At 37.8% G+C, this 144,179-nt stretch overlaps 5 protein-coding genes across 11 annotated transcripts; 2 read left to right on the forward strand and 3 right to left on the reverse strand.

Annotated features, from left to right (window-relative positions):
* Positions 1-5,945: 5,945 nt before the first annotated feature.
* Positions 5,946-12,028, forward strand: fgf18b (fibroblast growth factor 18b). Of its 2 annotated transcripts, XM_084400221.1 has the most exons (5): positions 5,946-6,400; positions 9,077-9,116; positions 9,220-9,397; positions 10,838-10,944; positions 11,145-12,028. In XM_084400221.1, exons 1-5 carry the CDS (start codon positions 6,369-6,371, stop codon positions 11,427-11,429), a joined length of 642 nt encoding a protein of 213 aa, XP_084256347.1. In that variant the 5' UTR covers positions 5,946-6,368; the 3' UTR covers positions 11,430-12,028. The 2 variants fall into 2 exon arrangements, with proteins under 2 accessions (XP_084256347.1, XP_084256346.1); XM_084400220.1 differs by lacking the exon at positions 5,946-6,400 and having other exon boundaries at positions 8,928-9,116; positions 11,145-11,518.
* A 2,345-nt stretch (positions 12,029-14,373) lies between these two features.
* Positions 14,374-31,919, reverse strand: fbxw11b (F-box and WD repeat domain containing 11b). 2 transcript variants are annotated; one of them, XR_014626282.1, is made up of 13 exons: positions 31,795-31,919; positions 26,645-26,704; positions 24,710-24,950; positions 23,618-23,804; positions 23,304-23,394; positions 22,828-22,965; positions 21,177-21,295; positions 20,769-21,018; positions 18,436-18,554; positions 17,839-18,110; positions 17,234-17,783; positions 15,297-15,461; positions 14,374-15,210 (listed from the first exon to the last, which is right to left on the reverse strand). XR_014626282.1 is itself a non-coding variant. In XM_084400214.1 (13 exons), the coding sequence occupies exons 1-12, from the start codon at positions 31,831-31,833 to the stop codon at positions 15,300-15,302; spliced, it is 1,596 nt and encodes a 531-aa protein (XP_084256340.1). In that variant the 5' UTR covers positions 31,834-31,918; the 3' UTR covers positions 14,374-15,210; positions 15,297-15,299. The 2 variants fall into 2 exon arrangements, 1 of the variants encoding a protein (XP_084256340.1); XM_084400214.1 differs by having other exon boundaries at positions 17,234-17,312; positions 18,000-18,110; positions 31,795-31,918.
* Positions 31,920-32,407: 488 nt separating this feature from the next.
* Positions 32,408-39,818, reverse strand: etf1b (eukaryotic translation termination factor 1b). 5 transcript variants are annotated; one of them, XM_084400218.1, is made up of 12 exons: positions 39,487-39,677; positions 39,049-39,157; positions 38,109-38,217; positions 37,788-37,963; positions 37,412-37,551; positions 37,189-37,327; positions 36,909-37,099; positions 36,695-36,824; positions 36,372-36,542; positions 36,205-36,269; positions 33,919-34,066; positions 32,408-33,837 (listed from the first exon to the last, which is right to left on the reverse strand). In XM_084400218.1, exons 4-12 carry the CDS (start codon positions 37,948-37,950, stop codon positions 33,755-33,757), a joined length of 1,230 nt encoding a protein of 409 aa, XP_084256344.1. In that variant the 5' UTR covers positions 37,951-37,963; positions 38,109-38,217; positions 39,049-39,157; positions 39,487-39,677; the 3' UTR covers positions 32,408-33,754. The 5 variants fall into 5 exon arrangements, with proteins under 5 accessions (XP_084256344.1, XP_084256343.1, XP_084256345.1 ...); XM_084400217.1 differs by having other exon boundaries at positions 38,099-38,217; positions 39,487-39,635; XM_084400219.1 differs by having other exon boundaries at positions 38,109-38,214; positions 39,487-39,565.
* Positions 39,819-40,623: 805 nt separating this feature from the next.
* Positions 40,624-55,828, reverse strand: trpc7a (transient receptor potential cation channel, subfamily C, member 7a). The gene is made up of 12 exons (XM_084401361.1): positions 55,286-55,828; positions 49,189-49,951; positions 46,688-46,870; positions 46,438-46,602; positions 46,117-46,333; positions 44,244-44,477; positions 43,781-44,045; positions 42,573-42,768; positions 42,262-42,483; positions 42,111-42,188; positions 41,944-42,019; positions 40,624-41,663 (listed from the first exon to the last, which is right to left on the reverse strand). Exons 1-12 carry the CDS (start codon positions 55,684-55,686, stop codon positions 41,524-41,526), a joined length of 2,940 nt encoding a protein of 979 aa, XP_084257487.1. The 5' UTR covers positions 55,687-55,828; the 3' UTR covers positions 40,624-41,523.
* A 4,326-nt stretch (positions 55,829-60,154) lies between these two features.
* On the forward strand, positions 60,155-63,583 carry avd (avidin). The gene is made up of 4 exons (XM_084401348.1): positions 60,155-60,296; positions 60,397-60,607; positions 62,111-62,231; positions 62,318-63,583. Exons 1-4 carry the CDS (start codon positions 60,207-60,209, stop codon positions 62,358-62,360), a joined length of 465 nt encoding a protein of 154 aa, XP_084257474.1. The 5' UTR covers positions 60,155-60,206; the 3' UTR covers positions 62,361-63,583.
* The last annotated feature ends 80,596 nt before the right edge of the window (positions 63,584-144,179 follow it).

Genomic DNA, 144,179 nt, shown 5'->3' on the forward strand with positions numbered 1-144,179 from the left:
GACAATTCATGTCAACAATTATTAAACATTTGGGCAAACTTTTAAAGCAGTTCTCTATACGTCCGAAGGGTGGCAGCAGCACTGCTCCTGACTCAAACTTACTTATAAGTGAAAACAGATGAGGCACGTGGCAAAAAGCCACATGTAATGCATTTAAATCAGATTTTGCTCTCAAAAATGTTTTAGAGCTAAATGACTATCATAGAGTCGTAGTGTAACCTAAACCACAAACTTATATGAACAGTGAAATCTTATATAAAACTAACCCTGATCTGACCCTGATCAAAACAGGTTATGTAGATATATGGCTTGATGCTTAATTGCACATGAGAGAATGTAATATTGTAAATAGATACACTATCCTGATCTTCTTAATTACAGATTAAGCAGTGTGGCTTCTCTAATCCTCTAATGACAGGCATCTCAATAGTTGGATGCATTTGTGAATTGAAGCTGTTTTGATTCCAGCTATTGTCAATCAGAATAACACTTACCTGGAGTTCCAGGAATCCTTTTATCTCACATCTGCTCATAATTTCACAAAATAGTTGAACATCTCTTTGAACATCGTTTAACGGTTTCAAAATATGTTCTCTTTGAACACTAAATCTACATAATGTGGTGGAAAACAATGGAGAAGACTATAATAATTCAGTGTTATGTGCAACATCATCTGCAGGTGGAGTCCAGAGGAAAGCACCACAGACTGGCAAATGCACAGCAGGTGCATTAGGGTTTGACCTTGAAACAGTTCACCTTGTGTGTGTGTGTGTGTGTGAGAGAGAGAGATTGTGTCCGCAGGGCTGTGCATGCGCGTGTCCTCCCAACATCTGTCAAATGCATTATATTTCATTATCTAGTCTTTCACAACAACTGCTCTACCTGCATACAACAAAACACTCCTACGCTGATACTTTATTAAAATGCATTCTTTTTAGAAAACATGAAAGCTGTTTCACATCAAATGTTTCATCCGTTTAGTAGGCCGCAGGAGAGAATAGCATGTTTCTTATTTTGGAATATGTAAACCGCTAACTACGTATATTAAGTTAAATATATATAGTCCTTGTACTAAAATATGTTTTTGGTTTCCTTGTAAATAATAAAAATATAGATAATAATAATACATTTTAAAATGAATAACCACAGACATTTCCAGGCACTTAAATGAGAGAATTACATTTACAATTTACATTTACAATTTTACATTTTTAATATATTAAATAAATAATATTATTTTTAACCCTGGTGTCTGATTATGTGAACAGCTAACAACATTTTAAAGTTAAAATCAAAATGCATTGTACTGAAATATGATTTTGATTTCCATGTAAATTATTATTATTATTATTAATACAAATTTCCAGGTACTTCAATGAGTAAAATAAAATAAATGTAAAATACAGAATTTATAATTATATAATATGTATAATATAATGTATTATATAATTGTATATAATAATATAATTTTATTTGTATGAAAATAAATTAAGGAAAATTATAAATTATAATTTATTATAATAATTTAATCATTTAAAATAATAACAAAAGTATTCAAATAACATCTTTAGATTATTGAATATATATATTCACACACACACACACACACACACACACACATACACTATGTTATGGATTGCACCTGATCTAATTTTTGTTTATCCATCTCATATTTCATCTCAGCCTTCATTCTCTTGATTTCAGGGCAGTTAATCCTTCTGAGTCAATGTTGTTGCTCAAACCGCTGGGTTAAAACAACAGTTCCCCAAAATATACAGACGTACTCTGTAGAATAGCATGTTTGCTAAGGCACCTGGCAGCCGCGCAGCTCTTGCAAAACTTGACGATAATGCAACCCAACATTCCAGCATCAGAAAAAACACACACAAAAAAACTGCTCCTCACAAGACAAGAAACTTTCCTTTTTTTTTCTCTCTCAGCGTATGTGTGTATGTTTATTTGCCAGGAGCCCTAAGGTCAATGATGTTGTAGCAAATTAGAGGTGAGTGACAGCTGGCTAGCATGGCCGACAGATTTGAGGAATTCGGGCAGTCTGTGAGGACGGCCCTGCCTGAATGTTAAACACTTTTTCCACAAAGCTCAAAGGAACAGTTCTACCTATTAGCAATTCAAACGCACACGCATTCTTTTTCCTCTTGCTACTTACAGAAATGGTTCGTTCTGGATTCAGAGTTGTTTTAGGCAGTGCTAAAATCACTTTTGCAGGCAGATTGGATTAATTAGGTGTTGAAAGTACAAAATGCGACGATAATATTCTCCAAAACATGCACGAAAATGAAAGTGCGTCTACATGCGTATGTGTCTGTGTGGTTACAAGAGGCCTGTGGTCGGCAGACTAAAGCAAATCCATCTCCAATATGCAGAAAGGAGGTAGAGAATGTCCATTTACGTACGTGCAGTTCAGTGGCTGCGGTCATGTGCTTTCGCCAGCGCACAGAGAGAGGAGACCTGTGGTTTTAACCCAGCCGGATCACACCAGAGGAGGGGAAAAGAGAGGGAAGGAGGGAAGGGGAGAGGAGTGATGACAGCTCATGATGTTATACATTGCAAATGCGAGCGGGGAAGTGACCGAGTACGGGTTAATAAGCCGTACAGTGAGGAAAGAGTCCAGAGATGATAATGCAGCGTATGTAAGGACATGGAGAAGCTAAAAACAGGCTTGTGAAAGCAGCGAAAACACGCGAGGTATTTGGAAGGCGTTTTAGGGGCGCAATCGCCAGCATGATGACATCCATCACAGCTGAGTTTCAAAAGAAAAACGATTTTGGCGTCGGGTGCGAGCCAAACAGCGTGTTTCTGTTACCTACAGTGACCTTCTTTCCTTCTGTCATTTCACAATCTTCCTTTCCCTCCATTATTCAGCTCCTCGCTTCCTTTTTCCATCGCTCTGTCCCTTTCTTTTCACACTTCACTCCCTTTTACACCTTATTCTCCCTTCGGTTTTGCCGCCGCTTCCCCTTCCTCCCTGGCCCTGCTAATCTATTCCAGAAGAAAAGGCTACCATGGAGAACGCATAACAAGTGCTCATACTTCAGCACGGGCCAAGAGAGAAATAACACAGGGAAGGAAAAATGGGAGTGGGGTACAGACAGGCAGAAAAAGGAGAGAAAGTGTTTATTCAAACTCAAAGCTGACTCCTTTGTTGTGGTAAGGACCTGTCTTATATTAGAAGTCTGAACTCCCTTCAAAGTCTGGAAAGATGGAAGATGAGCCAAAGGGAAGAGAAAGAACGAGACAGAGGGAGACGAACAGAAGAAGGAAAACTCCTATTTTGTCTGAAACTGGTAGAATTGGACATGAGAAATGAGAGGAGGATGAAAAAAAAAAGAAGAGTTTGGTACTTCATTGAGAGAATAGACGAACTATGCCTGGTTCTGGACTGCGCACACATTCAAACCATTCAGCCAGAGCTTTGACTGAGCCTTTGATTTCAAATATTGATATTCATAAGCACTACGGTATCTGAGAAATCACATAATCAATCTGCAGCATGTTGACGTCCACAAAAATTCATTTCCCTCCTTTCCTAAAAAAAAAAAGGCTTGAAAGCATAACTATTTTATGAGCTTTCATATTATTTGAATGAAAATGTACAATTTGTTTTAAAAAAAAAAGGTATTCATGAAGGTCTACCCCTTATGTTTATCATCAGTTGGGTGTAAGCAGATTGTACTTATTCACACGAATTTGCCAAAACTTAAAATAGTTATAAATTGCCATGAGAGTGTGTGGGCTAATTCATAAAATACTCACTGTTTCAATAGTATAGTCACAATTTGTGTGTTAATATAATAATATTTAAAGGGATAGTTCACCCAAAAATGAAAATTCTGTCCTCATTTACAGATGACATTTGTAAATATCAATGTATATAACATTATATCACCCTATATAAGACTAACCTATCTATATAAGATATTTTAAAGAATGTTGGTAACCTGACAGTTGATGGCAGCCATTGACTTCCATTGTATTTCTTTTTCCTTTACTTTGAAAGTCAATAGCCACCGTCAACTGTCTGGTTACCAACATTCTTCAAAATATCTGAATGATGACAAATTTTCATTTTTTGGGTGAAGTGAACTATCCTTTTAACTGTTGAGTTATATAGGCCTATTTTTGGCCTAACTTTATAGCTACGACAATGCAACACCATAAACCACAAACCTTAAAACAAAAATTATTAAATAATTAGCTTTACAGCTCAAATAATACACAATATTTAAGAAAATAAAATCCTCAATTGTATGTGCCTCTGAAAAGAACTAAATAAGGCAGATTTTTGAAGGATTTAGAACACTATAACCTTGACTTTTTCTTTAAAACAACAACAGATGAGTAATTTTGTGTGTGCGTCTGTGTGGCAATCAACAAAAAATGTTCCTTTAAGAAACCTTAAACAGATTATTCTGAAATTCAAAGAACTCTGAGAGAAAGTGCATTTGATACCTTTCACATGAAGATCTCTGGACTTCATCTAAAAATTCAATCTGGGTGGAGGGCCTGAAGTCCAGACACTGAAAGACAAAGAGCAGAGAAATGCTGGAACAAAAGGTTATACAATCACAAGTTCACAACGGTGAGTGTCATCCAGTCAACCAGGCTTCCTAATTCAGTCTAATGTGGCCGGGTGTGTATACGTTGAATATCAGGTCATTTTGACCTGCTAATCGCTCAGTATGCTCTCCAGTGGAGCTAAAATATCAAACCATTTCACTAATCAAAAATGTTTGTTGTCTCTGGAAATTATGGGATTTTTAAAGTGAGAGGAAATGAGTTATTGTATTTTGGAAATGTGACAAGGTTCATTTAGGATGTTCAAAAACCGCCAAGCGGCCCATGACCTGTCTAGTTACCCGCTAATTTACATCTCTCTCCTTCACTTGCACACATCTATTGCTCCTCACGGATGGGGCACAGGGGTGCTGGGGCGAGAAAAGGGGGGTTGAGGAGCATGCTGCGCTGGCGCTTGTTGGCTGACCCTGGTGTCTGCGGTTCTGTCGTGGTCAGAGGAGGGGGGGGGCTGTGTTTCTGAAATCCCTGTGAAATGTTCATTTTGGAACGACTTGTTGCTTGCATACCTCTCTCACACCCTCTCTTCTATTTTGAAGTGTTCAAATATGGCCTAATATTGCTCAGTACTCCTTTTAGGCTGTACAGAAATCACATTTGTAAAGGATGCACTAAGTAAGTGTTTGTTTAGGTTTAGCTGATTCTTATTTGCCCAACATTACCAGTGTTTTTGGAATTTATACTGACACCTGTTGGTGTGGATGCATGAGGTTCGTTTGCTAACGGCTGTTGCTCGTAAACAAGCTTGTGTGTGTGTGTGTTTTAATTAATTTTTATCGTTTCGTTCCTGCTCATGTGTTTTTTTCTATCTTACACTACACATGTCCATATAGTGGACATTAGATTTAATCACAACAGATTTTCATGACTGTATTTGCGGGCTGTAGCCTATATTTGGTTTGTGCAGCATGACACGGCAATGTGATGTCAACATGGCGGCGACCATGAGGGGGCGCCCCGCTCCATGTAGAATAAAACAGTTTTTTCTCACATGACTGACAGGACTGGAGTCTCTATCGCACATGGTATTTCATAAAACAAAATAAATTTAGTTTAATTAGCAAAAAATATGACTGAATGCACCTTTAAACTGGACGCCCATACGTTCAAGAACCTTTTCCATTTACGATTCCTCTTAAAAGGTCACTCGGTTTATAAAAGCAGTTTTAAAGTGCTGAAAGTTTTCATTTAGGTTATTACTGGACGGTCGAACCGCTTCTCTTGCATCGCCCCACCTTGGTGATGATAAGTGAGCTAGAAACATCGTCCCATCACCATCCCTGCCCCTGCGCGCCGCGCACCCCGCCCATCTCCGTTCCACTTCAGCTGCGCTTCCTTCTCATTCAGCAAACGCACTGTCCTGTGGCGAGAGAGGGGTCCTTTCCACCCCACAGCCAAACAAAAGAAGCCTGGAAAAGGAGAAAATCTAGCAAAGACTTCTTAAAGGGCAGGAGGACCCCTGAATTCTGCGTTTTTGTGTGAAGACAGCAGCGTTCTTAAGGATATTGCAAGAAGGAACACTGGGAAGCTTTTTAATATCCATCTATTGTCAGTGTGTCATGTGGAGTGTGGGGTCACACAGGAGGATGACCTGTTTTTCACCTGTCGTTCTCCAGTGTCCATCTGAACAGGTTTGCTCGCGAGAAGACTCTCTCTGAACAATCCTCCAACGCGCGCTCAGATGCTCACCTGGGTCTGTGTCCGGTTTTGGCTCCAGTTTTTAAAACCATCGCCTCAAAGATCTCACTGTCCGGGGTGATTGAAGCGCTGGAGCGATGCAGTCCATCCTGTCCGCTGCTGTCCTGCTGTAAGTTTCACGTGTAAGATCATTCAGTATGAGTTGAAGGCTTTTTCTGGTTAGTGTCCATCTACTGATAGGTCCAGCCTGAGCATTTGTTGTGTTTCTCATCTTTGGCTCAGACGACATAGACTCAGCAGATGCTGTGTTCTCATAATAACACATCCCACCTAGTCTCCTCAGATAACAGCACTGATGATGATGATGATGATGATGATGATGATGAGACTTTCTATGTCTGAATCCTGCTTGCCCTGTTCTATAAAAGTCATGTGTCAGTCAATTACAAATAAGGATGTCTTAAAATATTTTTTATATATATAAAAAAAATGGACAATTAATTCTTGAATAATTTGCTACAAAATACTAACATTCTACATATATATATATATATATATATATATATATATATATATTAAAAAAAAATAGTTATGAATATCACAAATATTGGTTACTCCATTTGACCTGAAAAAAAAAATTCTTACAATGTCAAAATAGATTTTTTTAAAACGTAAAACAAATGTTAATCGTGGCACAGTATAAAGGGGTCCTTTCTGTTTTATGTTTTTCTTGACACATTGCAACAAAATGGCTTCCTGCTTGTTGGTTACACAACAGTGACTTTAAAGGGTTAGTTCACCCAAAAATGAAAATTCTGTCATTAATTACTCACCCTCATGTTGTTCCAACCCCGCAAGACTTTCATTCATCTTCGGAACACAAATTACGATTTGTTTTATTAAATCTGAGAGCTGGCTCACTCCTCCATAGGCTTCTCTGTAATTGAAAATTGCCGGCCCAGAAAGTTAGTAAAGACAATGTTTAAAATAGTCCAAGTGACTACAGTGGCTCAACCATAAGTTTATAAAGCGACGAGAATACTTTTTGTGCGCAAAAACAAACAAAAATAACGACTTTATTTAACTATTTATTTTCTTCTGTGTGGGCCTCTGAATGAGTTCACGTAGTGTAACAGCGCAGCGCTTCTGGGTTGTACGTCAGAACGTAGGCTCACTATTGGCCAGCATCACACACATGACCAGCGTCGGCCAATAGTGAGCCTACGTTCTGACTTACAACCCAGAAGCGCTTGCATTGGGGTTGCGCACAAAAAAGTTTTCTCGTCGCTTGATAAACTTAAGGTTGAGCCACTGTAGTCACTTGGACTATTTTAAACATTGTCTTTACGAACTTTCTGGGCCGGCAAGTTTCAGTTACAGATAAGCCTATGGAGGAGTGAGCCAGCTCTCAGATTTAATCAAAAATATCTTAATTTGTGTTCTGAAGATGAGCGAAAGTCTTACGGGGTTGGAACAACAAGAGGGTGAGTAATTACTGACAGAATTTTCATTTTTGGGTGAACTAACCCTTTAATTAAGTGGCCAGATTTTTCTTTTCAATATTTTAATAACAATTTAAAATAACAATTACTTTACTGCTTTTTTTTAATTTTTTTATCATGTTATACCAAACTACTTATGCCAAAAAATGTTAAGTATTACAGCTTTTTAAATCTCCACCAGTTACACCACTTAGACGTTTACTTTAAGTGCCAGAAAAAAAATCAAATAAGTATGTGAATTCAGAAATTGAAAACATGTTCAAGCCATTGAATATATGATTAGCTTTTATTTATTTTGTAATGCTCATACACTGTAAAAAGAATTGCTGTGATTATGTTTCACAACTTAAAATTCAACATTAGAACAAGAAATAATGTGTGGTTTCAACTTAAAAAAATGTGTTTGTGCTTGACTTAAAATATTAAGTTTAGTTAACTTTAGTTAAGTTGGATATTTAAGTTATCTCAACAAATTAAGTTGTTATAGCTAATTGCAGATTTTTTTTATTACATTTTAATAGATCCACACAAAAGCAACACATTTACCCATTTATTAAAATCAGTAATAATACTTTGTTGAATAAGAAGCGTTCATAAAATAGGAAAGACCTGTATTGGATCAGGGTTCATTGATGGGTCATAATCAGGCGCTGTCACAAAATTGTGACCTTTGAGTGTTTGATCTACATTAATAGATTAAAACTTGCGAAGGTGAGGTCTTTTTATGACTTTTAATGTCAAAACAAAAAGCCCTTAACCCCATTCAGCTAAACACAAGGATTTAAAATAATTAGAGGAAGATAAAATATGTGAATGTTGGTTAATAAAGATTGGAAGCAATTATATTATGGTATAAAACTTGAAGGCCTGTGATACATTATGATGCCTGGCTGACATCATTTAAGAAAAGAGAGGGAGTGAGCTTGGTTGGCATATGTACAAAGTATTATTAACAATTCATAGCAGACCTGAACATTGATCTTTAAATACACGCAGACACTCACATGTGGTGTTAGTTTGGGTTAAAATAAACATTTTCATATTTTTTTCCCCTTGTTGCCTCCCTCTTAAAACTGTAGTTTTTTAACACTGTGCTAACCAACCCTACAATAAATAGAAATATTTTGTTACACTAAATGTATGGGTTGTTTTTTACCTCAGGACTTAAGCTTTCATTTGCATCTAGTAGGGTTATCTTAATGTTTGATTCACCAGAAATATTCAACAAAGAATGAAAAGTGTGCTAACCAACCTCATTCTCCCCTAAATAGGTTAGAAAAGCAACTCAAATGAATGCAAATGTCACAGAATCACGTGTGTCTTTTCTATTTCTCTTCGGCCAGATGCTTCCAGGTCGTGTTACTGTTCTACAGCCCATTACAGGTGCTTATGGTCTGCAATGTGTTACCGATAATAAAACCATATATCAATTGATAGTTCAAAAGTCAATAAAAGTGATTTGTGGCTGACTCGTGTGTTTGTGCAGGTGTTAGCAGTGGAAAATGTTAACTTTGGAGTTCACGTAGAGAATCAGACAGGGGTGCGGGATGGCCTGAGCCGGAAGCACCATCGGGTTTACCAACTATACAGCCGGACCAGCGGGAAACACATCCAGGTGCTCGGCAAGAAAATCACTGCCATGGGAGAGGATGGGGACAAATATGGTAAGAAACAATCTGAATGTGTCGGCCTACCTGTGTATGTGTATATGTGTGTGTATATATATATATATATATATATATATATATATATATATATGTGTGTGTGTGTGTGTGTGTGTGTGTGTGTGTGTATATATATGTGTATGTGTGTGTGTGTATATATATATATATATATATATATATATATATATATATGTGTGTGTGTGTGTGTGTGTGTATGTATATATTGTATATATATATATATATATATATATATGTATGTGTGTGTGTGTGTGTGTGTGTATATATATATAATGTATGTATGTATGTATGTATATGTGTGTATGTATGTATATATTGTGTGTGTGTGTGTATATATATATATATATATATATATATATATATATATATATATATATATATACGTGTGTGTGATACATATAATTATAATTTACATAATTAAATAATATATTTAATAATATTCTGAACTCTATATTAAATGTTATTTCTTTTTTCTGTATATACTACTGTTCAAAAGTTTTAGATTGGTAAGATTTTTTAAAAGAAGTCTCTTCTGCTCACCAAGGCTGCATTTATTTGATCCAAAATACAGCAAAAACATTATTATTGTGAAATATTTTTTCTTATTTATTTTATAAATAAGATTTATTCCTAAAATCAAAGCTTAATTTTCAGCATCATTACTCCAGTCTTCAGTGTCACATGATTCTTCAGAATTCATTCTGTAATATGATTTGCTGCTCAAGAAACATTTATTATCAACACAGTTGTGCTGCTTAATATTTTTTTTTAGAAAACTGTGATAAATGTTTTGTTTTTTCAGGATTCTTTGAAGAAGTTCATTATCAATGTTGAAAACAGTTCAAAAGAACAGCATTTATCTGAAATAGAAAGCTTTTGTAACATTATACATACATCAACTCATTATACATACATCAGCTCTATTCATCAACTGTTTTCAACATTGGTAATAATAGTTTCTTGAGCAGCAAATCCACATATTAGAATGATTTCTGAAGGATCATGTGACACTGAAGACTGGAGTAATGATGCTGAAATGCAGTTTTGCTTCACATTTTTAAATATATTCAAACAGAAAACAATTATTTTAAATTGTAAAAATATTTCACAATATAATTTAAGCTGTATTTTGGATCAAATAAATGCAGCCTTGGTCAGCAGAAGATACTTTTAAAAACAAAAAATCATACCAATTTAATATCCATGAATAAATGTATATTAAATAAATCTATAAATCTATTAAATGTTATACCATTATATCCACAACCATTAACATACCTTTGTACCACAGCCTGAAAAATGCCAATTACAGCTGCCTACAGCTAAACTCAGTTTTTATGACAATACATCTATTGCTTGTAAGTATAATTTACGTCCTGTTTACATTCCTGTCCGTCTGTCTTTTTTGTGTTTCTTCACAAGCCCAGCTCGTGGTGGAGGCCGACACCTTTGGGAGTCAAGTGAGAATACGAGGGAAAGAGACCAACTACTACTTGTGCATGAACCGTAAGGGGAAGCTTGTGGGGAAGGTAAGTCACTGAAAAATTACTGTTCTTAATATTGCATCACCTACATCCTTTAAATCATTCCCATTCTGAAAAGGGTTCAGACTGTACCTCATCAATGTGAAAGCCCTACAAATTCCACATCTTTGTTGAGCTGTTGTTGAAAAAGCTGGCAAAACAGCAATGATTTCACAATGATTCCAGTGAGATTTCTTCCATTTCAGAAAGACAGCAGCGTAAACGGAGGCTGCGCTTTCATCGAGATAATGCTTGAGAATAACTACACTGCTTGGATGTCGGCGCGCTATGTGGGCTGGTACGTGGGCTTCACCAAAAAGGGCCGACCGCGCAGGGGCCCGAACACGTTACCCAACCAGCGAGACGTGCATTTCATGAAACGCTTCCCTCCAGGAGAGCAGCCCGACCTGCAGCCCTGCAGCTTTACAACAGTCAGCAAGAGAAGCAAAAGAGTCCAGCTGACCTCCACCGCTCCTCCACCACTCCCATAATACAACAAACACTCGTGCGCATAGATCCCTTCTTACAGATGATCTAGAGACGCTCTTCTCTGAAACGTAAGTAGGTTAGACTTTAGGACCGACCTCTTCGCAGTCACAGTCAAAGGACGGGGTTGCTTAAACACTGTGTAATCATGCAAACATAACCAAAGACTCCTGGGCAAGTGTCCAGTCACTAAACCCTGTCAATAAGGGGACCAAGCACTTCAGAGGCCAAAGAATTCCCCTCTAATGTCCTGTGCCACAGATTTGTCCCACCATGAAAGAGCAAAGCACTCTACTTGCGTGAAATTGTATGGCTGGAAGTGCACGTCATGATACGCATCAGCTGAGACTTGCCGACTTGGATGCTCATGACCAAAAGGACAATTAAAGGACCTGTTGTGTACTCATCAAAAAGTCAGCCTCGGGCCTGTAAGAGTTATGAGATTGTAACCAAGAACCAAAGTCTATCACAGTCAGGAAAAACTTCTTAGACTCACCTTTGGTTTTGCCCTCTTTGCCTTTCACATTTCACCAGGAGCATTGAGAGTCGTTCATATTCATCAGCGTTGAAGGAACCAGCAACCAATGAAATAAAGTTTCATTTCAAGAAAACGAAATACACTACCATTCAATAGTTTGGGGTCAAGTTTGAGGGGCCATTTACACAACGCAGTTTTAACTAAAAACATTTAGTGTGTTTAGGCCGTTCATTTACACGGCAACGGCATTCTGGCGGCCTGAAAATGCGAACTTTTGAAAACGATCCCATTATCGTCTCTGTGTAAACTACAAAGAAGCGAATTTGTAAAAAATGTGACGTCATGCGCACGTGTATTACACGTTTAGTCTATAGACCTTATTCAGAGCAGCGGCACTATGAAAGCGAGGCTGTGAGGGATAGAGTTAACGTCTTTTCAATGGCATCCGCTGTAAAAAGCTCCTAGATCACTTATATTTTTCTACAGCTCATATTGTCTGGGATTTTTTTGTCTAATGAAGTTTGTCAGAGATATTTTTGCATTGTTTCATCAGCAGAACAATCCAAAAACACATTAAACAAACAGTACAGCCCACTGAAGAGATGTATGTCTATCCCTCACAGCCTCGCTTTCATTCCCGTTATAATCCAAGCTGCTGTGAATAAGGTATATTAGGCACGTAGTGTTTCTTTACACATTAACTTCGATTCGCCACCTACTGGCCTGGCATGAATACGGCGTTTTTAGTCGCGGATTAGTGTGAACGGGGATCGTTTTGACAACGTTGTCGTCTGTGTGCGAAAAACGCAAAGGAAAAACGGTTGTTTTTAGTACATCGTTGTCGTTTAAACATACCTTTAAAAAATACAGTAAAAACTGTAATTCTGTTATAATTTAAGATATTACAATATTAAAATACTATTACAACTACTATTACAACTTTCTATTTTAAAATGTAATGTAATCCTGTGAAGCAAAGCTGAATTTTCAGCATCATTACTCCAGTCTTCAGTGTCACGTGACATGATCCTTCAGAAATCATTCTAATATGCGGATTTGCTGCTCAAGAAACATTTCTTATCATCAGTGTTAAACACAGCTGTGCTGCTTATTATTTTTTAAGAAAACTGTGATAATTTTTTTTTTTTCAGGATTCTTTGATAAAGTTCAAAAGAACAGCTTTTTATTTGAAATAGAAATCTTTTGTAATATTAAAAATTATCTTCACTTCTGATCAATTCAATGCTTAATGGCTAATATATATATGACCCCAAACCTTTGAACTATAGTGTATTAGCAGCACAGAATGACAAATTAAATATTTTGACTACTAAAAAGAGTATAATATCCATTAGAGCTTAACGTATTGAAAGACAGTCATATTTGACCAATCGCTGATCTACACTGACGCTCCTAGCTTTTTCAAAACAAAATGTCCATTATAGGCCACAACGGGAGTTGATTTTCACTCTAGATAGTTAAATATATCAGAGTTATTCAAACTGACCTCGGAGCTTCCAGCCCTGCAAGTGTTGTAATGCAAAACGTTGCTGTAACTGTTGCAAATTACTCTGTCCCTTAACCACTTGGGGCTGGTGAAATCTTGAGAGATATTTTGATACTATTCATGTTATTAAAATATTTATTTTGTGGATGCATTGATCAACGGGTGTTATCTTTCCATGACACATTTAGTACACCTTGTATTTTGGGGTCAAAACTCTCACTGCATCTCCAACACTGTTTTATTGCCACCTGGTGGACCCAGAAGGTATCAACTACAGCCCTAAAACTCAAACACCAACTTCGCATAGAAACGGACTATGCAAACCATCTCATATTCAAGAGCTAGTTTAACTAGTCATAAGAAAGCTGAACTCTGAGCAGCAGAACTAAGTTTTGTTGTTTTGAGGGTTTGTCTGTAATCTAGTCGTCTGCTACATTCTTGATCACCCATATTGGGCAGTAGTCATCTCTCTCTCTCCCCCTCTGCAGAATGACTTTGATCCTCCCTCTTTATAATGTCTCCATCTGTCTCACGTCCACCCTTGCGTCTCAAACTCTGACAGTAGCCTGCCATCATTCATACTAATGCCTTATTCCAAAGGAATTCCATTCTGCAGTTCGCACAGGACAGAATACAGAGATTCTTGAGATTTAAGACTAAAATATTGCTCTGCATTCAAACATTTTTAAATCGTTACAGCGCTGAAATGATGTATTGTGGCTGTTGCCATGGTGGCGATCATAAGACGAAAATGACAGTACTGCCAATTTCCACATATTCGGAGCAGGAGGTAAACTTAAATATTTGAACAGCGGCCCTATGCTTTTGGAAGGTCTTGGCAGCCGTCACGGCAGGTTCCTGAAATTTGGGCCTGTTGGAAAGCCTTTATCTCAAAGGGGCGAATCATGCGTACGAACACGCACACTAAAAACACGACGCGCTTGTGCAAGCTTCTTAACACTCCTTCACAGTCAAGTACTTTATTCTTATTAATAACGCTTTTTTCTTTAAAAAAATCTTTTCAATATACAACACCATTTTAGACAAGACATTTCTGTTTACAACTAAATTCAGATCAGTTATGGGTCATTCAGAACCTAGACAAGCAGACAATGAAAAGGGGAACGAGACGGACAGCGCTAAAACGAGAAATGGAAGGACATATCAGGAGAAGTCAAAAACTACAATTATTCATACGATTTCACAAGAAAAAAAATATGAAGTCAATTTCCCAACTTAAAAAAAGGAAAAGCATTTTTTTTAAAAAAAAAATCAGAAACCGAGGAGTTGACCAGCACACATTATACGTCCCATCGCTCGCTCATTCATGCAGAACAGTCCCGAGAGAAGGAAGGCACTCAAGACCTTGCCTTCTCCCTTTAGTTTTTCTTTTTTTAAATCAAAAACAAAACAAACAAAAGATAGATACAGAGTTCATGGGCCCAGGGGGCGGAGCTGGGGCAGCCGTCACCCTGTACGCAGTGGCGGGGGTGAGAGGGGGGCTCCACGCCCACCCTCAGGTTCTCTGCTTAATGGCATCGCTCTCTCCACCGTTTCTCCACCTCCTCCTCCACAGAGAGGGAGAAAGAGAACTGACGCAGTTTGTGTTTTGTGGGGCGGCCCTCAGTATGACCGAAGAGGGGGAGAAATAAAACGGACAGATGGAGAGAGGAGGGTGAAGGGGAGGGGGGTGGTGGTGGCGTTCCTCGACCTTTGATCCTGGCACACTTCCACAGAGACTGGGTCACCCGAACAGTCCCCACACACACTCGCACACACTCCGCACGCCACCAGAGCTTCCCTGTCAAGAGATCACGTGCATGCGAGTTAGTTTTAATTTTGACGTGCGAATTTGAACGAAATCGTACAAGTCAAAACATGCGTTACCTGCTATCTGGATATATAGGTATACGTGCGGGACGGCGATCGTCCTTCCGTCTGCCCGTTGGTTGACACGTTGAGGAAGTCCCAGATAAGGATAGTGTCATCGTGGGAGCTGCTGATGATCTGGAACTCATCGAATTGGAGCCGGAACACTCGGCCAGAATGTTCCTATACGCAGACAGACTATTATTGAAGCGACATCGCTGCTGTGGATCAAAATCAGGCACAGACTGGGAATGACGTGATGCAGTTCAGACCATCTATGGTGCTATAAATGCGTCACCATGCAGAGGGCGGGTTAACTACACATGACAGGGATGCGGGACAGATCAGAGATTATTAGGAATTAATAACAGAGTAGAGCAGGTAGGCATAGGGCTGGGTGATATGGCCAATATATCATCTCTTTATTTTTGGCTGAATGACAATATAGGGTATACATCTCTGCATTTTCTAATTGGATTTTATTTTTTTTTAATCTGCATTTTAAAAAAAATAACTACTTTACATCCTGCCCAATGTTGATATTGACAATGCTTATATTTAAGGCTATGAAAACAAATGTAACCATGTTATATATTGCACAAAAAAAAGGTTAAAAACTAAAAATCTAAAAACAAAAATGATCCCTTTTAAAGCAGAAGTTAGACTAAAAATGATAAGAAAAGCACTGACTAAATGTTAATTGCTAAGAGGAACACACTGACTCATCTGAGCTTAATCAAATGTAGGCTAATCTAATTACCTCATTACACTAGGCACTTTACAGTTACCCCTATCATAAAAACACGCTTACTCGTAGGTTTACAATTCTACATATGGCAAATTTAAGTCCAACAAATATTTTTGTATATTTTAGTCAGAATTACTGCGCTCCTATTCTACTGCGCTTCATCTGTTCAATGAAGTCTGTGAAGTTTAGCGGAGATTCGCTTACATAATGTTCGTCCAGTCATGACAGCAAAATAGAAACAACTGCAAGACTGTCTAACATTTACAGAAGTAGAACATGCCTATAAAATGCAAGTAATGCCTGGAGGAAAACACCACGTCTCAAACGCATTAAACAGCACGAGTATCTGTCAGAGCAGCTGACAGGGAAAGCTCCTTTAAACTAACGCACTAACAATATCGCACAAGTTATTTTTAAGCCCTTAATATAAAGCATGTCTCATGTTTAGGACAAATTGATAAACTCGATATACCGACCTTCCCTAGCACCAATTAATCAGCTGATCTTTGAGCATTTTGAGATAATCAGTGACAGCACTGATTTTCATCAATTCCAAGTGCACAGTATAACACCGTACATTTTTAAAGAGACGAGATAAAAAAAAAGAAAGAAAAAAAAGAAGAGAACTTGAAACCATGGATGTGTTACACACTTTAGTCATGCAGTGTTTTAGATTCCACGTGTTAATTTTAAAAGCATGGTCAAATATTTTCCATTGTTTCAGTGATCTTCAAATTTACCAAAATTAAGTAAATAGTCTAAAGACAAGTGTTCATTCAACTTTAAAATTTAGTTTTATACATTTATTATATAAAATACTATATACACACACACACTACTGTTTAAACGTTTGGGGTCAATAAGTTTATTCCTTTTTTTCTACTCTCTTATGCCAACCATATTACAATTTAAAATAACTTTTTTTTTTTTTAAAGAGATTTTAAAACACAATTTAACTATGGATTAAACTACAGAAAGCAAAAAAAAAAAAATGTATTCAAGATTCTTTGATGAAGAGAAAAATCAATGCGGAATATTAATTAAAATACAATATAAATTACTTACCTCTAACGTTATTTTATTTATTTTGTGTGGAATTTACAGAGTACCCATTTTGCAGTTTTGTTTAGAGATAATGAATTGAGCCCATGTATGTTCTGAAGTGTTGTGTGTCAGGTGGCTGGGTTATGAAGGGTTGGGAACTCACCACTAGTGTACGTAGACACAGAGTGCTGGCTGGGGCTCGTGGATCGAGAGCAGCTTGTAGGTCCCATACTTTAATTTTACTGCGCACACACACACACACACACACACACACACAAACATATTAAAGAACATTAGATAATGGACAAAAATATTACAATCATAAATCCACAATACATTGGTTAAAATACCCCTCTCTCATTCTTCTGTTGTAAAGCAGCTCCACAGCCGCATTTCACGCATAATCTACAGATAATCTGTGATTCAATTGTGGGCTTTCCAGGATTAAAAGTGACTGCTCCCTCGGCTGTATGGGTATAGTGTACTGCTCAAGTATCAGATTAATGACTGGAGCACAGGGAGCAGACAAATGCAACTCCGCAATTAAAGATGTGAGAATAAAGAGATTATTCACATTAAGGCCAGGAATAAACCAGCCATAATCCAGACAAAAAAAATAAAATAAAAAAATAAATCTGGCCAAAGTTAATCCTCCAGACTAGAATGCATTTCAGCAAAAGCATCTTAATTTGTCAAGTGTTCAATCTCCAACGCTACAAATTTTGAAATACTCTTCTTTTTTTTTATTTTTATTTTTTTTATTAAAACTTTTTACAGGAACTTCCTCTCAGCCTTTTTTGGCTGTTAGCAAACAGTTGCAAAAATTGTTTTTCCACATTCTGTTATTCTTCAATGCACTGTAATGCAATGCAATGCAAAAAAAAGCCAATAAAACATTTCAACTTTGAATAAATCAGACTTGGGCATACCCGTCATACGCTCCACTCACAATCCGCTTGTTATCAAACCGAATACAGCGAACAAGCTCCTCATGCCCTTCCAAAACCCGCAAACAGGCTCCACACTCAATATCCCAGAGCCTGGAGAAAGAGATTAAAGATTTCAAGAGAAAATAAATCAAATGCAAGTAATACTAACTGGGTGAACCCAGGTCACATTATACCCCCAAAAAATAACAATTATACCAACAAGGAAAATAAGAATTAGGTTATATTCAGTATTAAAAAAAGAAAGTTTAATATCAAAACCCTTAAAATGTTTTGGTAAACAAATAAAAGACAATATATTCACTTCAATTGTCCTAGGGTGAAATGTGACCTGGACATATTTTTTTCCCCCACGTTTCTTGAGATTCAGCCAATTACTTTTATATGTAAACTCAATGTATTATTTATTGGCACAGACCTGATGGTGTTGTCTGAGGAGCCACTGACCACGAGTCTGTCTCTGTACTGTAGGCAGGCGATTCCTCGCTTATGACCATTTAGTGTCCGAACAAACTCACAGGTGCTTGTACTCCACACCTGCAAAACATTACATTACACATTTAGATCACAAAGTTTTAAAGTGTTTAATGTTTAACCCTTATATGTATATTTTCTAACCAGTGCCACTTTTCCTTTAGAATAATCCATTGGCGTATTTAATAAAGCACCAGTACATTCAAACTCAGGAAGTTGTGTGTGCGCACATGTGAAAACACCCCTAGAAAACCCACACACACCAGCCCATACTGCCCTGCCTCATTATTTGGGGAATGTTTTCAGAGGGTGGGGGCTGCAGAATGACTTGGCACCCCTCCCAGAGCGATGGGTGTGCTGGCTCAGGGCTGTCTGTTCCTGGAATCCCGATTGCCCCGATTCCAGCATCTAGGAGAGAGCGGCTGGAGAATACGAGTGCTGACGAGGGCTCTGGGCAAGAGCAGCGGACTGTAGCGCTTCTCCAGTCTACAGAGAATTGAGAAGCCATTACACTGCTGCCCTCTGCTGGGTATTTCTGGCTTTGGACAGATCAAGCGGACACCTGAATAGTCCAAGCCTGACTGCACGACAAATTAGTCAAGTCCATTGCAGCACAAAACCATTCAACTTATTTTGGCGGAAAACTGGAGGACCACTTCCCTGCAGAGTTTAGTTCCAAATCTAACCAAACACACCTGAACAAGCTAGCCGAGGTCTGAGTTACTAGAAAACTGCAGGTAGGCGAGTTTGATCATAGTTTGAGCTGAACTCTGTAGGACAGTGGCACTCCAGGGCTGGATTTGAGCAGCCCTGCTTTATCGCTTCTCTTTGTTGTCAACAGATTTATAAACTATTCTCATGACGAATGTTGCGTTCCCAAATGCAAATTATGAGTGACTCAAAACACACAGCACTTGCAGAGTAGAATTAACTGTGAAACGAAACTGAAAACAAAGTGCTGTTACAGTACTCTGAAACATGCAGCGCGTCAGACTATATTTTTATAGAATTACACCACAACCGCTGCAATCTGATGATCGCACTAAGCCATATCATATTCTCACAACCATGCATTGTCAATTCATAAGAAAGTTACCAGGCAACTGCCGAGTGACAGTTTCAACGCTGATTTTTACTTGGCACTTTGAACCCTGGCTAACCCACACACAGCTTGTGCAGTACTGTTAAAATCAATCTGTGCATTAAATAAAGGTTTTAGAAAACGTAATTGCTTTAGGCCATTTCAATCATCATACAGTAACAGGCACTAAGGCTGTCAAATTAAAAAATGAATACTTGTCAAATTTAAAATAAAAATCCATATTCGAATGTAAAAACCGGTGCATTCGAATTTTAGGTGTGCATCAGGCAGTGGCGTACGAGATGTGATGTCGTTGTTGCGTTTTAATGTTTTTGTTAGCCTATACAGTTGAACCCACTAGATGCGGTGCAAGATGCAAAACATTGCAGAAATGGAGAAGCTCAATGCGGTGGTCTTGGTTACGTCAAAACTGTAACAAAGCTGTTCACACAAAGAACGCATTTTGTAAACGTCTGACAGACAGACTAGACAGACATCTGACCAGTGCACTCGTGTCTCGCACAAGAGAGCCGCATGTTTAGAAAGCCATGTAAAGGTAAAAAAAACTAAAACGTTTTAACTTTGTGTGTGTGTGTGTGTGTGTGTGTGTGGGGGGGGGGGGTCATTCCACTGCATGTCATGTTTTTAAACGCAAAAAAAGTACTGTGTGATTGGAGCTTCGAATCTTTGCATTAAACTATGCATAAATACATGATGCTGTTATGTAGATAATTGTTATGCAATTTACGAAATGTGCGATTTATAATTGGTAGTTTAAACTTTATGCACTACAAACAGTAATGTTATTTAATTGCCCTGAATAAACAATTTAATGCAGTGCATTAATATTTTGCTCATAGCACCCTCTTGTGGCATGGAGACAAGCAAAAAAAAAGCTCTAACTGAAAATACGCCTTTTAAATTCAAATATTAGTAATAAGCAAGTATGAAATTCGAATTTAGTTTTTGAGCCGTTTTGACAGCCCTAACCAGCACACCATCCACCCAAAAACCATTTCATGGTCATACTTTTCAGGCCGTAAAATACAGAAATCTGTATAAATATAGAAAAGAAATTACCCCCCTGTGATATGTATTGGGTGCAGATATATTTGAAATCAGATACAGCTCTAAGAGCATTGATTTGTGGTTTGATTGACAGCTGATAACAGTCATTCAGAGAGAAGAGCACTGACCTTTATGGTCCGATCACCAGAGGCAGAGACAATGTACTTGTCGTCAAAGTCGACCACATTGACGGCGGCCCTGTGTCCGACGAGGACTCGGCGGAGGCTGATGTCTGTGGGAGAGGCCATGTCCCACACGGCGATGGAGCGATCCTTCGAGCAGGTGACCATCAACCCGTTACAGAATCGCAGGTGGAGCACGGCCTCGTTGTGATGGATCAGAGTGTTCAAAACCTCCCCCGAGTTCACATCCCAAACTCTGGGTAAAAAGAGAAGGCAAGAGAAGTCAGCGCCGATTTTATCAGTCCCTTACTCATTCCAGCTGAACAGACATGTGGAGTGATGGGGGAGAGGGGTGGGGGAATGGAGAAATGAACAGAGGACTTATAGAAAGCGAGAGAACGATAGAAATCTGACCTGACAGTGGAATCAGAGGAGCCGGTAACAATGACTCTCTCATCGTATTGCAGACACAGCACAGAGCCTGTGTGCCCTGTCAGGATCTTCAAACACTCCAGAGTCTGTTTATCCCATATCTGAATACAAACACACATACGACATCTTTTCACATTTGCAAACGCCATGAATTTCACAATCTCATAATAATTTCACATTGCTAGTTGAGATGCGGCAATATTTTGGCCAATGTTGTTGTCAGCCAATAATTATTTATATCATGGCCAATATCAATTTGAATTTTTGATCTAATATATTCAATTAAATAAAAACTTAAAATACACAACTGTTCCACAGTTTGAGGTTGGTAAGATGTTTTAATGTTTAAAAATCACTTATGCTCACAAAGGGCCAAGGCTGTATTTATTTAAATAAAAACAGTTTAAACAGTAATACTGTGAAATATTACAATTTAAAGGACCTGTTTTCTATTTTAAATGCATTATAAAACGTAATTCCTGTGAAAGAAAAGCTGAATTTTCAGCATCATTACTCCAGTCTTCAGTGTCACATTACCCTTCAGAAATCATTCTAATATGCTGATTTGATGTTCGAGAAACATTTCTTATTATCATCAATATTGAACACTTGAATATTTTTGCTTAAACTGTGATAAAATTCATAATATATATTTGAAATATAAATCTTTTCTAACAAATGTCATTACTGCCACTTTTGATCAACTTAACGCATCTTTGCTGAAAAGTATTCACTTTTTTCCTAAAAAAAAATGCTATTAAAACATTACTATTCTATAATTAAAACCTGTTTAATAACAACAACCTTTTAAAAAATATGCTATAGTCACCAATGAGACTTCCCTAGAGATACACAAGCTGAATTTCAAGAATAAGAAATAAGAGATGAGAAAATCGGATGTAAGATGCATTTAAACAAACCCCTAACTCAATATACAGTAGTCAACATTTGAAGTGGAACAAAAAAGTTCAATGTTGTCCTAAGACAAGAACGGGTATTATTCAAAACTCATGTATAACTTTGATGAAAGGTTTCGATCCACTTAAAATGTTGACTACTGTAATTAGTCATTCTTGCCTTAAGAGTCACTTGAATCATCTCACTGGTTTCAATACACTCTCACTAGTTTTAGTATTATAATAAATAAGGGGAGTGTTTCAATTGTGTAAATTTAATTCAATTATGTAAAAAACAAATTTTTTCTCTAATGCGTTTAATGTACCATAACTTGTATGTTTTTTGTCTTGTTTTGTTTGTTTTTCTTATCTTACTGTACAGCACTTTGGCCAACCAAGGTTGATTTTAAATGTGCTCTATAAATAAATTTGATTTGATTTAAATCTAAAACTCGAGTCGTGTTTCTGTTTTGAGAGTTTTAAAAGCATCCTCCATCTGAATGCAGACATCTTGAACCCCTTTGGTTCGAGCAAACAATCACAAAATTGTGCATTTGCAAAATGCGATTAAATGCGTCATAATTCACAAGAACACGCTTGATGTCAAAAGTGGTTAGCATTTTTAAATGGCACCTGCGTAAGGAAGGATGCAGTCAGACTGTGGTTTTTACCAGTGATGACTACAGTAAACCCCACACAAGGTTCACGAGAAATACACAGGCAGAGTGTGGTCACACCTTGATGGAGTTATCTCGTAGACCGCTGATGATCTTTTCGTCGTCATACTGGAGGCAGTAAACACCTTTGCTGTTCTCCGACCTACACTGGATCCTTTGCAAGTTATGTCGGCCACACCTCCAGTTCGCCTCGATGGTCTGGGAACAGGAACAGCAATTTAAGTAATTATTTTACTTGATTTGATTAAAATGATTACGCATTGACATCAAATAAAAAAAGCGGACCATTTGAAAATGTGATATTTAAATAGCTGATGGCTGCACAATCTGATTACTATGAAAAAGACAGCTAGGTTGCATGAGGCCTGCCGCCCACCCCTGAGGTTAAATCACTGCTCCTGCTTGCTCAAATGAACAAACAAATGCTCAGAGTTACTACCTCCCTTCCACTGGCTCGTTTCTGGCATGAGCAGACAAGAGCTAATCTCATATTACACCCATAAAAGACAGAAAGAAACAATGATTGATTTGCCCACCTCGATGTCCTGAATGATTTTCGGATAAAGAGAACGGTAGTATGAGTTCGGAGGAACTTCTGTTGTGCGGTTCTTGAACAGGTATTTTTCCCTGTGAATCAAACAGCAATAAACATCCCTGATAAGCTGGCATACACAAGCCCCTTTATAATTTAAGGCCAAATAAGATGTACAAGACAGTCTAAATGGAGGTTCCTAGAATGTCTGGTGGAGAATTACACCACTGAGAGATAATGACGAGGTGGTTGTTAAACCTCATGTATAAATGAGGGGGTTTGAGGGATGTAAACAGTCATATCAGCACCATGACTCACCACTGGTGTCTCTCTGAAAGGCCTTTCCACAGCGGGTCTGTCCGAACCATCCTCTCGATCAGCTTCTTCCACAACATGCCTTCAGAAATCACACGCTGCCACTCCTTACACACCAGCTCGGCCGAACACAGCGAGCGTGCGTCCAGGAAGGACAAGATATTCTCCGCTATATGATCCAGACCCTGAGCTGGAACACAAAAAGAAAGTTTTTTTTTTTAAAGGATGCAAGAGTTAAAAGCAGGATAAAGAATATTTAAGAACACCGGTCAAAGAATATTTGTGTTTAACGTCAAAAAACAAAAAAACAGTCACAACACATTTGACAATCTGATGCATTTTCTAAAAGAAAGTGTAAAGACAAGGAAAGATACACCTTCTTTTTTTTTTTTTAAGAAGTCTTTAATGTTTACAAAGACTGCCATTATTTGATCAAATGCAGTAATATTGTGAAAAATTTAATTTTAAAATGACTTTTCTATTTCAAAACATGGTAATTTGCATGTACATTCTTGTGATGACAGAGCTGTATTTTCAGCATCATTACTCCAGTCTTCAGTGTCACATGATCCTTCAGAAATCAGTCTAATATGCTGATCTGGCACTAAAGAAATATTTCTTAATATTAAGTTGCGTAATATTTTTTGTGGAAATTATTTCCGGAATTATTTCATGTAAAAAAAAAAAGTCAAAAGAAGAGTATTTAATTGAAATGTATTTTTGTTGAAACATTATAAATGTCTTTAGTACAGTCACTTTTGACCAATTTAAAGCATCCTTGCTGAAAAATGTATAAATTTCTTAAATCTTACTTGCCCCAGACTTTTGTATGGTAGTATGTTTTAATGAAATATGAACATTAACTTTTAATCTTAGAATAACATGCACTGATGAATTATGAACAATAACACCAGGAACAGGTGTTAAATGATTAATTTGATTGAAATTAAAGTTTGATTTATATATAATATTAGAGATAGGCTATACTAAAATAGTCTAATACAAACATGGTCTATCTTTAATCTTGAGGCTAAATTTAATGCATGGAACCTCCGTCAAAAACAGCACTTTCAGAATAAGGACTATATGTAATACCTGGCAGTGCCGTAATGAAGTCCCTTTGGAGCATGGGTTTGAGGTAGGAGTTTATGTGGCCGTGTTGGTAATGGCACATGCGTGAGATCAGGTGTTCCACAAACTCCACCTGGTCCGCTTCAGACCACTGATCAAAGAGCTGGATACACACGTCCTTCTCCTTCTCGTAATTTCCTTCCGATGGCCGCTTCCTAGAGCCCGTCAAAGGTCCATTACTCACCTGAGGACAGATAAAGATAGGCTGGGAGAATCGTACAAGGAAAAACAAATAAATAGATATGTTAGATGAGGCCAAAAAAAAAATCTGTATTGGAAAAGGATTGGGCAAAGGGAGAATAGAAACATTCATAGTATTACAAGGCAGATGCATTTACTCAGAAAAGAGTAAAACAATTAACCCTTTAAGCCCTGAAGGCATTTTTCGAGTGACACACAAACTTGCTCAAGTTTAGTCAAAGCCCAAAACAATGTTTGTTGTTTTCTACTCCGTGCACTACACTGTACTACTTAGGAGTTCATCAAATTGGTTACATGCATGTAAAGTTGAGACTAAGCTTTCAAATGACACCTATTTTGTGTTGATCAAGCCAGTAGTTTTGAAAAATATGATTATTAATTGTTTTGTTGCTAGGTGGTGGCCGCCGGCGGTACAGTACGGTTTAGAGAGACAACTCAGCACTCGTAAGAGTTGATCAAAATGGTTACATGCATTAAGAAGCTGAGTTTCTAAGCTTTAAAATTATACATATTTTGTGTTATTCCATTCAGTGGTTGTTTAGCAATTTGATTACAAATGTTTTCACGTGTGGTGTACCGCCAGCAGAACACACTTACTTGACTTAAGATACAGAGATAGTTTTAACATTAAACTCTCCTGCTTTTAATCAAAAACAACATTATGCCTAGTTTCCACCAAGCAGTACGCAAGCTGGATCAGGGTTTCCCGTCCCAAATCATACTGTACTGTACCGCTCGGTGGAAACGAGGCATTAAAAACACACAAAAAGCAGAAAACAAACTGAAAAACATTTCACAAAAAGATGTTTGATTCTTTGTTGAATAAAAAGATTCTGGGCACTTTCATTTTCTGGTAGTCAAATGTGTGATCAAATGTGCGGTTTCTCTGCTAGGACATCTGTGTGAGCTTCAGGGGAACTGAACATCCACTAAAAAAAAAAAGTTTATCATTGTATGTTTGCAGATGCCACTTGTTTAAATATCAATTTCAGATAGTTTGTACTGAAGTGTGACTTGCATCACCTTTGAAAAGTTTGGGGTCAGTAAGAGTTTTATTTTTCAAGAAATTAATACTTTTATTCATCAAGGATGCATTCAATTGATCAAAAGATTTCTGAATAAAAATGTATCACGGTTTCCATTAAACTAAGCATCAATGATTATAATTGATAAGAAATGTGCCTTGAGCACTAAAGCAAATTAGAAAGATTTCTGATAGATCATGTGACACTAAAACCTGATACTGAAAATACAGCTTTGCCAGGAAGAGATTTTATCTTAATATAGATTTTAAAATGTAACAATATTTCACAGGATTAGCCTACTGCTTTTACTATATTTTCGATCAAATAAATGCAGTCTTGGTGAGAATAAGAGATTTCTTTCTAAAACATTACGGTAGTATAAGTGTCCGGATCATTTTAGGCCCACTGTTACTACACAGGACATCTCAAAAATGCAAGAGAGGACACACTGATCCTAAATACGGATGCAATAAAGGCTTGCGGAAATGGTCACAGAGGTTTTCCAGACGCAGATTAGGCAGTGCCCTACAACAAAACCCTAAGTCAACAGTACTTCAATATGGAAAATCCTTCATGGTCCAGGGAGAGGCTACTCAACTGGTCCTTATTCTAGTATCTGTTTATTATTTTTACTGGCTTTGACAAACACAGAGGTACGGCTCATCCACCTCACCTTAAAAATTGTGATCTTTGGGGAGCGGTCTTCAGTCTGCGAGTCCATGACAGAGGTGTTCTGCAGAAGGAAAAAACAAAAACATTATTTAACAATGTCGTCTTTACATTGTTACATTGGACCACAATATAAATCGGAACCACTCCTATAGAGCTGGTAAGTCCCGCCCATCCGTAAAACCCCAAGTGGACCTCTAGGTTGAAAAATCGTCAATGCAAGTGAATGGGCGAAAATAATTATTTTCTGATCCCGTTTGAATTGTGCCATGAATGTGAACATATGTTGTCTGTGAATTTTTTATATAATTTTTCATGTTACGAGTTTGACAGTATATTGTATGATTCTTTGGCTAGCAGTTGTGGAAAAGACATAACGAGAAAGACTACATGTCGCCTATGTGACGTCACCCCATAACACATTTCCCTCCACTTGTCAAATCACGGTGCTAATGATGCGATAATCTATGGAGACAGATCGAGATGCCTGTGTGTTTTGTACTAGGCTTGGGCGGTATTCGAATTTTGAAACCGTCAAACCGCCTCCCTATTTTTCCGGGGTATACGGTATTACCGTGACTAATTAAAAATTATGACATAATGGACTCAGACGGCGTCACCAAACTGTTGGCTTGTGCCTATACCGTTCAGAAACTGAATGCCAGATCGGGCAAAAAAACAACAACAAAAAAATCAAGCCCAACCCCTGCACGTTGTGTCTGAGTCAGGCCGACGGCATTAACTGTTATTATGAGCCCGAGCCCAACCATTATTCAACATATCTGTGTGCGTGCAACAAGCAAGAAGTGCAATCCGGTGACGCGTGTCCATAGATTTTTATTAATAAAACTTTTCTGCAAAGATGGAAGTTGACGATCGCCATCTCTGTAGTGAACGAACATATAGAGAGAAATGCACATCATTACACAATCAGAGAGTGGCCTTTTTCTTTTCGTTTTGAATTGTTTCGTTTAAAGAAATTGACGATCGGCATCTCCGTAGTGAACGCTAGAGAAATGCACATCATGGATTACAGAGAGTAGGCTAGTCTATTTATTTTCGTTTTGAATGGTTTCGTTTACTGAAATTGACGATCGCATCTCCGTATGAACGCGCCTAGAGAGAAATGCACATTGTGGATTACTTAGCCTAATCAGTGAGTAGCCTATTTCTTTCGTTTTGAATTGTTTCGTTTAAAGAAATTGACGATCGCCATCTCCGCATGAACGCGCCTAGAGAGAAATGCACATCGTGGATTACTTAGCCTAATCAGTGACAGTGAGTAGCCAATTTCTTTCGTTTTGAATTGTTTCGTTTAAAGAAATTGACGCTCGCCATCTCTGTAGTGAACGCTATAGAGAGAAATGCACACCATTGATTAATCAGACTATATTTCTTTTCGTTTTGAATTGTTTCGTTTAATGAAATTAACGATCGCATCTCTGTATGAACGAGAGAAATGCACATCATGGATTACTTAGCCTAATCAGTGAGTTGCCTATTTCTTTCGTTTTTAATTCTTTCGTTTAAAGAAATTTCAAGCTTTATTTATTTGTCATGTCTGTGAGGCATAGCCTTTTTTATGAGATTTCAATGCAAGTGACAGCGGCATGCCCATCATGTCATGATTATATTAAATCCAGGCATATTGGATGATGAAAATTTTATAAAAATTTAGATACAATTTATACAAAACGAAATTCGTTTTAAAGAGGCCTTTTACAAAACTAAATTTATTGAAATGGTCAAATCGTCTGACTCCCGATGCATCCCATCTTATTTGTGCTGTTCACTTTTCATAATCAACAAAGATGGAAAAAATAACATTATAATATTTTAACAAATACGAAACTTAATGCGCTCATGTATCCTGGCAGCAGTGAGTGGGCGGTTGTTTCGGAGATGCAACGTTAGAGGTGTTTACCGGTCACCTTTTTATTGCACAATTTACAAATTGCCTCGTCAGTATTTACCGCCTCTCCCTTCATATTCGGTTGGAACCAGAAATATTGCCAAACTGCAACCACACATAAGCATTTTTTAGGCAATAAATAAATTATATATATTATAGGCTATATAAGTGCCGGTAATGACGGTATTGAAACTGATACCGGTGCTATTTTAAGATCCCGCGGTATCCGATATTACCGTAATACCGCCCCAACCCTATTTTGTACCCAAATGTCACCATTCAAACCAAATCGGCTGTTCTTTCTTCAGATTCGCGTCGAAAGCAGGGAAGAGTTGTAGTCCACAAAGTGCTCTCACACAAAGTCTAACCGTATCAAACTTCTACCAGCTAAATTTTTGCATTCTTTACACGAAAAATTATATAAAAAATTCACAGACAACATATGTTCACATTCATGGCAAAATTCAAACGGGACCAGAAAATAATTATTTTCTCCCATTCACTTGCATTGACGATTTTTCAACCTAGAGGTCCAGTGGGGTTAGCGGAAGGGGCGGGACTTACCAGCTCTATACGAGACCTATTGTCGCTGTCGGGCGGAAACCTTGTATCTCCATATTTTGTCTATTTTATTTTTTCATAAATCATTACTATTGGTCACCATATACATCTGTATGTGGGTTTTGCACATTTTAAACCAAAGAAAATCATTAAAAAGAGCTTGTGACGGAAACTTGTAACTCCACTGGATCCTCAAACTGTCTTTAAAACATCATAACTTCACCCGCCTCTATCGTGAATGAAGTGTCGCACACAGTTTGCAACATCTCTGCTTGTTTGCAATGCAAGGGTAAATAAAAAAAAGTACTAGTTCTATTAAAAAGTAGCATTTTCTTTACTCAAGAAACACACAAACTATATATGTATGTGAGATATAGATATAGATATATATATATGGAAAATGTTTTATGTATTTGAGAAGTGGAGAAGAGTGTCTTAGTCTAGCATTTATCATCGAGTCATGGCCAAAACGGTCTTAAAAAGCAAGTGCATAACACTTCATCTTTCACAATATGAGATTTCAGCCAAAAGACAGAAAGAAACTGAGTGCTCAGCCGCCCACATAGCTACAGTAAACTTTATAACCTGCAAGTTGACGAACACATAATGCGATGCACTTGTTGGCGTTCTAATGACGGACAAAACATGTCCGAAAATCTCCAGTCAAAAACCTTGTAACTCAATTTAGCTTGATTTTGGTAAAAGGTTAACATAATGACACATGCAAGTGTTTGACCATATTAAGACACAATATCAACTTTGACAATGCAGCGTAGTGCTTTTTTCCATTTCCTGAAAAGCCGTTTTTGGAGACAAGGTTTCCGCTTGACAGTGACACTAAACATCACCCTTTCATCATCTGCTCGCATGCGTTCATAATTCCATCGCATTGTTTGTTGGAAAGCAGATGAAAGGACTGAGCACCAGCCTACGATCTCTGTGTGCTGAATAATTGGACAGATTCTCCATCAGCATGCTGTTAAGATGTGGGATGGGGCAGGGTGTGTAGGCGTTTGGGTATCGTGTCAACAGCTGTCCCCTAGCCAAGGCCACCACAAGGATATGCTTACATCCCAAACACAGGCGACACAGAGATGATGCCCTTAATATCCACGACTCAGCACCTGCTTTAATCCACAATCACCATTCATATCGTGAATATCTTTATAAACTTGGGCAAAAGCTCTCTGGACTGAAAGCGGTGTGATATCAAAGATAGACACCAGTGTTATTTTACCATCACTGAGTGAGATAGTAGTATTATAGTTTTATAAATGTATTGAATTAGTTTGTTTTTACGGTTCCATTTTACTTTTAGTATTTTGTTGTGCTTTTGACATTTGCATGACTTTGTTTCATTATGAGTCCTCTGCTGTGTCTATACACAAATGCACGTGGCTTGTTATCTTCGACCAAAAACCATCTATCTTTCTCAAGCTTCACAATACAAAGTGGACAAACTCAAGAACATTCACTCCTACCTTTACAGTGTATCCATAGCAACAAGAAGCAAATCCAATCTGTAAAACTGATTCTATAATGATATTGTATTGGCAAGATGATATTGATTCAGAGACAGCCTCATTAATAAAGGGCATATTTAAATAAGTCAATACACTTAAAGGCACTATAAAAATGTTTTAGATTAACAGAAATGTTTTATTTAATTAAGATTGATAATGAGACTACACACAGATGTAAATCATGTCAAATGTGATGTTAAACTAGTGAAGGACAAACTTGGAGGAATTCAGTTTGTTTTTATTGTGATTCTTATACAATTTCTATTCATAAAAGTATGAAACAAAAATCAATGAGTTTAATAAGAAAATATCGTAATTAGTTGGCGTAGGCTAATGGTTTGATGCGGTTAGCCACCTAGCAGCTTGCTATCACTTCCTTCACGTCAACAATGAAGATTTGTATTTCCCTAAAAAGATGCGTGGTTACCAAAACACAACTATTCATTCACATTAAACCATGATTCTTGTAAAAGTTACGATATTTGTAGATTTCCTCATCGTTTGGCTCAGAAATGTCATTTGCAATTGACAGCACGAGCGGTTACTTCCTATTACGCAGCTTTAAACTCCAGTTAAAATATGTCGTGTCACGTAAATGAGACGTTTTTGTGTGAGAGAAATGGTTGTTTTGAAAACTTTAAAACATAGTGAAGGATTCTGAGACTGCATATGAACCACAACTGGTCTGTACGATCAGATTATAGGCTGGAGTGAGTGGCGCAGAGGCGCCGCAGTGAAGCTCAAGTCACCGGCTAAAGTCGACGAGCCTCGGACTCACCACGATGCCGCGGCAGCTTCACTCCCTCCACATCCGCCACTAACTCAATAAATATCCTCAACCACCACCAATAACACCTGCTGGACTTGTCTACTAACGTATCAGCTTTGGTATAACGCGGAAAACAAGGGGGAGAGACGTGAAAACCACCAAGTGAGACAGCGATACATAGCAGGGCCCTCCTTGTCAGCCGAGCCAGCCATTTCTCTCTCTCTCGCTCCTCACCACTCCTTCCCCCTCAACTCAACCGATCCCTACCCACTCCACAAGCTGGTTATGTTCTACCAGCCTGTACTTGTAACCGGTAATACGAATGTATAAACGCGAAAGTCTTTAGGACATACCAGAAAATCTTTCTCGAAGCACAACCGAGTACTCACCATTAGCTCTAAGGTTTTGTCCTCCATCTCCGGCTCCATGTTTGTTCCCCGAAACTCGCAGTGAAAATGGAAACCCCGCCCTGCGACACAAGCACGTCACGAAAAAGAGGCGGAGATAGAATTCTTGATTCGAACTCTCCGATTGGATGTCAAATAACCAAAGCTGACCAAATGGGCGTTGTCCGCGTTGTGATTGGATAATTCCTGCTGCTAAGGTACAAAGCGGCTACAGACGGACTACGTCATGATCATAATCTAACAACATTCGTGGTTGGTCACCGATTGACAAAAAGGGTTTTGTCCGTTTTGTAAAATGTACAGCTATTGGCTGCCGTCTGGTACTAGGGTAAAGAATAGGGTTATCCCCAATGATTCACCTATTATTAAGAATATTGCTGATTGTATGCTGGTGGTGACAACTATGCCAGAAGCATCAAGTAGATCTAAAAAAAAAAAAAGGTATAATGCATCAGAAAAATATCTGCCTTCCCTTTCCTGCTTATAATTAATTGACTTCCTCAACCTACATGTGTTAATTTGGCAGGCAAACTAATCTTATCAAACTCAGAATCAAGTAAGATAAAATAGCTTTGCAAAATAAACAAGCTATAAGTGCAATTTGCAAACAATGAGAACGTTTAATGTCTGTGTCCAGATGTAACAAATGATTTATACAAAATAGTGACGGATCAAAGAAAATGAGAAAATATACAACATAATATTTGCTAAAATATTTTGGGCCCGTTATTTGGATATTTCTCTCCTTTTTCATTATCGGGTTATATGTTCGTTTTAGTAGGCTTCAGAACACAAACCATGCCATAATTGTTAAAGGTCCAAAATATCACTGATTTGCAGCTTGTCTTTCTAAAAACCAATCTGCTAATAAAATATGACTGGACAAAATGGATAGAAATTAGAGGCTTGTAGTCTGTGGCAGGTCTTCTAAAAGGGAATGAAACAGCCAAACTGACGTATACTCACTCACACATCACAGTTAACACAGTAACCCCCCCCACCCCATAATCGGTCCGAAAGGACATTCCCATGCATGTGTTCTGCCGGTAAAGCCGTCGTATAACCAATGAGTGCTGAAGGCTCGAGCTAAGATTTTTTTTGTTCAGAAACAGCAGGAGGCTGAAGTTACGGTCCAGATGCTGGTACACTGTGCTCACATCTCACAAACTGCAAAATTCAGGCACTCATATTGTTTATTTCGAGAAGTAGCATCTCCTGGGGGCTGAGGAAAACAAGCGAGGGAAATGTACTGTAAAAGACGCTTCTCGGTCTTCATGGAGGGATGGGTCCAGTTACTAATATGGTCCATTTGAGAGCAAGACACGCCTCAACGTGGGCACAATGCGATGGGAGGAGCAGGTGTACCGCTGGCTCAGAGTGCACCACCACCACACTGGTTTACAGCAGAAACAAGGCAACAAATCAAGTCTGGACTAACCAGGAAATTAAAACGCAGGCCTGGCAATGGGCTTGAGGTGGCTGGGTAAGCAGCACTGGTCTAATAGTTTGCTACTGCTTTCTTCATACACTGAATAAGAGAAAATATAATACATTTGAATAAAATACAACAGCAGCAGATGCCATTATAAAAGGAGAGGCAAAAGGAAGAAAGGGGTGAGATTAGAAGGGAAGAAAAAGTAGATCTGAAAGCCTAGAGTGTTTTGTGAAGAGCTGAGGCAGGACAGGCAGACGGGCCACGGCCATGATGGTTGCGATGACCTGCTAATTGGTGGAGAGGAGAAAACTCCACCTCTTCCAGTCCAGAGATGGAGTCGCTGTATTCTAAAGCCAGGGACACGCAGACCATCCGCCACCATCTCAAATTCTTACTCTCCCTCCTGCTGATTCCATCTCCTTCGCTCCCCTGCCGTTTGCGGGGTAGGTGAAGAGGGGGGAGGGGGAGGGGGATTTTATGTTTGAATTTTATGTCAGTCCCGACTACCTAGTAGTCATCTAAATCAAAGAACTCATCATCTTCTCCCTGGTACTCCATGCCTTGGAAATCCACCCGGTACCTCAAGATTCCTGGGGGGGGGGAGAAAAATGTATATTGATAAAACAATATTGTTCCATTTCCTAACAAATCAAAATCTGTGGAGTACTTACCACCGATGCCTCCGAACCCTTTCACAAACTGCGAGCCCTCCTGACTTTTGTCTGTAACTATTTCCAGTGTGGCCCCAAACTTCTTGTAGTTATTGGCAAACCACTCAAGCAGTGGCATGCTCTCGATCAGCTCATGCTCCTGACCCGTCTAAAACAAACATATATGGTACCGTTAACATTATACATCGGCACACATTGGTTATAGCGCAAAGTAAATATTACGCGAAAGCGATCAGTACAGCCAAGTGTGCATGTGGTGAATGCATGGATCGAACACTGATACACGTCATCTTTCTCAGCTGTTTACATATAATAAAGACATAACCGACCAAAGGGTTAGTTCACACAAAAATCGTTGTCGGTCCAAACCAGTAAGACTTTCGTTTATCTTCGGAACACAAATGAAGATCAAGCAACTGAAATTTTAACGCTTAAAAACGTTCATAAAGAGATCATAAAACTAATCCATATGAATTGAGCGGTTTAGTCCAAACTCGCTCGCTTTATCTGATGAACAGATTGAATTTAGGGTTTTATTCATATATAAACATTGATCAGCAAACATAAACAGAAGAAAAAACCTCTTGCTTACACTCAAACGTGCTGCGAAAAAACGCGATACACAACCCACGGTACGCATCACGCTATGGCGTACAGAACGCTGCCCGCCCCCTGCTGCCCCACCCAACGGCCAATTTTTGAGGTTGACCACATTACCTTGTCACAAAACAAATTTTTCTTCCTTGACGTTTGATTTATTTGTGTCTTGTGTACAAGACGAATCGCCATTAAGCACTAACCACCAATAATCGCAATAAGCTAATAATAATAATAATCACTAACTTATTAAAGGAGCCGTATGTAAGATTGTGGCCAAAACTGGTACTGCAATCACTTTCAAATTACTGTAGAGCGGTGTATCCCCTCCCCCTCCCCCCTGACTCGAGGTTGCCAGATAGGCTGCAGGATCCAGCAGGAACGTAGGCTGCTACGTAGCTGTGGTAACTAGAGCAGAGCTGGCAACCCCGATGCCGAAACACTACTGACTTCGTGATTGGTAGATAGGTGGAGGGTGGAGCATCATGCCAAAACACAAGATGACAACATCAACATCAGTTGAGGGCTGCAACTATCACTTTTTAAATGACAATATCCTGGCCGGACTACTGTTGTCAGTGATCTAAGTATTTGAAATGAACATGATTTCTTAATGTCTAGTGACATATCAGGGCCATTTTATGATTAATTGAAATACATTTCTTACATACAGCTCCTTTAACTAACTAACTAACTAACAACACCTCTTCTACAGAGAAATTTTTTAATATTCTACTCTTATAAAAGGAGTGCTCTTTACTTGCTTTCTGTGTGATTCAGTCACAATTTAACGAAAAGTTTTTGTTTTTCATGAGACTTTGACGTTTCTATATATTAGGGAGTGGAAATGGCTAACAAGTCATTAAGTGCTCCTCTGCTGCCATCTACAGGTTATAGTGGTATTTTCATGTCTTTTTTAATAGAAGTGTTCGTTTGCAACGAAGTATTAGTTCTCCATCTATCATCTTTAAACTTTTAGTTTTACAAATCATCACATAAAAAAAAAAAAAAACATTAAAATTGAATATTATTTTAAAAGATTGTACGAAGCCTGAGATGAATAACGTAAAAACATTCGACTATTTCTGCCACAATACCATGGTTACAGTTAGTGTTACTACATTAAATCCACGGTGAATGTTGTGGATTCTATAACTTGTTCGTTCATGGAACAATGTTGTCTCGGTTTCCACATCAGCTCTGTTTGATCTAATATCTGTGGTTTATAACTGAATTTTTCTCCTCACTGGATCTCCCAGCACTGTGTAGTAACGGTGTCGTGTGATCGAGCTCGCACTGCGTTGTCTAATATTGGTCAGTGCTGCGCAGAAGAACCTTTAACATCCACGGAAACTTTCCTTTGCACAAAGGGCAATGTATTCAATGTAGTCTCAGACTTTAGGATCTGCAATGCATAATCCTAATAAATCAAAACAGAACTGCAATGAGCTTGGTACTAATTGGCTGATAAAACCCTAAAGATCAAGGTTTTTAACTCGAAGGCTGCTGGTCTCATTTCAGGTCATGAGATCATCAATGTTTGCTTGAGTATGGCCCTTAAACTCAAAAGTCATTCAGGGGAAAGAGTTCCAGACAATTGAGAATCTGCACTACTTTTTTTTTAATAAATAAGAAAATCTGCTGAATAACACAATTAATAATCTGAATTTAGTTGAGTGTTTTACATACCTCTTTGTCAGTGAAATGAGACTTGTCCTTCTCCTGTTCTGGTGTCAGATAGAGTGTCTTTTCATCTGATAAAAAAAAAAAAGCAATGAAATTAAACCGAGAAAGGAATCATTTTATATTTTGCAAATATTGCGCAATTGCACGTACAAGAGTGAGGGTGTGCATACCATTTTCTGGTGTAGTATTTTCTCCGTGACAACGTAGGACGTAACGCATAGTGTCCAGGTTCTCGTAAACTATAAGAATCTCCACCGCTCCCATTTCCAGAGCTTTGAGCGTGTCTTCAACTCCAAAACAATACTTCCCTGTGTCCTGACTGATCTCATCAAAATATCGTCCTGAAATCAGAGACACAAGTCACTACACAAGAAAAGAAAAAAAACACAGCATGAAAACTACTGAAAGCCCAGTGTTTTAGGCCACAACATTTTTTTTTCCCAGCATGTCTATCACCTTTATCAAGCCTGTAAATGCTTCTTGGATTAACTACCTATTAGTTTCTTTTCTTGGATGAACTTGACATTGGAGAGCACTTCCGCCGAGAGCTCAATGGCCTGGTTGAAACCGTTTTCTCCTCCATATGATATGTCAACCAGCTTGAGAACCTTTGCTTGTAACCTCTACGTGTGCAGAAGAACCAAAGTCAGAAAAGAACCAAAACTCTGAATTAAGTTCGCAAATCATTTGATGCTAAGAGAACATACTGGATCAAACATGTCTGACTGGCTGAGCTCCGTCTTGAAGTCGGCCGATCCGGCAAGAACCAGTCCTGCCACGTTGACTTTGTCATTGGACACGAAGAGTTGCACAGCAGTCTCCGCTACCTTACGCACATAGTTATGTCTCTTCTCCATCCTCAAACGGGCAAATCGAAGAGCGGACTGTCCTCCTCTACCTAAAAGAAGGTTAAAGGAAACAAGTGGGTGAATTCAAAATCCTATAAAAGAACAGGAGTCACAGCAAGCGATTTGAAGACACGTTTACCATGTTTTTTGGGCAGGTCCACGGTAAATTTGTGCAGCACCTCCCTTGTGTTGCCTTGTAAAGTCCCAAACAGGGCACCGCTACCATCAATCACAATGAAGCCAAACTTGCTGTCGTCTGACAGCAGAGCTGTTAGAGCCTGTGAACAAAAAATTTAATAATAGTTATGACAGATAGGATAGAGGGATAGATAGTTAGATAAACAGACAGATAGATCATTTACCTCAGTATGGAACTTGTTGTCACATAAATACAAGGATGTGTTGATTGGTTTAAAAGGCTCAAAATCAATGTTTACTTTCTTCTCTTTGCCTTCCTCAGTCACAATGGTGCCACAATACACCACCAGGCCATTAGGAGGCACTGCAAGATAAACAGCAGACTCGAGTGAGGGGATCAGGAGAGACCACACCTAATGAAAAGATTAAATCAGGCGCCACTCTCTATCATACCCACACATACACAGCAAATGTGTATCAACTGCCAGTTTAATATTTGAACAGCACCAGTTTGGAAAAGTTAAACATACCAAGTATAATGAAATTCCATCATCTGAGAAGTTAAATGGCTTTTAGATTAAACTAAACCCACATATTTACCTTTGTTGTAGAGTTTGAGTCTCTGCTGTACGGAGGTAATGGCTCCTAGAACAGACAGTCTGTTGACTCTGCTCTTGATGTTCGAAGCCGTGCCGAACTCATCGGCCAACATCTTAGCAACACGCGAAATCTGGTCCTTGGGTGGGATGATGAGGGATATCATACTGGTGCCATTTCTGAGGAAGAAGAGAATAGAACAGTCTGAGACCTTTTCATGAACATACAGTACCATTCAAAAGTTTGGGGTCAGTAAAATATGTTTTTATGATCATATTGTGAAAGAATAAAATTTAAAATAAGTGTTTTATTACGTGAATATACTTATAAATGTAATTTATTCCTGTGATGGCAAAGCTGAATTTTCAGCATCATTATTCCAGTCCTCAGTCACATGATCCTTCAGAAATCATTCTAATATGGTGATTTGCTGCTGAAGAAACATTTCTTATTATTATCATCAATGCTGAAAACAGTTGTGCTGCATATTTTTGTGGAAACAATAAAAACAATTTTCAGGATTCTTTGAATAGAAAGTTCAAAAGAACAACGTTTAAAATCGAAATCTTCTGTAACATTAAGTGTCTGTACTGTCACTTTTGATCAATTTACTGTTCCCTTAATCTGTAAGTTACTGAATGAGCATCATGCTAAATTGACATCTAAACTGTTTATGAGTATATTTGTCAAGGAATATTCAGTACATTTGAGTCAACATTAAATGGGTAGTTCATAACTTAAAAAAAAGAAGATAACTGAGGCTGTCATTCTGTTTAACATTCACTTTCATTGTAAAAACGATGGAACAAAACATACATACGTCAAGGAGACTGGTTGAATAGCCATAGTACACTAAAACAACTACAACAACGATGTTATCGAACCGTAATGATCAAATCTGACATTACAAAAAAAAAAACATAGGATATTTAGCACAGTCTCTCCCATATAGCACACACGTCACCTCCACCAGCCCGTTTTAAAGCGTCATCCCGAAGGTGACTGACATTTCAAACGACACCACATGTAACATTTCCCGCTCTTTATCCCACAACAACACAATATTTTGGAAATAAAGAGCTGTACAATAAGCGGTCTCGTTCTCCGTCCACCATGCTTCTCTCTACAACAGCTGTTAGCAAGCTGGTTAGCATGTGGTCCCCCCCCCCCCCAAAGAACGAATCAATTCGCACACTAGAGGTGTTATTATTTGTCATTCAACACCTGCATACAAATATAGAGGATCTGACAGAGCGAGCCTCACCCTCGGGCCGCCTCAAGGCTTTTGATCAACTTCTTAATCTTCCAAATTTCCACGTTCCTGTCCGCTGCGCTGGGGTCGTCCGCCATCTTCCTCGCGCTGTCTGGACCTGCTGAAAAACAGAATCCAACTTTAGCTTGCTAGCGCGAAGTGCTTGAATTGTCAGAGATTTTAAAGGCGAAAATCTGAATGGATCGGACAGAATCGTTAACATTACTTGATTAAAAGAAGGCTTGTGGGTGGAAGAGAAAAGAGCGACTCAAGTTTGATGCGCTAGCTGGCTAACGCAGCCCTGCGCGCGGGCCTCTCGCGCCCGAAAACATCCCTGCCGCTGCCACGCGCCGCTCGTGCAAAACCACCCTTTTGCAATATTTTCTCTTCAACACGTGATTCAAATAATCGAAGCGATTTTATTAACTGACATTATTGCAGCGTACTCACAGACTAGAATGATCTGCTCCGCCGCGTCCGTACGGCAGGTATTTTGTGGTCCAGAACTCGCTCGCCGCTGTTTCCCAGTGACGTGATATACTTATCGTTAGCAGCCGGTTTGGTCTTGCTGCGCGTGGTGCTTCGATGGAGGCTCACGTGGGGAAAGGCACAAATTCCATTTAGTATCACTTCCTGAAAACGCCACGCGTGGGGGTGTAGTGAGATGCGGTATTGGAGGATTTTGCTGTCAAACAAAAAGGGTGGAACAATGACTTTTGGGTCTCAACAGAACTCGGCGAGCCTGCGAAGTGGTGTTTGTGATTCGTACGAAAACGTTCAGGACAGGGCAGGGCTGCGTTTCTCAAATGCATCGTAAAAAGACAGAATTTGGCGCCAGTGGTCTCTACGATCACAGTCCACGTTTCGCCCTTGATATGCTGTTTTTACATCGTTTCGCATTGTTTTCCTTAACTTACATTTCCCCTCCTTTAATAGGCTACTGTAATGCATTTTTTAAAGTTTTCATAAATGCTTAATTGTCATGTAAATAATGCCAAAACAATTAGAAGAATGGGTATTGTATCAGAAAATTAAGCACAACCAGGACCTTTCGATATAATTTTATTTTCATATTTAAAATACATTATAATAATGTTCAGTACTACCACACACAGATCTGTTGTTTTCATGTTCTATTTGACATCAAAACTGAGCCTAACATTAAGATAATGTTGCATTGTGACATTCTTCCGAGAAATTGGATTGGAGACAAATATTGCATTATTTGTTAATTTATCTGTGCACAATCATTATTTATAATTAGTATTACTCATGTGCCCTCGTAATCTGTAATCAAAATAACTTCCTTGCAGTGACATATCTCTTCTCTGATGACACGTTTACTGGTGCAAGGTCGGGACAACCTGTCATTCACATCACATCAATAGCAAACCCAGGACGACCTGCGGGGGGCATTCATAATTCTGTAGTGGGCCATCACAATCCAGTGATGGGGGATTTGGTGATGAATTAGGGTATGTCCTCCCTTTTGCCCCCTCATATCCTGAGCAAACCAAAACCATCAACTCAATTCCCCATGGACAAAATCAAATCCCATCCTATTTTTATTTTTTATTTTATTTTTTTCAGTTTGAGAAGCTGTTTCACTCACATAGACATAACAAGGGAAGAAAAGACTATCACAACCTCAGTTTCGTGCCAACTTTAACAGTCCTTAAAAAAAAAAGGCTTAATTTTCTTCAGGCAAAATATAATTATGTATTTTTTTTCTCATGTGTTTGGGGTGAATATGACTCGGGCAACTTCTTGACAGGTTTTGTGAGATTAACGCTTGTACATTGATGCAGTAGTCATCATATATGATTTCAATAATAATAATACAAAATTGAGAAAAATTATATTGCATCTCTGGAGTTCCCCATGCTCATTTTTTGATGTCTTTGTCATAACACACCTTTATTTATATCATAAGCTCATAAGTCAAGCATCCAAGACCATAATGTGCAGCACTGGGATACTCCAGGACCAGGACTAATGTCATAATATTCAAAACTCATGTTGATTGCTGCAACCTTTGTTTTTATTATTATTTACAATCAACTTGGATGTTTAAGTCATTTCAACTTAGAAATTAGTTAACTAATAAAAAATTAGTTGAATCTTGTATAGCTTGTAAAAAAAAGTTTAAAATTGCTTAAAATATTTGGTGAGTTAAAGCTATGTAAAAACATATGTTGCCATAACTTATTAAACATTTTATTTTTACAGTGTAGTATAGGTATTGTGGTAATACATTCACCTGAATTTATTGGTATTATTATATAGCATTGCATCTCTCCCGTGCTACTAGAATTGGCATCCTACACCCAAATGGCAACCACAAATCCTACTTCACAAACTAATGTCTTCAGAGTATAAATAGACTTTAAAGTTTGTATCTAAACTAAATATTTCAGCAAATCTGAATTTAATGACCTGTAGTGTCAGCCTAGGACACTTTCAGCTACATTCACAAGAGTTCATTTTTCATGGTCTCTTGGTTCCTTTGCTGAGTTTGTCTCCAAGCTCCTGGATCAGTTCAGCAAGTTCTTCAGTGGCCTGTGATTTTTCCTCCAGGAGTTCATAGCGGAGGCTGGAAATGTCCTGCTTGATTTCCTTCAACTCACCTGTGGAGAAGAGGCAATGTAAAAACAAGGGTTTGACCGGTTTCAAGAAAACCTTGGCTCAGAAATCACAGTTTTTCGGCCTTGGATGCATGAAAACCTATCGTAGGAAATCTCCAAAACAAAATTTGGAACCTTTAAAATAGCATACTAGGGGCACTTTAATACTTTATGGTTTATTGCTTGACGTGTATGTGATCTGGCATGTAAAACATCAGTCAGTAAAATATATTTTAGGGAAAAAATAAATCACACAAGAGACAATAAACCAGATGAATCTTACCCTCATTGATCTCATCACTTTCACTGTCAATTTGTGCTTTCAGGACGTACCGCTTGATGAGACGCTTCATGAGTTTCTATGAGAGAAGGTTTAGAATCAGGTTTTCTCTGGGAAATACTGTACAGGAACATTTTAGGATAATACAGAAAATCAATTAGTAGGCCAACCTGATATCTTGTGGGGTGTTTGATGGGATTCCTAACTGTGAATCCCTCCTGTGCATGGCAAGGTCGAAACCGATGAAGCTGTAAATATATAAAAATGAAGAATGGCCTTTTCTTGATCAGAACAATTTGAAAAGCCTTGCTGATCTCTGACCTTAGACCGTGAATTGGCCATTCCCATGTCCTGCTGGCCGCTGTTGCTACGGACCCTGGCCTTGCATAAACTCACTAGGCATGCTTTGGTGCGCTGAGCCATGTAATAGAAGGATTTGGGGCTGGGCATTAGATTAAAGGGGGGTGGAAGAGTGCTGCCTTCATCAAAATAGGAGAGCCACAGCTTTGCACGAGCAAACTTCCATTCTACATCAGAATCCTCCTGTTCTCACACACAAAAATAACCATATCTATTATGACAAATGGTCCTTTTAAGTATTAATATTTGTTTGCAAAATACATTGGTCTCACCTCAATTTCCTGGTATGAGTGGTTAATCATGGCTATAAGCATATTAAGCAGGACCACCACCATTGTGACATTATAGACCCCATAAAGTATGTAACCAATGTTTTCAATGAACTTATGATCATACTTCAAGACCACAGAGATCACCTCAGATAAACCAAAGATGGACCAGAACAGCGTTTTAAAGCTTTCCTCTACCCTGAAACAGAGACATACATGCAAAATCACAAGGAAACGATTCACAAATAGTTCTTAAATTGCACCATAATTTACTAGCATTTATTCAAAACCTGTATGACTTTATTTCATTGGTGGAACACAAAAAGAGGCATTTTTGAGATATCAAACATCAAAATTTAAGGCATTAATGTGAGAGTTGAGGGGAAGATTATAAGCTTAAATTTAACTTTTTCACACAAGCTATTTATACACTAACCATTTCAAAAGTGTGTGTTTCTGTTACTGCTTTTGAAAGAAGTCTCTTTTGCTGACGAAGCCATTTTTTTTTAAATACAGTAAAAAAACAGTAATATTGTGAAATATTATTACAATTTAAGATGACAGTTTTCTATTTGAATATATTTTAAAAATGTAATTTATTCCTGTGACGCAAAGCTGAATTTTCAGCATCATTACTCCAGTCTTCAGTGTCACATGATCCTTCAGAAATCATTCTAATATGCGGATTTGATGCTCAAGAAACATTGCTTATTATTATCAATGTTGAAAGCGATTGTGCTGCTTAATATTTTTATGAAAACTGTGATAGTTTTTTTATTTTATTCTTTGATGAATAAAACAGTTATTTTTTTTAACACTATAAATATGTTAACATTTTTGTTCATTTTTTTGCACCCTAGCTAAATATAAAAACATTAATTTAGCAAAATAAAAATAAATTAAAAATTGACAGGCCCCAATCTTTTGAACTGTAGTGTATGTTTCAATAGACTTGGAACATAGTGCACAAGTCATATAGACTAATTTTATTGTACTTTAATTATTTATTTTATTTATTAATTAGCTTGGTCACAAAAGAGCAGCCTGAACATTCTGCAAAATATCTTCTTTTGTGTTCCACAGGAGAAATTTGTGAAACCTTTTAATTTGTAACAACATGAGGGTGAGTAAATGACAGAATTTTTCTTTTTTTGGTGAACTATTCCATTACCAAATCTAAAATCATTTTCATTATCCTTTTATGGACTTACGTGGTAAAAGCAGGGTTGTATTTTGCTCCCAAGTAGTAGGAATACAAATTAAACATGCCGATCATGAAAGCAAGGAAGACCATGATGAATATGACCATGAATTTAAAAATATCTTTAACAGTGCGCCCAAGGGATATTTGTAAGGGTCCGAAGCTCTCGTTGGCTGGCAGAACGTAGGCGATACGAGAGAAACTGAGCACCACAGCGATGGAGTACAACCCTTCAGAGATGAGCTGAGGATCAGAGGGAAGCCACTTGTTCCTGGCTAAGAGAGAGGAAGCACTTTTTGGTGTTACCACTTGATGGCAGCATTATGTTTCATTTCAGACAGCTGCAAGAAAGTCTGCGCAACTTTTTTTAGCATTTCATTGAGAACAGAGAGAAGACTTATGGTCTTATACTTGTATGTTACAGTTCATTAAATTTTTATGTATTGAATAAACTTTTTTTTTTTGTGACATACCATAAGTGAAGTAGGCCACGTCTGCTGGTAATGAGGCATTGATCAAGTCTGCATTGGTCACATGCAAATCCACATACAGCTGTGCATGGGAGGCTCGCAGGAAAGCCATGAGCCGTGCAGTGAATGACGCCACGAAGACTGACAGCATGCCGAAGTCTAACACATTCCACAAATGCATGATGTACTCACGCGGCCCATCAGCCCAAACTTCCTTACACTCCGTCCAGATCATTCCTGTTCAGGGAAATCAAAGAAAAGGCATAAGGGAAATTCATCATGTTTATTGTCAAGCCCTACTTCAGTTTTCTTTTAGGTGGCGGTCTGACAGAAACATGTAGTAGAGAGAACCTTAGCAAAAATTGTAAATCACCGTTGAATAAAAATGAGAAAAAAAATATAACTACGTATATTGATCAAGCTGACATCAAGCTATTTTTTTGTCCAGATCTATTCATTTATTTATTTCTATTCAAAAATATTTTAAATGTTTAAATATACTATCATTCAAAAATTTGGTGTCAGTAAGATTTTTTTAAAGGGATACTCCTATTTTTTTTGGAAATAGGGTCATTTTACAACTCCCCCAGAGTCAAACAGTTGAGTTTTCGAATCCATTCAGCCGAACTCCGGGTCTGGCGGTACCACTTTTAGCATAGCTTAGCATACATCATTGAATCGGACAAGACCATTAGCATCTCTCAAAAAAAAATTACAAAAGAGTTTCGATATTTTTCCTATTTAAAACTTGACTCTTCTGTAGTTACATTGTGTACTAAGACCGACGGAAAATGAAAAGTTGCGCTTTTCTAGGCTGATATGGCTAGGAACTATACTCTCATTCCTGCGTAATAATCAAGAAACTTTGCTGCTGTACCATGAGTATAGCAGGCGTAATGATATGATCAGCGCCTGAAAATAGTCCCCAGCTCGGTAACTTCCAACGTGACCGGGACTAAGTTTGTGTAGTTTCAGCCGGCAAGCAGGTTGCCACGTTGGTTATGTTGACGGAAGTTAGCCTATTTTTAGGCACTGCGTCATATCATTACGCCTGCTGCACTCATGGTATGGCAGCAAAGTTTCTTGAATATTACGCAGGAATGAGAGTATAGTTCCTAGCCATATCAGCCTAGAAAATCGCAACTTTACATTTTCCGTCGGTCTTAGTACACGATGTAACTACGGAAGAGTCAAGTTTTAAATAGGAAAAATATCGAAACTCTTTGGTCATTTTTTTGAGAGAGATGCTAATGGTCTTGTCCGATTCAATGATCTATGTTAAGCTATGCTAAAAGTGGTACCGCCAAACCCGGAGATCGGCTGAATGGATTCGAAAACGGTAAAACTCAACTGTTTAACTCTGGAGTTGTAAAATGAGCCTATTTCCAAAAAAAGTGGAGTATCCCTTTAAAGAGAAATTACTACATTTATTCATGAAGCATGCATTAAATTGATCAAAACTGACAGTTAAGACATAATGTTACAAAAGATTTCTGAATATCAGATTCCAAAGCATTCTGGAAAAAAAAAATGCATCACGGTTTCCACAAAAATATTAAGCAGCACAACTGTTTTTAACATTTAAGATAATACTAAGAAATGTTTGTTTTTTAGCAGCAAATCAGCATATTAGAATGATTTCTGAAGGCTGTGTGACAGAGTACTAAAGGCCCGTTCACACCAAGACCGATAGCTATAAAGATTTCTAGAACTATATTTTTTTATTTTCATAGTTAATATTGGTGTGAACAGGCCTTAATGATGCTGAAAATTCAGTTTAGCATCACAGGAAAAAACTACGTTGTAAAATATACTGACCCATATGATTATCTATGATCTAACACTGATCTGCAGCTCATGCTTGACTGATGCTCACCAAGTACCCACTTCATTATCAACATCTCTGTCCAAGAGAACTGAGTGGTTTTGATGCGAAAGATTTGCCGCGGATGATCAGTGATGGTTTCGTTAGGGAGGTTTTTGACTCCTGCGAAGCGGTCAGAGGCATTGAGAACCAGAAGACCCAGGAAGAGGGTGAATGACACTGCGTGAGCTACAAACTTCATAAAGGGACTGCGGAGAACCTGGCCCACCTGGAGAAAAGATCAAATGCAGACAATTTTGTAACAATAGAAGAAAAGGGAAGCCTTCCCAATGTTATTAGATGAACTGAATCTGCATGATGATGATGATGTACCTTGCTGCAGGGCATAATCCAATATGCAATGGCAAGAAATGGCAAGCCCACCATCACTCCCAGCACTGTCCAACATTTCACACCGATTGACGTTTGCCTAAGGCCTGATAAATTCTCATACCACAGCGTCAGTAGCTGCTGCTGGCAATTAGGATGAGCCACGAACTGTAGGAATATCATTGAATTAGACATTTCCTTGCAAGCACATGGGAAACCGTTCCACTTTAGCCTATAAATCATTACCCAGTACCTTTTTGACTTCGTACTTAATGGCCAGTTTGACCCGGCTAAGGCAGGGCCGGTGGTGTTCGCTCGGAGGGCTCTGGTCAACATCTCCGTTCAGAATGGCCTCCACTTCCTCTGTGTTTCTGCAGAGATCCAGAACGCCAACCACAAAGTCCTTACACTGCATTGAGAGTTTCCTATAGTCATTCTAAATCAAAACAGAGCCACAGTGTTATGACTTCAGACGGGCTATTAATCACATGTAAAAAATAACTCTCTCCAACTGGGATGATAATTGCATCTAGCAAACAGTGAACGCTCTGCTATGAAAGACATAGATGTGCGCAACGCCTGAACATTCGTGAAAATCCCATGTCGCACCTCTAAATGGAAGTCTGATTGATGTTTGCATCGGATCTTCTCAAACAGAAATGTACCTAATGGAGGGCACCCAAGAGAAGCCCATCCTGCTAATTATAGTATTGCATTGTTTTACGAGAACAAACATTTTATGTGGAATTACAGAGGCGGAATCATTGACACGCCATAACAACTGTCGAAAGTGATCGTCTGTAAAGAAAAACGGTGATGAGAGAATAATAACGGGGTGATTACTGGAAGCCCTCGATGGAGCAGTTTCAATTAATAGCTCGCTTACCACAATAAGGGGGAAAACTGTCTGGATTTGAGAACTCCTGATTAGATATTTCCCCAGAGTGACTTTCAGTGAAGAAAGTCTCTTGTACATATTTAAATATAAAACAACACACATCGCCGAAGCGCATGAAGCTCCCTGGAGGAACGTTTTCTTTTGGAAAAATGTTGTGTACTGAGATTCTACTGAACCAGAAACTGTCATCCAAAAGCCTCTAATTTATAATGAGGCTAATCTCAAGGGTGGGAAATTGGTTTTCGTGTGGAATATTCTGCTGGTCTATGAGCTGGAATGAGCATAGACGTTTCTCTCAGAGAGACGCAGCTCATCACAGGGCCATAAGCACACTCTTCTCGATTGGACACTTCCTAGATTAACTGAGAAGCTGTTTAAAATGTGCTTTGAAATAATCATGAGAGCGCCTTAAAGGAGTTTGCATTATCCACAAAGAACATAATGATTCATAGCAGTGATTCATCTCATTGTACCCGCATCATAAGGGGGAATGTTGTCCCATGTCTTGTGAGGAGAGGGGTCAATTAATCAATCAATCAATTTTAGAAACAGTGTTGTATATACAATACCATGCTTAGTTTTTTTCTCGCACAGAGAATTATTATAAATGGGTCTATAAATGTGAAAATATACAGCTGCCCTATTTTTATTTTAGGGGATCATCATGAAACCCTAATGTAGCCTACTCATTGAATCCATAAATATGTTTTAATAATTTAATAATTTTTAAAACATTTACCAAATTTTATAGATGTAGATTTTTATATTAATTCTAGTTGGAGACCACAAGATAAATCACTATTTTATTCTATTAACAGCCCTATGGCCCTATTTTAACGATCTGAAACGCAAGTATCAAGCGCGAAATGCAAGTAACTTTGTGGGCGGATCTCGCAAATCTAAAATGGGTTGGTTGAAGTAGCTACATTACTCATAGGTGTGGTTTGGGCATAACGTGCAATAAACCAATCAGAGCGTCATCTCACATTCCCTTTAAAAGCAGGCGCGCTTGTTCCATGGCGGATTGCTATAATAATGGCGGAATGTCTTGCCACTATTGGTCAAACAGGTTTGATCCGTCATTACTACAATTAGCCTGAATAATTTGGGTAAATGTGTAAGCTAGATTTATGCCTATTTTTTCACATCTTTTTGGACACCACAATGATTTCCCTCGTGTGGTAATATTTTCCCTTGTAATTATGTATGGTTTGCAAACATGGGAACTGCTGCGTCTGTGTGTGAGAGAAGCATAGTGTATGCGCGTTGTGCACACGCTACATTATGGCCAAGCATGCGCCCTTAAAATTGCATCTGAATAACGTGACGCCACTGACTTTAGACTAGGTTTTTCCTGGTCTGTGGCGGAATTGTTTTCTGAAACTGCAAAATAGCACCAGGGAACGTTTGCGCCGGAACACACCTCCTCTTTTCGCTGAACCGCCCCCCGGGAGCGCAAGTTCATTCCCTAATTTACCGACGTGCGTCTGTCTATCGTAAAAGTCCGCTGTGTATCGGGTGCAAAAAAGGAATGATACATGCGTCAGTGTACAAAGTCAATTGCGCTGGGTGTAAGATCGGCCCCCTAGTTTTTAATAAATTTTAATAAATAAAAAAAAAAAATTTTTTAAATGATGATAGAATTTTCCTTTCTGGGTGAACTATTCCTTTATTATTTTTCTCAAAAAATATATATGGGTCTGTATATGAAAATATTCAGATATATACTGCATTTTCTATTTAAGGGGATCATCACAAACTCCTAATGTAACCTACACATCCACATCTAATAATTCTGTCCTGGGTCCATGAATTTGAGTGACCCCTGGAAATGGTGTAAGTGTGCACCTCCTCACCTTAAACTCAGTCTCAATGTTGGCGAGTTGTGCCAACTCATTGCTGAGCTCCAGGGCTGTGAGCACAGGGTCTTCACTAGACAGTGACAGATAAGCAGCGCTGGCGAGGCCTTTGTAGGCGTTCATCCTTAATCGAGAGTGACTGAAAGAATCCTGCTTCTGTTTCTCTGCACACTCGCCGCACTTGCAGAAATAGTCGTGGGGTTTCTCAATGCGAGCCCCCTTGAGTAACAAGATGTGCACGATCTCGTACTCCTTGCAGTGGGCCGCCAGGATCATGGGCGTGATGTCCTGAGAGAAGCGAGTCCCGTCCTCATCGTACGCGTAGAAGTCGTCATCGCGTAGCTCTTGCTCCAGAGGACTCAGAGTCAGACGGAGGCCGCCTTCGAATGCCGGATGGGCCAGGATGGCCTCCACTATCCGCACGTAGCCCTTGCTAATGGCTAACAGCAGGGCATCACCCACTCGCGCCAGCCCCTCTTTCTTCAGCAACAGTTCAGTGACCTCCAAATGCTCGTTTCCTACAGCAAGCTGCAATGCATTCTGGCCCATGTAGTCCACACAGTTTACATTCAGCGTCTTGGACTCTTCAAGCATCTTACGGACCACGGGGATGTTTCCGTACTCCGCGGCATCTAGGAAACGCTCCTCCTCTTCGGTCAGATTGGTGCCTCTCTCGCTGAACATGTACGCGGGGCCACGGACGGCCTGTCTGCGGCATTTCTCTCTCAGGGTGGTGTGTCTGCGCTGCATGGCCTCAAACCTGCAGAACCCAGAGAATGAGGTTGATCATAGGATTTGGTGAAACAACGAAACTTGAATGCTTTGGGAGAAAATTGGTTTATGACACCAATTCATCTACAAGAACATCTGGTCCACTGGTTTTGGCCATTCAAAATTAGCCGTGTATTCTGACAGAATGCATTTTTAAAGCAAAAAATATATACAATACCATTCAAAAGTATTGAAACTACATATCAACTAACTCTAATTAGAATATTAGTAGACTGTGGCCTGGTTTCACAGACAGGGCTTAGATTAAGCCAGGATTAGGCCCTTTTTTTAAATTAGGACATTTAAGTAGCTTTTATGAATGTGCCTTAGAAAAAAACATTACTGGTGTGCATCTTGAGACAAAACATTGGCACTGACATATTTTAAGATATGTCAGAGCAAGTTGCGTTCAGTTAAAACAGCTCAAACATGCATTTTAGTCAAGGCATACCTTGTCTTGTCTGTATCTGTTTAATATCTGCTGACACTTTATATTGATGGTCTCCGAACAGACATTGCAACTACATGTTGTCAACTTATTCTTCTAACCCGAACCCTGACACCTAACGCTAAACTAACAGTCTACTACAGTCACCTAATAATCTAATGACTGACATGTAGTTGCATAGTTACTTATAGTTGGTAGAATGTCTAAAGTGGACCATCAAAATAGTGTAACCAAATATTTTAATGTTTTTAAAAGTCTCTTCTGCTCATCAGCGTTTATTTGATCAGAAATACAGTAAAAAACGTAATATTGTGAAATATTATTACAGTTTAGAATAAGTGTTTTCTATTTGAATATATGTTGTGATGCAAAGCTGAATTTTCAGCATCATTACTCCAGTCTTCAGTGTCACGTTGTCTTTCAGAAATCATTTGAATATGCTGATGTGATGCTAAAGAAAAAAATCTTATTTCCCATGCTGAAAACAGTTGTACTGCTTAATATTTTTGTGGAGATGGTGATTATTTTCCCCCCCAAGATAAATAGATCAATGGAAAGTTCAGAAGAACAGCATTTGTTTGAAATATAAATCTTTTGTAAGATAATAAATGTCTTTACTGTCCTTTTTTTTTATCAATTTAATACATCTTTGCCATGTTCATGATAAAGAAAATGGGAAATCTTTAAAAATTTAGTTTTGCCAAGGTCTTTAAAAATGTAATGACTAAAAATTACAAAAAAATTACACAAAATTGTAATCATTAATTCCACAAATGTCAGGATTACGTTTAGTTTTTTTCATTGTGTTTTGTTTTCATTGTTTCCGGTCATGTTTGTCTTCATGGTTTCTGATTGAATTACGCACCTGTTCCTTGTTCTGTTAATTATTCCTGTGTGTATTTATGCTGCCTACATGTGCTATGATCGTAAATACTAGTTTCCTAGTTTAAAAAATGGACATGAACGACCTCTCAAGTCAAAATTTGTATGTGATGAGCTTGTAATCACGACTTCAGAAGTGGAAAATGTCCGATAGCACATGAAGGCAATTTCTGTTCATTGAGTGTCATTTACATTACATAGTATTCTAAAACAGTACACTGTACAAAGTGATAGTTGACTTAACTTAAAAAAAGTGAGGAAACCCATGCCGAGATTGTGAAGTGTGCATTCGATGGACAGTTTACTATCCCACGAGGCCACAGGAGAGGATTTATGAATGGAAGTGAAGAGACGCAACTGACGCTGGTAGGTCACGTGACAGTAACAACATGGCGGAAATGATAAATCAGGACATCAAAGGCTAAAAAGAAGTATAAAAACAAATTGGAGCAGGACTTTGCAAATATGAACACCAAACAGGCTTTTCAGTGAGTCTCTTTAACGGACAAGCCTTTAAAAAAGACTACTTCTGTATCAGATCCTACCTTTCTATAGGTTCTATATTTCTATACCTGTTTTGATACCTCAGTTTTTTAAGCAGAGTGTGATAGCCTTTTAGATTATTTTCCTTCTCAAGAGTTGGATTATGAATCCCTTCTAACCAAGCAGGATGTCTATTTCCATCTTATTAAGTGCAAACCGAATAAGGCTCCAGGGCCAGATGGAATTCAGGTCTTGAAAACCTGTGCCCTGGAATTAACCCCCATTCTTCATTCTCTTTTCCTTCGATCACTTCAACAATACTTCAATAATTTCATACGGAAAAACCTCATCCATCATCCATTAACCTCATCATCCGATTTTTTCATCACCCATTAACCTCTATCATAATGAAATGCTTTGAGAAAATGGTTCAAAACATTATGCTTTTCCCTTATGTTTCACCATTTTTGGATAGTCTCCAATTTGCATATAAGCAGAAGAGAGGTACGGAGGATGCAGTAGCTTGTCTTTTGCACTGTCTGCTTCAACACCTGGATATCCCAGGAAATTATGCAGACTTCTTTTCAGTGACTTTAGCTCCGCCTTTAATTCAATACAGCATCATCAGTTAATCAAGAAACTAGTGTCTGCAAGTTCCATCACCTCTAATTTCCTTTCTGATAGACCACAAGTGGTAAAGGTGGACAAGGCATTATTGCCCACCATTGTTCTCAACACTGGTGCCCCTCAGGGGTATGTACGTAGCCCATTTCTTTATATTCTCTATACAAATGACTGTCAGAGTCCAGTTACAACTACACATTACTTTAATTAACATCAATTATTGCACTGCTTAATAAGGACAACGATTCTTTAATGCTCCACAGCATATTTTAGTACATGGTGTGATGATAACTTTCTCCAGCTTAATATTTCAAAGTCTAAGGAACTAGTTTTTAGCTCCTCCAAAACACAGATCCATCCTTCCAGTACTATCATTAACGGAGAGATGGTTGTGAGGTTGGGACATTTCAAATATATTTGCATTACACTGGATAAACATCTCAACTTCAATCAGCACACTTTAGGTATTTACAAGTGGTCGACAGAGATTGCAGTTATCCATAAACGTGAACATCGGTCTGTTCAGCCTAGTCTTCTTCTTTTTCTGTATTGAAGTAATATTGAGCCAGTTCATATGGTGCCGTTTGTTTCTGTCATATGCTAACAGCTACAAATAAGAACAAACTATCTATCTATATCTATCTATCACGTCCGCATTTCATTACTATATACATTCATACCATATAGACTAGAGCTTCTTTTTCAAAGGTTGCGAAGTAAATTCAAATTCAAATGTAGTACCTAATCAGGCAGTACGTGATTTTGGACGCAGCGTCTGATTTTGCAGTAAAAAGTGTTTGTTTTTTTATAAGCAGTGAAGCCATTTGTAAAAAAAGAAAAAAAAAAAAAAAAATTCTTAGAAATAATAAAAATGTATTCCAAACTATTTAATAAGTTTTTTTTTCTTTTTTTTTCTAATATTTTAATTAACATTTTTTTTATATTACCTTTTTTTATTTTTATTATTTATGAAATAAGGACAGGTTAAAAACATGCTCAACACAGAGGTATATTTAAGTTATTGTGTCTAGGCTATTTGTAAAAAGATATAAGAGATCAAATTAGTCACATGACTGACCCATAGTAGATAATGATAACGTATTGCTTTCTCCAAGTGTTACAGATCTCTTTGGGTCAACCACACACTGCATGGCTTTACAGTAACAGCACAGGACCATCAATTACAGTGACGGTTAATGAGATCAATGCAGATGGACTTCTAATTACACGCATCCTGAGCTTCATCTCATTACAAGAACCACCTCTAAGAACAGATGTTCTTAACATCCTATTATAGTGTGATCTTTACCTCATGACTTCATTTATTTTCTTTATTGAATTAACCGGAACTGCTTTGTAGTGTCCATTTTCCTTGAACTTAAAAAGCCTTCAAAGACGCTGAACTAAAATCGTAAGCAAGTTATATTCAAACACAAGCCAGGTAGACAGCAAAGGATGAAATCTAATTTTATTGCATTTTTGCAAGAGCCTCGGCACAAATTGTACTCTGTAACGGATCACAGTTGAGGGTGTCACTTGGAATAAAACTCATTCCTTGCTTCGCAACATGATAAATCAAACATTACGATTTTGTAGTGTGCAAAATGGCATTTTGTTCCATCTCTAAATCTTTACTGATCAGTTTTGGAGCGCACAGGGGACAAGGAATTGTAAGCCTGCAAATGTATCAGTCAACAGCCCTGAAATTAAACGAGATTGAAATAAACAGGCTAAATTATTTATGTTTCAATATGGTCTGTGTGAACTGTGCCAATCTAATAACTGCAATGTTCATCCATGAGAAGGCCAAGGACATTTCACTGCTCAGTGCTCTTTCACAACTCACTTTAAATTAGGAATCAACTTTGCCTCAGATGCATTTATAAAAATACTGTTGACATAAATTAAGAAGAGTATGAAACTATAATATTAAATTAAACCAGACGATTACTAAGACCAAGTCTTGAAAGTATCTGGTAAAATACATTATTGGTCAAAGTTTGAGGTGGGTAAGAATTTGTAATGCTTTTGAAAGTTGCCAATAAATCAGAATTTCATGCTGAAGAGTTGAGAATTAAATGGACACTCCACCCAAAAATGAAAATTTACACCAAGTGTGAACTCATGAATGCACATATTACAATTAGCCGAAGGCGATGGTTTTTAGTTGAAAAAGTTTAAAATACTAGCATTTTTCTTACACACACACACACACCTATAATTTCGCTATGAATCAGACACTGATTCATCAACTGGGGTTATAGCTATAGGGATATTCATTGTATTTGTTTGCATTGTTTTTGAAGTGTCAACTTTGAGGGTCCCATACATTGACTCACAGAGATGGATTATTTTTCTAAAAATCTTTGTGTTCATCTGAAGAAAGACGACTGCATAGGACAGAGTGGAGTGCTAAGAGAATGGTAACACTTTATTTTTATTATCTCCTTTAAATATTCTGTTGACAATAAGTAACTTTGCAACTGTAGAATAACTCTAATTAGAGTATTAGACTGACTGCTTAATATCTGCTAACTCTTTATTGTGATGGTCCTCCAACAGACATTCTATACTAAGTAACTTTGCAACTTATTATAACCCTACCAGTCAACTAATACTCTACTAACACTCTAATGACAGTTAGTAGACATGTGGTTCAACGTTACATATAGTCAACAGAATGTGTTAAAGGGACCATCAAAATAAAGTGAAAGTTTTAGGTGCTTAGCTGCAGTTTATGAGGTAGAACACATGACAAAAGAAAATAATAAATTAACTGCAAAATGCTAACTGAATCAAAACTCACGTAGATCAGACAATCTTTTGAACATAGTCCAAATTTTGTTACGCATGATGACAACTGATCACGTGATGTGTTCTACTTACGAATAGTGCGAGCTGCTATCATGAGGATGCCAGTGATGGTGCGCAGGATAGTCCAGGTCATCATCGCTGTCGAATAACCTGTGCGCGTGATGGCCAAACTCGTGTTTGGATCCCTCAACTTCATGAATATCTGATAACTCTGACTTGGTGGGGTCGTTTTCTCCTCGACTGCCTATCAGAGTACCAGGAAGAGTCCTGCACCTGTTTAGCATGGGTATTTCAGGGCGACAGCAGGTGTCTGTATCGCTGTAGGGAAACTGTTCTCCGTGAGTGTCGGTCTCCGCTGAGGGGACAGCATCATCTCCCGCGGTGAGCGCGAGCGGTATAGTGCAGAGTGCGGCGTGAGATATGATGAACTGCTCCTTAGCATGCATATCGCGCTCGTTTCTATCACTCAGCATTTTAAAAGTAAAGAAACTGCTGATCAGCGAGAGATCCGGTGTTGTGCCGGTCCATGTCTTGTTCTGCAACAAGTGTGACAGCCTGTCCCTCGCCTTTTTGTAAAATACGCACTTTTTCTACTGGTTCTCCCTCCCCCACCCTTCAGGTTAACAACACCTCCCACCATTTCAATACTTTTGTTTTAATTCATTAACGGTAGTATAGTTTTTATATGTTTTAATAATTATTCATTTAGATTATTGTTTATTTTCTTTTTAATAATTAATTCAGATGAAAATTCTAATTTATATTAATTTGCATTAATTTAATTAATTTATTTATTTTAGAATATAAATATATATATACTAAAATAAAAACAAATGAACAACTAGCCCCAATCTGCTTTTTATTCTACCTATAATTTAACGGCCCGCCATCAATTATTCCTTACTTAGGCTATATTATATTAATTATGCCAGTAGAGTTTTATTGTGTTATTGATAATAACTAATTCATAAAACAATTATTAAAAATTACCAAAAACTCTTAAAGGTTTAATTTATGAGATTTTTTTAATTAGTCGTTTGAAACCCACATTAGAGAGAACAATCATATGCATATTTGAACCTTTGAGCTATTGCGTGACAACTAGACCCGGTCTCATTGAAATCAACCCACACATAGACTGATTCTAAACCCCTCCAGGCTAAATGCAGAGCAGCTGTTAGATGGACATCACCTGTTGAGGTGCTTTGATGCTCATCAAAGGCTTCATGCAGGGAGTTCTTTCTCTGAGATCTGGCCCATCTCATCTCATGCAGCTCGCAAACTTAATTATGTGATGTCAGAGTTTACAATTCAAAGGGACAGAGATGAAGCCAACTGATCCTCAGAAATCTCAAAAGCAAAAAAGTGAAATCAATCTCCATGTAACACAGTGTCCTAAAGGTTACAAATATACTTAAGGGGGTCATATAATGCCATTTTTGTACAAGTTATTATGATTCTTTAGGGTCTAAATGAAAAGTTTGTAATACACTTTAATTAAAAATTCTCATTAGTATTGTAAGAAAACACTCATTTTACCTGGTCAATAACAGCTCTGTTTTCAGCACGCCGTTTAAGCGCATGTGTCTTTAAATGATAATGAGCTTTGCTCACCCCGCCCCTCTGTTCTGTGCATACACAGTTTGTAACAACACAATAACCATAACGCGTTGTTCATTATAAACTTGGGATTATGAATTATATTGAGAACGTTGTACATAGAAAACCAGCTTTATACTGACCCTCGTTTATAAAGCAGTCTGGTGAGAAATGATTCGTGCAAACATGAAAGCATTGACGTTGATCATGGGGAATATTCCCTTCAAAAACAAAACTCAGCCACTGCGTCTTCAGCGGTTCGGATTTAGGAACATCAAAATGACTGCTGTGTTCCTTATTACATCCAAGAACAGAACACCACAATCGCTTAGACGCCATTCTGCTCCAGCGTATCAACAATGGCGGACTATGATGACAGCTCGCTCAGGGTGGGTGGGTCTGTGTTGAAACACTGCTGTCAATTAACAATCGTGGGAGGGGCGTCCGACCGTGTCAGACGGCTCGATTTGAGACGGGGGAAAACATATAAGGAGATTAAAAAAAGACCACTGGATGTATTTTTATCATTGTATGATGGTTGTGTACAGGCACTGCCAACACACATTTCAGTACAATCAACTTGTAAAAGTGCATGTACCATTATATGACCCCTTTAACATCCCATCAAATCATGTGGTAACCAGAAATAATCTCAGAGACCAGGTCTGATCGATATTCTGAATAAGTCTGTCAGTCTTTACTCACAGTGCTGCTCACAATCTGGAGATTCTTCTGCAGTTGGGGAAATAGAATAGGTGTCAATCAGGGAAGAGATGTTGCAGTAGAATCTCTTTCTGCAGATGGAGGTGAGATGAGATGAAGGCAGGTTATAAGGGGACATTTCTACTGTTTTAGTGGACAGAATGGCAAACAGCAGGAGAAAAAAACAGAGAGAGTGTTTTATAACCATCACAACTATAATCTTGTCACTGATAGATTTAATGCTGTCAGCTTCAACTGGATTTACACTGGAGTTCAACTGGGGAACTTTCTCTGTTATTTAAATAGCTATACATTATCATATATATTATGACATCTTAATTTTTTTTACTGTTTCATAATTTTTAAAAGTGTTAAAAAGTAACATTTGACAATTTGGGCTTGTTTCCTAGACTTTTCCCCCCTGTGAAAATCAAGAAAATTCTACTTTGCATTTTTTTCAACTTATGGATGGATGGATGGATGGATGGATAGACAGACAGATAGCCATTCAAAAGTTATTTTTTTAAGAATTGTTTTTTCATCAAATATTTGTAAATTGTTATAAAAGATGTATATTTCAAATAAAAGCTAAACGTTTGAACATTGTTTTCATCAAAGAATCCCGGAAAAAATGTTTCATGGTCCACAAAAATATTGTTTTCAACATTGATAATAATAAAAAATGTTTTTGAGCACAAAATCTGCATATATATTTCCAATTTCAAACTCAACTTTTGATTTTCCATTCAAATTCCTTTGATATTTTCCTCTGACCTATACGTATTTATACTATAAATTAAAAATAATAATAACCTGAATAACAAAATTAGATGGAATATTAAAATTCATTTTTAGATAATGCATCTTGAATATTAGCAAATGTTTTCACTTATTTTAGGCATAGACTCAACTATATTATTTTATTTTTCTTCTTCTTCTTCTTCTTCTTCTTATTTATTTTTGGTGTCCCGTGACCCTACTGAATAGAAGAGGTGGATTTTTTTTTACTGTGTATTTTGAGGTTTGTTGTTAAACTAGGAATGATGTCCAATGGGACAAAGATTACTGATGCAACCATTGCCCAAGTGACACAATAATCCTTTCAGAGAGAAAAGAGAGAAAGCAAAGGTACAAAGATACACACACCTGTTCTTCCAAAAGGAGAGGGACAGAAAAAATAAAATAAAATCAGGCCAGGCACAAGCTGTAACTTCTATTAATATTTATACATCAATCTTCTGCACTCTAGCCTCCCAAAAACTTGTATATCAGGGGAGCGCAGCTATTTTGATTCGGCAACATCGCATGATAAAATATAAATAAAACATGTCAGATGACCACTGCTGTGATGTTACTCACATGTGTGGTGGTTTCATCTATACGAACTCTGGCTGATTCAAATTCACAGAAGAAATTCTAGCAAAAAAGAGAAAAGACAAAGTGAAATAAAAAGCTGGATATGAGCACATGACATAATGCTCTCTGAAATGCCAAATAAGAATTGCTTCCTCTCTGCAGCTGTTGAGTGAAAACCCATTAATGGCACACAGGGCCGTGCAGCAGCCTGGAGTAACCTGTCATTTCGCACAATGTTTACTTGCTGAGTCATTACAGGAAGATTTTCTCATACAGCGGAAGCATATACTTTAAAATCAGCCGAGGCAGACTCACATTAAATACCAGATGTACTGGGAATTGAAAAGGTCGATGGCACTGGATGATAATTACTACTACAGAGTTTGGGATTATACGTCACCTGCCATTTTTGCTTTCACAATTCTGTTTAATTAGTAATTGTATAGTTTGTTCATAACTGTTTTACCATTTAAAATCAACTGAAAAACCTAAAATAAGATGTTTCCATTGTGACGACTTGCCCCACTATTGGTCTACACACAAAAGTTTCATTTGTTTGATCAAAAATGCAGTGAAAAACAGTAATATTGTGAAATATTATTACAATTTAACATACGTGTTTTCTATGTGAATATATTTTAAAACGTAATTTATTCCTGTGATTGCAAAGCATCATTACTCCAGTCTTCAGTGTTACATGATCCTTCGGAAATCATTCTAATATGCGGATTTAATTCTCAAGAAACATTTCTCATTATTATCAATGTTGAAAACAAGTGTGCTGCTTAATATTTTTGTGGAAACCATTATAGGCCTTTTTTTTCAGGATTATTTGATAAATAGAAAGATAAAAAGGACATCATTTATTTGAAATATCTGACACTTTAAATCAATTTGAAAATGTTACTGTTCTGTGGTCTGTTAGGTACAAAAAAAAGGTGGAAATGTTTATTAGATTTTTTTTTTTTTCTCAATAGATTTTGTGAACATATAGTGAGTGACTTTCTAAAACTAAACGTACCCTGATAGGCTTTTCATCGGAGTAAAAAGTGTGACAACTATCCCCAATCTTCCTTATATTGTGTAACATTTTGATAGTCAGTAAATAACAAATCATTATTAATCAGTCATCTTAAAATTCTTTTTAAATATGTATCTTCTGAGACAACACTGCCTCCCTCTGGTAGTTCTAATTAGTAGTTCCCAACAAGGGAAAAATAAATACCCTAATTTAAATGCGACCATGATTACCTGCATATGCAAATTAATTAACTCCAAATTACCATAGGCAGGGTAAAGAGTGAAATATGAGTCTGACCCACAGCTTTTGACCAAGATGAACTCATTAATGTGGTATTTGCTCTTTGTGTCTTTGACAATCTCTCCAACTGTGCCTGCAAATGAGTCCTCAACGCAGGACATGAAGGTATTTGACTTTTAAATGTAACGAATCCAGAGCATTCAATAACGTTTTGAAAAACAGACTTTTTCATTTATGTGATGAAAGTAATCGTTGATCACCTAAGGTCGACGCTTGTAATATTACCGGCGTTTGGCGCAATGAGCTGGGCTCCACGATGCGTGTGAAGGCGGAAGGGTCAGAGGTCAGAGGTGTGTATCAGACCGCCGTGGAGAGTATGAGCGGCGCCGCTGGGTTAGACCGCACAGCCCAAATCTTCGGGATAGTTGGTGATGGGGCTCAACCTACCGTGTCATTCTCCGTGCTGTGGGAGAAAGGTACAATACACTTAAAGTCACCACACATTCCCTCCTCAACAATATTTGGTTAGGGGTGACTGGTCAATGTAACGCATATAACGTTAGGGACTATCAGCAAAAGCTGCTGCATGGGCCAGCATCACATTCAAGTGGTTTTAGATTTTATTAACGTCCATACCCCTAAACCTAGCCTTAAAACAATGCAAGTGTTGGCATTATTCGGCAGAACAACGGCGACCGGAAGTAAACCGTTGACTCTTGACTGCTCTAGCCAAGTAATCACAATAAAGATTGCGGCGTAACGGATCATTTAACAAAATACAAAAAGTATTTAAAAAAAAGAAGTAATTTTAAAAGCAAGCGAATGGTTGCTTTTGGAATCAAATTATACAGAGATAGGTTACAATTAAAATATTTCATAACTATAAAATATATCAATTTTTAGTATTTAAAAAAAAAAGTAATTTTAAAAGCAAGCGAATGGTTGCTTTTGGAATCAAATTATACAGAGATAGGTTACAATTAAAATATTTCATAACTATAAAATATATCATTTAATTACTTAATTACTAACAGTCTAATCTGTTAAATCCGTTGTTTTACTGTAGTAGACTGTCACGAAGTAGCAGTTAAAGTAGCGCAATGACGCGCATGCGTAGTAGAACGCCGTTGCAAATGTTGCAAACATAGACAGTAAAAGAAAGGTTGCAAATGTTGTTTAAAGTCACTATTTTGTTTCGATTAACTCCATGTTGTTATTGTTGCGCTATATGTCTAAGACTTTGATATACTATTCCCATAGGCTATCTGCAACAAATTAATATTTTCATGAAGATGTCGCATTTATCATTCTCTTTAAATGCATACAAAGATACACCAGATTTAGTATTAATTTAATTTGTAGTAATCATTTACTTGAAAATGGCTACAAAAGTCATATTTCAGCTGGCAGATGTTGTCACCAACTTTCATACACAGGAGGTGTTCTAAACCTTTATTACTTATTTTTAAATTCTCTAAACTAAAGGGCATGAAAATAGGCATGTCTAAATATGCCAATTGTAATGTGGTGATAGACTATTTTCTGAGTTGAGTTGTCAGTTGTTAATCAAATTTAAATAAAAGTATTAATATAAAAAGCTGAATGCATTCATTGTTGAAAGATAATAATAAAATAAAACCGATGAAATGCCACCACTTTTGTAGAATGGCTTACATTTGGCAACCACACTAGGCTATGTGCCAAACTACCTTGCTTTTTATTTTTATTTTGTTAAGATGCATGGTTACTTTTGAATGGACGTCATTGGGAAAAGCTTTTTGAAAGCATAATGATGCTGCTACTGCATTTATCAGCAGTGCTTAAAAAGGCGACCTTTTTTCCCCTCGCTTCCTGCTGGTAAATGGTCATTTGTTAGAAACTATGGTTTTAGTTATTTATTTTTTTCTCCTCTGTATAATTTTGAGTTGACTTTGGTTACGAACACAGTGCTATAATGATGTGGTTTTGCATATTTGCAGGTTCATGTTCTGCTTGGGTTGGTCAGTGCTTCATTTTAGGCGACGGTGCACAAGTGCTGAAAACTTTCTGGATGTTGCGCAGTGTAGCCGACAACTTGGCTGGTGACTGGGGAAGTACCAGGTAAGCTGTGCGTAAATTCAAGGATTTCTTTGAAATGTCTATTGAATGTCAATGACTCCATGTCTCCCTCTCTTTTTGTATTCTAGGTTGGGAGAAGATCTTTTTTTCAAGACTTCAATTTCAAATTAACTCCGTAATAGATTCAATGTCATTTAAATTCCTTAAAGGTGTTTTTGTAGAGGGTTTCTTGTAGAGTTTAAACCTACTGAGACATTTAAAAGCCTTGTATAAAATCCTCAAGCTTAATAAAAAGACAGAACAAAAAAAGAAACCACTAAATGGTTTGTGACAGTCTTTACACAGCCGATATTTCCTCACCTTTAGGCTGACATGTCTTGTTTGAGCTTTTAATACTAATTCTATACCAAGTGCTGTTGGGTATAAAAGTGATTTTAATGTTAAAGTACTTAATGTGAGCTTAACATGCAGAGACTACTATGCAAGTAAAACCATTCATAGGTTAATTTCCTTGAAGTGTAAACTGGCGCTGTGTTTGAGCCTCCCAACCAGGTCTACATAGCAATGTTGACACAATCAGTGGTGCGAATTTAGGGATTCTAGTGGTTCAGAATTGGAATTGAAAAATGCAGCACCAAACAGAATTGAGAAATTGGCTTCCCAATTCCCAAGCACTCCACCGGCTCCCTTCGGCCACCGAAACCTCCAACTTCTCTGCAGGTAGTCTAGTTCAGTTTAAATTATGCATGATCTTGTCATTTCAGTTACAAATGCTGCTTGGAGATGGGGAAACTAGAATAATAAAAAAAATCATCCAGTTTACACAGTGGGAGAATATATGATGACCTGCACTACTGTTCAGTTTTTCCAACCTAGTCTCCACAGGCCACCTTCTTAACTGATCTAACCTGAGCTGGACATTTCATCCGTCAGCTTCAGGATTAAGAAGATTACATAATCCATTTGATTAAAATTAAATGAATGCAGAGACTTTAGGTGATGCCAACTTTGGTTCGACATGCACAATTGGCAAATATTATCTTCAAGTTGTAAGAATGTTATCACAATCTGTATTCATTGCCTAACATGATAGTGCAGATGAGTCTTTGGCAGGGCAAGAATGGTTCTTATGTTTTCTTCAAATAATTACACAAGCTATAAATGTATGTATGCACGCCATGCAAATAAACTCGACTATTTATTTTAATTTTTTTTGATCAAGTATACACAGCAGCATTATGGTTTGAGTGTCTTGCCGTTAATTTATTATTCCCCAAGCTTGATATTCACAATTTTATTGCCTTATGCATGTTTGGACATTGTGATAATGAGGATTGAGTAACTTTTAATGGCCTAATGAACTCATTTCTACACACTTTTGTTTCTCTTTCACGTTCTGTGAACGCTCTGCAGCCTATTAGTCAAGATCTCTAAGGCCTTCGGTGTAGCGCATGGCTTAATGCAGCTATCAGTGCACTCCCATTGAGAACAGCATGCTTCAGGTGATGCGCTCTGATGGATCTGAGCCGAAACTATTGCTATATATACCCTCAAAATAGGCAGATTTTTAACTGCAGTTGGTATGTACAATGCACTTAGTTGAATAAGTCCCAAAAGGGGCCTAATGTAACCAATTAATCATTGTATTCTTCAGGCAGGAGACTTCATGAGCATTTTAAGTACACAGGTTCTTTGGTGGCTGGTTATAGATGAGATATGCCAGATATTAAGGCACGCACATTCAATTTCAGAAGAATCTTATGAGTATCAGTAAGGTACGCTAAATAAACTATTGGTGATGGTAACAGTCCAAATGAGTCTTTGGTAGAGCAAGAATGGTTCTTAAAATCTTTTGTTTAAATAATTACACAAGCTAAGTCACAAATCTTGTTGTGCATCTGCGCTAAAATGAAATAATGGGTCAATGCATCTATAATAAATTATGTTGTTTACACACACCAGTTCTTTTGTGTTATTGCTGTAATGTTATTTATTTGTCTTAAAACTTGGGATGGACCAAAATTAAAATTGTAGCTGGTAATTATTCAAATAAATTGCCATGGCCAATATTAAAATTCATTCATATTTTGTCAAAAAAAAAAAGTAAATGCTAAAGTTAACTTGTTCCCTGCCATTGAAGGGATTTTCCGTCATTTATGACACAATGCTGCCTAGCCATTGACGTAATTTCCGGCAAACCATGTTTTCAATGTTATGCAGTACAGAATCTCTGGATCAAAACACAGGAGAAGAAGCAGAAATGGAGGCATAGGCCGTGTCCGAAATTGCCCCCATACCCTTAAATAGGGCACCATTTGAAGGGACAGCCATTTGTAGTGGTGTCCAAAACCACAGTGGATGTTATCAAGTGCACTCATTCAATCGCCCAATGCACTGCAAGTCTGCAACCATTGTACGCTTAACCGGCTCAAAGACTAGAAAATACCCATAATGCACTGTGAGAGTCACGTGCCAAATGAATTCCCGTGACTGACCAGAAGATGGCGCCCGCTGCTGAATCCAATGTTGAACCCAAGAGATACCGACTGTGCAAACTTTGGGGGTGCTGATGGAATTACAACATTTACAATGTGCCATATTAAAATGGATATTTTGCCATTTGCTAAAGGTTAAAAATGTAATAGCATTGATTAAAAGTGTAAAGATTCATAATTATTGAGTATTTGATGATGGGGCGGTAAAGGTTTAAATGTAAAAATAGGAGAAATGATCATGCACAAATAAATATAAATGACATTCTATTATAAATTATGTATCAAATTAGTGTGAAATATTAATAGAAATATAATTTCTACTTATGTAATACAGTCATTTCAACCAATATGGTAAAAAATATTGTGCATAGCTGGAAGTTTTCTTCAGGATATTTCAAGACATCCTCTCACATAGTGTCCCTATCAGATTAATCTTTCCTACTGCATTGGCACTTGTAGTGGAAGGATTGACTTTTAAATGACAGCAAAGTTTAGGTTTTACTGAATTTGTTTGGAGATTATATTAAAATCATTGTAAATAGAGTGATTCACCGCACCACAGGAGTCATTTGACTTTGTGACTGAATATCAGCGGAATCACTTTATAAGTTCTGTGATTAAGGACAGACTGATGCTTAAATAACATTTCATTTTTTTCCATTTTAAAAGGTTTCCAACGTTTTAAAATCTTCGAATTGAAAACATCATGAAAGATGTATGAGGTGACAAATGAATTTTTTCTTTCTGTATTATATTTCAGTGCATTCCGTTTTGAATACAAAAAGCGAAGACTGTCTGATCCTTTAGTAACTGTGAGACGTGGGAGTAAGATGCATTCAGTATAGAAAGCAAGAGGACATACGGTCACAATATATTCTCTTTTCATCTTCAGACCATTTATCCATTGCAGACGCTTTCAGCTCTCCAATCATATTTGTTGTGGAGCTTGACTTGCCATAAAGATTTTCCGTGACTGACAGCTCCTCAAACCGACTCATCGCAAATCATTAATTCTGTCATATGTCTGGGTTCTGTCATATAACACGATTTTGGTTTGTTCCAGTTTCTTTCTAATTAGATTTTTGCCCTTGGCTCTCAGGATGCAAGAAAGAGGTGATCTGTTTAATAAAGATGTAGCAGAATCTGATTTACCCGCAATTCCTATCTTCAGCATGTCAACTTCTCCCTGGAGATCCACCACCCAATGTCTTTGAGTCTTTGAACCAGACTCTTCCTCCAGAAGATGCTCCCATCATTCAGGGTTTTTCGGTTTCTTTGAGCTGGAAACAGAGAACGAAATTATTTTTGGAAGATAAACTAACAATACCAAAACGCCTTGAGGATGACAAATGCTCGCAGGCAGATGTCTCTGTGAATATTCACTGCCTTGAGAAAACGCCTGACTTTTACTTGTGTTCTGTCTCCTCAGACTGCCAATATAACAGGCTTCTGTCTTGTCACTGGAGTTGGCCTTCTCATCGATCCTCCTTATGATTTTTTACATTTTCAACTTGTTAAAGGGGTGGTAAAATGCGCCTTTTTACAATATGTAAAATAAGTCTCTGTTTGTCCCCAGAGTATGTATGTGAAGTTTTAGCTCAAAATACCTCACAGATCATTTTTTACAGCATGTTAAAATTGTCCCTTTTTGAAGGTCAGTAAAAGTGCGTTGTTTTGTGTGTGTCCCTTTAAAAGCAAATGAGCTGCTGCTCCTGGCGCAGAGGGCGGAGCTTCAAGAGCTTATGTGTGTGTGTGTGTGTGTGTGTGTGTGTGTGTGTGTGTGTTAGCAGCTCTGATTACCTCACGAAGACAAGCACTAAAATGTCAGAAACTGTTCTGCCTTTTATGTTTAAACTGGAGTCGGACAATGATGGAGAGACTCAAGAAGAAGTGACAATATGTAGAATGCAACAGGACGTTTCTGAATGGTTAGTTGATGAATTTCTGTTGCTGATGTGGAGTTAACTATTTTCAAGTCTTTGATTAGTATATTCTGTCATGATAATCTATAAAATCGCTCGTGTGGGAACTGTTGTAAGATGCCTAGAGTAACATGCATTTGTGTTAAGTACTGTATTGCATGTGAAAAGACGGATGCGACAGCCTGAGCAGACTCACAAATGTGCTCGACTACAACAACTCTTCCTCTTCTCAACACTGACTGCGTTCTCGGGGGCGGGTTTATGTAAATTTTAGGGTTAGTGATGTCACCAACCCCGGAGGAATGTCATGTAGTCCCTACCAGCCGTTTGTTGTAGTCCTTAAAAAACGATTTCTTTAAAAGCAAATATCTTCCTTTGCTTTTAACTTTGAGCATTGTAACTTTGCAGATGTTGTTTATGCTCAAACAGCAACATTACACACTAACTAAAGTTAGAAAAGTGAAATCATAATCAACTACCGCTTTAAGTGTGTTATGTTGCTGTTTGAGCATGAAAAAGGTCTGCAAAGTTACAAAGTCCACTCCAAGGCAGTTATTTTCTATACGAGTAAGCGTTGTTTCTGAACTATTTGAAATGCCTCGATTATAGTCTTGAGTTTTCTTCCGGGAACAAAAACATTTCAATATTCCTTATTTAAATAATTACCGTCCAAAGCATATGCAAAAAAAAAAAAGGGACGAGGCCTGGTTGAGTTGCATTAGTAGTGTGTTGAAACTCAGAGCAGTAGCACCTCACTGCAGTACATGAGATCCAGGGGGCGGAGTTGGATCCAGATCTAAGGGGTGGAGATTGGTAGGTTTAGGGATCAGGGGGTGGAGATGGGTAGGTATATGTAAGGTGGGAGGAGCTGGATCTGGATCCAACTCCTCCCCCTGGATTTTGTGTTCTGCAGTGAGGACCATCTCTCTCAGAGTTATGATAAGGGGCATGACATTTCTGAAACACTCTCAAACAGTTGACCAATCACAACACAATGTTCCAGCCGACCAATCAGAGCACATTGTGCTTTTCGGAAGGAGGGGCTTCATAGAGTATGGAAGCTTGTTTCCGCCACAGAATAAAACATTTTAAAAGATAATTGCAAAACATTTTCTTACAATTGCGACTTAACATCTGAGATATACACTCACCTAAAGGATTATTAGGAACACCATACTAATACTGTGTTTGACCCCCTTTCGCCTTCAGAACTGCCTTAATTCTACGTGGCATTGATTCAACAAGGTGCTGAAAGCATTCTTTAGAAATGTTGGCCCATATTGATAGGATAGCATCTTGCAGTTGATGGAGATTTGTGGGATGCACATCCAGGGCACGAAGCTCCCGTTCCACCACATCCCAAAGATGCTCTATTGGGTTGAGATCTGGTGACTGTGGGGGCCATTTTAGTACAGTGAACTCATTGTCATGTTCAAGAAACCAATTTGAAATGATTCGAGCTTTGTGACATGGTGCATTATCCTGCTGGAAGTAGCCATCAGAGGATGGGTACATGGTGGTCATAAAGGGATGGACATGGTCAGAAACAATGCTCAGGTAGGCCGTGGCATTTAAACGATGCCCAATTGGCACTAAGGGGCCTAAAGTGTGCCAAGAAAACATCCCCCACACCATTACACCACCACCACCAGCCTGCACAGTGGTAACAAGGCATAATGGATCCATGTTCTCATTCTGTTTACGCTAAATTCTGACTCTACCATCTGAATGTCTCAACAGAAATCGAGACTCATCAGACCAGGCAACATTTTTCCAGTCTTCAACTGTCCAATTTTGGTGAGCTCGTGCAAGTTGTAGCCTCTTTTTCCTATTTGTAGTGGAGATGAGTGGTACCCGGTGGGGTCTTCTTCTGTTGTAGCCCATCCGCCTCAAGGTTGTGCGTGTTGTGGCTTCACAAATGCTTTGCTGCATACCTCGGTTGTAACGAGTGGTTATTTCAGTCAAAGTTGCTCTTCTATCAGCTTGAATCAGTCGGCCCATTCTCCTCTGACCTCTAGCATCAACAAGGCATTTTCGCCCACAGGACTGCCGCATACTGGATGTTTTTCCCTTTTCACACCATTCTTTGTAAACCCTAGAAATGGTTGTGCGTGAAAATCCCAGTAACTGAGCAGATTGTGAAATACTCAGACCGGCCCGTCTGGCACCAACAACCATGCCACGCTCAAACTTGCTTAAATCACCTTTCTTTCCCATTCTGACATTCAGTTTGGAGTTCAGGAGATTGTCTTGACCAGGACCACACCCCTAAATGCATTGAAGCAACTGCCATGTGATTGGTTGATTAGATAATTGCATTAATGAGAAATTGAACAGGTGTTCCTAATAATCCTTTAGGTGAGTGTAAAGTCAGAATTGCGAGATATAAAGTCAGAATTGCGAGATTTAAAGTCAGAATTGCATGTTATAAACTCACAATTGTGTGATATATCACAAATATAACTCGCAAGCAATTCAGACTTTTTTCTCGCAATTGTGGATTTATATCTCCCAATTCTGACTTAACACGCAATTGGGACTTTATATCATACAAATCTAACTTTATATCTCCCAAATTCGTGTTAGAATTAGAATTTAGTTAGAATTGTGAGATATAAACATGCAAATCTGAGATAGAAAATCCGTTTATTTTTCACAATTCTGACTTTATAACACAATTGTGACTTCATATCACGCAATTCTGACTTTATAACTCGCAATTGCAACTTTATATCACACAATTCTGAGAGAAAAAGTCCAAATTGTGTGATAAAAAGTCGCTTTTTTATTTTTTATTCTGTGGCGGAAAACAAGCTTCCATAATAGAGACTGGAACTGAACAGACTGTGACTGTCTGGCGCTGCAACAACATGTGAATTTTTTTTTTTTTTTGGGAACAATCATGAAAACCTGCTCTAGTAGACTCCAAAAACAAAATCAAGACTTTGTGAAAGGGCACAAAGAAGCCTCTTTAAAGCAAAATTGAAATGCTTATAGGGAGACTTTGACAACAGTAAATAAAAACTGATCATGCTGTTCTCATTTCTAAAGCTGCTGCGTCAGTGCTTGCTTTTGTCCACCGCTGCAATGAATAATATCACACTAGAATTTCGCCTCAGGCTAATTCACCTCCGGCGGCAGGTTCACAGTTGGCCGTCGCTAGAGACCTCACATGGAAGGGTCACACAGACACCATGTTCACGGTCTGACTTGAGATTTGAAGCAGATTGGAAAGAACAGCTTGAGAGAGAGTAATCTAATGGAACAGTACGTCACAGTCTATTAGTGTACAAGTATGATAGCACGGTGGTATTATACTTCACAGAGCTAGCGAGTTTGTCTTTTAGTGCTGCAAGGCTTTGCTGGAGTATTTGAGTTGTGTTCTGTTACACATACTGGTACATTTATTCTACCTTAATATTTGTTGAATCTTCTCTGGTATCTCGTTAAAGAGTTTTCATACAGTTTGCTTGCTCGAGGCTTTCCCGTTTATAGTAAGATCCATCATTACAGCTTGAACCTCGATAGTGTTGGACCTGATCCTCAGGGCATCTGTTCACACATTCCAGGCTGAAAACTTAAGCTCTTAAAACATTTTTTAAGCACTCCCACTCAAGCAAACTAAACATTCTTTACTTGCACTTGCCCAGTGCTTTTCTCCCTGATGGTCTGTGAAAAAAAAAAAAAGTTGTATTCAGCAAAGACACATTAAATTTATAAAAATTTGATAAAACCACAGTTTTAACAAAAATGTATAAATATTGATAAGAATAAGAAAGAGTTATTGAGCACCAAATCAGCATATTAGAATGATTTCGGAAGGATCATGACACTGGATGATCATGTGATCACAGGAATAAATAATAGAAAAGTTATTTCAGATATTAATAATACAGTATTTCACAATATTAGCCTACCGTTTAAACAGTATTATTGATCAAATAAATGCAGCCTTGTTAAAGGCTTAACAGAATCAGTTTCCGTTTTTCTCAAACAGCGACCCCTAGAGTCGCTGTAGAGTACTTGTACTTAATGTTACTGTTGTAAATACCACTCCGTGCTTTCTTCGTTTTCTTCGTCGACTCTGCCATGATTCCACGCCATGTCTTCCATAGAGGTTGCTTCATATGTTGTTGATGTATATGACGTTTTGCCGTAAAGCAAGTTTCTTGCGAGATTTGTCGGGGCGCCACCTCTCAAACCTGCATTGCTGGTTTTGCCAGCTCCTGCTTTGCTATCGGGTGTCACGGTGTGGTGCAGGCAGAAGAAGACGAAGGAGAAATAAAAGTTCCAATGCAAACTTTTACTCACAGAAGAATGCAAACAGATACATCGAGGACAGGCAGAAGGTACACACACACTTAATACAACTGAGATCGGACCATGACTGACTGAACGGATAGAACTAAATACAAAAAACAGATGAACACTGATTAATGGAACACAGGTGATACCGATGTTGATGATTAACTAATGAAGAAGGTTACCATGAGAACAAATGAGTGGCGGGAAAACAGAACAAAAGAAGACATGTGACTTATCAAAATACAAACAAACACTGACCCGTGACATCGAGATGATTCGCCCTACTACAGGTTCGTTTACCATCAAAATGATTTCGAAGCGGTTATATTAAGGTACAAATCTTGCATAGTGTGCCTTTAAGCATAAGAAACTTCTTTAAAAAAAATACTAAAAATGACAAAAGCACATGAAAATAGTAAACTAATTACAAATTCACGGAAATTAGACTGAAATGAAAATATAAAAACCGTAATATTAATATTTTATATTAATTAATGCTACAATAGGAAATAACTGTTGATAGCATAGAAAAGTAATAACACACTTTTTCATAATAACATGATTTAAGCATCATTAGCTCAAAAATACTTGCATATGTTTGTGTACAAAATAAGGAAATAAATAAAATGATGCAGAAGCTGCTGTATGAACAAAATGAGTATTTACCTGCATTTCTTCAGCTTTTCCATTTTCCACAGTTTGATTTTAACCTTTGAGTCATTCAGCTGTGTGGTGTGGTCAGCCAGCTGGCTCTCTCTGACCCACCAGCTTGGGTCCAGACCTCACACCTTTGTCCTCTGACCCGGCAAGCCCCTCGCTGCACCACCTGCCCACTATCATGGCCTGCTGCCACGCCACCTCCACCTCTCCAGCTTCCAATGTCGCTTCTATCTTACACTTGGCATTCCAGAAACGTCCCTTGAGTCATTATTAGCCTTCTGACCCTCATCTTCAGCCCAGGTGTTGGTTTTGCTTATTCATGCTTCAGAAGAAGTTGAAGTTGAAATCTCATTTCATGGCTTTGTTTTGGGTTTCGCCTGCCATTAGAAGCGGTACCAGAGGAGTTGCCATTAATGACTCTCGCTGCTAAAGGTACAGTCCAGATCCCACAGTGCACAGCAACACCTCCTTTTCAGACCAGATGGATGATCATCCAGGAAGAGTGACGAGGGTCACCTCTCATTCTCCCAATAGACCCTTCAGAAGTACTCTCATTGGTTACAGTGGCCCTAAGTATGTGGATATTTAAGCTACATTCTAAAAACATTTTTGGCTTGGTTTCACAGAAAGGGTTTAGATTAAGCCAGGATTAGGCCCTGGTTCAATTAGAACATTTAGCTTTTATAAACATGTCTTAGAAAAAACAAACATAACTTGTGTGCACCTTGAGACAAAACAATGACATATTTTAAGATATGTCAGTGCAAGTTGCTTTCAGTTAAACCTGCTCAAACATGCATTTTAGTCTGGGACTAGCTTAAGCTTTATCTGTGAAACGGGAGGATGATTTTCATTGAGTTATTTTATTTTTTTAAACAGCTGCTGTCAAGGTGAAATTTATTTTTAGGATGTAAGTCAGTTCGCTTTAATTTCACGCATGAATTTTTTAGCTTGACGTGCTTTTTTTTTCCTTTTAAAATGAATGCTCAATTTGATATTTTGTTATCCAGTGCAATGAAAATGTTGTAAGGCTTAGATGTTAAGACATGTTTCGATGCCAAATTGTGTCATGTTCCTTTCATGGCTGCTCTCTCTTTGACAGTTTTAAATATGACTCTTGAGTCTTCAATGTCAGGGTCTCGTGTAAGAGGCTTTTATGTTGTGGTTTTGGATAAAATAAAATGTTTTTCCACCTTTCCACCCTCAACTTATGAGTCTTCAATGTCAGGGTCTCGTGTAAGAGGCTTTTATGTTGTGGTTTTGGATAAAGATAAAATGTTTTCCCCCCTTTCCACCATAAACTTATGTATAAACACACACGCTTCTAAGATAGACAATTTGATCTACTGATGAGCCCATAGTAAATCATATTATCGGAACAGGGAAAACAAAACTTAAACATAACCCTGGCAAGAGCAAAGATACAAATGAAATACATACTGCTTTTCAGGGTTTTTAGGTAGGTCTAACTGTAGTTTGCAGGTAGCCTACGTATATTGAATAAAGTAATCAAATGTAAAATAACACTGTATATAATCTTCACTGTATAAACTACAGGTTAATTAAAGTTACAACAGTGAGTGATTTCTTTGCATTTTTTATTGTTTAATTAACATTAAAACCACAGACAGCAGCAGATTCATTAGGCTGCTGTCACTTTAAGACTAATTCACCGATCCAATGTACTAATACACACATGCTTTGTCTTTCTTTGTTTACATTCACTTAAGACATAACTGACTATGTTTACTAGTATCCTAGCCAAGATGGGCATGTTGATTGTTCATATAATTTTTGTGTGAATTTGTCCGTTCAAGCATAAGAAGACTTGAAAGTTTTCTTTCAAGTCTGTCTGAGACGCTAGCCTGGAAATCCAGACCCAAATCCGAAAGATTAAAGGAACACTCCACCGTTTTTTGAAATAGGGCTTATTCACCTTCTTTCCTACATTTAGATAGGTGGGCAAATGCATTTTTGTCTCAGTGCATGCATTGTTTTAGTTTGACAGGGTCGGCGCTAGCTTAGCTCAGCATAATGAATGTAATCCTTTGTTGCCAGCTAGCATGTCCTGAGTAAAAGTAATACAAAAAAAACCACCTAATTACTTCTTGTGGCCTGCGTATTCACAACGAGTACAAATAGCGATGCAGATTAACACTAGGCGATTTCCTATGCAGATATTGACATGGGACTATATTAAGGGGAAGCACAGGCGAAGCACTGCTACTTGGGCTCAGAGATATCACGCCCAAGTAGCAGTGCTTCGCCTGTGCTTCCCCCTAATATAGTCCTTAATATATAAGTCAATATCTGCCTAGGAAATCACCTAGTGTTAACTATTTGTACTTGTTGTGAATACGCAGGCCACAAGAAGTAATTAGGTGTTTTTTTTTTTTTTTTTATATATCACTTTTACTCAGGACATGCTAGCTGGCAACAAAGGATTCCATTCATTATGCTAAGCTAAGCTAGCGCTGACCCTGTCAAACTAAACCAAACTAATCCGTCCTTCGGATGAGACGTTAAACCGAGGTCCTGACTCTCTGTGGTCATTAAAAATCCCAGGATGTCCTTCGAAAAAGAGTAGGGGTGTAACCCCGGCATCCTGGCCAAATTTGCCCCTTGGCCTCTGTCCATCATGGCCTCCTAATCATCCTCATATACTGATTGGCTTCATCACTGTCTCCTCTCCACCAGTAAGCTGGTGTGTGGTGGGCGTTCTGGCGCAATATGGCTGCCGTCGCATCATCCAAGTGGATGCTGCACATTGGTGGTGGTTGAGGAGATTCCCCCATCTATGTAAAGCACTTTGAGGTCTCAGAAAAAGCGCTATATAAATGTAACAAATTATTATTAATTAATGCATGCACTGAGACAAAAATGCATTTGCCCACCTATCTAAATGTAGGAAAGAAGGTGAATAAGCCCTATTTCAAAAAACGGTGGAGTGTTCCTTTAAGGGTCTGGCATTGAGTAATGAAAATCGCCCAACTCCAGGGGCGGTACCAAGCATTCATTTGAAAATCTCAATGCACAACACTACGACCAATCACTGTCGTGCGCTGTCGTCATCTGTTTAACACGCCTCTGGCCCGCCTATATCAGATACACCGATGTGATTGGTGCAGCTTGGCTACAAGGGCATAGTTAATGAGCATCATTACACAATACCAGAGTAACTAGCTGAGCAAATTCAAATTGTGCTCTCGCGAGAACTCTGGATTTCCAGGGTACTGAGACGCTGCTTTCCGCATGCCTGCTACCTTGCACCTGTACACTGTTTCTGGCCTCCTCTTTTATTTTTATTTTATTTTCTGTTAGTAAGTTATAGTAAGTTGTGCTCCTACTTCTGCTCTCTTTCCTTTCCTTTTCTTTTTTTTTTTTTTTTAGGGCAAGCATATGTTATTTATTGATTTATTTCTTGGTGATCTGACTCTACTTGTATAACCTGGAACCATGGAGTGAAACATTAAAACTACTTGCATCACGTACAGACTGATAAATGTTTAATGATTTATTTTGACACAAAACACATTAACTATTAATTTCACCATTTTTTATATATTACAAACCACAAAGCTCGTCTGGATGCCTCAAAATGCTCCATAAATGTATAGGTTTGTGAATGGAGACAGAATTTTCTTTGGCTGAAGATTTTGAGCGTCCATGGCTGAATTCTGTTGGGATGCTGAGGGCATTGTGACCTCTTTCTATCTGTAATATGACAGTCCCACTGATTCTCCTGTCACATCTATGATTAGATGACTCATACTGCAATCTGATGCTCTGATTGTTTGCATAATACACATAATGTCCCAATAAAAGTCTGTTTTCCTTATTTTGGGCTGAAGGACTGGTAATCTAAGCCATATCTGCTTTGGCTGAATAAGTATGTAAATATATTGTTTATCTGAGCTCAAAAGATAACAGAGAGGGACAGATGCCTCGTTCACCTGCTGCCTACTGCTCAGATTCTCCTTCCAGCGGTATTCAGGGCCAAACTGTGAGCTGAAATATCATAAAACATTGAACTAAACTGCTCTCAGAGGTCTCTCCTAAGAAAATGTCTGTGGCCACATAACTCAGGGTCATAGGTCTGTGCTACTCAAACGTTGAAGCCCATGGTGTTTTATTTATGTGTTGTTTTTTGGACAGAACTGTTTAAATGGTCCCGCACTGCACAAGTTTGGAGTTTGGAAACATGATTTGATAATAGCTGCAAGCAGCAGGGGGTAAAGTCTGTTGGTTGCTTACATGAGTCTGACTGTGCCAGTGCCAGCTATGGGAAACAAGAGACTTGAGAGAGAGAAAAAAAGACAAATTGTGTGAAAAATTCTTGAGGAGCAGCATTTTGGATCTCAAGAGATTGTAGAGATCTTGGCAGGAAAGCAAAGGGTGAGTTGCTGGGATAAGGGTAAATATCATTAATAATTGTGGTCTGGGGGTATAAAGGTAGAAAATGAGAAAACCATATCTTCTCATCTAAAATTAAAGAGGTTTGTTTAAATAATACTGGAAGTAGCCTAAAACCACTTCATCTAGTAATTAATTTTGGAAGTAATTTGCCATTTCACTGTTAAGTGAAAGCTTTTTATTTAATGTGCTAACTGTTTTGTTTGAATGTACTTCATATGGACAGTTTTAAACTGCAGTGTGACTGAACCATGGTCTAGCGTGTATAGTGTGTGTACAACATGTCTTGGGGTTAAACGTAATAGGGTTATGGCTCGTCCACACCAACAGATGACAACGCTTGGTTTATTATAAGCATGTGCTGCAGTTATGTCATCTGCCGCTTTAAATGCTCGATTCTGATTGGCTGTTCATGTTTTTATTGTTCATCATATTGAACGACTGTGATTCCAGTGATACTGTTTTTCTGTGTCGTTATTATCGTTGTGCTGTGGTCTTCGCTATTTGCATAGAATTAGAAAGATTATTAAATCTTCATAGTTACTGCTTTAGTTATCGTTTTGTGACGTATATCCAAGTGAAACGGCTTCTCTAATAAGAAAACGTTTAGGGCCGGACTTGATTTTGTCCATGGGGAATTGATTGGATAGTTTTGGTTTGCTATTGGTTGAACTCATGTGAGTGACAGGTTGCCCCGCCCTCGCGCCAGTAAACACCTCACTTACTTTGATTAAAGATTATGAGGACACATAAATAAAAAAAAAACAATGATGTGCACAGATAAATCATTTATAATAAATAATATTTCATAAAAATAAGAATGGTCCACTTTGATTTCATGGGGACTTAAAAACGGTAAGTAACAGCCTTAAGTAGTGAATATCATTGTGCTACACCAGATTAATATTTTCGTGTGCTTTTCAATAACAAGCTTTTTCAATTAAGCTTGACAAGGCCAATATCAATGTACATTTAATGAAATACTGATAAAGAACCATGAGGTTAATTATAATTTTGTCTAAATAATGTTACCCCATATGATGTCAGCATTTTTAAAGGTACAAATGTCACATCACAACATGGTTGAACTGAACATGCATAAAGTGTTTCAGACAACAATTCTAAATACTAAATATATATTTCTAATTATGTTATTTTACATGACTTCAATTAAAGTGACATTATTAGTTTTATTTAATATAACCCATTTAACTGCATGAATGAGGACATGCAAATTGGCTGATATTCAGATGGAGTATCAAACTTTTGCATTGCACATTAACATGGCATCATATCTAATAACACGGGACACACAGCTCTCAGATCTGTGATTATAAATAGAGGTGTGTTAAAAATATGAGTCCTGTCTTAATTTGAAAAACTGTACCTGTGAGGCTGTGACACATCTGTGGTTCAGCGTAGATGTAATTTATTTTTATTTTTTTGGTGTTTTTGTGTGAATAACAGAAGACTGCACTGTCACTGACAATCTCCGTCTGCTGTCTCTCCGGTTGACGTTCTGTAGAGCTCACATCTCATCAAGTGCCTAATCACACAAGAGTCTGACAGTCATCCAGATCCAAGACTAATAATCTAGCATGACACTGTCAAATACAATGTTAAGTCAAAATAATCAGCGCTAAATAGATATCAAGTGTTTGTGAATGATTCTTAGCAAGTTACCTCAAATTCCTTTTTTTGTATGTCAGAACATTTATTAGAGCATCTCTGATCCAGGTTATTAGGTATTTTTTCAGTCATTAAGCCTATAAGCAAAGTTTCTTTCTCGTCCAGATGACAGGTGAACTTTGATTGGTTCTCCAGGGGTTTCAGACCAACTGCCCGAGCTTAATGCTGCAATTGTATCGGGTAAATTAGATGGTAGAACAAAAGTATGAACTGCTGGTGTACATATATACTCACATAATGAAAATCTTTGCTGGATTGTGGTCATTTAAAAAATAAATAAATACATTTTTTAGAAGTAAAATAAGCAAATTATTAAATAACTCAATTATGTAAACAATTTGTCATTTAATTAATAAAATAAAAAATACACTATACCGTTCGAAAGTTTGTGGTTGGAAAGATTTTTTTTGATTTTTTAAAATTAGTTTTTGTGCTCATGTAACATGGCTGTTTCAGAAATGAAAGTGGAGTTGGATCCAAGTGCAGCAGACACATTTATTTAAACAAACACAACAAGAGTGCATCGGTGCAGAAACTCAATATTCCAGACACGAGCAAAACCAAAACAAACACACACATCTATCAAAAAAAAAAACAGACAAAGAACATGGGAAACACTGGGGTATAATGCTGCCTTCACATGCTCTTTGAATTATCGCAAATACCAGTTTCCTATAGTTGAACACTGGACGCCCTGTAACAAGGAACAGGTGAAAGTCATTAGCTATGGACATTAATAAGGGTATCTACGGAAACAAACTAGGGACTGAGAAAATAAAGACTTAGAGTCCTAAGGCACAAAACAGGGAAACATGAAACAGGAATCGTAATAGCTCATCAAGGCTGCATTTATTTGATGAAAAATACAGTAAAAACAAACATAAAAATTATTTAATGTAAAATCAATAAATGTAAAAATAAAATGTATTCCTGTGATGAAAAGCAGAATTGTCAGCATCATTACTGTCTTCAGTGTCACATGATCCTTCAGAAATCTTTCTGATATGATGATTCGCTGCTCAAGAAACATTTCCTATTATTATCAATGCTGAAAAAAGTTGTGCTGCTTCATATTTTTGTTTAAAAAATATATAAATCTTTTGTAACAATGTAAACGTCTTTACTGTCACTTTTGATCAATTTAATGCATCCTTCCTGAATAAATGTGCTAATTTCTTTTCTTATCTTTTATTTTTCTTGAATTTGACCCACGCTTTTGAAAGGTATAGTATAAGCATCTATCTAATTCTGGGCTGAAAATGCTTCAATTTCTTCATACATTATTTGAGGAAAAACCCCTCCATCATGATAAACAATGAATATGTGAGCATGCAGACATTGAGTGATGGTGTTAAACACCTGAGGCCTGTCTCTTTAGTTCCTGCACTCAAGCTGTCATCTCAATTTCGTCTTGCTGCCTTCCTCTCCATTGAGTTTGACCTCACTTCAAGAGATTTCAATGCCAGAGTGGGTGAGCTAAAGACTCCCAGCACATGTGTCGTTTGGAAACCGCACAGAAGAGCACAAACGCAGGAATTCAGAGCCTGAGCTTACCTCCCAATTACCTGCCCTGGCTTTCTTAAGCCCTTACAATGAGCTCCACAGCTGGAGATCTGTGTACTCGCCCTAATGAGGCAAAGGGAGACAAAAGCAGCTCTTCTGGGAATCATGCAGTCCTTCTATATTTTAGGCAAATGACTCAGGTAATTACAGAGCTTGGGGGAAACTCCATCCTCATTAAACATGAATGAGTAGAATCAGGCCACCGCTGGTATTGTATACAATGTCTAACATGCATTTATCTGGACTTCGGTTGTGGTTGTTTATTTTAAAAACTGTTTTACACTTCGTTGTTTATTTAGAGATTCCAATAGGGGGTTTTCACAGCGATGCCGAAGTAGAACCAATTTGTGCTCTCCACAGTGCCTTTTAGTGAACCTTGTTTTTCTTAGTAAATCTTTTTCCACTGTTAAGAACCTTTTGTGCAGTGGATGTTAAAGGTTCCTCGTGGAACCATATGCCAATAAAGAACCTTTATTTTTTAAGAATGTGTGATTTATGCCTGATCTCTCCCTCAATGTAGTTTCTTTACCAACAGCATAACACACGCAAGGAAATATTAAAAACAGCCTTCACAGAAACAAAAGTCTCAGAATATATGATGATGGCGTCTCACTAAGATCCTTGTCAACTCATTAGGCCCAAAAAGGTTGGACAAAGTTTGGACATGGTACTCTTAAGTACCTTATAGAACACCATTAGTAACTATGTAATTACTATGTAATTACAATATATGAGTAATAACTAAGCCAGAACCTTAACCTAAACTTAACTCAAGTTAAGTCCGTGCTTCCATAAATTACACTGTACTTTCTGGAGTAAGTGCACACACTGTAAAATACAGTGCAATCACACAAATATGTACTATAGTACTAAAGACCATACCTTACAGAAAATTACATGGCAATACCATGGTTTAGTGATAGTAACAGAAGATAATAATATGGTACTTTGAAATGGTTCAGTACCAAGGTATATTTCAATGTACCACAGTATTACCAATTGAAATCAATGTACCATTGTCCTGACACCTTTTATTAAGGGATTGTACTAAAATCTCTGTACCATATTAGATGACCAAAAGAAAACAAAAACAAAAACATCATGTACCAAGGTGCATTTTTTGATGTAAATTCTATAGTACATGAATATGTTTATCATGATGGTGCCATGATGATACTGCTGTCACAGAACCTTTTTGTGAAAGTAAAAGATAGCTGAGTTAACGATAACCTGCTAACTCTGTACTCAACTCATCCAGCTCAGTCTCTAGCTTCCGCAAGCTTGTTATGTTGTTTTTCAGACTGAAAAGTGTAATTCTCAGTGGAATTACACGTTGTAGAGTCTCAGTGTCCAAGGCCTGTGCTACCATCAAGATTTAAGGGCTTATCACAGCTTCAAGATTTGAGAACAAATGAGCAGCACTCGAATTCAGCAAAACAGTTGCTCATTAGTCGGGCTTATTAGTATGACTTGCTGAACTTATGAACTTTTTGAGAGTTTAGGATGCCGCTTGTATAATAGGGCTATTTTATATTTGTCCAAGTTGTATTACATTTGATCAATTACTCAATATTTTATTTCTCTTCCAGACAAAATTTATTGAAAATGCAAATCCATTGGCCACTAGAGGACACTGGAGAGCTAAGAGAGAATTTCAGTTTGATAATCATGAACCTCAGCATCAAAGATATATATATATATATATATATATTACGGTGATATTTTCTGTTCTATCAGCACAACCCCATTTGTAAATCCTCATGAAAGAAAGAATAAAGCAATGTCAAGATGCTTTATCAAAAACTGGTAAAGCAAGCCAAATGCATACTTTCACAGACATATCTTTTCTTTTATTTGGACTGAATTCAATGGACGTGTCTGTGCTGTCACACCAGCGGATGGTTGTAGAAAACCAGTAGCTTTTGTTGTTTGGGCGAGTACGCAGTCTGTGAGCACAAAAAGACTCTTTCATCTCTTTCTGTCCTGTCATGAGCTGTTTGTGTGTGATGCAGTAAACAGAACTGAATAACAGAGTATGTTTTACCTGTGCTCTCTCTCTCGGTTTCTTTACCTCTGCTTTGAGCTCTTGCGGTGTGTCTGAATTTGTGAGTACAACTGTTGTTGACTTGCAGAGCTTCTAGACCTGGAGTCTGGGCTGTAGACACTGGTAGACACTGAAACAATTGTGATGTGAGTTAGGAAAAGTGATAACTGTGACAATTAAACACTGTTATACAGGATTCAGCCACAGGAACGAGACTGCAAGTGTTCACAAGGCTATTAAAATCCAGCCTGACAACGATAAGCCTATAATTAATTTTATGTTATGACTTAAAACCTGACATGAAATTAAAATTATATGCTTGTGTAGCATTTAAAATCATTCTAAATGCTAAAAAAAGTGAATTTATGCATAACAACATTATGGACAGTATGAAAAATGGATATTCATCTTAATATTCACTAAAGATTACATTTGACTGTATTATTAATGTTTGTAATCTATATATAAAAATGGAAAGAACGAGCACAAACAATCTAATATCAGCTAATATCTGACATGGTACAGATACATTTCTAACAAAAAATAGTTCTAACTTTTATGAAATTGATCTGTCTTAAATCAAGAAAAGAAGCAGAGAACGGAAAGACATACAGATGTCTCTCCTCAGCTCCTAGAGAACTGCTTTACATTCAGAGCTGCGTTCGTGCAAAACATCATTGCTTTTTTTGTATGGTAGCCCGTGTAATAATGTTTAAAAAGTAGAAAGGGAAAGTGAAAGAGACAAAATAGATTTTTTTTTGTATTTTCTGAAGAAAAGAGGAGTGCTGCTTATCCATGCAAATGTTGCTGCCAGAATGCCATGGATGCTTGCTGGGGTGTTGTTATGCGGTTGCTAAGCCCATTCCCAATTTACATCTTTCCTTTTTTATCTTACATATTCCCAAGCATTCATTTGAAATATAATTCTTTCGTAACATTATAAATGTCTCTTTTGATCAATTTAATGCATCCTTGCTGAATAAAAGTATTTAAAAAAAACATACTGACCCCAAACTTTTGAAAGGTGCTGTATATGCCGTAATATATAAAATGGTTTCTTTGTAGGACAAGTGGTGTGGGTTGAGCTATGTTCAATATTTTTATATTTATGGTTCGGGGTGTCACAATTAGGTTCAGATTAGTTCAGTTTCTGTATTAGTTGTAATAAGTCAATTCTTGTCAGCTGTTCCAGTTTAGTGTCCTCATTTACAGTGTATTTATACTCCCTGTTCTGTTCTATCCTTTTTCGGTTATTGTTTGTGTCAACCATGTATTTGACAGTTCTCCTTGAGTTTGGTATTAAAGACTGAGTAATTCATCATCTTCTTTATCATGCGCTTTCTACAGTCACTTAAACGTGACAAGGGGGTTTGTGTACAAATTTGTGCGATAGTAATATTGATGCTTTCTTACCATATGAAGTGTTTTACTACTATCTTTATCTCGTTTGATTTGGTCTTCCGGACCTGTAGTAATGTTCTCTTTTCTTATGTTCGTAGATTGTAACCTGTGATTGACGGCCTCAAGGTCCAATTTGTGCGCTTGAAACAAGAAATGATTTGAATACCTTACTTCTAATGTTTCAGCAGCTCTGCGATGCTCTCCCACGCTTTCATTCTGCCCTCCAGACCTTGGGAGTTCAATTTACTGTGCTGAAATAAAAATAAAAACACACACACACACACACATATTTCAGTGTAAACATCTTATCAAAGCAGAGCCTCATTTCTGCTCTCTCATTACCAGCATTCTCCATCTGCATTCACTGACTCGGCTCTTGCTGGAATTCTGTCTGGCCTTTACGACTGCAGTGACATTGACATCAATTAAATTAAAATATGTACAGAGCAAAATGAAATGAGACAGTGTTGTCGTTCAATTAAAAACAGTCTTAATAGTAAGAGGCAGGAAGGTGAGAAAATAAACCCGAGGGGAAGATAAACTGAGCAAAAAATATGGAGCATTTATATCTTTACTTCATATGTCAAGAGATGAAGCAAACCTCATCAAAAAGGTGGTTAAAGTGTTGGTGACCTTTACCTCTGTGTTTCCTATTTGGATTCCCATCCTGCAATCATAGCTATCATAACAAAGAGATTGTTAAGTGCTACTCTGCTGAAGAACAGGCCGTGTCACTGCATTCACACCTTTGAGCTGCTCCATCTGGGTCCTGGCTCATTCCCGCCGCTCCCGGGTCACTTCCTCGCCGACATCCTGTCAGGAATCCAGCTGGTGTCACTTCTGAATTAGAGTCCCCCGACTCCAAAACCTGTTCCACAGTCTTGGTCTTCGGCTGCCGGATCATGGCCCATACCTGGCGACTCCTCGGCCTCCACTGGCTCCGGTCGATGCCAGGTCAGATTTGACCAGTTCCCAGCTGAGGCACAATGGCTTACCTTAGGCAGGGATTGTAAAAGCTCTCTGGTCCAGCTGGCTTTTCAGAGCCTCAGCTTTAGTATCCAAACTTCCTGTTTGCATGTCTGCATGTGTGCCCTGTATACAGACTTAGTGTCAGTAAAATCCACAAATGAAAATGGCCACCATTTGTTCCAGTGTTGTTTTAGACCTACTTGTATATTCTTACGGACAAAACAGCTAAACCAATTTTATTCTGTGTTCCACGGAAGAAAGTAAGTCATCAAGGTTTGGAATTACATGAGGGTGAGTAAATTCATTTTCATTTTCGGGTGAACGTTCCCTTAAAGTATCTCAGGTGTTTCTTCTAAAATGCATTGCACTGTAAAAAGTAGTCAGTTGACTTAACTTAAAAAAAAGTGAGGAAACCTGTTGCCTTCAAATTATTAAGTAATAAACTTCATGCGTAATTGAAAGAATATGTTTTGTTCACTTGGCAGTTCCACATAACTTATTTATTTACTTAAAGGTATAGTGGAGGATTTTCTTTTTCCGGGTGGATCATCAAGACTATTGGTCCTCCTAGTTGTCAATCATTCTGGTGATATGTTTACGTAAGGCCGTCGTACGTGCTCGTCCCTAGGTAGTTTTCGCTTTCTGCGCATGCGCACTTTCGGGTGTATGTGTGTGGTGAGCTACGGTTTCAGCCATTCATTGAAGCTCGCCCGTTCTCACCGGGTTTGAGGGTCGCAAGAGAAAAAGTGTCTACGAATTGTATGACAAGAAGAGAAAGGCCTCTGAAGAAAGAGTGTTTTTGGGAGAATATTTCACACGCTGGCATGCGCTAAAAGCACAGGTTGGGCTTCCCACTGATGCCTCAGTCACGAAGTTTCTACTCGACAGGTAAAGTTTGGCATGCTATTTGGAGAAATCCATTTAAAATCACTGCTAGTAAAAGTGAATGTAAGCTATGATTAGCGATGCTAGCCCTGGCACAAGTCACGCACCGCGCAGACACGGTAAACATCTCAATTTGTCTATAGTAATTATGACCAAATGGTAAAAGGTATCACGCTGAAATGTTCTAAAACCTTGTGTGTTCATTTTTGATAATTCCAATGTGTTCACATAGTATTTATTACACAAATGCAACAAGCTACTTCTCCATTGCAGATCATGTCTTGAGTCCTCACTCAGTCGATCAGTATAATAAGTAAATAAAACACGGAAGGGCATTTGACATTTTGTCTTGCATGAATGTTTTTGAGTTAGAGTGTTTTTGGGAGAATATTTCAAAAGCACAGGTTGGGCTTCCCACTGATGCCTCAGTCGCGAAGTTTCTACTCGACAGGTAAAGGAAAGTAGGCTTGTATGAGCCATGCCGACAGCAACTTGTAAACAGAGCGTGCACGAGGAGAACTAGGCTCGTGCATGCTCTTTCGTGCACACGTTTAATAGGCGTTCCCTCTCGGGAGCAGGTAGAGTGTTGCGCATGTGCATTTTTTCAAAAAGTGGAGAGGGCGGTTCTTTTCTAAAATTCGGGAAAATCCTCCGCTATACCTTTAAAAATGTTAAGGCAATAGGTTCTCTAAAATTTTTAAGTTAAGTCAACTGATCACTTTTTACAGTGGGAAATAAATATGTGACAGTTGTTGACATATAGCAAGACTATAGAAGTATTAAATAAATGTGGATGATTGATGATGAAACTAGATGTACCGCATGGCGGTACAAAATATGACTGCCGCTCAGGCCTGCACTGGCTTTCCACAAAAATAAATGACGTGGAGCAATTTGGCTGTATTGCGTGTTTATGTATATAAGTTGTATATTTTAAAAGACTGTCTGGAGTATTCCTGTGGATCATGGATAATTTAGAGTTTTGTAATTATTTGCTATTACTATTTAAGTTTTATATCAAAAGTCATTAGTTTAGACACTTAACATCCGTAATGTGAAAATGTCACATTCATAACAGTGGTTTTCCCTACATAATGTATTATAAAAATGAGTTTCAAAAACACACTTATTGTGTTCAAGCAAGTCTTTTTCATGCTACATTGGTAACAACAAACAGCTTTAAAAAAAAAAAAAAAAAAAAAAAATTAAACTCATTCCCACTGTACCTAGTAGAACACTTAAGTAAATGTCCCATTGAAATTAATGGGATTTTATGGATTTAGGTGAAGAAAGTGTACACATAATACATTTTGGTCTGTACCATGAAGAGAAAACTGATTCAACTATATAAACTATATATTTTCTGAAAGCGTAGACTCTCAGGATGTGATCTAACATGGCATGAAACATGTCCCACCCACCTCATTAGTATACTGCCCAAGCATAACACATTGGGTATTGGTAAATCGGGTATATGGCTGATACCTAAAAAAAGTAGTAGTATGTGCATGTCTGTCTGTGTGTGTGTGTATGTGTGTGTCTGTGTGTGTGTGTGTCTGTGCGTGTATGTATGCGTGCGTACATGTGTGTGTGCGTGTGTGTTTGTGTGTGTGTGTCTGTGCGTGTGGATGTCAGTGTGTGTGCATGCTTGCGTTTGTTTGTATTCCTGCATGTGTGTGTGTGACAGTATCATCCTAAACCAGCAACCCTTCGCTCAACAGCACCATCTACAGGCCGATGAGTGTACAGTCACTAAATGTGCACATAAATGAATTTATTTTATACCCCCCCATGGATGAAATTCTACGAAACTTAGCATACCCCCAGAGGATGTCAAGTTAATCATACACATGAAATATGGTGCAGTTCTGAACATCTCAACTGAAGATAGGGGCGATTAAAGCAGAATAATATTGCATTTTCATTTTTTATGGGAAGGGGCGCAAATCACAAATGAGTGATAATGGGCTAGGTTGATGTGGGCCCTTAAGACCAACATACCATAAAAATTTCTTCATCCTCGGTGCCACGGTTCAGGTAGTTATTTAGGAAAAACTGAATTTTTTGGGTTTGGGGGGGCCCAGCGCGGGGGGGGGGGGAGTGGCCCCCGGGGACCAAACGAAATTTTTCCGTAAAAGTCTAGTGGGGCTACATGCTCACCAAATTTCATGTTCCCCGGTGTTTCGGTGTCCCTGGTATCGTTGACGAAAAATTCAGAAGATGACAAAAAAAAAAAAAAAAAAAACTTTGACAATCCCTATATGACCGCTTTCGCTAGCTATGCTAGCGGCGACCATAATAATTTAGTTAATATTGACTGTGATGGCGTATCTGAGCACAGTTTGTGACACTGAGATTTTGAAATACTACGGGACAGAAGTTTTAAAAGGATCCCCAGGGGGTGTTTGAGGGACCCACAGAAAAATAGAAAGAAAAGAAAAAGATTCTACAAAATGTATTTGATACGGCTTTCAAAGTTAAATTGTGATGATGATGATGATGATAACAACAACAACAACATTAATAATTATTATTATTTTAATGTAGAATTATTATATAATATACTGCTACTATACTTTTACCACCACCACTACTTCCAATTATTATTATTATTACTAACTGCTTTAGAATTATATTTATTGTGAAAAATGCTTTACAAATACATAATCACTGAATTGAATTGAAAATTCTCTTTAGGCTTATACATATAATATTTCTCTAATATTGGTTAAAAAATATACTTTGTTAGTATAATGTGGGAAAATAAATAAATAAATAAATGTTCTCAGCCATCTGTGCATTGTGGCAGTACCTTATCTCTCACCTGCAAGCTTCCCAAAAAGGCATATGTGAGTACAACAGCGAGATTTATCTAAACCTAAATGCTGTGTTAGACTGTTTCCACATTCAAATTCAGTAACATGATCGTTGGTTGTGAAATTGAATAGCATATAGGTGATTATAGGCTTTTTATAGACGCTAGTTTCGCAGCAGCAAAATGGTCAAGAACATGCAAAACATTCCAGGCCTTACATGCAAAATAACTTAGGCAAACAAACCTATGAAAAAAACTCTGCGATCATAGAAATATTGTGTGCATGACTTTGTGGAATATAGTTCTGTGCTGCTGCATGCAAATTGATGCTGCATTTGCATTAGTCGAGGCTGTTCAAACAAATCACATACATAATTAGAAACACTGATATCAGTGTGAGGGACGGACATTTGGCTTGATGTATTTACCAAACACGACTCAGGAAATTTGAGGACATTTATTTTTTCCTAACAGCATGATGAAACGCAAGTGCCAGTGACAGTTGTTAAAATAGAAAATTAAATAAGGATATGAAGCGTTGAAAGTTTGAGAACCCTTCAAAATGATCTGTGTTAGGTTACGCAATGAGAGTTGATTGTCGTCCGTGTCCTGACAAGAGGCTATGAGTGAAGAAATAACACAAAAATAAAACGTGCTTTCATCTATATCCATCTGTCCAATATTCATAGTTTTTGTTGGATAAAAGACTAGAAAGATTTCTGGTGCTCTACAAAATCCATGTTCTCATGATAATTGCAAACCAACTGGGTCCAGAGGCCTTAAAATGCATCCTTTATATTGAGATGGGATTCTTTTGAGGTTTGCACTAAAAGTGCTTCACATTTGTGTCCGCGTTTTTTTGCAGAAGTCGCTGGTTTTGGCAAACTTCAAATGTTTTTCTCAGAGAGAAGGATTTCCATCTTCATAATCTCATTTTAACACCAGTCATGTTCAGTGCATTGCTGATGATTTATTCATGAACGCTGACGTTAACCACAGTAAAGACACCACATCCTGAGCTGTTGCCCTAAGGTTCTTCATGACCGCCTCAATTTTCGAAACCTTCCCTCTGGCATGATTCAACAAATTAACGAAACGGAAACATTCGATTAATTAGATCTAGATCTTTTCTATTTTCTATAACCTAAAGATGATGCAAAAATAAATCACATTAAGAAATAAATGTTTTTCTCCAAAACACGTTAGCCATAATTATTGGCACCCTTTTATTAAATTCGTTTTGCAACCTCCTTTTGCCAAGATAACAGCTCTGAGTTTTCTCCTATAATGCCTGATGAGTTTGGAGACCATTCCTCCATAGAGAATCTCTCCAGATCCATGTTGGTGCTTCTTCTCTTCAGTTCACACCACTCATTTTCAACAGGGTTCAGGTCAGGGGACTGGGAAGTTTCATTTTGTGTTCAGTGACACATTTTTTGTGCTGATTTTGATGTTTGTTTTGGACCGTTGTCCTGATGGAAGATCCAACCACGGCCCATTATAAGATTTCAAGGTTTTGATTTTTTATCTGTTGGTATTTGCTAGAATCCATGATACCATGTATCTGAACAAGATGTCCAGGACGTCCAGCAAATAAATAGGCCCACAACATTAAAGATCCTGCAGTATATTTAACCTCGGGCATAGGGTACTTTTCTAAACATGTGTGCACCAAACTCATCTGGTGGGTTTGTTGCCAAAAAGCTCTTTTTAGTTTCATCTAAATAGAACCATAGGACCCGCGCAAAGCGGACTTTTCCCTCCACAGAAGCACGTCGGTTAACTAAGAAATACACTTGCGCTCCCGGGGCGGTTCAGCGCAAAGAGGAGGCGTGTTCCGGCGCAAACGTTCCCTCATGCTATTTTACAGGTTTAGAAAACAATTCCGCTACTAACCGAAAAAAAAACAGTTTAAAGTCAGTGGAGCATGTTATTCATATGCTATTTTAAGGGCGCATGCTTGGCCATAATCAATGTAGAGTCTCATCTACACACAGACGCAGCAGTTATCATTTTTGCAAATCATACATTATTACGATAGATAGATAGATAGATAGATAGATAGATAGATAGATAGATAGATAGATAGATAGATAGATAGATAGATAGACAGTTTATTATAAAAGCATACATCTAGCTTACACATTTACCCAAATTATCATACGCCTGTTTAACCGAAGTTAATTTGGGTGTGTTTCTCCATCCCCAACGTCCCTGACGAGAACGTCGGTCTCCTCGGCTGTGAACCGCTCCTGGCGTGCGCCTGGCAAATCCGCCGTTATAATAGGAATCCGCTTTAGAACAAGCGCGCCTGCTCTTAAAGGGAATGTGAGAAAGGGAATCGCTCTGATTGGTTTATTTCACGTTACGCCCAAACCACACCTATGAATAATGAAGCTACTTCAGACCAACCCATTTTAGATTTGCGCCAGGCGCAAGAGTCATTTATCCCGCTGGGAAAATAGCAACAGCGCCCAAGACCCGCCCACAAAGTTACTTGCGCTTTGCGCTTTGACACTTGCGTTTCAGATCGTTAAAATAGGGCCCATAGAGTCCGGTTTCAGTTCCAGTCGTGTCTGACAACTGAATATGCTGGAGTTTGTTTTGGGATGTGTGAGGAGGATTTTTCTTGAGACCCTCCCAAACATCATGTGGTGATTTAGGGGTTGTTTGATATTTTTTTTAGGCTTTCTGACACAAGACTCTACTAATCTCTGCAATTCTCCATCTGTGATCCTTGGAGAGTCTTTGGCCACTCAAACTGTCCTCATCGCCGTGCAGAGGAGGTATTTTACTTTAGGTATTTACATTCTAGGGGTGCCAATGATTGTGGCCAACGTGTTTTGGAGAAAAACATTTATTTCCCCCACACTTTCAATTCTTTTACTTTTACTTAGATTTTTTTTTTATTTTTATTTTTTATAAAATATCAAAAGAATAAACAATGCAGATTTATTTTTACAGCCACATTTGATCATATTTATCAGGGGTGTCAATAATTCTGACCACAACTGTATATATATATACATACATATGGCATTACCTCGGCCAGTCCTTCTGGAATTTGCCGCTGGCTCTGATGTCTAGTGGTTAAACATGAGATTTAATTAGATTTGGGTATCTCTAACAGCCAATCTTTGGTCATATAAATCTATTATTTGTTCCAGAGCAAATAGATTTTGCAGTCGACCTGTTGTATAAACGCAATATCACATTAGTAGTAATGTGATAGGGCTATATTAGCACGGCTTTGATGACCTCGTGCTTATGGCCTAATCGCAGCCGTGCTGATATAGAGCCATATCCTTCTCATCTGATGTTGGGTTTTCATGTTTTATGGGGACTTTCCATAGACATAATGATTTGTATACTGCACAAACTGTATATTATATCCCCTAACCCTAAACCTACGCCTAAATCTACCCATCACAGAAAACCTTTTGCATTTTTACATTTTCAAAAAATACCACTTAATATATAAGCTGTTTTCCTCATGGGGGCCAAAAATGTCCCCACAATGACAAGGATTTTGAATATTGACATCTTTGTGGGGACATTTTGTCCCCATAATGTAGGGTATAGCTGAACCAGACAATCAGATAGATAGATAGACAGATAGATTAGATAATATAATAGATATTCCTCTACAATATATTCAAATGGTTTCAAACAAAATGGCACTGTACGAGGCATAATTTCTGCACAGAATCCTCCCAACCCCCCATCCACTATTCTGTCTTTCTTCTTGGCTCTCTCTCTCTCTTTCCTCTGATGTGTCTCGTAATGACAGATGGGAGTCTGTCTGTATGCGTTGATGACACATAAGAAGGATTAAAGTTCAAACTGCCTGTACCGGCTCCAGCCCTCAATATACATTATGGAAAGAGTTACTATCTAATTTGTGTGATCCAAAAGTTTTAAACGCTACAGGCATCAGGGCGAATTCATAAATCTCCATTAGACGAAAAGTGTCAGAGTATGGCATGTTCAGAAGTGGAGGAATGGAAAAGAGAACATAAAGATGGGGTAAAAATCACCTTTATTTCTAAATGGCTGAGCTGATGGAAGCTTTTTCCAACCTCTCTGATAAACATAGTTTTTGGGGGTTTATTCAGCGTGTTTTTCCAGTGCATTGCATCCGAGTTACTGTGATCTTACAGAACATAATGCAGCAAAGTAGCAATACAAGTGCCATATTTCTGTTTAGAAATATGACCTCAATTCAAGCGAAAGAGTACAGTTGGAGCAATATGTGCAAACTGGCATCTAAAGCATTTCTGAAAAAGTTCTCACAAATGAATTTTTTGGACATTTTTCTCTTTTAATCTATACATCTAATATAAATAGTGGTTTAAAAAATATATGTTGTCAGTGTGATACAAAAGGTTAATCTGTTTATAGCTAGTATAAATGTAAAATAAATATAATTACAATGATTATGAAATATAAATAAAAACATTCAATTGTAATAATTGGTTTTGGCCTTGGCAAGGGCAAAACCAAAGTGCAATGGCAATATAAAAATATATTCATTTTATTTTCATCTTTATAATCACTTAATATTTAAACTCACAGTATCAATGGGTCTTTATACATAAAAAATATATAGCTGCCATTATATTAAAGAAAGGAAAGTCTCTATTTGCTCTCCACTGAATCTAAAAGGTGAATAAAAAAAACATTTTACACATCACATTAGGGTGTTTTTGTTTTGTTTTGTTTTTCACTGCGTTCTTACAGCACATAATGCAGTAATGTACCAATATATATGCCGTATTTCTTTTTATAAATATGACCTAAACTCAGATGAAATGGTACAGCTGGAGATCATGCAGCATTATGTGCAAAACTGGCATTCAAAGCATTTCTGAAATAATTCTCACAGGGTCGTCCTTCCAGCATAAAGAAAGAACTCAACCTTCGCTGTTTGCTTTCAAAAGATCCACAATATCTTTCTTCTGTGGGAGGACACTTCTGTGTTGTGAAACCACAGGACAGCGTTCACTTTAGCAACACTATAACCTGACCAACACCCTGACCTTTTGCTTGCTTTGACAGCTCTATCTCTCTCTGTATACAGCGTCGCTTTCTGTTCCTCGTTTCCTTTAGACCACGGCTGGAACTTTTCAGATGCTGTTGCTTCATGCCTGCATGCAGAACATCTGGCCTGTATCGCGACGTACACGGCAAGAGACATCGGCCTGTATTAGATGCTTATGTTGAGAGGTAATTGCTTGTATCCAAATAGCTCTGTGGGAAACATCTGCCACCGTGTGATTGGTGCTATCTGAAACATCTGCTGCAGTGCGATTGGTTTCATGAGACACGTCTGTTTGGTTGGGACTTAGTGCTGTGATGCCCTCCTTTCAACAGGATGAAGATTTGGTCAAGAGTTAACCATCCGTTCAAATCCATTGAGGCCACATTGTACATGCATGCTATAATATAATAATATAATATGGTAACTCTTTATAATACGTTTACAGTAATAAAGTACTTAAAAATCATTAACAAAGTATAAGTTTATAGTTAATTCATAGTTCATATATTTTAGTCTCTACATTGTTAATATACTATAGGCTATATAGAAATAGTATGTTATTAATTGCATTAATATTCAGTGTTCCAATGTTTACAAATACATCAAACTCTCTCTCACACACACACACACACACACACACACACACACACACACACACACACACACACACACACACACAGAGACACTGGCATATGTTGTTTACGGGAACTCTCCACAGGCGTAATGGCTTTTAGAGTGTAAGGGGATAGTATATAAAAAAATAATAATAATTATGTGAAAAGTAAAAAAAATTATATTACAATATATATACATGTATATATAAGGGATGCACGATATATCATCCATCATATCGGTATCAGCGGATATATGTTCATTTTTAATGTAATGTTGTCGGGCCGATAAGAAAATTTGCCCAATTTATTATAGCCGATTTAGATTTATCGGTCAATATATTGGTTATCAGCTTTCAAATATAAATAATTATCGGTTATGAGTATTGGCCAAATTTTTCATATATATTTAAGAATTTTGTTTCAGCATAGATGTTTTTTACGTTATTCAACCCCATAGCAACATTCTAGCATAGCTAGTAGTGACTACTATTTCACAGGAAAAAAAAAACACTGATTTACTGTCTTCAGAAAATGTTTAACTTTATTTCTTATTTCTAATAGCCATTCTGCAGTGTATTCATAAAATTAGCCTTAACACTACAAGCGTTTTAGAGTTACAGCTTTGTTTTTCTCTGAGCTGAAAAGCTAGTTACGTTTTAGCGCTTAGCATTAGATTACATGGTCCTTAAGGTGAGAGCGTATGAGAGAGTGTAATACACTCTCATGAGACAACGATTCAACAAACTTTCCTTTCACACCCAAGCTCAGGCTGTTTTGGTCCATTACAATCTTTCGGAGGTAATAAGGATCTCTTTCAGCCAACACCGAGTGTCTAAAATCTGCTCAAGTATAAAATTAGCACTTACCACACTTTCAGACTAGCACACACACACACACACACACACACACACACACACACACACACACACACACACACACACACACGTGTACGTACATAGGCTAGCAAATGCTTTGCAAACACACACATAAATGTGTGCAATACGAGGGAGAGGAGCATAGCAGGAGGTGAGTGCCTCTAAATTACAGGTAGGTGAAGAGCGTGCTGATAATAGTCTCACCTTCTCCCATTGACCCGGTGGGGTGAGTAGGATGGAGAAGGAGAGTACACGGAATCAATGCAGGACACTTAACATGATTGGTCACAATCATAGAGATGACAATGTGAAAGCCGGTTACATGGCCTGTTCGATTCTTGCTCTCTCTCCTCTTTTGTTGGAAAAAATACAAATGAGATCTGTTTAACGTCTCAATTGTCTTTCATTGATCGCAATGGTGACGTTTGCCAAAAAGATTAGTTCACTCAAAAGAGAAAATTCTGTGATCATGTTTTCACCCTCATGGCATTCCAAACCTGTATGCCTTTCTTTTGTCCATAGAGCACAAAAGGAAATGTTAGGTTGAATGTTTATATTATACCAGTTACAGTAAATCATTGCTGTTAAGCTGGGAAAATGGCAAAAAGCATCATAACGTGTTCCATATGGCTCATAGCCTTCTGACGTCATGTGACAGATTTGTATGAGGAACAAAACAATGTTCAGTGAAGATTTTCTCCTTATTAAAATTGTATTAGATAAATATAAAATAATAAGATGTAATTTGATTAATCGATTCATGTATTGTTCAGTTGATTGACTGATTCATTAATTTATTTTATTTTATTAAACTGATTTCATTATATTTTGATTGATTGATTCATTCACTGAACAAATTATTCATATATAAGATTTAGTTTGATTCAGTTATTGTTGAAGTTGATTTCTTGATTTGTTCAATCATTCATTACATTTGGTTGAACTGATTTATTAATTAATGGCATTTTGATTCATTAATATATTGAATAATTAATGAATATATAAGAACATTATCATTAACAATGTGTTGATTGATTTGTTCATACATATAAAATATTTACTTTGATTCATCAGTTCATTTATCGTTAAGTTCAATTTGTTCATTCATTAGAAGTGATTTATTGATTCAATTATAAGAATTTGATTTATTCCTACATTCATTGATTGAATCATTTATTCATACGATTTAATTTCATTCATTAATTTTTGATTGATTCGTTCATTCTTTACTTTTGGCTGAATTGATTCATTGATTCATTAATAAGATTTTGATTAATTTGTTCATTGAATCATTCATTCATTATAAGATTGTGTTTGATTCATTAATTAAAGTTCAGTTGATTGACAGATTCATTCAAACTGATTGGTTGATTGATTTGTTTTGTTTTGATTAAATTATATACAAAAAGCGATCAAAGAACCCTCCCTTTATAATCAATGGAGCTGTCAATCACACAGTGCGAGTTTATCAGTGACTGAGTTCTGGACTCTCGCCAAAACTCCCGCTATAATCAATGTCTACACTGCACAATGAATCTCTTATTTACATTGAATTTGCACTGTGAGTTATGATTAAAGCATTCGTGAGAGTGCAGAAATCGAGTTCACTGCATTCATGCGTTCAACAGACATGTTTGTCACCGGCTACAATGCTCATCGCTGCAACCTTTCATGTGACAGGAGTAGAGCTAAATATAATATAATTATAATATAATCTAGTTAGAATGAACACTATTCACAATTATAGTTAATCTAAATAGCTGCAATAGTAAAAAAGTAGTAAAAGTTTTCGAGAGAGTTCCACATGTAATACTTATTTCACACACGGTAAAAAATTTCTAACCTCCCTACACTCTTGGAAAATAAGGTACATAGTTGTACCTTTAGGGGTACAATGGCTTGTCACTGGGGCTGTACCCTCAAGGGTACAATATTGTACCTAAACTTTTAAAAGAAACGGTACATATATGTACCTTTTAATGCTTTTTGACATACAGTATATGTACCTCAAAAAGGTACACATATGTACCTTGAGGTCCAATAATAAGCCCTATGGGATGCGTTAGTGTAGATTGTACCTTGGGGGACAGAAATGGACTCCTACTGTACCCCTATTTCTGACAGTGTAACTCAAACATTTCTAGTGCCTGATAACATCAAAAATTTTCAATTGGCCCAAGTGAAAATCTGTAAATTTAATTTTATAATTTACAGAATTTCACTTGGGCCAATTGAAAAATTTTGATGTTATCAGTCACTAGAAAATTTTGAGTTAGGGAGGTTAGAATTTGTTTACAGTGCATGCAAAGATGTTAGCCAATCAAAGCAGTGGGCGTTTACGTTGAAGTCTCACAGCAGACACGCCCCTTCAAACAGAGCGTTCAAATCAGAGGGCTAAAATCAGGGTGAAATGACCTTTTATTTCTGAATGATGACACTTTTTGTAAAAATCATACTAAGTGCATCTTGTAAACATAAAAAAAAAAAAAAAAATGAAATTCATGACCCCATTTAACTTCACAATATTATTTTTCCAGAATCAAATGATCTGGTCTGTGCCATCCTCATACTGTAGCGCTAACACCTTTGTACACAATTTGTATTTTACCAATGGAGTTTTAGGAGACACATCTGATACAAAGGCATAAATGATACATCCATTAAAGCTCTTGAGCTATGAAAAGCAACCTCAGAGCAATACAAATATCCTTTGGCCTCTCCATAATGCAGCTTTGCTTCCTCCACACACGGTCAAGATCTGAGAAATCCATGTTTTTGGCCATACTGTGGCCTTCATAGAAGCAGCAAACACACGCACACACTCTATCCACACCTCAAACACACACACACTCACCCATACACACACACACATTCCTCTCCAAACCCACAGAGCCAGAGGGGTTTGTGCTAATCATACTGCTGTCTCCACGACTACAGCTCTCTTTCATGGCAGGTCAGCTGTGCATCAATTATTCATGCTCTGATATTACTAATGCATTAGTAATTTATCATAACCACCACATTTCTTGATGAGATTGTCTTTTCTGAGGAGTACATTATTATGGCAAATTAATAGTTTAATATTAAACTGGCAATTTAAAGCACTGTGGAGCTCACAGGGTTTGTGTGAAGCACTTTCCTCATAGAGAAGGACAGAATTGAGGGAGTGAATGAGTGAATAAACTCTGGGGCTGTTTGCAACCCTCATTCCCCGATATAATTGAAAAAGTTTTGGAAGATGACATTAGTATTATTGATAGATGGATAAAAGATGAACTTCTGCACACTATGAAAATACAGTGGTAGGGGTTGGAGCTTCCTGAATGTGAATCTACTTCCATCAGAATATAAAATCACATCCACAATCTGTATTCATGCATCTTTGTTTCACTCATACAGTAAATATATCAAGGTTAAAAAGTGACTTTAGACACAACAATATGACAACCAAGTTTTCCTTCGCTCTTCCACTCTACTGAAATATCTCCCAACATTCATGAATGCAGAGTTCAGTTATTATAATCATTATTGATTGATTGACTGATTAATTAATTGATTCAAGATTTGGTGGATTGGTTGACAGAGTAACTCCTAATGCTTTGTTTATTGATTGACTGATTGAATCATTGATTCATTCAAGGTTTGTTTGATTGATTGATTGATTGACTCATCCTAATTTTCATCACATTGATTGGTTTATTCACTGTTTGATTCATTGATTAAAGTATTTGGTGGATTGATTGATTGATTCATTAAAAGTTGTGGTCACATTTACCATTGTTCTGCAAATTTTTGTGTGCGAAATCCAGTTTTTTTTCAATAGAAATCTACTCATTCTGAAAATTCATGTAAGATTTTCCCACTCAGATTTTGCATCGGGATACTTAGCTTTATGATGCTTTTGGGAAACATAGACAGGTTCTGTATATACAGCGGGGGAAATAAGTATTGAACACGTCATCATTTTTCTCAGTAAATATATTTCCAAAGGTGCTATTGACATGAAATTTTCACCAGATGTTGGTAACAACCCAAGTAAGCCATACATACAATGAAACAAACAAAAATAAGCTCAGAAATTAAGTTATGTGTAATAATGTGAAATGACACGGGAAAATGTATTGAACACATGAAGAAAGGGAGGCGCAAAAAGGCATGGAAAGCCAAGACAACTGCTGAAAACTTACAGTAGTTAAAAAGCAATCCAGCCCCCTGTCCGTGGAAATTAATAACAGCTGGTTCAGTCCCAAATGATGGCCTACAAAAAGGTCTCATTGCTAAGGTGTCACACAAGACACATCTCATGATGGGTAAAAGCAAAGAGCTGTCTCAAGACCTTCGCAACCTAATTGTTCCAACACATAATGATGGCATTGGTTATAGGCGCCATTCTAAGCTTCTGAATGTTCCAGTGAGCACTTTTGGGGCCATAATACGGAAGTGGAAAGACAATAATTTCACCATAAATTTGCCTCGACCAGTGCTCCTCGCAAGATTTCTGATAGAAGAGTGAAAAGAATAATCAGAAGAGTTGTCCAAGAGCCAACACCAAGTTGTATGGTGTTTTTAGGGTAATGTGCAGTGCCATTTCTCCTCCAAATATGGTGTGTATTATGGCAGCCAAACAGTTCAATTTTGCTCTCATGTGACCACACTAAATTCTCCCAGTATTTCACTGGCTTTTCCGAATGTTGTGCAGCAAACTTTAAATGAGCTTCAACATGCTTTTTCTTCAGTAATGGAGTCTTTCGTGGTGAGCGTGCATACAGGCCATGGCGGTGGAGTGCATTACTTACTGTTTTCTTTGAGACAACAGTACCTGCTATCTGCAGGTCTTTTTGAAGCTCTCCACAAGTGATCCTTGGCTCTTGGACAACTCTTCTGATTATTATTTTCACTCCTCTGTCAGAAATCTTGCGAGGAGCACCTGATCGAGGCAAATTTATGGTGAAATTATTGTCTGTCCACTTCCGTATTATGGCCCCAAAAGTGCTCACTGGAACATTCAGAAGCTTAGAATGGCGCCTATAACCAATGCCATCATTATGTGTTGGAACAATTAGGTTGCGAAGGTCTTGAGACAGCTCTTTGCTTTTACCCATCATGAGATGTGTCTTGTGTGACACCTTGGCAATGAGACCTTTTTGTAGGCCATCATTTGGGACTGAACCAGCTGTTATTCATTTCCACTGACAGGGGGCTGGATTGCTTTTTAATTACTGTAAGTTTTCAGCAGTTGTCTTGGCTTTCCATGCCTTTTTGCGCCTCCCTTTCTTCATGTGTTCAATACTTTTTCCCTGTGTCATTTCACATTATTACACATAACTTAATTTCTGAACTTATTTTTGTTTCTTTGTATGTATGGCTTACTTGGGTTGTTACCAACATCTGGTGAAAATTTCATGTCAGTAGCACCTTTGGAAATATATTTACTGAGAACAATTATGACGTGTTCAATACTTATTTCCCCCGCTGTATATATATATATATATAATAAAACCATATTATTATAACAAGATAATTTGAATTTTCAAATCAGAATTAGAAATTTTTTCAGTTTTATTCTGATTTCTAGCGGATTTAAAGCGGTAGTTGATTATGATTTCACTTTTCTAACTTTAGTTAGTGTGTAATGTTGCTGTTTGAGCATAACCAAAATCTGCAAAGTCACAATGCTCAAAGTTCAAAGCAAAGGGAGATATTTTCTTTTAAAGAAATTGCTTTTTAAGGACTACAACAAACGGCTGGTAGGGACTACATGACATTCCTCCTGGGTTAGTGACATCACAAACCCTAAAATTTACATAATCCCCACCCCCGGGAACACGATTTATAGATTATCATGACAGAATATGCTAATCAATGACTTGAAGACAACTACACATAAGATACATAAATTCATCAACTAACCATTCAGAAATATTGTCTATATATTGTCTATATATTGTCTATATATTGTCTATTGTCTATATAATATTGTCTATATGTCACTTCTTCTTTAGTCTCTCCATCTTTGTCTGACTCCGGTTTGAATATAAAAGTGCATGTCTGTGTGAGGTAATTGAAGCTGCTAAGAACAAGCTGTTGAAGCTCCGCCCTCTGTGCCGGGAGCAGCAGCTCATTTGCATTTAAAGGGACACACAAAAACGACACGTTCATGCTCACCCTCAAAAAGTGACAATTTTAACATGCTATATAAAAATATTTGTGGGATATTTTAAGCTAAAACTTCACATACACACTCTGGGGACATCAAAGACTTATTTTACATCTTGTAAAAAGGGCATTATACCACCCCTTTAATGATGAGATTAATGGCTCTTTAATTTGTTATATTTTATGTTTCTCTTCGGGTTTATACATCTATGGAGGGTAAAAAAAAGGATACAGTGTTAACGTAATAGAAAGTACGAATATTTAGGAGGCATCTAAAAATTGCTCTATGAGATGCTTGACAGTCTGTGACGTACAACATGTTGTTCTTTTCTGTGCTCACAAATTACTTCCTCCCATACGCTCGTCATGTAAGTGCCATTGTGTGTTAACACCTTATGTCCTGTCATGGTGTTGCATCCTGTGTTCCACTCATGAGTTCCACGTTATGCTCTCTGTTGCCTTTCCACATCGCGCTCCACATTGTGTTAACTCTCTATGTCATTATGTGGTGCTGAATAAGGAAAACAGAGGTTCCTTCCAGCTGTGATGTCTAGTAGCATTATACCTGTCCCAATACACAAACATCAGTTCTGCAGCACTAGTAATGTGACAAGCCATCAATGAATCTATCTTACAAGTAGCAAGCAGTCATTTAGAAAACCATTTTACCCAAAGCGACTCTTAGTATACTTATTACATGGACAATCCTCCTGAAGTAACCTGGGGTTAAGTGGTTTGCTCATGGCCACAACTGTAATAGCTAATGATGGATCCCCGTTTACAGATTTTACAAACTGCTTTAGAAAAAAAAGATAATTCCTACACACTAGCACTAATTTCTGCTGTCCAACAATCTGTTTATTATTTTTTTTGTTTATTATTGGTTGATTCTCTCATTCCTGTTCAGTATATTGATTGACTGACTAATTGATTCATCGATAGATTCAGAAATGGATTCATTCATTGATTGAATATTTGATGGCTTAATTGATTGATTGAGTCATTAATAATGCTCAGTTTAATGACTGACTGATTGATTAATGATTTTGATTGATTCATTAATTCCCAATATTCAGTAGAATTACTGACAGATTGATTGACTGGTTGATTCATTGATTCAAGTTTTGGTGGAATGATTAAGCAATTCCTAATGCATTAGTTTATTGACTGACTGCATTGATTCATTAATTTATCCAAGGTTTGATTGATTGATCCAATTCCTAATGTTCCGTAGATTGACTGACTGATTAATGATTGAGTCGAGATTCGGTGGATTGATAAGTCATAACTCCTTTTGAAAGTAACATGGCGCTTATAACGATTGTATTACATTGTTACGCCATGGCGACAAATGATTGTTAAAAATGTATTGGTCTTTGAATCATTAATTCAAGAGATTTGTTCAAAAATGCTGATACATCCAAAGAAACAAGTAAAGTATTTATAAGTGAGTCACTGAATCATTCATTCAAACAGAGTTTTTAAAAAAGTAACTCAGATTAATTAAACATTTTAAATAGACTGCAGAAATTAACATTTTGTCAGAACTTCGAGTTATTTTGTTTAGTATGTCTGTTCAGAATCGAGAAACGAAAAAATTGTGATTCTCAATTGATCAGAATCATGCAATGATTAAAGATTTGGTGGATTGTCTAAGTCATTCTAATGCATTACTTTATTGATTCATTCAAGGTTTGATTGATTGATTCATCCTTAATGGTCAGTGAATTGACCGACTGTTTGATTCAATGATTGATTCATTGATTCAAGATTTGGTTGACTGACTGAGTCATTCCTAATGCATTACTTTATTGATTCATTGATTCATCTAAAGTTTGACTGATTGATTCCTAATGTTCAGTGGATTGATTCAATGATTGTATCAATGATTCAATGATTGTTTCATTGATTCAAGATTCGGTTGATTGACTGAGTCATTCTCATTCTTAAAGTCCCTGTGAACCGGAAGTTGCAAACGACTTTTCTTCAGCGTTGTGACATATTTCCAAGTGAAAAGGAATATTGAATAGAGGGCAGGGTTTTACTTTAGCGCTCCTCCTCTCCATCTCTGCTCATAGCAGACTAACGGTTTGAGGGGAGTGGTTAAGCGTTTTCAACCCAAGCCGTCAAACTGACGTCATCAGAAAAGGAATGCCATTCCAGACCGGAAGAAACTTTTCAGATTTTGATTAAAGATCACCACGGCAAACAATTTTTTTTCTGTGTATTAACTTGCTCGGATTAATCGTGCACCACAAGGCTAGTAATATGTGCTAACAAAGTAGGGTCAATTTTGATTTCATATCGACTTTAATGCTTAGTTGACCAATTGATTTATTCAAGGTTTGATTGATCAGTTCATTAATGTTCAGTAGATTAATTGATTTATTGACTGTTTGACACTATTAGCACTATTTTTTTGCTGCCCATGAAGAGCAAGAGTCAGCAATTGCACAGACATGGAGAAATGCATTTGTTCGAGTGGGCGTCTGTTGGCGGTGGCTCTGCTCCATATAGTGGGTGTATTCAGTTGTTTGATTGCAGACTGCTTTCTGCGGCTCAGTGAGCATGTACGTTCAAGGTCATCCTTTTTATCGAGAACAGGTCCATTTATCAGAACATTTTCCATACATTCAAACTCATGACATCTGCCTCAATCATATTGACCAGTATCGATTGTCTTCAGATTTTTCCATCTGCGCTCTCTTTCTGTCTCTCTCTGTACTTGCTCTGAGCAGCGTTTAAAAGGATCACAAGGTTTCTGTAATCAAAAACAAGAGAATGTTCAGTTCACACTAAAGAAAACAGCATCCTCTGATGCTTCCTTTATGTCCATTTGTATTTCTCCTGGAATTCTCTAATGTTAGGGGTCCCATTCTCCTCAGATCGCATCAAATGCTTGTACAGAGCCTTTGGAAAGTTGTTTTTTTAGAACAAAAGTTACCTAATGGGGTTAATTGGGGGATTTTGTAACTTTGAGTCCGTCACAAAACATGTCCAGCTACAAGTAAGTTTAGCAAAGAGACTACAACAACTATAACAGAGACTATAATTGAGACTCTTACAATTCAGAGTCTTTTATCTATTCAGTCTTCAAACATATACATAACAAGGAAGATATACATATACACCAAATAAATATATGGTATTTTATTAAATATACATTTCATACATTAAATACAATAATACACTATTATTTATTATACTGTTCAAAATGTGTGGGTTGAAAAAAACAACCTTTTTTACTTTTTAGAAGTTTCTTAGACTCATCAAGGCTGCATTTATTTAATTAAAAACACAGAAAACCTGTCATTTTGTGAAATATTACAATTTCAAATAACTGTTCAATACACTTTAAAATGTAATTCCTAATTATATATGCAATTTAAAATGTAATTTATTCCTGTGATGGTAAAACTGAATTTCCAGCACCATTACTCCAGTCTTCAGTGTCACATGATCCTTCAGAAATAAGTTGAATATGTTGATCAAGAAACGTTTCCTATTATTGTTAATGTTGAAAAAGTTGATCAATTGTGATCAATTTGGCTTTTCTGGATTCATTTATGTATAGAAAGAACAGCATTTATTTGACATATACATCTTTTATAACATTATAAATGCCTTTACTCGCACTTTTGATTAAAAAGTGACAGTTAAATCAAATAAAAAAATCAAAATGATCTTACTGAACTTCTGAACGGTATCTATATTCCATATATATACATATATATCGTATGGGAGATCCAATCACACTTATCTGTCATTAAACAAATTATATATATATATAAAAAAAAAAAACATTCACAGATCATTTTAAATGCTTAACTTATTTTATTGTGTTTCCTTTCTTAAAGTGTATTAAAAGGAATTAAATTATGTGAATAAATGAGGAGAAAAGCATTTAAATCACTTTCTTTGGGGAGAGAAATGAGAGAAGCGAGAATCTGAATGGTCAAATGATCTGATAAATAATCAAATATTAAATCTCATATCTTTGTCGCAGCTTTCATATCTAAAAACAAAACACAAAAATCATCAAAAACATTTTTTGCTTTTAAATGTATTTCTGATATGAACCAACACAACACTGTGAAGGTCCCAGGCAGCTGACCACGAGACGAGAGAGCCTGGCAGAAACTGTTGAGGTGAAACCTTTCATTTCAATGGCATACACGTCTTGTGCTTTTGCATTCCACATGGCATCACTTGAGCTCAACTGCTCCTAAGGCTCCTCTTCCAAAAGTGTGTTTTGGACTTGTTTTGCAAATTAAGATCACAAATTATGTGCGTTTTAAAATGCAAATTCCTGTTAAACCGGGTCTCATTATGTGAGGGACACCTACATAAGACTCAGCCTAAACTGATGGGAGCTAAACTAATTTGCTTAAGAATCTCTCTGTGAAACTAATTTGCTGGATTTACAAGAGTATAAAAAATGCAATCGGGAGACGTTTCTGACATGCTTACATGATTAAAATAGAATGTGCAAAGAGATCAAACTGCACCCAAGGCTTTGATGAATGTGACTCAGAAACAGAGGGAAGCTTGTTAAATGAGATGTCTTTGCCACCAGAAGGGGGCACTGTGGTGCTACTCTGCTAAAAACGCAAGGGCAGAGCGAATTTAAAGTGGGGGGGTGTGGGTTGCGGGGGGGGGGCGTCATTAGTGATGCGTATAAAATAGAATTGAAAGTTTTGACATCGGCTGAACCCACTTCAGATGTACACATCAAACCATGACTGACTGACAGTCCGGCCACTAAGATGGAGGGAGTTGCTCTGGAAAAAAAAAGGAGAAAGTGATCAGGCTGTTAGGTTCGATGGTTGAAATTTCCTGGCTGACAGTACCACGTATAATTGCTAAAAATATATACTGTATCTTACACCGTACATCTCCACGAAAGCAACAGGAAGTCAGTGACAAGGTGTCGTAGCAGCTAGCATGTTTGTATCGATATTCAATACCAAAGCTCGCTACAAACCGATGCAGTTGTTGTTACAGTCAAGCGAGCAAGCTCAATTTCACAAAATCCCGAGATGCTTGCATTTGTTAGCGTAACCGATGACATTTAGCGTGGCTGGGCAAGGCACTGTGCATCTGCTGAGTTCCGTTGCACACAAACCACTTAGAGTTAAATGAGATTGTAGGCTCAAGTCTCACTTCTTTGTGAAGTCCCACAAGGTCTGCAGAGGGTTTGTCGTTTACGCCGGCGAGAGAAACAGGTGTGCGGGGCAAAGCAGATGATTCTTTAGCTGGAGGCACAGAGCTAACGCTCCAAACATATTATGGTGCGCTCCCTCTGACAATCCATATGGAGTTCAGACACATGAGGGTATTGATTTGTTGGCTAATTAAACCACATCAAGAAACCCTGCCTGCGAAAAATATTGAATTATAGCCCGGCCTGATACCTCAAGCTACGCACATGCATATTAAATCAATAGCTTTCATCAGTCATGCATACGTTCTTGTTGATTAACCGATTGTGATTTATTTATTTTACATGAGCTGACATTCATTGTCTCATTGAAGATGTTTATTTGGATTAGCGTCCATCATGACGCCCCCTACAGGAGCAGGGATGCACTTCGGGCCGGTTCTGATGACATGCCTCAGTAATGATAGTCACATCTGGCCTTGGGGTGCCTCTGCCAAGGGTTTGGATGCTCGGCGTCCGTCTGATGACATCGACGGGTAACCCCACACCCATTCTTGTTTTGTTTTTGGAAATTAGTCCCTAGTGATGCAACAATCTGCAATGGGTTAGGCTTCTAAAAAATAAAATAATTCCCTCAGAATACAGAATGTCTAAAATGCAATGTCAAGTTTAGGCCGGTTTTACCTCACCGCTTGATTCTCTCTCAAGTCTAGATTTAATTACTTGAGCCCTGGGGATGTTTAGTTGATTTCGTTTCTTCTGTGCTTCATGAACAGCCCGTTTTGTGTCTCTCATTCAGATTCGCCAACACCGTCGTGGATTTCAACCACACTGCAAGAAAAGAGCCATAGAACTTTTAAAAGTCTTGTAATGAACTCAAACTCATTATTCTTCTTCATTATGCCTTACATCATGCTCACAAGACATCATTCAAATTGCATTGATTGTTTGATAAGTGTTTCTGTCTTCTGTATAAGAATTCTTCTAATTGTTCTTGGTTGCAGCATATTTGCTCATTCTTTGCTGTGATGTCCAGGTTGGTGCATCATTCAGACATGAATTTATAATGTATTTCAAAATCCTGGATTGAAATGAGGTAGAAAACATATTGTAGAATTTAAATTTGAGGAAGTGCAATTAAAATGCAATCAAACTTAAAAAAGGTATAGACACTCTTAAATCGAAAGGACAGACAATTTTTATCTAGTTTATGTTTTGGCTAATAGGTGGCTTCGTATGATCTTATTCGTACGTTTTTGTACAATCTGCTTACGCCCCACAGATTCTTAGGTTAGGGGTGGAATTCTATGCTTACATTTCCTTTCGAAAAATTCTACGTTTCCATACGAATCCCATCGAATGCATATGGAATCGCCACCTCATAAAATAGAGTTTTTCAGGAGACTGGGTTGAAAGAACTCAACGCTGGTGGCGTTGTCAGTATGGGGATGTTGCAGATAGAGGCGTGACCTCTGTGTTTACCTCCCTTCTGGAGCAGACAGAACTCACACGCTCGCTTCATCACACCGTCTGCATCTCAAACATCTGCGGGTCAGGTTAAATACCCCCCTGCAGAAACCAATACAGCCTTGAGAGACATGGAGCTGTACTGCTAATGCAACTCCAGGTTACATTTACATTAAATAATCTCATGAAATACGGTCGAATTGGCTGTGGTGGAAAAATGATTTTTTAAACATTCATTTCATTTGTGATATGATTTCACGTTGCCGAATAAAATGGCACAAGATCTGGACAAGAATACAAATTCAGCGAGGTTTACGCCTGCATGATCTCGTATTCCATATTTCATGATTTTTATGACTTTTTCCTAAATCGTTACTATTGGTCACCCTTTATATCTTTGTTTTGCAAATATTTAACCAATAAAAGGTATTTAAAAGAGCTTGTGACTCCTCACACTGTTGGTTAAATCTGATAACTCCAGCCGCCTTTGTCGTGAATGAAGTGCTGCACACATTTTGGATCATCTCTGATGGTTTGCAATGCAAGGATTTATAAAGATCTGTTTGAAACATAAACACTATGTATCTATCTATATATAAAGGCTAATGTTTTATGTATTTGAGGAGCAGAGAAGATACTATGGACGTCAGTGGGGTCCATCAACTGCTTGGTTACCCATATTCTTCAAAATATCTTCTTTTGTGTTCAGCAGAAGAAATAAATTAATTCATACAGGTTTGAAACAACTTAAGGGTGAGAGAATGATGACAAAAGTTTATTTTTTAGGTGAACTAACCCTTTAACTTCAATAACAAAATAAAAAAATATATATTGTGCAGCAGGGTTATAGGTAACAAAAAACTGAAACCATAAAACAACATTTTCATTACTTAAAATAAAATGGTAACACTTTAGAATACTGTTCCTTCATTAATGAATAATTACACAGGAACAATAGAGTAACGCTTTATTAACATTCTAGTAACTACTATCAACTAACAAGAAACTCTGATTAACAAATTAGTAAGTAATAGCACTCAGATGAATGTAGTAGTTCATTATTAGCTAATCAGTAACTACTATTTTTTTCATACCTCCCAGAGAACTACTATCTACAGGTTCATAATTAACATGAATAATGCATAATTTATAATAAAAGGTAATGGTAACCCACTAATAATGACTCAAGTATTACAACATCATTCTAAAGGAACGACTAATTATTTGGATCAGTATTCTAAAGTGAAAAACATGATAACTACCTAATATTGACTGAAGTCATTGTAAGCTTTTGAAATGTTTGTAAGATTTTGAATAGTAATTCCTTCCAATGGATTTGGTAACACTTTAGTCATTACTAGTGTGTTCCCATGATCTTCACTTTAGAATACTGATCCAAATAATTAGTAGTTCCTTTAGAAAGATGTAGTAACACTTGAGTCATTACTATCAAACATCTTACAAAAGCCTTAAAACTTACAATGACTTCAGTCAATATTAGGTATTTATCATGTTTTTCACTTTAGAACACTGATCTAAATTATTAGTAGTTCCTTTAGAAGGATGTAGTAACACTTGATTAATTACTAATGAGTTACCATTACCTTATTATATATTATGCATTATTAACATTAATTATGAACCTGTATATAGTAGTTCTTAGTAGTCTTCAGTGAGGTATGAAAAAAAAGTAGTTACTGATTAGCTAATAGTGAACTACCACATTCGACTGAACGCTATGACTTACTAATTCGTTAATCAGAGTTTCTTGTTAGTTAATAGTAGTTACTACAATGTTAATAGTGCACTACTCATTTGTTCCTGTGTAGTTATTCATTAATGAAGGAACAGTATTCTAAAGTGTTACCAATAAAATAAATGTGAACTGATATATATATATATATATATATATATAATTATTTGTATTTTAGTTTATTATTATTTGTATTTTTTTCCATTTTCATTTATTTTAACTTGATGTCTAAAAATTGAAACCTTTCTAAAAAAATTTTTTTAAGTACAATCAACTTGGATGTTTAAGTCATTTCAACTTAAATAACATTAAACTGACTTTTAAAAAATAGTTGAATCTTGTATAACTTATTAAAAAAAGTTGAAAATTGCTCAGGATGTCAACTTATTGATCATATATATTTTTTTACATTAAAAAACGAATAAAAATGACAATATAAGATTCTCAATGATACTAAAATAACACTGCGTAGCAGTTTATGTGAACTGCTAAAAAAAAATGTCCATAGATTTACCTTGAAGTTTACACCAGCCTGCAACTAAGCCCAATTACAGTAGTTTCACGTCGAAATTCTACGAGAGTTGAATGTGGAGTAATGCAAAATAATGATAATTCATAATTAGGATGTTCGTCATGAAATCTTCCATTGTCAAAACAACAGATAATCGATCACAGAGGGAGAAATTGGACCTTGAAGTGTTTTGCTGAGTAGATATCCGAGTTGGGTGAAAGGAATCATTTTTAGCATTCACCACAAGGACTCATCTAGAGGGAATTACCAATCAATCTCAGGGACGTTGGTTTAGCAGATAAATCGCGATGTCAGTTTTGTATGCATGCTGCCACGCGATCATTAGCCGTGGTGCTCCCCGGAGCTAACGCGGCCATAGCAGCTAATCAGTAACCATAATAGTCGTTTACACGTTATAATGGACACACTTCATAACTGTCAGTCTCTGGAACCTGTGCACGGAGCCTTATTGGCTATGAAGCGCAAAAAAAGTGGGGGGAAATGTCGCAAAACCCACAAGCTAAGGCCCTAACAGCGCTCTACATGGTGATAATGGGCGAGCTAATGCCCTTAAAATCCAGATCTCCTCTTGATTCAAGCCCTTTCAGAGAAGTATAGTATGGCTTTTCTTGGATGCACTAAAGAGCAGGCAGTTCATCATAATTAAGGCAACTTTGTGAAAGCAGCTCCCGGGCTGCACTACCTGTGTTAGATGTGTCATCTTTATTAGCCCAAGTACGCTAAGCCAAGCTCTCCATGCACTAATCCCTAGCTAAAGAAACAGCTTTCAAGGAATTAACATCAAAAGTAGAGCCTAGCATGCCGGCGGGGGAGCTTTCGCCAGTTTCAGCTGCAGCTATCTCGCAAGTATTTCAGAGGCTCAGGGATGAAGAGGAAGTTAAACTTAAACTTGTTCCTTGTTCCACCATAAGTCTTTGACCTTGTTCTCAGGTTCCTCTAATAATCCCTTCTCAGATGTGTGCAGATCTTCACAGGATTCGAGAGGGATCCAAGAAGCGGATGCTGCAGGGGTCGCTATGTTCCCCCTCGGGCAGGTCTGTGATTCCCCAATCCATGTAGCACTTATTTCAACCTATGATCATCTCAACCTATGATCAAGTCATCCAGAGTTGAAATCTTTCTGAACCCTTAAAAAAATCTAATATTAACCAGTATGGTACGGATATGTCTTCCAATTGCATATGCTATATCATTGCTTTACAAAGCAAAGAAATGTACAAGTAAATCAGCAACTGTGCTATATTTGGTTGCACTTTTTGTGATTTTTACTGGAGAGGAGAGTGTCTGGATGAAAGACACAGAAGAAGAATCCATATACTGTATATGCGGAGGCTGCAGTTCATGGCGCCGTGTCGCATATTGCTAGAGGGACGGATTATACTTAATGCAAGAAATGTAAAGTTTTGAACAACTAGTAAGGTGAGGATTCTGAGTGAAATAACCTCAGATAACCTACTGGAACTGAGGGATCAGATAATCACAGATAATTGCAGATTTTGAAGGGATCAGAGATGAATGATGGGGTCTGGCAATGTCTATGAATGAAATGATGGACTCTGGTACTGCATTGACTCATGTCAGTGTCCTCTGTCTTGGTCATTCTGTTTGTCCTGTCATACAAAGCATTTCCCGTATGTCTGAAAAATGAATGCTATTATCTGACAATGGGGATAATAACGATTCCAGTAATTATTATTTCTAAGGAATACATATTTGTACAGAAATGCTATTCCATTGTAAATGATGAGATCATTTCAATTAAACACATTCAAAACACTTGCAAAAGGTGTTTTTGCACTGATTTCAATTAATTTTCACAGTGTCTTTAGAAGCGTCATAAATACAATTAAATAACCAGCCTTACTACACAACAACAATAAACAAACACAAATTGTGTTAACATATTCCTTTCATCAATGTTTAAAATACTACTGACAAAACACAAACGACCGGTCAGCACACTGATTTAATCTCAGTAAGTTGTAAGCTGTATGTGTTTAATTCACTAATAAGAATTGACTAGAGTCTTTTGCTTCATGAATCAGACTACACTCTTTGCATTGTGACTGCATGTGAATTCACATACTCTCTGTGCAGGTAATTCGTTTGAATAATTACTTCACAACCATTAAAAAGCATATTCTATATAGTATGAATGTGTGTAGGATGAATGTAATCCGAACATACAGTTCATTTGTCATGTCATTGTCATGTGACTAACAGTGTCAGTTGTGTCGCTTCACAACTCCTCTCTCGTGGTCTCATGGGATAGTAAAGTGTCACTTCAGAATCTTAGGTACCAGAAGTAGTAAGTCTTCTAGGTATATTTTAGCTATATGAATACAGTAAATTGGTGCTGAAGCAGGTTGTTAGAAGGAGCGGGAGGATCCACTCTAATGATACAAATAATACTTATTAATAGGCCTATTCTTTAAATTCTTCAAAATAATTCTTGGAATCAGCAGCTGAAATCATTTTGGAATATTCTGATATTAGTAGAACTACATGTTATGTCTATGGTAACATCCTAAACTGTTTAAGTTTTACAAACTTCAGCCTAATAAGTGATTATGTATGTTATATATAATTGGTCTGAACAAAAAAAACGGCAGACGGTCTAAATGAAAATGCAAATACTGAGAATAGGTGGCGCTTAAAGGGGTCATATAATGGTACATGCACTTTTACAAGTTGATTGTACTGAAATGTGTGTTGGCAGTGCCTGTACACAACCATCATATAATGATAAAAATCCATCCAGTGTTTCTTATATGTTTTCCCTTCTCTCAAATCAAGCCGTTCGATTTTGTGACGTCACAAAATCGACGCCCCTGCCACGATTGTTGATTGACAGCAGCGTTTCAACACAGACCCGCCCTCGCTCGTGAGCGAGCTATCAATCATAGTCCGCGCGTCATTGTTGATACGCTGGAGCACTGTCTATGAGCAGAATGGTGTCTAAGCGATTGTGGTGTTCTGTTCTTGGGTGCAATAACGAACACAGCAGTCATTTTGATGTGCCTAAATCCGAACCGCTGAAGTCACAGTGGCTGAGTTTGTTTTCAAAGGGAATATTCCCCACGATCAACGTCAATGCTTTCATGTTTGCGCGAATCATTTCACATACCAGACTGCTTTACAAACGAGGGTCACTATAAAGCTGGTTTTGCTAAGAAGCTGCTCCTGAAAAAAGGATCGGTACCAACTATTCGTGTTCCTGCTGCACCTCCAGAAGAAGAAGTGAGTGTAACGTTTTATTAACCTTTATATTAATCGTTATATTAATCTTTGCAAATCGCTAGCACGCTTCACGATGAATGCGGCTAAGGTTTACACTCAGGGTACATTACGGCATGTTTTTTATGTACGATGTTCTCAATATAATTCATAATCCCACGTTTATAATGAACAACGCGTTATGGTTACTGTGTTATTGTGTTACAAACGGTGTACGCACAGAACAGAGGGGCGGGGTGAGCAAAGCTCATTATCATTTAAAGACACATGCACTTAAACGGTGTGCTGAAAACAGAGCTGTTTTTGACCAGATAAAATGAGTGTTTTCTTACAATACTAATGATAATTTTTAATTAAAGTATATTACAAACTTTTAATGTAGACCCTAAAGAATCATATTAGCTTGTACAAAAATGGCATTATATGACCCCTTTAAGGAAAAGCCAAATGAACCCCAAATAAAAACTACTTGCACAAATCATGTGAATGGTCTATTTTAACTTAGAAAAAGTTGCCAGCTACCACCAGCATTTTTGATCATTTGCACACATTTTTCATGGACCCCAGAAATGTTAGTTTTCTAGAGATTTATAGAGAAAATTCTGAATATGCGATGTCAAATGAAAGAAAAGAAAGAACAGAGCCTCAGTTTTATTATAGGTTCATGCATTCTTTTTTTTATCAACAGTTGAATCTGGGTAAGTTTAATAAAAAAAGGCAACATTTTAAACAAAAAGCAGAGAAAATCGTGTTTTTGTCAAAGACTACAACGATGCTTTTATCGCTTGCTTCTGCTTCTTTTTTTTGCCTGTGTTTTCATCCAGAAATTCTATACTCTTTCGGAAGATGCGTAACAGCGCCCCCTACCACATACCAGTGAAATCACGGAAAGACAGAAAATGACGTCAGTGTCAGGGCAGCGTTGTCTCATAAATTATCGAAAATTCCCTCAATGGTGCGGAAAGAGTTTATGTATGGGTGAGGTCAAATTTGCTCGGCAAAAAATTCACGAGTGAAATCCAAAAGGAATCCACACAATCGGGAGTTTCATGTGAGGGGCGTAAATGTTCAAGTTGGCTTTGTGAATTCGCCGCATTGACCAACAGAATGTTGCTTGGTTTGATAGTGACTTCTGTGTGAGCTGTGCTATACACAACTGACAATAGAAAATTTTGGTAATGTGACCATACCTTGAGAACAGCGAATTTCGCCGAAAGCTGGCAAGTTTGCTGCACTGAAGAAACCGGAACGTCAATCGGTTCTTTTTGGTTTTGAAAATCACTATGAAATATATAGCTCTGTATTATTTATGCAGGTCAACTATTGTCTCATTTCTTTCTTTTTTTTTTTTTTTTCTCCTAAGGTATTTTAGATGAAACATCTGTTGCCACCCTGAAACCCAAGACTGATTGAGAGAGCTGTCAGCATCACGGCAACAAAACGCACAGCTTATTACATTGTTTGCTACCCAGCCTCAATGAGCCCTATTACAGTAGAGCGCTCTGCATGCTGATGTTCAGAAGCGTTCAGACCATCGGTAATTTAATTCAAGGCCTTCTGCACCTTTTCAACGAACCATCTCTCATCTTTTCCACCTGGGCGTCTGTTTCACACCAAGCTTGCTTTCACAACCAGGAGAATTAGCGCAGTGGTGAGAAAAGAAAAAAAACGCCGTAAAAAAACATTCGACATGGTTTCAAGCAACTGCGTCGAGCCTGTGTAAATGAAAACATGGCTGCCGCAGACGTTCGCAATGCTCACTCCAATCTGTGTTATAAGTGAACATCTTGTTCTGAGAACTCGGTAAACATATCAAGTTATCTCCCGAGCTGTACCTGAATGCTTAACTACTGTGACAGCTCAACCTGCTCGCAGAAATGACTGACGTCCCGGCGCATTTACACATTTGTTTCTGCTCCTCAATCTGTTTTATCTGTCAGTCTCTTCACACCCATCAAGACGCTGTCTTCAGGATAAAAGCTGCTCATCACCAACCTGTGTTTGAAGCGCACGGTTCAAATTGGCTGAAATAAAATCGCAAAATGAAAACTGTCGGAAAAGATTGGGTATTTTAATCTGCACAGGATATTATCCTTTCAACGGTAACCTGCAAAAAGTTTAGCTTAATTCCTTTCATTGCAGAGCAATAAAAAAGAATCAATTTGCAATCAAAATGATGTACTAAGCCTGGTGTGAGCTAGGCTACGTGATTTTTTTCTTATTTAATTTTTTTCCCTGAGAGGAGAACTGGTTGGTTGCATCTCTAGTGTTGTGGAAGTCAGCCCAGCATGGTGTCGGAGTGAGGCAGCGAAACCCTGATTACTTCAGTGGTTTTGTAGCATGACTGGCCACTTCAATCTGACTTCTGACTTTCGAAAAATACTGCTGAAGGGAAACGCAACGAGATTTACAGCAAAACCCACTGATGAATCACACAAGAGGCAGATAAATGAACAAAAATGTTCAACCGAACACTTGTCTTGGTGCCTAGAATGCTTGACACTGCTAAAGAGCTTTCTAAGATTGCGTTGTAGAAGTAACTCTAAGGTATTTTGAGAGTCAACAATCTAAACCAGAAAGAATATATTGAGATGAAAGAGAGAGAGAGAGAGAGAGAGAGAGAGAGAGAAAGAGGATCAGGATTTAATAGATAGTTCACCTTGAAAGCCATTCAGACTGCACAGCCAAAAGTTTCACTCATAATTATCTAATATGGAAAATCATACATTTAGGACCTTGTGGTACTGTAATAGATTATGAGGATATCATGATGCCGCGGTTGTGTTTTCCATACACACAGAGACTGAGAGAGAGGATGTTGATCTATTTGAGTCTTAGTGAAGTTTCTTCTATGATAGTTTTCAGAATGCAGTGCAAATATTTTTACAGATTTCAAATTTCAACTATTTGCTTCGTATACAAGTACGTGAGATGCTATTAAAGGGTTGGTTCACCATCTTAGGTCTATATGACTTTCTTCTTTAAGCCAAACACAATCTGAGTTATTATAAAAATATATATCCTGGCTCTTCCAAGCTTTGTAATGGGAATGAATGATACTTTGTTTTTTGAAGCCCAAAAACGTGCATCCATCCATCCTGCTCCAGGGGGTTAATAAAAGCCTCATGAAGTGAAGCGATGCGTTTTTTAGAAATATATCCATATTTATAGCTTTATAAACTCTAATCACTGGTAATGGCCGTCCACACGTTTCAAACAGATAGATCTGGGCAAACTAAAGGTCCTCTGACATTTCTCTTTATAATTTCTCATTTTAGACTTCTAATTCGTGACCGGTGTTTCATTTTGCTCTATCCTCTGCGCTTCCGCGTTTGTCAATACGTCATGCGTCGGGTCAGAGTTCACTCTTCCACAGGAACTAGACTCGCATACGGCAGTTACTGGAAGCCGATCATTATAGTTTATAGCTATTTTTCTTACAAAAATGCATCACCGCAACACACCAGCCGTATGGAGCACTTTTATGATGGATGGATGCACATTTTTGGGGTTCAAAAAACAATGTATTCACTCCCATTATAAAGCTTAGAAGAGCCAGGATATTTTTTAATATAACTCCGATTGTGTTTGGCTGAAAGATCTTTTTTTTGGGGGTGTGATTGGGTGATCTAACCCTTTAAACACCACACAAATATTTTAACACATTTTGATGACAAATTTCAGTATTTTTAGCAAATTGCAACTGCACATCACTGTGATTCTATTATCTGGCATTTGTCACAATATTTGGTCAGAGGGACAGAGTAATACTGAAGGGAGCATTATGCATTAAGTGAATCTCATTAAATCAATACAGTAAATTGAAATAAAATAAAATAATTTTATGGACCTATTAACCTTTAAGATTTCTTGTTTTTTTTCTTTTGAGGTGAAATGTGACTTGGAATTTCTTTTTTGTGACACTCTGCAGTTTTTTTTATGAGCAGCGTTGCTCTTGGGATCACTATATCATTGCACTTTAAGTAATTGTCATAACTGAACAAAAGCATGGAAATAGGTGAGAAACATCTTTTCCAAGACTATCCATGCTTCAAGAAGAGCTTAATATTTGCCATGTCATTTATATTGAGGCCAGTGGTTTTTAACAGGGGGGAAAAATCTTCCAAGGGGGCCGCATTATAATTTGAAGGTGCTGTTAATATTAAAATAATCTCACTCTAATCTAAATTGAAATGGCAAAAAAACATAAAATCAAGATGATGAAATCACAAGCAAATTATGAAAGTGAAATAAGTCAATTTAGCTTGCTAGATGTTAGATGTATTACAGGACTTGTTGTCTTTAAGATAACTTTCAACTATTACTGCTCATGTTTTGACAATTAAGTAGAAAATTAAAAAAAAAATGAGTTTGATTAACAGTTTAGGTCTTTATCATTTTTATTATTAAATGTCATCATAAATCAAAAAAGCAAAGCATAAATCATCCTCAAATAACAATAAATCCATGTAAATAAGCATTTCTCTAATTAAAAAAGTTTCACACAAAGAAATGCTGTATCTAATACTTTGAAAAATATTTTTATATTATGTAAACTCAAATGAGTTAAAGACTCCAAAAGCCTGATAAAAGCTGTTTTCACATACAACAGATCACCGTGACCAACTGAATGCTACTTGCAGAACTTTATCTTCCATTATTGTACTTTTTGCATGTAAAATAAACTAATTGGTAACACTAAGATAAAATAGTGCATGGTAGAACTTTGTATATAAGATCAAGTTACGACAACATTTGTTTTCACATTGCTTTAACTCCTTTTTTATAAGTTATACAAGACAACTCATTTTTAAGTCAGTTTAATGTAATTTAAGTTGAAAACCCAAGTTGATTGTGCTTAAAAATGTAAGGCAGCAACTTTTTTTTTTACAGTGTATTTTCCATCAGAACTACGTTTAATCTCTAGAAGTTGCTGAACTATTGCAATTACATCCATTAAAGGAAATAATTCCTTTTAAATTCATGACCATTCCATCAGAATTTACTTTAAAACACACTCTTATTTACTGCCTATGGTGATCGCTCAAAGACAAGCAGAGGCAGGAAGTGAGAGGAGATCTGGACCGTGGTGATTTTTTACATGTACTGGGCGCCGGTGACCCAAGCTGTGCGTGGGCAGGTGAGCCGAGACACAACTCGTTACTGTGAGCTCCCACGCTTCCTAAACAGATGGATGAGGGCTCACACGCACACATTCGCATACACACAGATGGCACGCATGGACAATATCACAACCAACCAACACACTAACTCACCTTAATTAATGGTCCTATCAGGCGACCTGACACGCCAAATTATCAAATCTAAGTGCCAACCTCCCCATACGGTCACATTCGTTGTCCCAGATTTATTTATGCCACTTATTCACCCAGTTTTTTAAATGTTTTTGTCCTGTTGCACCTCTTTTTTTTTTTTTCTCTCTTCACAACACATATTTCATATTTGGTGTCCAAGAATGCTAATTTCTTTGTAATGAATGGCTTCTTGCCCATTCTTCTATGTAAATTCTTCTGCCAAATAACTGGAGTACCATCGGATTGAAATTTTCAGGTCATACCACAGATTTCTGGTTGGAATCAGGTCTGGGCTCTGGCTGGGGCGTTTGTGAGTGCCAACCTTACTTTTCAAGTCATTTCATCAGCTTGTGCTGCGTGATGTGGGTCATTGTCCTGGTGAAAAATGTATCTTTACCCTAAATAAATACTGTGCGTTGACTAAAACAGGTTCTCCTGAAGGATTTGCCTGAATTTGGCTCCATCCACACATGCTCTGGCTGGCAACAAGCGTTTCTTTATTATACCAAGGTGTTGGTGTGTGTTTAGTTTGTGCCAAACATATTACATTCTTTTCAGGCCACAACTCAGTAGACCACAACATCTTCTTTCAAAGGGTTTCAGGTTTTGTCACATGGCTTCTAGCGATCCCCAGGCATGACTTAATGTTGGCCTTCTTCAGAAGTAGTTTCCTTCTAGCCATTCTCCCAAAGAGGCCAAATCTGTGAAGAAAGTGTTGATGCCTGGACAGGTTCTTCCATTTCAGCATAAAATCTCTTCAGCTCTGTCAGTGTTGTAGCCAGCTCACGGTCACCTCTCAGACAAAAGCCCTTTTTGTCTGGATGCCTGGGCTTGTAGGATGACCTGAATGTAGCGCTGTCTGGATTGGGCTATTTTTTTTTGAAGTTCATTCCTGGACGACACAGCGCTACTATACATCCTGTTTCTATTTTTGATGAGCTGCAAAGCTACTCTACCAAAGTAGTCTTCAGTCTTCGTCTGAAATAAAATGATTTCATTTGCAAATATATAGGAAAACACTAAGTAACAACATCAATTGCAAGATAAAACCACTGCTTTAATGAATAAAATTGGTAAACATTTCGATCACGTGACCATAGTTAATAGGCTTGTTCGACTTGAACCGGCGCTGCACAGACCGATCGGTTTATGACATCAAAGTACCGCGAGAGCAATTCAAAAGCATAAGGAGCCGACTGCTCTCTATTCGCTCTTGCGGTATTTTGATGTCATTCACCCATCGGTTTGTGCAGCGCCGGTTCAATTCGAACAAGCCTAATGCTTAGTTGTAGGAGCCATTCTAATATGAGGAGTCACATGATTACATGGATCACATGACCAATCAAACTAGGGTCTACTAACAATCCAAACAACAAATTTGAACAATAATGTTAAATTAAGGCCACGTCCACACGAAGCCGGTGCGTTCCCGATCCGATATTCTTTTTTCCTCGTTCTAAAAAAAAATTCCGTAAACACGGCGTCGTCTCAAGAAATATCTGCGTACACACGAAACCACTGAAACCGACTGAAAACGGTGTAGTATATATGCCAGACCAGTATGGGGCGCTGTAATTCTGCCACAGAGATACACTATACACGGAGAAGAAGACTTTGAGCATGCGCATAACCTTGCGCGCTGTATACGAACCAAGAAGAAGAAGACAAAGATTATCGCGTTTTGCTCACCACAGGTGCAGAGAAGCAATAGATTTAGCTGTAATAAAGCTAGTAGGCTTAGTAGCTTCTGCAGCACGAATACAATCATATAAGTCCGCCATTATTGTTGTTGCTGTTACTCGTGACACAGACGACACGTGATGTGATGACATCATCGTTTCACAAAATATACGGATTGGCTGTACACACGAAACCGCAAGGGTGTCGTTTTCCGATTTATCCATTTTGGGACCCGGTTTCAAAAAATAGCGGTTTCAGTCTCCCAAAACGCCGGATCCGTGTGGACGAAACGCCAATACGATAAAAAATGTATATGTAACCCTCTTTCTCTCGCTCCGCACGCTCACTGGACTCTAGCACCTCCGCTGCTCTGCGTTGTGTTATATATTCGTGGGTGGTGGTAGAAAGCGGGACTCAGACACAGAGTGGTTCGGGATTGTGGCTTGACCGTTTATTCCACAGCACGGCATCTATAGCGTTGACAACATGAACTGAGCTTAAGTTTTAAACCAGCAAAGTATATTTCAATGCATATGCAATTCAACAGTAAGCTTGTGCTGCTTGTTTTATCATACATTAGCCACCATGCATTAATCACATTTTAAAGGAAAAACAAACCATTTCAACTCTCTATTAATCTGCATTTAGGTCTTTTACAGCTTAAAACACAAAATATCTTAATTAACTGATCTTTAGTGCGAAAACAACAACTATATTTTACATTGATTTTCCCCACTACCATTAACATGGCTTACCTATAGCGTTGACAACATGAACTGAGGAAAAGATGACGCAATACTCCCGTATCAACGCTACGGTACATGACGAGGCCCAAACAACGCTAAAGGCACTTGAATCTGTTTTAATTCAATAGCGTTATGGGGACACCTTGTGGACAACACAGATATATATACCGCCTTACATATACGTATACAGCGAAACGCGTCTCCGTGTGGACGGGCCCTAACTCTCTGCATAATCCAATAAAGATTCAATAATGGAGTTTTTTGGTCTACACACGTTAAGGAACCGTGAGTTCTTGGCTATTTGCAATTATTAAACAATTCGTTTTGGCCCTCCAATTTTTATACGTTTTTTTTTATGCCAAGGACCACCTGCCTGTATCGGTTCAGCTACATTTCAAAACTCATTTATACTTATAATAGACATATTGTCACTGTACTAAAAAAAAAATAAAAAAAATAAAAAAAACATGTACTAGGCAAGTACCGAGTATGTAAACAGTGTGGAAATGCAGGAAATGTCAAACCCAAAGCCGGAGTGGAGTAGCCGAACGCAATGGATAATCACAACTTAACTTATATTCAGCTGATATTGCTTATTACATATAAACTGTTTTCTATTTTAATATATATTGAAATGTAATTTATTCCTGTGATGCAAAGCTGAATTTTCAACATCATTACTCCAGTCTTCAGTGTCACATGATCCTTCAGACATCATTCTAATATGATGATTTGTTTCTCAAGAAAAAATTCATCTTATTATGTTGAAAACAGCTGTGCTGCTTAATAATTTTGTAAAAACCATGATTTTTATTTTTAGGATTGAGGAAAAGAAAGAAACAACATTTAATTGAATTAGAAATCTTTTGTGACAAAGAACGTGTTTACTGTCACTTTTGCACAATTTACACAATTTAATTGGTTCTTGTTGAATAAGAGTAAAGAAAAAAAAAAAATCATACTGGCCCCAAACTTTTGTTTGTACATGTGTATTATATATTATTGTTGGTGAGTTTCTTTGCAGAGGGTTAAAAGCTTTGTTAGTCTTTTGATAAACTTCTCCAGGTTTTTTTTTATCACTATGACTTCACCTTGACGTCTCGCAGAAAGCTCCTTGGTCTTTGTGACAGCTTTTGTTTTTAGATCTCACAAAGCCAGAGATATTTATTTATTCAAACAACTGAACACAGGATGGTGGATTCAAGAACACATGCGCCTTGTTAACGCGAGGCTCAATCTCTCAAGATAATTGAATATCTCGCTTAATTTAGGCTGTTAAAGCAAAGGCAGGTGAATGTTTAGCAATTACATAATTTTCAGGTGAAATTCCTTTAGTCATATTATAGAGAGGATTAGGAGAAAAGAAATCCTCTTAATGTTTCAATCTGATATCAATAAAGCAGAAAAAGGAGCATTTGATGTAAGTTGAAGCCACTGCATGTTGCATGAGCAGACTGGACAGTGTTATACTTCTTCTGAGATGTGAAAGCGAGAGTCACTGATGGGGTTTCTGGCATAGATTAGAAAACACAAGAGCCAAACAAATCATTTTCAATACGGTGGTCTCTAAGAGACAGGCAGACCCGTCTTGTCAACCATTCCAGGGTCAAGAGACTCTTTAGAGTTGAAGCACACTGAGGCAAGAGAACTCTTGCCTGCTTCTCCCTGCATTGAGCCCTTACTGGCCGACAAAGCAAAATAATCCACATTAGATGCTCCAGTGGTGCTGGTGTCTACTGGGGCCCACAGTCGATTGACTGAGCTGAACCCTCTCCATACACAGGCCCACACTGTGTGATTGACAGCCATATTGTTGTAGTCCCAGCTTTCTCGGGCCTGTTGTTGTGGCGCGCAGCGGGCGCTGCTCTGTGCGGGTAGGGGGCGGCCAGGGGGGTTTCTACTTACATCTGCAGGTGGCATATTTGAGCATTTAATATCTTTATTTGCAGGATGATGGTCTTGAGACAGAGGGTGATGCCATTGCTGAACGGTCAGAAGGTTTCATTGCTGTGTAGCCCTGCTGAAAAGAACTAGCATGGATTTCCAAACTGGTTAGTTCTTGTTTGGTGCTGGTCTAGCCGGTGGCCATGTTGTTCAGCAGTGAAAAAATTTGATTATGGTTGTCTGTTTCACTATTACGGATTTGTGAAGCTTTAAATCAGGCCAAGTATTAAGGGTGTGGGGTTATTTTCTTGTAAAGTTTAATGGTAACAATTTAAAATAATTGTATTTGTTTAATTTGCAGCTCTCTGGAATATTTGATTCTGATCACTCAAATCAAGCACATTCAGCAGTAAGATATTTCCTCAGCGTTGTCATATACAGTAAGTCTGTTTATTCAGGAAACAGAAAAAACGTTTTATGTGTTTTGGCTGTTCATTTTACATGACAACAGCTTATTCGGGTCTGAAAACGCAAGCTTATGAAAAGTGCATTTGTGAAAATTTGTCATGCGTAACCGTATTACGTGTTCAGTCTATAGGCGAGCTTGTTTCTTTACAATTATTTACCGTATTTATAATACACTTAATACATATGTGAAATTTCTATCAAACTATTTGAGAATGGAGAATTAAACTATATTATTATAGTTTATATTTTATTATTAATATTATTAATATATTTAACACACTCTTAAGAAATTGAGTAAGTTTCCTCAATTAATACAATGCACCCCTCCCCCACCCTCTGACGTGACTACAACTCACCGGTTGAGTGAGTGAGTGCGGGCTGTTTGAATTCTCTTCAGTCTCCAGAACAGTTCTCTTTTCTCTTCTCAGTGGTGCAGAATTGCATTAAATTCAGATTTAAATAGCTTTATTGGCATAAAAAAAAAAAAAAAAAAAGACTAATGATAAATATATTATTCATCTGTACTATGATTCGTCATGGCCAGCAGCCATATCACCCTGTAGCCCAAGACTGGTTGCCCACTGAAGCAAAGCAGGGCTGAGCCTGGTTAGCACCTGGATGGGAGACCTCCTGAGAAAAACCAGGTTGCTGCTGGAAGAGGTGTTAGTGAGGCCAGCAGGGAGCGCTCACCCTATGGTCTGTGTGGGTCCTAATGCCCCAGTATAGTGATGGGGACACTATACTGTCAAAGAGCACCGTCCTTCGGATGAGACGTTAAACCGAGGTCCTGACCCTCTGTGGTCATTAAAAATCCCAGGATGTCTTTCAAAATAGAGTAGGGGTGTAACCCCGGCATCCTGGCCAAATTTGCCCATTGGCCCCTGTCCATCATGGCCTCCTCATCATCCCCATATACTGATTGGCTTCTCTCCACCAGCAAGCTGGTGTGTGGTGGGCGTTCTGGCGCAATATGGCTGCCGTCGCATCATCCAAGTGGATGCTGCACATTGGTGGTGGTTGAGGAGATTCCCCCCTTCCATATGTGAAGCGCTTTGAGGACCCAGAAAAGCGCTATATAAATGTAACGAATTGTGTAGCAGCAAATAAAAAAAAAGTGTAGCAGCAAATAAATACAGATATCAACTTTATAGCAATAAAATAAAATAGAAAGCTACGCTTAAAGACGCTCACATCCACACATAAACATAACACTGACGTCTTCACTTCCAGGTCAAGAAGCTGTCAATCAAAAACTCAGTAGCCAATGAGAACACACTGCTGCTAGCCCCGCCCCCTCGAGAGCTATGTGCCAGAACTGCGAATGGAAATTGTAAACGAAAACTTCAGAAGTGTAAATGAAAACTCTGGAAGCGCATTTGTAAGTTCAGATCGAAAGATGAAAGAAAGAAAGATGAGAAAACGGTTAGCAAAACATGCATTTTATTAAAAACGAAGTCAAAAAATTTGCCTGCGATTTATTCTTTTTCAGTTTCAAAGATATTTGATTCAGTTTGAATTTATATTTTCATTAGTTTCTTGAAAAGTTACGTTCATTATTATTGGCACAAGAGTAATTCGATACACACGTAAACAACACGTTGGGAAGACGATCAGTTACTCGCACTTTCGACCGGTAAACATATGTATTACGTTTTTATGCATGTTTTTAATCTATATTACATTTTTTTCTGAATTGCTAAAATACACTTCTCAGAACCATCACCCACTTTCTCAAAACCTTAAACACAAAAAGAAATCTTCAAACTACATTCAGAGAACATCTGACTCTTCAGTCAAAATCAAACAATTGACTCAAAACCATTTTATCTGTGCTCAAAATCAAACAATACTTTCAGATCATACACACAGTGAGTCAATATTATAAACGCAACAGATCATTCGTTAGTCACTACATCAAAAAATGGAGAACACAGCATACAAAGTATGCAGTTACAGAAAAAAAGTATTGTAACAAAGTAAATAAATTGTGCAATTTTAGGGGGAAAACTTACAGTAGTAAGGTAAATACATTGTACTCTGTATGTACTGCAAGTATAGTATTGTACTGAATATTGTATAGTACGTAATGAATGTCTGTATATTCAGCACTTGCATACTGTAAAAATACAGTAGTCCAACTCCAAAAGCCAAAAAGATTACAGTAAAAAACTCTAAATGAAAAGCATGTTATAGTACACTCAGAAGAGTTGTGCAACTGCAAAATCAAAGTCAAAATCAAAACCAAAGCATCAATCACGTTGGGTCCGGCCTGAGGACTTTGTCTACATCACAGGCATTGACCTTTCTTTACAGTTTTTCACAATTGCTAAGACACATTTCTTGAAACCTTCACCCATTTTCTCAACATTAAACACAAATCCAAATATTCAAACTAAACTCACAAAACCATTGACTCTTCTCAAAAAGTCAAACAATTGCTGTACTCAAAATCAAACAATGCTTTCAGGTCATACACACATGAATCAATAAAATAAGCACTACAGATCATCCATTAGACACTACATCAAAAAATGGAGAAAACAGCATCCAGAACGTTACAGAAAAGACAAATATTGTATACAGTAAACAATTTTTGCAATTACATAAAACGTCTAGTAATTGCAGCTGAGTAAGGGGAACATTTTGTATACTGTATGGACTGCAAGTATAATATTTTACTGAATATTGAATAGAAGGCCTATTGAATCTCTGTATATGCAGCACTTGTCACAAATCTCTTAGCATTTTTAAATCTTAAAACAAATTTTTTAGGGTAGCTTTCAATTGAATATTTGCATACATTTTTCATTGTGCATTATTTTATATGGTGTATTTTTGTTGTTTTATTTGTTTCTGTAAAGCGCTTTGAGATGTACAGTTAAAGGCGCTATAGAAAATAAAATTTATTATTATTATTACTTAAATACTGTAAAAATACTGCAGTTCAACTGCAAAAGCCAAAAAGGTAAAATAAAACTCTTAATGAAAGGCATATTACGGTTCACTCAAATACTGTAAGTTGTGCAACAGCAAAATCAAGGTCAATGAGAGATTTATTCTGCTTCAGCCTCATGTCTTCCTGCTGGCTCTTGCCTGAGGACTTTGTCCACATCACAGACAATGTTGTCTCCTGCCAGACAAAGGGAAAAACCTTCTAGCCTTGACACTGTCCACACCTTGCTCTTTCTCGTCCTCATCCTCTTCCTCCTCTCCCTCTCAGATTGTTTCCATATATTGTTCATATCATCAGTGCACCTGTGTCACCTGAACTGGCTCATATTATACAGTTGGTTTGATCACATCAGTGTGAACAATTCTGAATAGTAGTATTAACATATACCATGTGTCACTTTTGGTTGATTTATGACCCCATTGTCACTCATGATTGAAAGGTAATCCATGAAAACAGTGTCTCCGATTTACAGTGCCAAACTGACTGGTCATTTGTTGAATCCTGGGTATCTGGCTCCTTCCAGTCTGTTGGGGGTAAACTGTTGCAGATTGTATTTTCCTTTGATTGTTGGGGGTGAAATTCACCCAAGCAAGTATTACGCAATGTTGACACCCTGAGTGTCACAATCTTTGCTGTTTGATCAATAGGGTATAGCTATGTTAATTGAGTCAAAATAGTTGAGTCAAGACATTCAGGAATACCATCACACCTACAAAACACTGGCTATATTCATTAAAATAATATGTCTGGGGATGTTTTAAGAACAACTGTCTGTGTGTGTGTGTGTGTGTGTGTGTGTGTGTGTGTGTGTGTGTGTGTGTGTGTGTGTGTGTGTGTGTGTGTGTGTGTGTGCGTGCGTGCGTGCGTGCGTGTGTGTGTCTGTTTTCCTTACACTTTGCAAAGCAACTTTGAAAAACAACTGTTTCCCTTTAATCTGCTGTAATTTTAGTGGGCTCTAGGTGTTCTCGGCTTCTCTTTGTTCAAATAAGACAGTGCTCCCATGAATTTTGGGGTGGTATGTGGATATAGAATGCAGCACAAGGAACTCTTAAATATTTAATTTAATAAAACATCTATGTAATGTTTTTAAAAACACAGTAAAACAAAGGTATGAAGACATCTGTCTATCAGAGACTTTCACAAACTATGGTGTAAAACAAAATACAGTGCATCAATGTACACCGATTTACCAGCAAATTACTTTTATCACTATTGTTTGAAGAAAAAAAAACAGGTTAATCTCCCTAAGTGTGGTGTTTTATGACTACTGAAGGTGTCACATCCTTAGAGCATTACATCCTTGGACGTTTGACACCTACAGCCCAGCCCCCTGAATTTGGTATTTAAAAAAGATTTAGGATTGTAATTAAATAAAAAAGACTTTCTACAACTCTAGTGTTACAATGGCTACTCCAAAAACTCCTGAAACACTCCTGAAACGAGTGATGTGCACGTGTAACACCGACAAGAACAACAACAGCTGAACAGGACTGACCAGTTAGCTTAAACAGAACAGCCTTCACTGTCCATGCCAGAAAATTAGTTTGACAAAGTTTCTCCACGAAGATGAAGATTTTGTGAAACAGGACTTTCTGATGTCTGATGATCGTGAAAAGGGGGTCACACACACACACACACACACACACACACACACACACACACACACACACACACACACACACAGTCAAACTCTACGCTATGGAACCTTACGAAGATTATACATCGAATGTGCTTATCTGCTTTCGACTGCCATTGACTTGGCATTTTTCAACACCCCAAAAAATTGGAGATTTTATTTGTATTGGTGGGGAAAAAAAAGTGTACTTTTTCAACTGGGATGGCACCGTCAAAGCAGCGATGAGTCTCACTCTAGAATAGGCCAGTCACGTTCGTGCTCATCAGAATGCTGCAAAATGAGTCTATATTTTCAGTGGAGCGACATACACACCATTTTCTCAACAATAGACAAAGCTGTTAAAGTTGAGTTGAATTTATTTTGAGCATTTGCTAAATGATGAATTAGCATTTAATCATGGTGATGGGTGTGAATATGTATTGAATAGGGCCGTGTTACAGCAAACCTGAAGATTTGTTCATTGTACTCTATTTGTACAATGATATTGTATTGAGTTGCATCTGTTTCTGTTACTTGGCCCCATCTCTGTGTTCCTTGCTATATGTTTAAGTGTTTTTGTTTAATAAAACTGTGGTTGGATCCAATTTCCCTTCCTTCTAAGCATCTCTATGATACAGACATGATAATGTTTTATTCAGATTGTGGAATACTGTTTAAAAGTGTTTGTATATTTTTGAAAAACATTTATATTATTATTGATCTGTGCTGTTATATACAACATTGAGTTTTATTTTTACTCAAGACAATTTAATATGACAATGTCACCTAAAAGTCTTTAACTGAACATAGCATCTTAACATTATCATAGAAGTTAACAAAGTCTGCACATGCAGAGTGAAATTCCACCCCATCTACTTTCTAAATGCATGTTATGGACCTTTTTGTGAACAATTCACCAGAGCATATGTTTTTTTTTTTTTCACCTCCTAAAGAATCAGGGTCGCAAGTTGTGTAACAGCTACTTTTTTTTTATATGAGCTCAGACAAGGTCACAAAAGAATAACAAGTTAAGTGACTCAACCTTTTATTTCATGCACATACAATATTGAATATATATTCATACAGTGAAGTAGTGAAGAAAATGATAAAAATGGCATTACATACAAACAATAAAATAATAATGCTAGTGCCACGATAGACTGTATGTTTAAAGATTATTTTAGAGACACGATGGTTGGCTTGATGCACAAGATTATCGATGGTGCATGTGATTCGAATAACGATTGTGCGGGGGATACCAAACGTATAACAAATCTCAAAAATGAACACACACACACACACACACACACACACACACACACACACACACACACACACACACACACACACACACACACACACACACACACACACACACACACACACACACACACACACACACACACACACACACACGTCTGGTTCACTATCTTTGTGGGGACTCTCCATAGACGTAATGGTTTTTATACCGTACAAACTGTACATTCTATCCCCTTACACTGCCCCTGCCCCTAAACCTACCCATCACAGGAAACATTCTGCATTTTTACTTTCTCAAAACAACTCATCCTGTGTGATTTATAAGCCTTTTGAAAAGTGGGGACCGCTGGCTGGTCCCCACAATGGAGGTGATCTCAGGTTTTACTATTCTTATGGGGACATTTGGTCCCAACAATGTAATATAAACAAGGGCACACATTACACACACACACACACACACACACACACACACACACACACACACACACAAACATCTCTTATCTCTGTTAACTGTGCAATCACACGGTTAACAGTTTCTAAAACAGTTTGTTTCAGTAAAAGTGCGAACAAAATCAAAGTAGCATGAAAATACAATAAAATTAAATCCCCCCAAATGTCTCCAAACCGTTACATGCTATAATGAAACTTTGAAACAATGGAACTTTGGAACAATGAAACACACTACAATGAAAACGTTGTGACTTGTGAGAACACTAACACTGTTAAACATGCAGGACAATAACTGTTCCAATTCAACTCTGATGTGACTGAGCTTGTTTCACATATAAAATTATCACAGTAATAAACAGTTCACATGCATTTGCTAGCTAACTATTGAAGTTTACAATAGGCTAAAATATTTTGGTATTCTGCTGTTGAGAACAAAAACTGCATGTTTTCATTAAAAAGGAGAACAAAATGTTGAGACATAAAACACAAGTTCTGTTTTCTGGATCAAACCTAAAAGACAGATGCCTAAAACACTGGTGTCAAAGTATTGGTGTGGACAGAATAAATAAAATAAAAAAGGCATGAATCATCTCACCTTTCCCTTAAAATTACTACTTATCAACTGTAATTCATTATTTACTTAGTTGTTTAGAGACATAGACAAAAGAACTGTGTATCTATGACTGTGCCGTGAAATGCAGAGTTTTAAGTGTAATAGTTCGAAAAGTTTGAAGTTTAATAGGTAACAGAAAAAGGGCATAACTCACTTTTCATGTTGGGTCGTTGGGTCTTGCGATCCCACAGCGTAGACAGACCAGAAAGATGTCCTAAAAGAAATGTCATTTGTTTAGTCTCAACCAGTGTCATGTAGAAGGACTGACATTTAATTCTCAAAATGCTGCATTTGTTCATGTTTTCATTGTTCCTATGAACATATTTGACCACGCTCAGAGAGTAGTACAAAAGACTGTACAAAAACAAAGAAACTAAATGTAAAGCGTGCCATTGTTTAGTGGAAAAATATCATTTTACATACTGTATCGACATAAACTTTCACTATAGACCAGGAGAGAGGATTTCTGTATTCTTTATGGCTAATTGTCTCTTTTCCTATATGCCTTACACACTTTCGTAATAAATTGACCTTGAATTTACTTTTGTGCAAACATAATTCCTGGAAGTGATCCCGAACATCCAGGGGAACCCAATTAGATGCCTTGGAAACTGGTATGATGATTCCCTGTCAGACAGGAACAGCATCTCCAGCACCGGAAAACAAGTTGAAGAATGGCTGAAAAAGATTGACAAGTCTGGCCTGCCTGGGAAATACAAGTGCTGGATCTCACGGCTTCTCACGGTATATGAGGTGCTTCTGTCAACTGTTGAAGAAATGGAGAGGAAGTTCAACAGGCACCTTAGAAGATGGTTGGGAATACCCCCGAGCTTTACATCCTTGGGGCTCTACATAAGGTCAGGCCAGGTCCAGCTTCCTCTGTCTTCAGTGGTGGAGGAGTTTAAAGTCGCCAAATGCAGACTGTCCCTAACATATAGGGACTCTCAAGACCAACTCACCAGGGAAGCAGGAGTCAGAACAAGATCTGGCCGTAAGTGGGCCGCCAGCACGGCAATTAACCAGGCAGAATGTTCTCTCATAACCGAAGATATCATCGGAAACCCTTGCACTGGAAGACAGGGTCTAGGAACAGCACATTTCCAGCAGTGATCAAAGTCCACCCTTAGGGAGAAGAGAACCATGATCCAGGATGAAATCCGAAATCTTGAGGAAGAAGGGAGAAGAGCAAAATCCATCGGGCTCGCAACCCAAGGTGCCTGGACGAGGTGGAACCTCCCCAAGAGAACGATCACATGGAGTGAACTGTGGCGGCTGGAGCCCTTCCGTATATCCTTTCTACTCTGAGCAGTGTATGACACCTTACCAACCCCAGTCAATTTGCACAGGTGGGGGATGAGGGAGGACCCACTGTGCAGGTTGTGTGGTGGGAAAGGAACAATGGCGCACATTCTGTCAGGGTGTAAGATTGCATTGACACAGGGGAGATACAGGTGGCGCCATGACAAGGTGTTGGCAGTGCTCGCAGACATCCTGGAGCAAGAAAGGAGGAAGAAACAGCCAGCCAAAGTAAGACCAATGCTGAGCACCATCGCCTTTGTGAAAGAGGGCCAAAGACCTGTCGTCCACAGCCAAGCCAGGCAGAATCTCCTGCAGTCAGCCCAGGGATGGGAAATGGAGGTTGATCTCGGGAGGAAACTCCACTTCCCCGAGGCGGTATTGTCCACAACTCTAAGGCCCGACATTATCATGTGGTCTCCAGAGGGAAAGAAGATAATTCTGGTGGAGTTGACGGTGCCGTGGGAGGAGGGCTGTGAGGAAGCTGCAGAGAGGAAAAAAGCCAAATACCAGCAACTCGTCCAAGACTGTCGGGACAAGGGGTGGACAACATGGCTGATGACGGTGGAAGTCGGATGTCGAGGATTCCCAGCTCAATCTGTGTGGAATCTATTGTCAAAGGTTGGATTGAGAGGCCACTTGAGGAAAGCAGCCGTTCGTAGGCTGGGAGAAGCGTCAGAGAGAGCCTCCTGTTGGCAGTTCTAATAAAAGATGCTGGTCATCATCAGTCTGTTTTAAAAAATAAAATAAAGTAAAAGTTCTATTTAAAGAAAAGAGACAACTTTCATTGCTTTTTGTCGCAAACATGTTAAATGTTTGAATGTTTAAAATCCCTATGCGTCTTATTTTACTCCGAATTTTGAAGTAAAATATGTAATTTGTTGTTTTGCAACACACACACACACACACACACTATGGGTTGGGTTAAAAACTAAAACATTTTCTTTAAAAAATACTAAAATAACAAAAGTAACAAACAAATTTATATACACTAAAAATATGTTTTTGTGTGCGAGCCCAGAGAATCACCAGAAAGGTGATTCTGGCCTTTTTTTTAGAAAGCCTTTGATGAAGTGTCATTCTTTAAACATCTCGCCTATAAGCAACTGTTGTAAAACCATTAACAAACCCATTTAGGATGCACTCTTCCCCTGCCAGTTCCACTCGCAAACACCTTCACTGTGAGTTAGATAAATGTTTTGATTCTTTGTCTTTTTAACACTGATCCTATTGGCGTCAGGAAACAGATACAGATGTTCTAGAAAAAAACAACAACAACACCTTTTCTTATTGAGAAGAATACAGTATGGGGTGTGTGGGTAATTAGGACTCTTTGGCTTGATGGACGTGTCTGATTCTTTATCTTAGGCATTACCATAAACCTATAGTTCAGGTACTACTGATCCTACTGAGGTGCTCTCACACACACACACACACACACACACACACACACACACACACACACACACACACAGTTGTTCCTAAAACATCCCCAGACATATTATTTTAATGAATATAGCCAGTGTTTTAGGTGTAATGGTATTCCTAAATGTCTTGACTCAACTATTTTGACTCAATTAACATAGCTATACCCTATTGATCAAACAGCAAAGATTTTGACACTCAGGGTGTCAACATTGCGTAATACTTGCTTGGGTGAATTTCACCCCCAACAATCAAAGGAAAATACAATCTGCAACAGTTTACCCCCAACAGACTGGAAGGAGCCAGATACCCAGGATTCAACAAATGACCAGTCAGTTTGGCACTGTAAATCGGATACACTGTTTTCTTGACACATGGATTACCCGTCAATCATGAGTGACAAGGGGGTCATAAATCAATCAAATGTTAATACTACTTTGAATCGTTTGAATTGCAAAAAGAGAATTGCAAAAAGAGTGCAGGAGATTTGCAAACAGTGTCTAACTGCCTGAGCTTATTTACAGTTTTGCAGAAATACTAATTTATTCGACAAATTTGTTTAGGCTATTGAGAATTGATTCAGAGAATGGAGTTTAGTGTTTTAGCAATTCAGAAAAACTGTAAAAGGCTTATTCAAGTAGGCTACAGTACAGCAGGATGCAGTAAATATTTTAGTGTTGTTTTAGGTGTACAATATCTATATGTATTGCCTAAGGCAATTTGCCTTTAATGTCCATTTATAGCCTTTACACATCAGCTTGGATACTTGCATGGTTAAAGGGTTAGTTCACCCAAAAATGAAAATTCTGTCAGTAATTACTCACCCTCATGTTGTTCCAACCCCATAAGACCTTCGTTCATCTTCGGAACACAAATTAAGATATTTTTTTATTAAATCTGAGAGCTGGCTCACTCCTCCATAGGCTTCAAAGACACTATAACTTGCTGGCCCAGAAAATGTATTAAAGACATCGTTAATATAGTCCAAGTGACTCCAGTGGCTCAATCTTAAGTTTATCAAGCGACGAGAATACTTTTTGTGGCAAAAACAAACTTTTCATTTCCTTCTCTCTGGGCCTCGAGTTTTTTTCACATAGTGTTTAAGCGTAGCGCGTCTGTGTTGCACGTCACCACGTAGGCTCACTATTGGGCGACGCTGGTCATGTGTGTGATACGTGGTGACGTGCAACACAGACGCGCTACGCTTAAACACTACGTGAAAAGACAAAAAGTATTCTCGTCGCTTTATAAACTTAAGATTGAGCCACTGGAGTCACTTGGACTATATTAACGATGTCTTTAATGCATTTTCTGGGCCAGCAAGTTATAGTGTCTTAGAAGCCTATGGAGGAGTGAGCCAGCTCTCAGATTTAATCAAAAATATCTTAATTTGTGTTCCGAAGATGAACGAAGGTCTTACGGGGTTGGAACAACATGAGGGTGAGTAATTACTGACAAAATTTTCATTTTTGGGTGAACTAACCCTTTAAAAAACTGCTAATTTCAAGACGCTGACGTCACGTCAGTCGTCATGTGGTTCACCCGTTCAGTAAGACGCTCAAAAGTACAAGACGTAAAACGCAGGACGGCGGTCTGAAGTTCGAAGTTCACCCGCAGACCGTGAGTCCATCTCCGGCGCGAGAACCAGTGCTAATACGGTGGAAATTGGATAACAGACGGTTGATTACATTTGAATTACTTTTTAAATTTTTTCGTTTTTACTTCTAATATTTATGTTATATGTATGAGTTTAAATGTAGGCAATGGTGTATGTTAAAACAGTATAAAATATGCTGTAGCCTATTGCTGTAGCCTACTCATGGACAATAAAGGCCGATGTCATGTATAACGTTACCTGGTTGTGTGGAGTATTTTACAAAGATTTACAGGAAATTAAAAGTTAATATTACTCATAAATAAAAACAATTAATATCACTCATAAATATTTTTTTTTCTACTCAATTTTATTTGTTAATGTATCAAATACAGTTGCTCAGATATACTTCATTTTTTTACTTACATTTACTCAGTTCATATGGTATATGTAATTCATTTCATTGCGTTTAAATTTTATCAATATTCTTAAGTGTAAAAATGTTTCACCAGAAAAATTGAGTAAATCATAGTAAAAGTTTTTAGAGCGTGTCGTATTTTATTGCTCTTAGCTTTAAGCTAATATACAGGCAAATATATATAATCATTTCAACTTAATTTCAAATCAATATAATATTTCATGTCCAGGTATTTATTTACCCATGTCTGCTTCCTGATAACCTTGTTTGTTTTGTGATAAAGTGACTTTACTTGATCCTTTACGTATTAGTTACCATGAAAAAATTATTAAAAAGAACCTTTTACAGAATTTAGTAATATGGTTAATGTTAATTCATAAGTATACTATTGTGCATCGTTAACTCATGTTAATTTATACAATGTTAGATAAATAAATGCCATACTGTTCAGTTCGAGATGCATAATGCATTATGAACCATATTGGTAAAGTATTACCAGTTTAACTTTAACCAGCTGGACAATTATTTCATAAATGGTACAAAAAATGTCAGTAGACATTTCTAAATATGAATGTAGGCCTACTTACTTCCACTTTTTCATATTAAATTGAATTCCATTAAAACTCTGCAACATAAAAGGTATTTTCCTTGTACAAACTCAATAATTAAATGCAGGCCGTGTCAAAAGAAACTAGATTAGGCGAAACCAATTACCACTTGTTCAAGGATTTTTTTCTTCTTGTAAAAGGCTAAAGAATAGATGTATGATTGTGGCTTAAACTGTGAATGTTGGACGGCTACGAGGGATCTGCGCTCATTTCCTCAAAGGTCTTCGGCTGGCATTCAATCGCATTGTTACTCGCATTCTGCTCGGTCACCATGGAAACCAATGTAATAATCACACATGAACAGTTACAAGGTTCCCCGCCATAGAGAGAGCTGTGTGCTAAGATAACCGAAGTGTGTGTATTAGTGTGTGCTGGCACATAGCAGCACATTTCTGTTGTGCGCTGGTGCTTATGCCGAGTGTGTGCGCTGCTGAACTGTGCGCAAAGATAACTCAAATGAATGCAGTGTTAGTCTACAGACACATTATGATAGCCGAGCTTTCTCCCCAGCAAAGCCAAAGATCTTCCCCTGGGTGAAACACAGCAACAGCCTTGCATCATTACAAACAAAACAATACTAGCAAACATATTGCTTCGAGAGGACTGTGATTCTAATAAAGATCGAGTCTGGGTGTTTGTTTTCTACAAACACTTTGTGACAGTGTCGGGGCAATTAATAATCTACATTACACAGCGCTCGCCGAGCCACTGGGCAGCAAGGGTCCAGCAGGCAAGCAAAGCTTTTAATACGACACGGCCTGGAGAATATAATTAAACACCAGTAACAGAGTTAATGTGGATTCCCGCCCATTTCCTCTTTCAGGTCCAAAGGAACATGAGGTTAACCAAACGGACATTAATCCAGTTATTATTCCAGTTCGCTAATGATTTGAATGGCAAATAGAAATAAAACACTCTTAAAGGTTTCAAAAATAAAAATTCTGTTATCATTTACTCAAAGCATAATTTACTCACCATTAAACAGTAGTATCTTCCATAGTTTTCCTACAATGGAAGTCAATGGCTACTGGTAGTCTGGTTGCCAAATGTTTTCAAAATATCCTCTTTTGTGTTCAACAGAAGAAAGAAACTCATATAGGTATGGAGCCCCTATGATGTATGTCCAAATGCTTTCCAGAAGAGGGGGGAGCCTTTACAGCTCGTGCCTTGGATACTCTGCCAAAAACGAAAACATCTGTTTGGTTTTGATTATCATCTTTATCGCGGTCACGCTCACGTGATATTGCAGTTCTTCATCGTCATGAAAGTTTATTATCTGGATGTCAGACGGTGCGTCCCGTGAGTATTAAACTAATTTCTCTTTCACGTCTTATTGCGCGTAAACTGTTAAACACACACAAGGTTATGTAAAAAACACACAAAGTTCACATAAACACAATCGGTTATGTCTATGAACGTAAACAGCAAGTAAAGAAATCACATGTCATGTGTATTAGATCTGTGTATTAAAGTGACAGCAGCGTAACGTACATTACTTATTGCTACATATGCTGATAATATGAATCAAACAATAAAAGAAAAACAGAAAATCACTCAGTGCTCTTGAATGAATTAACTTTAGTAGCTATAATAAGAACACACTTGAATGCTGCTGTTAAATGCTTTGGCGAGGAGATAAACATGGCGGACTGTGTACCGCTCACTCAGGGCGGAGTCTATTCTAATAGGGCGGAGTCTATTCTAATAGGGCGGAGTCTGTCAGCAGTGGTGGCCTGGGCCTGTGCAATGTGACAACACAAAAGCTACAATCTGCAAACAGCCTGTTCTGGGACACTGTTGATTATTTATGGGGATTAAAAAAAGACGAGTGGGTGGATGATTTTTATCATTATAGGGTGGTTGTGTAGTGTACACACACTGCCGACACACATTTATGTTTAAACACCATGTAAAAGTGAATTTTGCACAATAGGTCCCCTTTAAGGTTACATTTAAAGTCGTGATAACATTATTTTCTTTTGTAGTTTGACGTACATCTGAGTGAAACAGACACAGGGCATTGACTTGCAGTCAATTGTAAGAAATAGGTGGGTTTTAAGCAAACATAATGATTGGAGGGGTACAGCACACATCACCAGAGAGAAGTCTGTTGTTTCACCAAAAGATTACAATGTGAAATTCTGATTAAACATATAAATAAATAAAAAATTAATAAAATAAAATAAAAATAAAAAAGTAAAAACAAAACACTAATATAGATAAATCATTCACAAATATCTAACATGCATTTACAAATAGATAGGCTGAATTTACATGTCATGCTGCTGGTGGAGTGGAAATCAGTTTTTGTAACTAAGCAACAATAAAAGTAACATTCATTGTTTTCTGTAATTAGTCACTTTCAAAAATGCAGTATTGTAACGCATACATTTTTTAAAAACATTTGAACAAACAGGTATTTCATAAACGGTGCAAAATTGGCATTTCTAAATATGAATAAGCACTCATCCATTTTTCCATACTGGATTGAAATTTCAAACCCTTTATCTTGTCACTGAGGCTGTACCCTCAAAGGTACACTTTTGTACCATATCTTAATGGGTACATATTAGTGCCCTAAAGAACCTTAAGGGATAGACAAAAAATACAGCTGTATCCTTGAAGGTGCTGACTCAATGACAAGCTCTTGTACAAAGGTACAATTTTCACATATATATAAAAAAAAATTCTGACAGTTTTAATCTCAAACTAGCCCAATGTACACTACTGCATATAAAATGAAAAATGGCCCTTGATAAAAAGAAGCTGCTAAAGTGCATCAAAGAACCATTCAAATGACCTTTATTTTTAAGAACATAATGGTATATCAAAAATGTTTTGGGTTAAAAGGTTTTGGGTTAAAAGGTTTTGGGTAGTTTTTAGATGATATCGAACAACGTTTTGGGCCTATTTTAACGATCTAAGCGCATGGTCTAAAGCGCAGGGCGCAAGTTCACTTAGTGTCCGAATCCACTTTTGCTAGTTTAACGACGGGAAAACTGCCGGCGCGCCAAGCGCATGGTCTAAAAAAGGTTGTTCCTATTCTCATAATGAGTAATGGGTGTGTTTTGGGATTTACGTGCGTTAAACCAATCAGAGTCTCATCTCCCATTCCCTTTAAATGCCAGTTGCGCTCGCGCCATGGCAACTTCGCTATTTACATGACGGAATTTGATAGTGGAACAAGCCGGATTCCACCATATCTTTATGTACACAATATTAATCTTTTACATTGTAATCCTTTTATTTTAAATATTTGGCATATTTGTGTGCTGCTGTGCGTCCCTGTGTGTTTAAGCAGAGTGTACGCGCGTTGTGGACCGCCTATAGGCGCACGTTACTAACGCGCTCATTAAATAACACAAAAAAATATTGCGCCATTGATTTTAGACCAGATTTCAGTTGGTCAATGGCGCAGTCTATTACTGTTGCCTCAAAATAGCAACGCGCCAACAATGCGCCTGAACACACCTCGCTTTCAGACCAGCACGCCCATGGGCGCACAAATGGACGCAAATTAATTTGCTGTTTAAACAACGTGGCGCAGGACATGAAAATGATAACTGCGTCGGGCTGAATCTAGCAAAAACACCTGCGTCACCTTCGCCGGGTGTAAGATAGTGCCCTTTAAGGGATAGTTCACTCACAGATGAAAATTCTGTGTTCATTTACTCAACCTTATGTTGTTTCAACTCTGTATGATATTCCTTCTTCCGATGAGGTAGGTATTTTGAAGAATGTTGGCAACCAAACATTTTGCTTACCAGTTTTGGAAGAATGTTAATAAGCAAACAGCTAATTGAATTGTATGGATTATTTCTCGAAATATCTTCTTGTTTTTTCCACAGAAGAAAGAAAGCCCTACAGGTTTGGAACGACATAAATAATGGCCTTTTTGAGTGAACTATCCCTTTACAACATCAATGTCAGCGATTATAATATACTGTGCATAAATGTGGCAGGCACATCTTTCAAGCAAGGAGAAGACTCTATTCTTCCGAACTAAAATGAGACTGGCAAGAGTCCTAAACATGTGAAAGCAATTTAACAGAGCCATAATAACAGAACCTCTGAGCTTCACTGTTTGGGCATTATCTGTGCACGGAGTGTGATGACAGAGGACGGTGTGTGGTGTAACATGGCCTGATGCCACAGCCTGCGTCCGCAATTCAATTTGAGACCATGCGGCGGATCTAGAGCCTGCGACAGTGAGGTGGAGAATTGACTCCGTCTGAGCGTGTAGATTAAACCTGCTGGCAGACAGAGAAAAGGAGCGGAGCAAGCTGGATCTGAGGCGGAGAGATAGGAGAGCTTCAGCCCATCCAATCAGATAAACAAAGCCCACGGAACTGTGATTTATAGCACGCGTGGAGGGCCTGACAGCTGCACGTCTCATCAGCGTGGTTCTGGGCGTAATTAGCGCAAGGCTGGAGCGTGAGGGAAGGGATCAGGCTTTTGCCGTACCACGCCAATCTTCCAGGGGAGCTTGAGCGACCAAACGTCCCCAACCAAAAAAAAAAAAAAAAAAAAACTAGTTCCAATTCGCTGAAGACAATGAGGAATTATATTGTTTTCACTTTCCTCTCTCACACCCACACACCTTCCTCTCTCTCTCTTTCTCTCTCGCTCTCGATATCTTTCCCTCCAGCGATTTCCACTCCAACTCCTATTGTGTGCATATACAGAGTGAGAAGATGGGTTTGTCAGGTGAGCCAGAACAGAGAATGCCAGTAATCCTGTCGGCGTAAGAACCTCCCAAGGCTTCTGGGATTGCGCTCTTATATCCGTCCCTCACTTAGCGGCTGAATTTCGGGTGATGTGATGGTGGGAATTGTGTGAGTGCCTCCTCAGCACAGGAGCCATGCAGTGTTTGTACACAGTCCTTTGAGGCAGATGGCCTTGTATGGGGGCCGACAGGCTTGATTGCGTGATTAATGGCTGGCTGTGGACAGTGAGCCGTATCGATCCGCCACTAGGTCAGATCCACTGAATGCACTGCCGAGGCAGCACTGTAATTTGACTGTATCTGTATCTGCTACTCACCCCCCTAAGGTGACTCTGTCAAGTTAATTTACCCAGTGACAACCGTAGAACAAAGACTTCTTAATCAAGTACAAACAGAGTTATTGTATCATCTTAATACACTGATAACTCTAGAATAGCATACCGGCTCGCCGATCAAATTAAATAAGAGACGGTGGCATTTACAGAGGCACGACACAACCTCGGCTAAGTCGCGGCAGACGTTATGAGAAAATCTCCTTGTTGACAGATTAGAGCTGCGCTTCTAAAATGGTTTTGCTTCAAGCCTCAGATCAGATTTGAAGTAATGACCCATTTACACCTCAGAGTAAAAAAAAAATATATATATTTTTTAATTAAAAATTTCCCTTTTTTCACTCTGGGGCGGAAACAAGTTTCCATACAGAACAATACCATACATTTTTGTAAAGTAGCCCGACATAAAATGTAAAAGTATCAGACTTAGAAATTTCTTAATATCAGAATTCATTGCACAGGCCAAAAAGCATGTGAAATGATTAGGTTAAAAAAGATAAATGTAAATTTTTATAATGTTATAATGTTATACTATGGGGATGTTGAATGCTTGAATCTGATTGGTTGACGAATGTTATTATTTTATTATTTATACAATTCTTTTCTGGGAAACGCAGGGATAAAGTAGTTCCAGGTTCCAGTTCCAGTTCCATATCACTAAGCCAAATGATTCGCCAACGACACTAAAAATAAAGTAAACAATGGTATAAAAATGACAAATTATTTCCATGTGTTTTTATGGACACCACACACTCTCTTTCTCCCACTCAAAGACGCACACACACATACAGTTTGGACACACTCTCACACAGAAACGTGTTGCCTTTTCTCAGTAGCGAGGTAATAACGCTGCTGTTCTTGGAGCAGATAAACGTACAGTTTCGCTATTAGTAGAGAACTGCTGCCGAAAACTGTTGAGAGACACACAGACTCAGGTAATTCATGCACGCTTGATACTGTATCTCTCTCTCTCTCTCTCTCTCTCTCTAATAACTGCATTAGTTTGCTATCAATAGCTTAAAGGGTAACTAAACCCTAAACCAACTTTTTTTAGTTAATGATCTGTAAGAATGGGGCTTTATTAGTGCTGTTCATTGATTTGAGTAACTTTTTTGACATTTGGGTATAAAGTGTTTTAATTCTACAATATATGGTGTAAAAACGTCTGAGTGCTGCCCTCTTCAGGTTGAACGGTGGCTACTGCAGTTGAATTTTCCTATTGGATGTTGCGGTACTGCGTGACGTAAGCGGTACTGCGTGACGTAGGCAGGTTCCAGCTCACCACGCCCTCCCTTGGTACGAGCTCACCACGCCCTTGGATGAGCTAGCGTAGATTTATCTGTATTTAGTACAGTGGTAGGTGTACTGTTGCTGGGTGCAACTGCACTGCTGGACTGCATAGCTTTCCAGCAGACTTGGAAATTAGGCGCCAGTGTTTGCATGCACTTGGCCTGGAAGACCGTGAGTGTAAAACCTGCATTTTACGCGGAATTGCTTTTCCAACGCAATAGAGGTGGAAATGGGCTTCTCCACACAGCTCGCGCTGAACAGCGACGCAGTGCCAAACGCTGCTCCTCGATCCTGCATGGACTCCACCACCGCAGCGGCGTCTTGATGTGAGTGATTATATATATTTTAATCACAATTTATGGTTAGGCTAAAGTTAATCCTCTGGGGTCGACAAACGCGTCGGCGCATTTTGCTGGATTTTTTTCACATAGCGGCAAAATATGAATATGCCTATAGAGAGCGCGCGCTATTGACATCAACTCGATAAAACTCATCAGATGCATGTACTTTACGTCGTCTTGCGACCCTGTGAGTCACTCTCCATTTTAGAGAGTCTGACAGCAGGTCTCAGGTGCACGCCCTTCCGCTCACGGTTCATCCCCTCTATCTCCGCTGGGGTCTGGCCACTTTTCTAGCATTTTTCAAATATTGCCAGTGGGTGGAGTCAGGCTCTGACCAGGGGTTTAGTTACCCTTTAAAGGAGAACTCCGGTCAATTTTAACATTGAGCTCATTTTTTTTGTACATTTTGAGTGCTGTCAGTACAGAGAACAACGACAAAAATCGGTGTTGCCTACACCGAGTTATCCTCTTTTTAAAATTTGCACCCTGTTGACTTCAATGGGCATTTCAATCGATTGTCGAGTTCACGCGCGTGATCATAGGTACTAAACCTATGCGCGTGAACTCGACAATCGACTACTGTGGACTTCGACCGAAAACAGGATGTAAATACAGGTATGTGCGCTGGCTGAATAAACATAATTTTTATTAATATCTTTCACATCTACTGCAGTCAGATTCACCTGCGTTCACTCAGAAGGAATCACTCACATGACCTGTGCACTTGTAATGACACATCAAGGATGTTAAGAGGCTAAAAGCAGGTTTAAAACTTGCCCCATTGAAGTCAACAGGGTGCAAATTTTAAAATTAGCTCAATGTTAAAATTGACCGGAGTTCTCCTTTAAGCCTCCATTACTAGCTCTGTTTTGGAATTAGCAACAGAGGTTTGGGATTAGAAGAGCGTTAAAGGACAAAAACCTGACAAATGTCTTGAAATGCATCATCTGAACAATGTTTTGAGGTGTGGTAACTGTTGTATAAGCGGAATAATTGACTCCGGGCCGTTGAATTATTAAAAAATAATGCACACCCGAGGTGGAACGACCACGAAGCTCCATTCCCACCTCTGGTGTGCATTATTTTTCTAATAATTCAACGGCCCGTCGTCAATTATTCCTTACTTAATAAACAACAGCAAAAGTGTGATAAAAGTTTGTTTTGCTATCCCAAGCAATGCAGTCCAATTCAGGGAAAGTCAGTTCACTCAGTGGCCATATTTGCACCTCATTTTGGGTATGTAAGTGCTTTCTACTTGAATATGAAATAGTGAAATATCAAAAACTACTTGCCAAACTCACATTTAAATAACATTTAATTAGTTCACAAACATATAAGCAGATCCAAGCTTGGAATTTGGCCCAAACCCAGAGTTATATTTAAAGTGTCGTGGGATAGAGGTAAGTCTGCTATATATATATATAAGTCTCCACTCATGCTGATTTAGTAGATTATCTTATGGTGCTCCTCACAAACTTTGTTAATAAAACATAATATTTCAAATCGGCAACATAAACACATCATTTATGGGGCATGAACTGTCCCATAAATATTGTTTCTTATGTTGCATACAGTACTTGCACTTAGTAGTTTTTTTTTTTTTTTGCTATCAGAACAGACTTGCAAAACATTTTGGGTTCGTGACCCATCAGTTGAGACCCGCAGGGCCATAATGATCGTAAGTGGGTCGGAATGACATGAGACTTGGATTTTGGCCAAAACAAATGAAGACAGCTGAGCAGCGTCGAAGAGTGAGTGCTCTCTGGATTTCAGCGTGGGACGAGCTTATATTTCCAACAAAGCTCTTTGATGAGAGAGGAAGCAGTTCCTAATGAACTTGTGTGAATTAATGGCAGCAGCATTATTAGTCTGCCGCAGAGTAATTAATTAGTCCCAGGATAGCCAACCTCTCTTACACATTGAGGTTTAACATGACCCCGCCTCAGTCACTCCAGTTTTAAAGGAATAGTTCATCTTAATGTCATTCTAAACCCGTACTTGCTATTTTCATCGGAACACAAAAGTCAGTTTTTTTAAGAATATCCTGGCAACTCTTTTCAATATATGGATGTAGACTTACAAAAAGGTACAATAAAAGACATGTGGTCCATATGACTTGTGCAATGCATCTGAGGCCTTCTGAAGTCAAAATAGCTTTGTGTATAAAACAGACTGAAATTGAAAAATTCAGTTATAGATTCAGAGTATATATAATCACAATAAATAAATAAATAAATCTCTCTTTGGGGTGTTAAGGGATACTGATATCCAATTTGTGGACTTTTTTTTTATTCATATAGGCTATCTTCAATTAATCTTTTAATCCAGTTCACAAAACCAGTCTCAATGATTCATTCATTAATGATGAATGGTCATTAAAATTTAAACAATAATTTAAATTTTAGTCTGTTCATCTAAAACTATCATATAATCTCAGAAGTTACCACTTTTATGATTATTTATGTTTATGTGCCCTGTTTGAAACTTGAAGGCAATTTGGAAAGAGCGACCAGCGTATTATTCAAAAATGTGAGTAAATGATGACAGAATCAAATTTTTGTGTGAACTATCCCTTTAAGTGTACATCATCCATTGGCCCTTGAAAGAGCTAATAACGTTTTTTAATGGACTCAGCTATCATATCTCTTGGACCGGAGGTGTGTGGATAAAAGGACTCTCTGAAAAGAGAGGAGAGAATGGAAAAGCACAGTTAATCTGGGTAATCTTTTTTGGGAGGCACAATGTAGACATTCATTTTATAATCTGTCTCAGTATGTCAAATACAATAACAAAGCCATTCGCCATACTGCTGATGCTGACAGCAAGGTTCACCGCTCGGTCCAATACTAATTTAATGGTTCCTTTGCAGTCCCTTTGGGAGCAGCAATAAAGCCTGGTCTGCAATATTGGCAATGCCGCTGAACTCTCTCCCTCTTTCTCTCTCTTTTTAACTCATTCTCTATGCAAATCCTTGTGTAA

Source organism: Rutilus rutilus (genome assembly GCF_951802725.1).
Source record: "Rutilus rutilus genome assembly, chromosome: 25".
Lineage (NCBI taxonomy): Eukaryota > Metazoa > Chordata > Actinopteri > Cypriniformes > Leuciscidae > Rutilus > Rutilus rutilus.

Excerpts from the sequence above, each read along its gene's own strand:
- fgf18b (XM_084400220.1), top strand. The coding sequence starts at position 9,027 with ATGCAAATGTCACAGAATCACGTGTGTCTTTTCTATTTCTCTTCGGCC. Across the intron at positions 9,117-9,219 it reads TGTTCTACAGCCCATTACAG|GTGTTAGCAGTGGAAAATGT; the intron begins GTGCTTATGGTC and ends GTGTTTGTGCAG. Across the intron at positions 10,945-11,144 it reads AGGGGAAGCTTGTGGGGAAG|AAAGACAGCAGCGTAAACGG; the intron begins GTAAGTCACTGA and ends CTTCCATTTCAG.
- fbxw11b (XM_084400214.1), bottom strand. The coding sequence starts at position 31,833 with ATGGAGCCGGAGATGGAGGACAAAACCTTAGAGCTAATG. Across the intron at positions 24,951-26,644 it reads CAAAGATCACAATTTTTAAG|CCTATCTTTATCTGTCCTCA; the intron begins GTGAGGTGGATG and ends CGATTCTCCCAG. Across the intron at positions 18,111-18,435 it reads TCCTCAGACAACACCATCAG|GCTCTGGGATATTGAGTGTG; the intron begins GTCTGTGCCAAT and ends CTCTTTCTCCAG.
- avd (XM_084401348.1), top strand. The coding sequence starts at position 60,207 with ATGAACTCATTAATGTGGTATTTGCTCTTTGTGTCTTTGACAATCTCT. Across the intron at positions 60,608-62,110 it reads CTCCGTGCTGTGGGAGAAAG|GTTCATGTTCTGCTTGGGTT; the intron begins GTACAATACACT and ends GCATATTTGCAG. Across the intron at positions 62,232-62,317 it reads GGTGACTGGGGAAGTACCAG|GTTGGGAGAAGATCTTTTTT; the intron begins GTAAGCTGTGCG and ends TTTGTATTCTAG.
- trpc7a (XM_084401361.1), bottom strand. The coding sequence starts at position 55,686 with ATGCTGAGTGATAGAAACGAGCGCGATATGCATGCTAAGGAGCAGTTC. Across the intron at positions 49,952-55,285 it reads GATAGCAGCTCGCACTATTC|GTTTGAGGCCATGCAGCGCA; the intron begins GTAAGTAGAACA and ends TGGGTTCTGCAG. Across the intron at positions 46,871-49,188 it reads ACATTGAGACTGAGTTTAAG|AATGACTATAGGAAACTCTC; the intron begins GTGAGGAGGTGC and ends GTTTTGATTTAG.
- etf1b (XM_084400215.1), bottom strand. The coding sequence starts at position 39,134 with ATGGCGGACGACCCCAGCGCAGCGGACAGGAACGTGGAAATTTGGAAG. Across the intron at positions 36,270-36,371 it reads AAATACTACACCAGAAAATG|ATGAAAAGACACTCTATCTG; the intron begins GTATGCACACCC and ends TTTTTTTATCAG. Across the intron at positions 34,067-36,204 it reads CTCATTTCACTGACAAAGAG|ACGGGTCAGGAGCATGAGCT; the intron begins GTATGTAAAACA and ends TGTTTGTTTTAG.